At 36.3% G+C, this 144,179-nt stretch overlaps 1 pseudogene; it reads left to right on the top strand.

Moving 5' to 3' along the window:
• The first annotated feature begins 33,483 nt into the window (after positions 1-33,483).
• On the top strand, positions 33,484-34,264 carry LOC129480177 (heat shock protein HSP 90-alpha-like; annotated as a pseudogene).
• Positions 34,265-144,179: the final 109,915 nt, after the last annotated feature.

The raw sequence follows: 144,179 nt of genomic DNA, 5'->3' as shown, positions 1-144,179 counted from the left end.
CTTAAAAATGGATATGAGCGTCTTGCTAATGCTTTTATAAATAGGATTGTTTTATTAATTTCCTTTCCAAATGGTTCCCTTATAATATGTGGAAATCCATCTGGATTTCGTATGTTGACTTTGTTTCCCGCATCTTTACCAAATTTGATTGTTAGTTCTAATGTCTTTTTTGGTGAAGTCACTGGGTTTTTCACATATAAGATTATGTCATCTGCAAACAGAGATAAATCTACTTCTTCTTTTCATTTGGACTTGGATTCCTTTCTTTTTTCGTTGCCCAATTACTCTGGCTAGGACTTTCAATATTACATTAAATAGAAGTGATGAGAGTGGGCATCCCTGTCTTATTCCTGATCTTATAGAAAAAGCCTTAATTTTTTTACCTTTGATTATGATGTTAGCTGTCAATTTGTCATGTATGTCCTTTAGTGTGTTAAAGTACATTCCTTCTATACCTAGTTTGTTGAGTGTTTTTCATCATGAAAAGGTATTAAATATTGTTAAATGATTTTTCTGCATTTATCCAGATGATCATGTGATTTTCATTCTTCATTATGTTAATGTGATGTATCATATTTATTGACTTGCATATGTTAAACCATCCTTGTGATAGAGACAGGAGACAGCCAAATGCCTAGACAAATAGGGAAGGGTCCCACAGAACCTCTCCCCATCCAGGTCATTGTGCACAGGAAGCTTGCCTTAATACGCCCATGGTAAAAAACTCCTTCCCTTAACACACGCGCAGTAAGGGAAATAAATCAATGTGAAATGGCTCAGACTAGAGACCCGCATGCACACTGGAAGAATGGGGTGGAGCCACCAGAAATTCATGCCTTATGCAGGGGAGGAGCCAGGCCTCATCATCTCATGTGTGGTGGCCTGGTATTCAATTTGTGAGGTGGCAACCTGCATGCAGGACCCCTCTTTTTGTTGAGAGGTTTCCTTTTGCTTAATGAATTCTGTCCTCACCTTTCAGTGTGTCCACATGCCTAATTTTTCCTGGTCATGAGACATGAAGCCAGATTTAGCTGAACTAAGGAGCAAAAAATCCTACATCAATTGTATCCCAGGGATCAATTCCACTTCATCTTGGTGTATGGTTCTTTGAATATGCTGTTGAATTTGGTTTGCTAGTATTTTGTTGAGGATCTTTGCACATATGTTTATCAGGGATATTGAAATGTAGTTTTCTTTCCTTGTAGTGTCCTTGCATAGCTTTGGTGTCAAGGTAATGCTGGACTCATAGAATGAGTTTGGAAGTATTCTCTCCTCTTCAATTTTTTTAAACAGATTGAGAATTGGTGTTAATTCTTTAAATGCTTGGAGGAATGCAATAGTGAAGCCATCAGTCTGGTCCTGGGCTTTTCTTTGTTGGGAATTTTTAAACTGCTGATTCAGTCCCCTTACTTATTGCTTCTATTAGATTTCTTTATCCATGATTCAGTCTTAGGAGGATGTATGTATCTAGGACTATATTCATTTCTTCTAGGTTATTCAATTTGTTGGCTTGTAATTGTTCATAGTAGTCTCTCATAATTTTTTTTATTTCTGTGGTATCACTCATAATGTCTCCTTTCTCATTCTTGATTTTATTAATTTGAAGAAATTAAACAAACACAAATAATTGAAAAAAACATCCTATGTTCATGGACTGAAAGATTTATTCTTGTTAAAATGTCCATAATACCAAAAACTATCTACAGATTCAATACACTGTCCATCAAAATCCCAATGGCACTTTTAACAGAAATACACAAGACAATTCTAAAATTAACGTGGAATTACAAAAGATCTTGAGTAGCCGAAGCAATGTTGAGCAAGAAGGACAAGTCTAGAGGCAAACCACTTTCTGATTTTAAAATATATTAAAAAGCTACATTACTTCAAACCATTAGCTATATATATATAGCTAACTGATCTTTGAAAAGGTGCCAAGAATTTGCAATGGGAAAAGGATGGTTTCTTCAGCAAATGGTGTTAGAAAAGCTGCATATCCACATGAAAAGAAAATCAAAAAGTAAAACTGAACCCCTACCACACACCATATACAAAAATAAACTCAAAATGGATTAAAGACCTAAACTCAAAACTATTGCCTTTGGAAATGTCTAACCTGTGTTTCCTATCTCTTTGCCCATTAATCCTTAAACCGTTAAGCATTTTAGGATAAACATAATCAGTATGTTTCTGATCTAATGTCACATAGGCTTCTAAAAAGTTAGTTCATAACTAGAGCTTTTCAAGCCATTTTAAGATACTTTCAAGATCTTTTCTTTAGAGATAATAAAGACTTAAATGTAAAGCCTGAAACCCCTAGGAGAAAGCATAGAGGAAAACTTTTTTACACTGGTCTTTGCAATAAACTTTTTGGATATGACACTAAAAGCAGACCACAAAAGGAAAAATAGACATATGAGAATACGTAAGACAAAAAAGCATCTGCACAGCAAAGGAAGCATTCTACAGAACAAAGTCATTTTGCAGAATGGGAGAAAATATTTGGAAACCATATAACTGATAAAGGGTTAATTTCTAAAAATATATGAGACCACTGCAATTTCAAATAGACAAACAATAACCCAATTGAAAAATGGCCAGAGGATTTGAACAGATATTTCCCCAACAAAGACACACACTGACAAGATGTATATGAAGATATGCTCAATTAAGTGTCAGAGAGAGACAAATCAAAGCTACAAGGAGATATAGTATGTCTGCTGCAAAAAAATATAAATAAAAGATTACAAATGTTGAGGATATGGGGAGATTGGAACCCTTGTACATTCTTGGTAGAAGTGTAAAAGCAGCTTGGTAGAAGGCATAGTAGTTACAGTAAACAGAAAGCCTGACATATAATCATACAAAGTGTAAGAGAAAATTTTATAGGGGGTAAACTGATTTTTTAATTTACAAGATCAGTTTAATTACTAGATTTTTCGTGTTTTAAAGTGAGACTCAAAAAGTTTTCCTACGGTCAGCCACCCAAAGAATAGAAAAGACACATCTGAATCCCAGTCACCTCAACCCCCGGCTTGTATTTTTCCTTTCATTACAACCTACATACTGCTCACCAAAATTGGAGGTTCTGTTGCTCTTTCTATATTTTTCCTTTTTCTTTAAAATTATATATTTTAGTTAATCCGTCATATCCCCATATGAATTATTTACACAGTTAATCTTTTCAAGTGTCAGATTCCTTAATGAAGGAAAAAAGATTTCATTTTATATCCATTTTCTCCTAAAAATGTTAACTATCACACTAAACTAGTAACTAAAAACAAAGCCGGCCTAATTACTTATAATTGAATTTCTACTTTTTAAATATCTCTGACAGTTAAATATACTGAAAATTAAAAACAATGTCTTATTACAACTCCTGATCAGCTAATTTGAAAAAAAATTATATAAATGTGTTTGGATCTTTGTAATGGCATTTGTGTTATACATGCTTATACATAATATCATTCGTATATTTAACTAATTTTATAGAAAATAAAAATAATAATTTTAGTGATTGCTGTATTTCAAAAGAGCAACCAGTACAGCATACACCTTATCCCTCTACAAAGTGACAGATTATGCATTATGCATAGTTGGATAAACCACATAGGTCCCCAAATGCAGAAAACAGTACTCTTACCTCTCTGTGAATCATGCATTGAGAGTGAGAACAGCAACATTATACACAGTATGCATCTAGAAATTATGCCTCGGTATAATCAGTTAAATATTGAGTACAAATGTGAGTGCTGGAGATGAAGGTGAGAGATGTATTTAAGTTAACTTTAAATACCCACAAAAAAGAACTTCTTTCTAGGAGTCACTCTGTTTTTGGAATGTAGACCTCATGAAGAAAACTAAAGTTGAATTTTTAAGATATTTTCTTTGTTGCTCACTTTCTTATCCCATAAAACATCTTCTCTATAAAACCTTATATTAATTATATGCAAAACCTTACACTTTTGTATAAATTCCCTTGTGGTGACTTAAAAGACCATTTGTGATTCTCTCTTCTGTGTAATTTTAGAGAACTTTTAAATGTACCTGGTGCCTATTATCCTTTTCAACCGGAGTTGGCACTGCATAACACAATGAAAGAGCTAAAATCTACACTGCATGATAAAATAAAATAAGTTTTAAATGTAACCTGCTGATTATAAACTACTATAGGTTCAATGTATAAAATTCATAAAAAATGGAAAAGTATTTTAAAAAAAAACAGAATAAAGCACTCAATTCCACCCTCTGTAAGCAACAACTTTTAGTATTTACACTTATTTCATCTCACTCTTGGAATAGTAAAGAATATTGCTCTCTGTTTGTCTATTATTGGTATGTAGGAATGCTTGCGATTTTTGCACAGTGATTTTGTATCCTGAGACTTTGATGAAGTTAATTATCAGCTTAAGGAGATGTGGGGCTGAGTGAACAGGCAACCTACAGAATGGGAGAAAATTTTTGCAATCTATCTATCTGACAAAGGGCTACTATCCAGAATCTACAAGGAACTTAAATCTACAAGGAACATTTACAAGAAAAAAACAAGCAACTCCAACAAAAAGTGGGTGAAGGATATGAACAGACACTTCTCAAAAGAAGACATTTATGTGGCCAACAAACATATGAAAAAAAGCTCATCATCACTGGTCATTAGAGAAACGCCAATCAAAACCACAATGAGATACCATCTCACATCAGTTAGAATGGCGATCATTAGAAAGTCAGGAAACAACAGTTGCTGGAGAGCATGTGGAGAAATAGGAATGCTTTTACACTGTTGGTAGGTGTGTAAATTAGCTCAACCACTGTGGAAGACAGTGTGGCAATTCCTCAAGGACCTAGAACCAGAAATACCATTTGACCTTGCAATCCCATTATTGAGTATATACCCAAAAAATTATAAATAATTCTACTATAAAGGCACATGCACATGTATGTTTATTGCAGCACTGTTCACAATAGCAAAGACTTGGAACCAACCCAAATGCCCATCAATGATAGACTGTATAAAGAAAATGTGGCATATATACACCATGGAATACTATGCAGCCATAAAAAAGGATGAGTTCATGCCCTTAGCAGGGACATAGATGAAGCTGGAAACTATCATTCTCAGCAAACTGACACAGGAACAGAAAACCAAACACCACATGTTCTCACTCATAAGTGGGAGTTGAACAATGAAAACACATGGACACAGGGAGGGTACCATCACACACCAGGGCCTGTTGGTGATGGGGTAGAGGGCTAGGAGAGGGATAGCATTAGGAGAAATAACTAATGTAGATGATGGGTTGATGGGTGCAGCAAACCACCATGGCACGTGTATACCTATGCAACAAACCTGCACATTCTGCACATGTATCCCAGCACTTAAAGTATAATTAAAAAAAAAAAAGCATACTGAAACAACCTCAGTGAATTAATTTCTACTCCATTTCAAGTCTACCATATCCATTTCAAATACAGAGGAAGGAAAGGAAGTGACAAACACTGTTGAAGTTCCTGCCCTCATAAGGTTTATGGTAATAAAGAATAAAATCTGAAAATGTATATAATATTATGTCAAGCAGTAATAAGTACATAAAGACAAAAGATGGCTAGTCATGGTCGCTCACACCTGTAATCTCAGCACTTTGGGAAGCTGAGTCATACTGCTTGAGCTCAAGAGTTTGAGATCATTCTGGGCAACATGACAAAACCTCATTTCTACCAAAAATACAAAAAAAAAAAAAAAAAGAATAGCCAGGCATGGTGGCATGTTCCTGTAGTCTCAGTTACTCAGGAGGCTAAAATGGGAGGATTGCTTGAGGCGGAGGTTGCGGTGAGCTAAGATTGCACCACTGCACTCCAGCCTGAGCAAGAGAGTGAGACCCTATCTCAAAAACAAAACAAGACAAACGAAGCAAAGTGTTAGAGTTACTAGGGATGCTATTGTAGGTCAGGATAATTTTTTTTATAATTAATAAAAACTTTAATTTTAAAACTCACACATAATTAGTGGACAATGAAGCATGATTTTTCTGCAATGTGTGAAAACTAGTTTACTTGCATCAAAATTACTTGAGGTCAACTGAGGCATTTATTAAATGCAAATTACTGAAACCCACACCAAAACTTGTGAACCATAAATCCTGGGGAAAGGGCTCAGGAATTTGCATGTATTAAGAAAATAAAGGAGCTTATGTTAAAGATTATTCAAGACTCTCCTTTAATGTCTACTTTTTACACAGTTTTGGTAATGTTCAATGGTACTCGAAAGACCCTACTTCCTTTTTTATCATTTCATTCTCAACTTTTCATGTTTCTAGAAAAATCCATAATTTTAGAATCATTTCATTTTTAAATCTCTTTTTCATACATGCAGGGACGTGACATTTTTAATCAACTTCTCAATTTATGATGTACATAATACGGTATAGAGAGTGTTATGATTATGCAAAGAAGATATATATCCAACCCTCGAATTAATTTATTTAAACAGCTATAACAGCAGCTTAAATATTAGAAAAGAATAAGTAACTGGTCAGTTTATTACTGGAATAATAATTGGTAAAAAAATAATATAACTATTTAGAGGCAATGTACTTGAGGATAAAATAGCTATTGCATTAATACTTTTAAATGTCAATAGAAACTATTCTGAGAAAAAAAGGCTTAACTGCTGGTAAAATTTTATTGTTCACAATAACTTTCTGTTTCAGCCAGAAATATAGTTAGCCTTTTAGACAAATTATGGTTTAGTTGATTGCTTGGTGGAAAATACAACTTTTTTTTAATTTTGAAAGGAATTTTTATATGAGCTGAACCACTTTTAATGCGAACTTTCATCCTCATATAAATTAATATAAGACATAAGCCATAGAAAAGAGGATTTATAGTGAAAATTGTGATACCACTGTCACTCTGACAGAAATGACAAATTTTGTTATAATTGAGGTTGTGGTGTTTTGTTAATTCAAATGTTGAAGTAGATGATTGGACCAAGATGGCAGAATAGGAGATATCATCTTACATCCTCTCCCAAGAAAAACAGCTATAGATAGCTATTCACAAAGCAAAATAGCCCAGAGAGAGCTACAGGACCCATTAAAAACCTATAGCAATACAATGTAGAAAAAAAACCTCAAAGAATATTCATATAGAAAGAATTACTGGTAACACCAACATACCTGAGACAGCAGGAGGTAGCTAGGAGCAAAAAAGAAAGGGAGAGGCTGTCAGCATCAGCCAGGAAGTGGAAACCACTGTAGTCTTCAACAGCATGCTTCACAGAGAACACTGACATCTCTTTCCACCTAGGTAACTGAGAGTCACTCCTGGCAGGGAAACCAAGAGGGGGAGATGTAGCTGAACCCTATTCCCCCAGTAGGTGGATGATGTTCATTAATTAGGGGAAAGGAGCTACCACCTCTCCCAATTCTGCACATGTGTAACCACAGAGCTGTGGGTACTCCACAAATGCTCACACACACACCTTGGCACACTGGGCTCACTCATGTTGCAGACACCAAAGCCAACACCATAGTAAGCTGATTTGTACTACAGCCCCCGAGCCAAGCCCTTGCTGCGTGTACCCATGTTCCAGCCACTGGCTCAGCCACTATAGAGAGCTAGACTATACCCTGACTACAGAGCTACTCTAACTTTGCTCATGCCTGTGTTCCCATTCTTAGCTACCTGCTTACTTCACAAATATCTCTACCATACATACTATTATCAACTCAGCATTAGGGTTGTCTGTGCTCAGGACACCAGAGTAAATACTGCCCCAATTCCAGAGATGTACTCCTTCTACATGCGCCCATGCTTCAGGCCTCAGCTCCATGGCTACTCCATCGACATCACTTATCAAACACCAGTGCAACCACCACTGCAAGCAAGCCAACAAGCCAGATTCAGTGCCAAGAGAGATTCTGGCAATCTTAGCAGGTATGGCCACCAAAGACCTTAAAACCCGTCACTGCCATTGCTGACATTCATAACATCAGCCACTTTCCAATCTTTATCAACATCAACATTATCAGTGCTGCACAGAGACTAACAGCTGGCACCTTCATTGGTGCCAAAACCACCTCATCTCACCAAGTAAGTGTCCTTGCATACCCCCACAGAAAGACATTTCCACAGAAAACCTACCCTGTAAAGTCTACAAGAGGTGATCGCTCTACCAAATGTGCAGACATCAACTTAAAACAACAACAAAATAAACAATATGAAAAACCCAAAAGATATAATAACACCAAAACAACACAAAAATCCCACAGTATCTGAGCCCCCCAAAATAGGTATGTATAAATTTACTGACAATGAATTCAAAATAATTAAGGAAGCTTAGCAAATGTCTAGAAAATATGAGAAATAATTCAATGAAATAAGGAAAACAATTAGTGACCAAAATTAGAAATTAAATAGACTGAAATTTTTTTTAAAAAAAAAGAAAATTCTGGTGCTAAAAAATACAATAAATGAAATAAAAATGTAATAGCATAAACAGCAGAATTGATCAAGCAGAATAAATCTGTTAACTAAAAGACAGATTATTTGAAAATATAGTTAGAGAAGGAAAAAGGAAAAGAATAAAAAGGAATAAAGAAAGCTTATGGGATTTATAGGAAAGCATCAAAGAGCTAATATTCAAGTTATAGGAGTTCAAAGAAGAAAAAGAAAGTGGTAAAGGGTGAAAAGCTTATTTAAAGAAATAATAGCAGAAAACTTTCCAAATTTGGAGAAAGTTAAAAATATCCAGGTACAGGAAGGTCAGAACTCTCCAATCAGAATCAATTCAAGTATGACTACAACAAGACATTGTATATTCAAATCATCAAAAATCAAGAGAACTTTCTAAAAGTAACAAGGAAAAAGAAGCAAGTTACAGGTATAGGACTGCTAATATGCCTGGCAGTAGACTTCTCAGTAGTCACCTATTCAAAGTGTTGATATAAAATAAGAAAAAAATCTTCTAACCAAGAATACTATACTCTGCAATGCTATTCCTTAGAAATGAAGTAGATATAAGGATTTCCCTAGACAAACAATAAATAAGGGATTCACTGCTACCAGACCTGTCTTACAGAAAATGCTAAAGAGAGTTATTCAATCTGAAAGAAAAGGATATCAACTAGTAACACAAAAATATATGAAAGTATAAAACTCACTGGTCAAAGTAAGTACACAAATACAGAATACTCTGATACTGTAATGGTGATGTATAATTCACTTATATTGTTAGAATGAAGGTTAAAAACAAAGCTTTTAACAGTAATAATAGCCATAATAATTTATTAAGGGATATACAACAAAAAAAGGTGTAAATTTTAATATTTAAAACATAAAATGTATGGAGGTAGAAGTGTAGAGTAATTTTATGCAATGAAAGTTAAGTTGTTACCAGCTTAAAATAGCCGTTATAACAATAAGATGTTTTAGGTAAGCCTCATTGTTTCACAAAGCAAAAGCCTATGGCAGATTAAAAAAAAAAAAAGACAAAAGGAAAGAAATTAAAGCAACCCTCTAGATAAAGATATCTAATCACAAAGAAACATAGCAAGTAAGAAAGAAAGGAACAAAAAATTTACAAAACAACCAGAAAAAAAATCAACCAAATGGCAATAGTCAATCCTGAAATGTCCATAATTACCTTGAATGTGAATAGATTAAATCCCCCAGTCAAAAGACAGAGCATGGCTGAATGGATAAAGAAACAAGACCCAACTATACACTGCCTACAAGACACTCACATTACCTTTAAAAACACACATAGATTGAAAGCAAAATGATAAAATAAAAATATTCCATGCAAACAACAACAAAGAGGAAACAGGGCTAGCTATATATTTACCTAATACAATGGACTTCAAGACAAAACCATACAAAGAGACAAAGAGGGTCATTATATAGTGATAAAGTGGTCAATTCATAAAGAGGATAAAACAACTGTAAATATATATACATCCAACACTGGAGCACCTAAATATATAAAGCAAATATTTATAGATCTGAAGGGAGAGTTAACTCACAAGACAATAATAGTATGAGATTTTCATAACCAACTTTTAACAATGGACAGATAATACAGGCAGAAAATCAATAAGGCAACATTGATACTGAGCTACAAACATGACCTAACAAACATGTACAGAATATTCCATCCAACAGCAGCAGAATACTATTCTTCTCAAACACACATGGGACATTCTCCAGGATAGATCATATGTTAGGCCACAAAGCAAATCTTAACAAATTTTAGAAGATTGAAATAATATCAAGTATCTATTTTGACAACAATTATATGAAACTGGATGTCAAAAAAGGTAGAAATTTTGAAAAATTGACATGTGTGCAAATGCAACACCATGCTCCTTTAAAAAAATGGATCAATGAAGCAATTTAAAGAAAATTTTTAAAATGTTGATACAAATGAAAATGGGCATGCAGCACACCAAAACTTATGGAATGCAGTAAAAGCAATTAGTAGAGGGAAGTTTATAAAAATAAACATTTACATAAAAAAATAAGAAAGAACCCAAATAAACAGTATATCGTTAGAACTCAAAGAACTAGAAAAATAGTAAACTAAGTCCAAAGTTAATAAAAGGAAGAAAATATTAAGCATAAATGAAATAGAAGTATGAAAAACAACAAAAAATATCAATGAAATGAGAGTTGATTTTTTGAAAAGACTAACAAAATTGACAAGTCTTTAACTAGACTAAAAAAGAAAAAAGAAGACTCAAAATAAAATCAGAAATGAAAAAGGTGACATTACAATGGACATCTCAGAAACACATGGGATCATAAGAGACTACTATGACAATTATATGTCAATAAAGTGGATAACCAGAAAATAAATAAATTCCTAGACAACTTATCAAGATTAAATAATCAAGAAATAAAAATCTGTTTAGGCCAACTTCTCCTTAACAAGTAAGGAGATTGAATCAGTAATCAAAAAACCTCCTCACAAAGAAATGCCCAGAAAATCATGGCTTCACTGCCTAATTTTATCAAATATTTAAGGAAGAACTGGTACCAATTCTTCTCACTTTCAAAAAATTAAACAGGAAATACTTAAAAATGTATTTTATGAAGCCAGCATTACCCTGATGCCACAGCCACACAAAACACTACAAAAAAATAACCCCAGAAAATTACAAGTCAATATCCCTGATGAACGTAGATACAAGGACTCTCAACAAAACACTAGCAAATCCAACTCAACGGCACATAAAAAGGGTCATATACCATGATTAAGTAGGATTTATTTCTCAAAGGCAATGATGGGTCAACATATGTATCACTAAATGTTATACAGCTCATTAACAGAATGGAGGAAAAACTGCAAGATCATCTCAATAGACGCAGAAAAAGCATTTCACAGTATTCCGTACTGTTTCTTGATAAGAATACTTAAACTAGGTGTAGAAAGAAGGTAACATAACGTAGTAAAAGTCATACATGACTAGCTCACAATAACATCATACTTAATGGTGAAAAACGTAAAGCTTTTTCTCTAAGATCAGTAGCAAGAAAAGAATGTTGACTTCATCACTTCTATTCAACATAATATGGCACATCTAGCCAAAGAAATGAGGCAAGAGACAAAAACAAAAAGCAGAAAATCAGAAAGAAAGAAATAAAATGTTATCTGTTTGGGGATGACATAACCTTACATAAAGAAAAATCTAAAGACCCTACCAAAAATTGTTAGAACTCATAAACCAATATAGTAAAGTTGCAGAAAAAAATCAACATTAAAAATTCAGCAGCATTTCTATACACTAACATTAAAATATCAGGAAAGAAATAGAGAAGACAATCCTATTTCCAAAGCCACAAAAAATAGTAAAATATTTTGGAATAAGTTTAACCAAGGAAGTGAAATATCTGTATACTGAAAATTGTGAATCATTGATGGAAGAAATTGAAGGATATACAAATAAGTGGATTCATGAATTGGAAGAATCAATATTGTTGAAAATGTCTCTAATACCCCAAACTATCTACAGATTCAATACAATTCCTATCAAGATTCCAATGACATTTTTCACAGAAATATAAAAAACAGGCCTAAAATTCATATGGAACCAAAAAGACCCTGAATTGCCAAAGCAATTTTGAGCAAAATGAAGAAAGGCATTATATTATTTGAATGAATAGATAGCCCAGAAATACACACAACTATGGTCAACTGATTTTTGACAAAGATGACAGAAACACACAATGGGAAAAGGACAGTCTCTTCAATAAATGTGCTAGAAAAACTGGATATCCACTGGCAGAATGAAATTAGACCCTCGTATCACATTGTATATAATACTCAACTCAAAATGGATTAATAACTTTAATATAATACCTGAAACGATAAAACTACTAGAAGAAAACATATGGGGTAAACTCCACAACATTGATCCGATCAATGATTTTTTGTATCTGACCCCAAAAGCACAGGCAACAAAAGTCAAAATAAACAGATGGGATTACTTCAAACTAAAAATCTTCTGCACAGCAAAGGAAACAATCAACAGAGTTATGAGACAGTGTACTGGATGGAAGAATATAATTGCAAACCATACATCTGGTAAGGTGTTAATTTCCAAAATATATAAGGCACTCAAACAATTCATTAGTAAGAAAACAAATAACTCAATTAAAAATAATAGGGAAAGGACCCGAATAAACTTTTCTCAAAAGAAGATATGCAAAAGGCTAATAGGTATGTAAAATGGTGCTCGACACCATTAATTACCAGGGAAACACAAATTCAAACCACAATGAGCTATCACCTATCACCTATTAGAATGGCTATCATAAAATAAGATGATTTTATGACTTATGATTCAGAAGGATGCAAAGAAAAGGGAACCCTTGTATACTGCTGCTGGGAATGCAAATTACTACAATTGTTATGGAAAACAATGTGGAGGTCCCCCAATAAGAAGAACAGAACTAACATATAGTCTAGTAAACCCACTACTGGCTATATATCCAAAGAAAGAGAAATCAGTATGTTAAAGAGATGTCTGCATTCCCATGTTCATTGCAGTATTACTCACAATAGCCAAGATACGGAGTTAACCTAAGTATCCATGAATAGATGTATGGATAAAGAAACTGATTTGTATACACACATACACACAGTGGAACACTGTTCAGCCCTAAAACACAAGGAAATCCTGTCATTTACAATAACATGGATGAACTGGAGAACATTATGTTAAGTGAAATTAGCCAGGCACAGAAAGACAAATACTGAGTGAAATCACTTGTACGTGGAGTATTAAAAAAGTCAGACTCATGCAGAGAGTTATATGATGGTTAACAGATGCTAGAGGTGAGAGATTGAGGAGATGTTAGTCAAAGGACGGAAATATAAAAAACAATTTACGAAACCAACGAAAACCTCCTGAACTTAGCCATTTCACAATGTATACATATATCAAAGCATCATGTTGTACACCATAAATACATAATGTATAGTTTTGAATTAAAATAAAAAAAGAATTTTCCAATGAGCAGTCAGCATGAAATGAACTGGATGTAATCAAAACCAATAGTGAAACTATCTCTTCCATGAATTTTTCTCAATGATAATAATTTAACTATAATATATCTTTTACTGATCTCTTATATTGTCTAAACACATATTTTAAGATTTAGTATATTTTATCTCAAGGTTCCCTCTAACGGTACCTATTGTTAAGTTATGTCTTCCTAGTAAAACGACATACTCCCTTAAGAATGAATCTTGGGAGGTTACTATTAGCAGGGACAGCAGTGATGGCAGAGATGGCAGAGGGGAAAAGTCAGCATTGCATATCTGAAACCTGCCAGGGAGGAGGGGAGATCCCAGCTGCTTTATGGTGTGAACATATTGAGGTCCAGATTTCTGTTTTGTCCAGGCTTCCTGTTGATCTGAGATATATTCACAACTATTACAATAATTGTATGTCCTGTTTAGTTATCGAGATCTGGTTTCTATTATTAGCAGCAAACAAAAAAAAATGCTGTCCAGTAGATATAATAAAAGAGAAAAAGTGCAATCTTTCCCGTTGTCAGCCTTTTAACACTGTGATCTAGGAGATAAACACAGAACAATTGTTCTAAAAGTTTGGGCCATGAACACTTTAAATAATTATAGGTTCATTTTATTTAATGTTCTTGAATTCAACATCCATAAAACATCCCAAGGAGATCAGAAAAAAATAATGTTTTTCATACTCTACCATTTTTCAGGTAAACATTCTCAATTGTTTAATAAAATATCAAGTTATTTGTGAGTTACTAGATAGGAAGTTGCAATTATTCTGTATTTTCTCAATCAAGACATAGAAAAGCTATGGTCACTTTGAAGTCTAACAAACTAATCACTTCAAAGAACATCATATTCAAAAATTGAGAAAACATTTTCAAAGACCTTTATTTTTTGACATGTAAATAGTCATTATAAGGCTATCTTCAACATAAAAATTCTAAAAATTTATGAAACCAATGAAAACCTCCTGAGTAAAAGCATTTCTGAAATTTAGCATGCAACTACAGAAGGCTCAGTGACAGACAGGGAAGTGAACCATACAGACATGGGCAACGAGGATCAGAAGAGAAGAGTACATTTGTAAAAGTCATTGTCATTGATATTACAAAGTCCAAACGTTTGTAATTGCAGACAGAGTCACCAGATTCTTTTTAATTAATATACATGTCTTCATGAAAGAATAAAATAGCCAGATTGAAATAGGATGCACACCAGCCAGGGCCAGAGAAGACTGGTAGGGAACAGAACTCGCCTGCAGAGGGAGATAAATGCAGGATAGCTGCATTTACCTGATCAAAATTCCTAGTTATGACCTGCACAATACACTTTTTAGAAGGGACTAGAATTAAAGACCTGAAACTCCATTATGGTCATACACATACCTTACGTATATTTTGTTGTATTGGTAGACGTTAAATTAACATCTTAGTATCTTCTTACTATTCATTTTCCATATGATTTCGGAGTCCAAATAACTTCTAATTAAGGAAATCCCTTTGGATATTAGTAGGTTGGTGCAAAAGAAATTGCGGTTTGGGCCATTAATGGCAAGAACCACAATTATTTTTGCACCTACCTAATAAAAAGAATCTAAAATGGAACAACTCAACAGACTAGTGTGTCCTTCCTACCGTGAGACTAATTTGGTGACTATTGCCCTAGAGCAGGAGTTCCCAACCCCAAGCCACCCACAGGTACCAGTCTTGGAACCCATCTACACAGCAGGAGGTGAGTGGCAGGTAAGTGAGCATTACTGCCTGAGCTCCGCCTCCTGTCAGTGTCAGATCAGCAGTGTCACATTCTCTCTCTCTCTCAATCTCTCTTTTTTTTTTTTTTTTGGTCTCATTTCATTGCCAGGCTGGAGTGCAGAGGAGCGATCTTGGCTTACTGCAACCTCCACCTCCCAGGTTCAAGCGATTCTCAGGCCACAGCCACCTGAGTAGCTGGGATTACAGGCCTGCATCACTACACCAAGCTAATTTTTGTATTTGTAGTAAAGATGAGGTTTTGCCATGTTGACCAGGCTGGTCTCAAAACCCTTGCCTTAAGTGATCCTCCCGCCTCGGCCTCCCAAAGTGCTGGGATTACAGGCATGAGCCACGGAGCCCAGTGACATTAGATTCTCACAGGAGCCTAAACCCTATTGTGAACTGTGTATGTGAAGCATCTAGGTTGTGTGCTTCTTATGAGAATCTAACTAATGCCTGATGATCTGAGGTGGAACAGTTTCATCCCCAAACCATCCCCTCTCCCCTCCCGGCCTGGTCCATGGAAAAATTGTCTACCACAAAACCAGTCCCTGGTGTTAAACAGGTTGAGGATTGTTATCCTAGAGGTCTGAATAAGGCCCTTTTTGTTTGGGCATGCTACTGTTACATTTTTTTTATCCCATTCTTATTACCTTCTTAGAATTTTACTTACATGTATCACACATATCTCATGGGTCAATTCTTTAGTTATCCATATAAAAGTAATTACATCAGTTTTAATTATTGGAAAATCACATAACCTTCAAAAGAAGGTACACAGTTTCTGATTCAGAAAACAATAGTTTTCTTTTTACTTTCTTTCACTTTTAATATTATTAATACCAATTGAGACTAACTTCAAGACTTGAGATTCGGTCATTTGGGTTTACTGGCAAACTCTTAAAATCCCATGCATTAGCTATATTAGCATATCCTAAGCAATAAACAGATTAAAGATAAGTAGAATATTTAAAATTAATCACTAAAGAAGTTTCATTTCTAGCCATATAAAACTTAATTTCCAGCTGGGCACAATGGCTCATGCCAGGAGTCCAAGGTGGGCCGATCACGAGGTCAGGAGATTGAGACCACCCTGGCCAACATGGTGAAACCCTGTCTCTACTAAAAATACAAAAATTAGCTGGGCATGGCGGCGTGTGCTTGTAATCTCAGCTACTCGGGAGGCTGAGGCAGGGGGATCACTTGATCCTGGGAGGCAAAGGTTGCAGTGAGCTGAGATCGTGCCACTGAATTCCAGCCTGGCGACAGAGCAAGACTCCATCTCAAAAAACAGACAAAAAAACTTAATTTCCTCATAAAAATAACAAAATGTACAGATAAAAATATGTAAAGCATTATGACTGTATGCATGAGATGGCAATACAGTGAGGAATAGTCAAATATCTAGAGAGGAAAATGGAATACTTGATGTTGCCCTTGAGCTTGTGGGCATTTTCCAAAACTCAGCAAACTTGAGCATCAGTTTTCTGACCTCCCAGGGCCCTGAGACAGAAAAATAATAGGTCAAGGAATGCCCATATAACTGGTAAATCATTATTCCTGGGTGTCTGTGAGGGTGTTCCTGTAGGAGACTAGCATTTGAATAAGTGGACGCAGTAAAGCAGCTCTGCTCTCACCAACGTGGGCTGGAGTCATCCAATCTGTTGATGGCAGACATGAACACAACAAAAAGGCGAGGAAGGGCGAATTCTCTCTCCCTCTCCTTGAGCTGAGAAATTCGTCTCCTGCCCTCAGATATCAGAGCTCTTGGTTCTTGGGCCTTTGGCTTAACACCAGTGTCCATCTCCACTCCCCTGACACACACACGTCTGTGGTCCTCAGACCCTAGGACTCTACTGAATTGCACCACTTTCCTGGTTTTCCAAATAGCAGATAGTTGGTGGGACTTCTCAGCCTCCATAATCACGTGAGCCAGTTCCTATAACAAATTATCTATCTGTCTATCTATCTATCTATCTGTCTATCTACTGATACATCTATTATTAAATCCCTGTCCCAAAAGGTCTACATGGTAAACTGTCAGCCTTGAAGCTTATGCTTAATAGAGGAGAAAAAAAATTTCTCTCAAAAGTTTGAAACCTTAAGTTTTTCTACACACGGGCTTGTGAACTAATTCACATTGAGTTGCAATCAAAAGGTTAACTTCAGAGTTATTTTCCTAGTATTTTTGGCTTGGTAGAGCATATGCTTTCTGGATGCATTCACCTTTGCAACAGTTTTCAAATAATTTTTACAGATCAAGTTCCAAAGAAACTACATCCCTTACTGCCCTCAAAAATCAAATATGGAAGGACACTGCAATGCCAGCCAAAGCCAGCCGAAGTGACAATGAGCAAATCTAGACTCACAAAAACATCAGATATGAGAATCATCAGCTACCAGAATCATCAGATACATAATATAAAATAAGAATGTTTATTATGTTTCAAGACATAAAAGAGAGTTTTGAAAAATAAGTAAATAGCAAGTAAACTTGAAAAAATAAAATCTTTTCTAGAAACGGAAATGTGTAATTGAAATTAAACTACTTATCACTGTTAAAGAGCCATGTAAATAGAAAATTATTAATTGAAATATGGAACTAAAGAAATGATTATGCATATAGAGAACAACAAGGTAACCATGAAAAAATGAAATTAAGAGTTATGAAAGGTAGAATAAAAGAGTTTAATATGTTCCCATTCAAAAATCTCAGAATGTGAGAATACAGTAAATGTTGCAGAGGCAATACATTTAAAAAGAGCAGCTGGGAACATTTTAGAATTGGTGTAGGGACACAATTAACATATTTAATAAGCCCAAGAAATCCAGATCAAAATAAATAAAATTCTCATGCAGCTATATCATAGAGAAAGTATAGAAAAGCTATGAACAAAAGATCTTAAAAGCATCCAGAGAGAAAATATCACTTTCAAAAGAATGACAAGGAACCGACAGCTACTTCTTTTGAAACACCACCAACAATAAAAAAGCTATCAATCAGTCAAGAATCCCATATTTAGCAGAAATATGTTTACAGAATGTAGGCAAGGTAGAGACAAATTTCAAAATGGAATGAGAAAAAATCTCATTAATTTCAACTAATGAAGAAAATAAGAGAAAAAACACCGGTAAAAATTGGAAGAAAACAATTATAAACTAAGTAGACAAGAATAAATCAAATTATTTTAATCATTAAAAGTAAATGGACTAAGCATTAAAAACATATTTTCAGGTAAGATTAAAAGATATAAATGAAATTGGGTTTTACTGTGTTTTAGAGACACGTAAAAAGCATATGTTGATAAGAGTTGAAAGTAAAGATTTGATGTGTAGATATACATATGGGGCAGATATTAAAGAAGACAAGTGTAGCTATAATAATGTCAAACAATGATGATTAATTAAAATTGGTTTCCAAGAAGAAACAAGTATACTACATAATGTAAAAACATTATTATATATATTTAAGGTCTCTGCATAATGCTGATAATTCATCGTGAAGTAAAATGATATGAAGTCTGGGTATACTAAAATGTCTCTGAATAGGTAAAACAAAGATTGGAAGAACCACAGAAACATACAGATCCAAAGTCACAAAAAAAGATTTTAACACGTCTCTCTAAGAGGAAGCAGATAAAAATCATTACAACCATAGGAGATTATATATTTAAAATGTCTAAAAGTGAACAAAAGACATTAAAAGGAATTTCGCAGAAGAAATAATATATGTATATGAGAATATATTTAAGTAGAATTGAAGTAAAAATGCAAATTAAGCAACAATAAGCTATCATTTTACACTGACTGTAAAAAATTTCACATAATATTATGTGGAGCAACTAGAACTTTCATATGCTGTTGAGTGTGTAGATAAACGACTTTGAAAATAGTTTACACTATGTGGTATAAGTGGGCATGTATACACTTCATTATTCAGTAGTTCCTGTCCTAGGAAGAAGTCCCCAGTGAAAATGTTGCACATGTACAAGAGACATTAGAGGCATTTCTATAATAGCATCAGTCAGAATGGCAAAAACTGGAAACACAGAAAGCCATGAAAATTATTGTGGATTAATTGTGTATAGTCCATGTATTCAATGGAATACTATGCAGCCATGAATAAATTTGAAGAGTAGCCATAAGTAGTAACATGGTTGACCTAAAAGAATAATGGTCAAAAAAGCAAGCTATAGAAGAATAAATATGCTATGATTTCTTCTATATAATGCCTGAAATATACAGAGTTAAATAATGTATTGATTAGAATTGGATATGGATTCATAAAGATGGCAAAGACTATAACAGAAAGCAAAGAAATACCTGCTGCAAATTTCAAGAAGTGATTACCTCTGGGAAGAGCAAGAGAGATACAAGAAGCCTGCTTGAATAAAATTTAAAGGGTAAAGTTTTGCTTCTTGGCCAAGGTCGTGGGTACATGTGGTTTGTATATGGTAGATCATTTTTTTATACTTAATATACATTTTCATATACTCCTGTGTACATATACTGTCTTTGGCATATTGGAAAAACAATAAACCACTGAAGTAATTGTAGTTGAGGATATTTTGCTGATTAGACTACACTGAGTATATTTTTAGTCTTCAGAGAAAATATCAAAATAGCCTTTACAAGGAATTTATGAAGCACAGGAAAGTACAGGATCAAGAAAAAAAATCAAAACTTCCTCATAGCTATTAAATCTAAACTAGAATATTTCAACCATGTTTCAACTGAGCAGACACCTAGCTAGGGAAAAAAGAATCTTTTCACCCTCAGCAAGGATTCCTCACTGTTGGTTAAATGTTAAATTTTTTCCCCTGCAGGGTACAAGGAATGAGGTCAAACACTTTTTAAGAATAATCGAGTAGTTTAACCTGTGCTATAGGGGCTTGTTGAACAGAACTTGTCCGTGATGAGAAAATGACAGATTTTTGGAGACTGTTGCAAAGCTGTCAGGTTATGAACAATAATTGGCCATATAATGAGCTTCTCACTTTCATAAAATCCTTGGGCATGGAAACTCTTTCTATTCTCTTGAAAAACAAATAAACCTGTGGCAAAATAAGTACAGTTGCAATAATTAAATTATGAATGGAAAACAGTAAAATGCAATTTTGAAGTTAATGCTGTAACTCACTGTTAAATTCAAAATTCATCTTTCTCTCTCCTCACCAGTGGATGTGAGAACTTGGAAAGATTCGCTTGTTTTATGCAGTAAACAATTATTAATAAGTTAATTATAGCTTGAAAGTAAGAAACGTTTTCCTGAGAGGATAAAATGTGTAACATATTAAGCTACTCAGATCCATTGGGAAGGTGGGCTGCAGGGCAGTAATCTGTTCTCTAGCTTGCATATACGTCCAAAGCTAATTGTAAAAGATGGTCACATAATTAAAAATAGTCATGTTGAATGCAATTCAACTGCTTAGTTTCAAAAAATCTAACCATAATTTTGATTCAAAACTTATTTTTTTTAAATTTTAGAAGTAAGGAATAATTTATTTTACTTTGAAGTTAGCACAGTAATATATTTCAAGTTACAGACATTGAGTTAAAAGCTATTCTATGGTATTTGAGCTCAACTGTTGTCTTTAGATATTTAATATACTGGAATCATAAGCTTTTTTTAACCTTTGCAAGACAATCTTGCATTCAAGATCAATAATGAAATCTACAGGTGTTTTATTTACATTTAAAAATGAAAAATAAATGTATTTAAAATATGCAAGACTCATATTTACATTTTATTATTCATAACCTGTAAGATATGATTTTTTACTTACCATCAGACCACCATAGGAAACAAGGATATAAAGTAAATCAGAAATCTAGATTCAGACAGAAAAAAATTATAGCTGGATGAAATTCCTCTCACCGAAGCTAAATTAGTTGTACTGTCAGATTTCAAATAATTTATTTTTTCATCATCTTTCACTCACAAAATTGTTATATGATAGCATTTCACTAAATTAAAAATTAATGCATTTGTTATTCAGCAAACATGCATTGTGAGTGCCAACTGTACTAGTCCATTCTCACACTGCTATAAAGATACTACCGGAGACTCATTAATTTATAAAGAAAAAGAAGTTTAATTTAATCACAGTTTGGCATGGCTGGAGAAGCCCCAGGAAACTTACAATTATGGCAAAAGAGGGAGGGGAAGCAAGGCAGGTCTTACATGGCAGTAGGAGAGAAAGAGAGAGGGGCAGGGGAAACTGCCACTTTTAAACCATCATATTTCATGAGAACTCCCTCACTATCATGAGAACCTCAAAGGGAAAACGGCATCCATAATCTAATTACCTCCCATCAGGTCCCTCCATCAACATGTGGGGATACAATTCAAGATGAGATTTGGGTGAGAACACAGAGCCAAACCATATTGCTAACCATGTATCAGGCACTGTCTTAGGTAGAAGGATAATGTAAACAAACTTAACAAAATGTCCTGACTTCACAGAGCTTATGATTTAGACAGAAAAGATTGATCTATAGGCGGAAAGACATATACTTAACAAATTAAAAGTTTAAAAAAGTATAATAAATGAAATTATTTTTATTTATTTAAGTATAATAAATGAAATGCATGTGCATTCATAAATACATAATTTTCATTTATTTGAGTGTAATAAATGAAACAAAATAAAATGTACAAATATGAAACAAGTTGAACAGGGACTTTTGGGGTCAGGGTGGCATGTTCTTGTATATACAGTGGCCAGGGAAGACCTCACTCACTGGTGACATTAAAATAGAGGTCTGAAGGATAGAAGAGAGTGAGCCTCATGGGTATAGAAGAGGAGTTTTCTAGGCAATGCAAAAGCAAGGTGCTAAAGTAGGAAAGTGTGAGGCATGTTTCAAGGAACTGCAAAAGGCCAGAGCAATGGATAGGAGGGAGAAAGGAAACTAGAAGAATATGATCAGAACAGTACTGGAAGGCCTTACAAAACTATGGCAGAGAACTGTGTTTGTGCCCAGAGTATAATGGGAAATCATAGAAATATCTGAGGGTGAGGAGTGACATGATTTCAGCATTAAAGTGATCACTCTAGCTATTCTCTTAAGAAGAGCCAGAATTCACTAATGGACAGTGTGAAAGTGAGGCAGGGGAAAATAATCAAAGATAATTACATGATTAATTCTAAGAACCTAATTTTGGGACATATTACTTTGAAATGTCTTTTAGACTACAAAGTGATGCTGGGTGCAGCATTTGATATACAAGCCTGACGTTTAGCAGAGAGATCTGACCTGGAGATATAAATTTATCAGTGTAGCGATGAACTTTAAAGCCTTGAAAGTATAAAAATCAACTAGAAAGAGTGTAAGTGGAAAAGATAAGAGAGCCAAGTGCTGAAAACTTCAAATTTTCAAATTTCGAAGTTTAGAGGTCAAGGTGTTCAGTAAGAACCAGCAAAGGGGATGGGTACAAGTGGCCTAGAGGAAGATCAAGAGAGTATGTGAGGCTGTGGTCCAGAATCCATATTTCTAAAGTGGTCTTTGAAGAAACACGATGATATATGAGAGCTGAACATTTTTTATTGGAAACACTTGCAAGATGATATCTAGTTATCTTTTAAAAATTGTTTTAATAGAGGGATATGTGTCAGAGTCTGTTGTGATTGTGCTTGAGGTTTAATTTATAAAGGTGATTGAGTGAGGACACAGAGAGGTTAAACCAAAGGAAGTTTCATTACTCACAGGTCTCAAGAGAAGAGGACACATTACATTACACAGGGCCACATGGACAACTAGCAAGGTCAGTCAGGATACAGAACAAGTATCAGTGGAACACAGAGCAGAGCCTATAGTGGAGTTTTCATGAGGAGCAGGCAAAGCAAGGTAGATACATTGAGTAAGGTTAAGATTGGATAATTTGAAAACTTTTTGTGGGCTCTGAGCTGCAGGAGTGTTCTCTAGTTTCCCAATACCTGGACCTGGAGTGATTTAGGGTGGGGGGACTATTGATGTGTGAAAGTTTGACAAAAAAAAAAAAAAGAGTTTGAAAACGTGGACTTTGAATTGCTTGGTTTGTATATGAAAGGTGGGCTTGCAGGGAAGTTATTTGCTATCTCTAGAAATTACCTAGCCCTGGAAGGAGCATTTTCTTCTTGAGTCTGCATGGTTCCACTAAGTCAAAGTATTATAAAAGAAAGAAAATGAAAACATGATTGCTATGGTTTAAATGGGTCCCCCAAAACAACATGTGTTGGAAACTTAATCCCCAATGCAATAGTCTTGGCAGGTGTGGCCTAATAAGAGGTACTTAGGCCATCAGGGCTGTCCTTATGAATGGATTAATGCCATTGTCACAGAGTGGGATTCTTATAAAAGGGGAAGTTTGGTTTCTTTTTACTCTCTCTCTCCCTTTTTCTTTCTCTTTCCCCCTCCCTATTTGCTCTTCTGCGATACAGCAAGAAGACTCTTGCCAGATACCAGCACCCCAGCTTCCGTAATTGTGGGGCAATACATTTCTTTTTATTATAAATTACCCAGCCTGTGGTATTATGTTATAGCAGCACAAAATGCACTATAACAAAAATTGGTACTGGAGGGCTTGTTGCCCAGGGCCACTTCAAGTCTTTATTCCTTGCATCCCAGCACAGGACCCCTCAGCTGCCTGCCCCAGTCATGTATCAAACAGGCCCAGGTGTAACTCAGTCCACTGCACTAGAGGTCACAAGAAGTAAGATTTGGTGGTATCCATACGGTGCTAATTTTACAAGTGCATAGAGTTCATGAGCTGTGAAGGCATGGGTACCTCTACCTATATTTTGAAGGTTATGTCTGATAGCCTGAGAGCCCAGGAAGAAATCTGCACAGGGAAAAACTACCTAAGAGAGTCTCCATTAGGGCAATGCCTAGTGGAGTCACAGGGGTGATGCTCCCCTTGAAAACCCAGAACCGTAGAGCCACCCACGTGCAGCACCACCCTGTGAGAGCTGCATGCATGAGACTCCAACCCATGAGAGCTGATGCACGAAATGAGCCCACCAAAGCCATGAGGGCAGGGCTGCCTGAGGCTTTGGAGGGCCCAATCCCTGCCCTAGTATGGCCAGAGGGCAGGGCACAGAGTAAAAGATTATTATGAAGTCTTAAGATTTAATGTCATTTGTCCTGTTGGCTTTTGGACACACTTGGGAGCAGTTACTCCTTTGTTCTTGCCTATTTCTTTCATTTGTCTATCCTATGGCTGTGCCACAATTAGTTTTTGGAAGTAGATTCTTGTTTGATTTCACAGGCTCGTGGCTAAGGAAGAATTTGCTTTAGGATGAATTGTGCCTTGAGCCTCTCTCATATCTAAACTAGATTAGACTCTGGACTTTATGATAAATCTGTTGAATTTCTTTTGTACCACCTGGTTCTAGATGTAATGAACTATGAAATAATTAACTATGAAGAAACATTCAAGTTTATTAACTTTAAAATAATGAGATAAATCAGTAACAAAAATACAGACTGCAAAATCATTTACCTAATTTAAACATGAGTCAAGAATAAATATGAAGTGTAAATCCATTTGGTCTTTTATACAAAGTAATTTTGTGCCACAGATTGAGTGGCTTCTATGCCCCTCAACCCAAAGCACCACCAGTGTTAATTAAATATGCATATTTAGGATTGTGGCTCAATGCCTTATTTTCTACTGCCATCTCTCAGACACCACCTTCATGAGGAAGAAATGAGGATTTAGACTGTGTCTTAATCTACTTTGACAATCCAGCACCTAGGACAGTGCCTACCATATCCTAGACCAAATAAATATGGCATTGAGCATAAAGAGCTAAATTTAATGTGGGAGGAATTAACATCAATATACCGACATCAATATCAACATACAAACATTAGTTTGGGAGAGAGGGGTTAGCAGCAGGTTTGTAGTCCATTCTTTCCTTTCATCAGAGCACACCCCTTGGGAAAAGAAAGAAGGCATTACCGGGGAAATCTCCTTGTACACATGTACAATTGCACTTCTGATAAATGTGCAAAGTTGCTATTAAGAGATTACTTATCTAAGAAATGCTTTTATCACAATATATTCATTCTTGGATTTCTTAGGGCAAACTAAACTGGAATGACATGTATCTATAAAATTATTAGTAAATTTTGATAGTAAGGTATTTGATTCTTTTAAGCCTGATTTTATAATCTGATCTCTGTATTATCTCAATTATTCTTAAAGTAATGAGACTAGATAAAATCAACAGAATCAGATTATATATACAGCATAAAATAACTCTAACAGTAGCCAAAATTCAGAAATTAGTAATAGAAGAAAAATAATACTGAAAATAAATAATGAGATAGGAAGAAAACTGAGAGGAAATCCAAAAGAGAAAAATAAATGTTTCAAGAAGAAAGGAGCATTTATTTGTGTGGGATGCTGGTAATAGTTCAAATTTTTTAAATGCAAAAATTTTGCGAATTTGATATCATGAAAGTTACTGACAAAAGGAATTTTAATGCAGTGGTGCTATTGTTATTATGCTTCACATATTACTACTAGATCTAGATACTCAACTATAAATTTAGTGTCCATTCTTTAATACATAAAACTGCAACTTTTGTAAATACTGAACTAATTAGTAATTACTTCTGGAATCACAACAAGAGGAACAATAAGAAGCAAGAGAGTAGAAACTCAACAAAACTTTATCATGGAAGAATTGATTTCATTTATGCCATATGAGAAGGATTTAACAATTTAACTGAAATTCATTTTTTCTTATCTAAGCATTCCTGCTGTTCTAACTCCCTGGCTTCACCACAAAGTTCATCTCCAAAGTCAGCAGCAGCATAACCCACAATACTTCCCAGTATTTGAGTACAATAGGTTTTTATTTTGTCTACGGATGCTATGAGATGTGGACAAGGATATCACACTTTCTGAGGCCTGAAGAGTTATTGGTCATGACAACAGGTGTCTAGGATGTGTCCATGCTCAATGACAGATCCTGAGTGACAGAGGCACTTGTGCTCTTTAATACGTTTATTTTTTATCTGTTTGTGATATATTGGGCTCTCCGAAATGTGGAACCCAGAGCAGAGGTCCCTATGCTTGGATCTGAGAGCATTTTGACCAGGAGTATTCCACATGCCTACCACCAGCTAAAGACACACAGGAGAACAATATTTCAAGAGAGTGCATTACTAGCCCTTCACCCTCTACCCCTCCACAAAATCAGTTCTGTTGTTAAGGACAAAAAGGATAGACACTGTTTTAGAAACAAAACTTGTAAGCCACAAAGAGTGTAATCAAGCCAGAAGACCGTCAGGGAATCTCTAGCTGCCCAAATGCAATATCAACATGACAAAAAGATAAAATTTGAATCTATGTATACTCTACAGGCAGAATCCCTCATAAGGGGAGAACCTCCTGTATGTTTAGGAAAAAACAACTTAATACATTTACTTAAAATAAATAATTGTATATATAGGCTAAATAGGAGACCACTCAAAGACTTTATTTACATAACGAATAAGAAGAGTAATTATTTATTTTCTATATGTGGGAGACTGGTTTTGGGACAGAGAGAAAAGGAAAGGTTGGATGTAGGAAAAGGTTCTCAGGACAGAGAAGCTTAAGATAGATGCCATGCCTCTGAAGCAAAAGGTGCCCAGTAGTATATTCTCTGTGATGGGTATGGTGGAGAACTACACCCAGTATAGTTCATCACAACACATCACAGTGAGACACTACATCACAACACATCACAGTGAGACACTAATGTCTCATATTCAATAATGCCTGTGGTAGACAGAAGCTGGCAATTGAGATAAGAATTTGGAGTCATCAGGAGTTCAAAGCAAGATGTAACCATAGAATCATAAGCACCCAAAGAATACCTGGATTATTTGAGAAGAATATAGCTTCCTCATAATAGATGAGATAGGATTCAAGCCATTCTGTTTAGTTATTAAAGCAAAATGTAGCCTGGGAATTCAGGAGAAGCTTGAAGACATTCAGGTGAATAATATCTGATTTACGATAAAACCATCTTTCAGCTTGAACTGTGTCACTAGTGGCATGAATCTAGTCATTTAACTATTTTGTGCTTCATTTCTTATTATGTGAAATTATAATAATCAAATCTGCCTTAGAGTGTTGTTACAGGGAAAATGAGCATCATTGGCCCTACTGAAAATTATCACGTTAGATGGTGATTGAATAAAATGCAATTCATATACAAGTATGCCATCTACCCAAAGTAAACAAATCAAAATTCTTAGTTAAAGCTCAACTTTGACATATAATTACTGATGTTCAATTAATGACCACAAGTACAAATATTATTTTTAGATATAAAAATTAAAATATTTTGACAAAATGTTACAAATTTAAAGTTAAATATATAAAAATAGAGTTGCTCACCCAGCTATGAACTGGCATTAGAGGATCTTTTGATTCTTCTGACCCCACCAAAATTTAGGTTTGAGATGACAATCAGTGGACTATATTGTAGATTCTTTGTGTATTTCACACATAAGTTTCTAGTACAATGGAAACACCACTGGATCATTGTCAGAAGTTGAAATCCCACATCCAACAGTAACCTAGATGCCACTTGACCTCTGCGAGTCTCCTGGTTTTTATTTTTAAAATGAGAATATTAGTCCTTTACTGACAGAATTATTGTCAGCAGTAAATATTTTAAATGTAGTCATATAAGCAAAGCTCAATAAATGCATTTTTAATTTGCTTTCTGCTGGAGTCATGTTATCTTGTTTGAGCAGTTTTGTTTTTACTTTGACACACCTAGGAATTTATGAGTACTCAATCATATTTTTGGTCCAGAAATAAATATTACTCGAGAAGAAAGTATTTCTGGAGTCTTTAGAAACTTTGCTGTGTCATATTCAATAATAATGATAATTTAAATGTGTTCAATATTGTCTGAGTAATTTCTTAGTAATAGTGTATTACCTCATGAAGCAAGTCATTTGAATCCAGAAAAGACATAAATTTTTTAAAACGTATAGGAGTCCGTTTCCCTCTTTCCACTGTCTGCTGTCCTCAAGGGCCAAAAACACAGCCAGTCACTAGTTTTCTTCAGGGATCACCAAGAAGTTGCCCGTAGAATCCAAATGATTTTTCTATGCCCATTACCAGACCAAAAGAATTCAAATGAGATCACAGGCCCCTTAACTTTCCCCCTAGAGCAAGTGTAAAGCAGTGAGTTCCCCACATTTTTTGCATCAGTAATAAAAGTGTTTCTTACACGAAGATTCTTCACACCTATCCCAAAGTCAAGAAACCCTCCATCATCCAAAACCCCAAAAGGTAACCTTTCCCCAAGACTAAGGTCATGATTCCTTAGCATCCTTGGTTTTAGAGTTTGTACGTTTCTATTCCAAATAGTCCCGTCCTCCAAACTTTGAAACCCTTTGTACTTGAGGAAGAGAAAAAAAATGAACTACTTTCTCCAAAAATTTTCTGGACATTAATGGGGGTTTATTTCTTTCACCATTTTTCAGTGTGTTCCCCTTTTTCAAGCCAGTACTACATACCCCTTAATGGTGTGTCTTTGATGATTTACAGTTACTGTCCCAGAGGTGGCTAGACTGTCAGGAATACACATAGGCAGTCAAGATCTGAGAAATGAGACCAGAAATTGCAGCAGCCCATACAGTGCCCTCCTGGAAGAATTGGCTAATGAAGTGAACTCAAATGTCTTACACCTCCAACTTTCGGGATGCAAGTAGAAAAAGCAAAGTGGACAATAGCCTATAAAAGCTTTATTTTATGCTCTATTTATTTTTGGATAAAAAAATCAAGAGCAGAGACTAAAAGCTATTAATGGTTATTTCAAATTTACATTATTTTTTACAAGAAAGGATATAGTTCTTTTTTAATGGCAGGTTAATCACAAATTGCAGACAGAAAAATTTTGAAAAATCGAATTTCAGCTGCTCATCCCAATTATTCTGCAAACTTTATTTTTAGCAGGATTTGACCCATCTCATTTTAAATTATTCAAGCACCTCTCTCATCACTTTTTAAAAATTGTTTCTCATTTTCATGCCCTTACCTGCAGCAAAATTTCTAATCTGGAGCTCAAATTTCCATTTTCTTGGTGTTAGGCCATTACTCTTTATTATACCTGAAAGTCTTTTTCACACCAGGGAAACATAAATGTAATAGAGAAATTTGGGAGAAAACAGCAGGTCACCATATGGTAACAAAGGGCAGAGGATAGTTATGAGCCTTTTCTACACATTTTTCCTTTATCAAATAAATAATAATAAATACTGTGTTCATCTCACTACATTCCTCCTCAAAATTTTCAATTGCTCTCTATTGCCCCTGTGATAAAGTACAATTTACTCTGCTTGGGATTTAAGGCACATTGCAAACTTAATTAACATCTCCAGCCTTGACTTTCATTATTTAATTATAGAGAAAATCTCCAAAAGTAAACCAATCTCATGACTTTTTTTTTAGTCTTTGTAGACTTAAAAAAATGGTGCCTTTTCTCTGAGTATAAAATGTCCCCAGCATAAAAATTTTAAACATGTAGTAAATGACAAAACTGAACAAATAAAGTTCTAAGGACATAAAGAGTTAAATCAGAGAAGTACAAACTGCCAATAAACATTGAGAGATAAATGCTAAATATTGCTTGTAGAAGAAATGTAAATTATAATTCCAAAAACATGCTGCTTTTTAGCCTATCACATTAGCTAAACCTTTAAAAAGAGTTTTGATTAGTTATTTTATATGTGTACATGCAGGCATACCTTATTTTATTGTACTTTGCTTTATTGCACTTTGCAGATACTATGCTTTTTACAAGTTAAAGTTTTGTGGCAATCCTGTATCAAGCAAGATTATTGGCACCACTTTTCCAACAGCATGTGCTCATTTTGTGTTTCTGAGTCACATTTTGGTAATTCTCACAATATTTCAAACTTTTTCATTACATTTTATCTAGAATGGTCATCTGTGATGCTACTATCGTAACTGTTTTGGTGCACTATGAATGACACTCATATAAGACAGTGAACTAATCGATAAATGTGTGTGTTCTGACTGCTCCACCAACTGCCCGTTTCTCCGTCTCTCTTTCTCCTTGATCCTCCCTATTCCCTGAGATACAACAATATCGTAAGTAGGCCAGTTAATAACCCTACAGTGGCTTCTAGGTTTTCAAATAAAAGGAAGAGTTACAGATCTCTCACTTGAAATCAAAAGCTAGAAATGATTAAGTTTAATGAGGAAGATATTTCAAAAGCAAAATAGGCCGAAAGCTAAGCTCTTGCAGCAAATACTTAGCCAAGTTATGAATGTAAAGGAAAAGGTCTTGAAGAAAATTAAAATTGCTACTTAAGTGAATATAGAAATGATAAGAAAGTGAAATAGCCTTTTTGCTGAGTTGGAGAAAGTTTTAGTGGTCTGGATAAAAGATCAAAACAACTTCCCTTAAGCCAAACAGTATTCCCTTAAGCCAAAACCTAATCCACAGTAAGGCCCTGACTCTATTCCATTCTATGAAGGCCGAGAGAGGTGAAGAAGCTGAAAAAGAAAAGTTGGGAGCTAGCAGAAATCAGTGCATGAGATTTAAGAAAAGAAGCTGACTCCATAACAAAAAAGTGTAAGGTAAAGCACCAAGTGCTGACAGAGAAGCTGCAACAAGTGATCCAGAAGATCTAGCTAAGATCATCGATGAAGGTGGCCACACTAAACAACAGATTTTCAATATAGATGAAATATCCTTTATTGAAAGAATGAGGGACTCCATGGAATACTATGCAGCCATAAAAAAGAACAAGATCATGTCTTTACAGGAATATGGATGGAGCTAGAGGCCATTATCCTTAGCATACTAATGTAGTATCAGAAAATCAAATCCTGCCTGTTCTCACTTATAAGTGGGAGCTAAATGATGAGAACACATGGACACATAGTGGGTAACAACAAACACTTGGACCTACCTGAGCATGGAGGGTGGGAGGAGGCAGAGGATCCAGAAAAGTAACTGATAGATACTAGCTCAATACCTGGGTGATGAAATAATCTGTACCACAAACTCTCATGACCCAAGTTTACCTATATAACAAACCTGCACATGTATCCCTGAACTTAAAATAAAGGTTAAAAAAAATAAAGAGACCACGTAGGACTTTCATAGCTAAAGAGGATGAGTCAATGCCTGGCTTCAAAGCCTCAAAGAATAGTCTGACTCTTTCATTGGAGGCTGATGCAATTGGTAACTTTAAGGTGAAACTAATGCCCCTTTCTGTTTCAAAGATCCTAAGGTTAAAAATTATACTAAATCTACTCTGCATATGCTCTATAAATTGAACAATAAAGCCTGGATGATAGCACATCTATTAACAGAATGGTTCACTGAATATTTTATACCCTTTGTTGAGATCTACTACTCAGAAGGAAAAATTTGATTCCCTTCAAAATATTACTGTTCATTGATAATGCACCTGGTCACCAAGAGCTCTGATGAAGATGTACAAGTAGGTGAATGTTGTTTTTATGCCTACTAACACAACATCTATTCTGCAGTCCATGGATCAAGGCATCATTTTGACTTTCAAGTCTTATTATATAATAAATACAATTCATATGGCTGTAGCTCCCAAAGATAGTGATTCCTCTGATGGACCTGAGTAAAGTAAATTGAAAATCTTCTGGAAAGGATTTACGATTCTAGATGCCATAAAGAATATTTGAGATTCATAGGAGCAGGTCAAAACATAAATATTAACTGAAGAAATTGATTCTAACCCTCACTGATAACCTTGACAGGTTCAAGACTTTAGTGGAAGAAGTAACTGCAGATGTGATGGAAATATCAAGAGAACTAGAATTAGGAGAGACTGAGGATGTGACTGAATCATTGCAATCTCATGATTGAACCTGAATAGATGAGGAGTTGCTTCTTATGGATGAGCAAAGAAAGTGGTTTCTTGAGATGGAATCCACTTTTGGTGAAGATGCTGTGAACATTATTAAAACGACACCAAAAGTTTAGAATATTACATAAATTTAGTTGACAAAACAGCAGCAAGTTTTGAGAGAACTGACTCCAATTTTGAGAGAGGTTTTACAGTGCATAAAATGCTGTCAAAGAGCACTACATGCTACAGAAAAGTCTTTTGCAAAAGGAGGAGTCAATGTGTCAAGCTTCATTGTTGTCTTATTTTAAGAAATTGCCACAGCCACTCCAATCTTCAGCAGTCACCAACCAGATTTGTAAGCAGCCATCAATATCAAGGCAAGATTCTCCACCAGCAAAAAGATTACGACTCCCTGAAGGCTCAGACAATTGTTAGCATTCTTTAGGAAAAATATATTTTTAATTAAGGTATGTACATTGTTTTTTAGACATAATAGCATTATGTCTTAATAAACTACAATATAGTATGACATAACTTTTATATGCACTGGAAAACAAAAAAAAATGTGCGTGTGACTTGCTTTACTGCAATGGTCACTTTACTGTAGCGGTTTAGAACCAAACTTGCAATATTTCTTAGGTATGCCAACATCCTATTAATAATAGTTTGCTTATTTAAAATGTTTCCGTATTTTCGTACTTATCCTGTTATCTTTCAGGGATACATTTCTGTAAGTGAAAGTTTAAAAAAAAAAACTTACATACATGTGACATGCCAAGTTGCCTTTCAGACTGTCTGTGTGAATACTACACCCATCTCAGGGCTCACATGCACCACACAAATTTCCCTGGCTAAAAAGGGTCTTGGGGGACAGAAGAGTGTGGAGGCTGAAATTCAGGCCATGCTTTTTGACAAGCCCAATGCCCTATTAGAAGTTTGGGTCCTTGTTAATTGTTATTTTTGTTAATAACAAACATGCTGAGGCATTTCATCTTCTCCAAGGTCACTATATCAGAAATGGATCTTTTTTTTTTTTCTTTTAACTCATCTGTATTTGTTACAACTTTAAGCAGAATGTGACTTGAGCACTACATTTCCATCCACAAGACTGGGTCTGAGTTATTTTTGAACAGCTTTATGATATGCTTAGGTAGGCTTATAACTTTGCTCCTCCAAACAATACTTTTCTTTGGAAAACAAGCCCTGTGGAGAATTCCTTCCATCAGGTTGCTTCAGTTTAACCTATTTCTAGAGGACTAGTACCTGCAGAATTGGCAACTACAGGGGATGAAAAGTCCAAAAAGTAGGTCCTACAAGATGTAACAAATAATTTTCTAAACATCAAAAGAAGAGAAAGAATCCAAAGACAAACCTGAAATTGAAGATGTTGGTTCTGATGAGGAAGAAGAAGAAAAGAAGGATGGTGACAAGAAGAAGAAGAAAGTTAAGGAAAAGTACATCGATCCAGAAGAACTCAACAAAACAAAGCCCATCTGGACCAGAAATCCAGATGCTATTACTAATGAGGAGTACAGAGAATTCTACAAGAGCTTGACCAATGACTGGGAAGATCACTTGTCAGTGAAGCATTTTTCAGTTGAAGGACAGTTGGAATACAGAGCCCTTCTATTTTCCCATGATGTGCTCCTTTTGACCTGTTTGAAAACAGAAAGGAAAAGAACAACGTCAAATTGTATGTACACAGAGTTTTCATCATGGATAACTGTGAGGAGCTAATCCCTGAATATCTGAACTTCATTAGAGAGGTGGTAGACTCGGAGGATCTCCCTCTAAATATTTCCCGTAAGATGTTGCAACAAAGCAAAATTTTGAAAGTTATCAGGAAGAATTTGGTCAAAAAATGCTTAGAACTCTTTACTGAACTGGCAGAAGATAAGAGAACTACAAGAAGTTCTATAAGCAGTTATCTAAAAACATAAAGCTTGGAATACATGAAGACTCTCAAAATCAGAAGAAGCTTTCAGAGCTGCTAAGGTACTACACATCTGCCTCTGGTGTTGAGATGGTTTCTCTCAAGGACTACCACACCAGAATGAAGGAAAACCAGAAATGGATCTTAAAGTTGTCTTATCAGAAGTGGAGACTGACATCTTATTGACAGTACTGCTCCTTATTTTCTTAATAAAGTGAATTGTCTCTATCAGAAACTAATGTGAAGTCATTTTTGCATTCCATTTCAATTTTATTTTTTCTTATATACAACTAGTCATTCCAACGGACTACACTGAATAATCTATTATTATTAGAAAATTGTCTTTACCTTTAATGAATTTTACCCACATATAGTTTGATTGAATATTGCCAGTATGATATTTTATTATCTGTTAATGCAAATCTCATATCATATTTCTTCTTTTAAAAATGTCTTAGCTATTTTTACCTATTATTTCTTCATTTCTAGCAGTAGATTTTGGAGTAGTTCAGCTGGAATTTTTATTGCAATTGTATTGTATTTATATTTATACTTAATTTTAGAAGGAATAAAATTTTTATTATATTCAGTTTGCCTTTTAGGAAAAAATACCTCTGCTTACTGAATTTCTTTTATATATCTTAGTGATAGCGCATAGCTTTCCTCATACAAGTCGTATACATTTCTTGTTAAGATATTTATAGGTTGTTTAAACTATTTTTTATGTTTATTACTAAGAATCTTTTTTAATACATTTCTAAGAGGTTATTGCTGGCAGATAGGAAAGCTATTGATTTTTAAATAATTTTCAACTGAGTTACTCGCATTTTCGTGACTGTTAATTTTTCACACACTTGCTTGAGATTTTCTAGGCATACAAGTATATTCCTCAAAAATATTGCCCATAGAGTACAAATGCCTAAATACATTCAGTTAGGCATAATAAGCCTGTAGATTCAAACTCTAATCTTCCCTTACATACATTTCAGCTTCAAATTTTTCTTTGAATAGTTAAATAACATAGCAGTTTTATTCCAACAGCAAAACAAAACTCATACATAAATGTGCAACTGAAATTTAGATGTATAGTAAAAACAGGGCTGATTTCATATAATTGATTATAAAAGTCATTGACAAATAACTCGAGTTTGCACAAAGTATTATTTTCCAGCCTTCTCAGGACCATTTTCGCTCTTCAAGGCTCTCATGTAAACAAAGGTGTAAGTTTAAGAATGGTGGAATAATTGTTAAGAAGGTTTTCAGTACTCATATTCTGAAAATGCCTTCCAATATCTAGGTCTTTTAAATACCTTTATAACATATAGGGTTATGACAATTGTTATTATAATTATATTAAAAATATCACTTCATGTTCACCATACTTTCAGTCTGTGATAGCCAGTACTGCGACAAACACAGGCAGATATCATGATACAAGAAGAGGGAAGATTTGGCCTTGCTCAATTAGCTGTTTAACACAGGCCCCATCATACCAAGAGCTTCAGGGCTCACCTGGGAACATTGGTTGGTAGATTGGGAGTTATATTGATGTATTGCTCATCAAATATTTTTTCAGGTCCCCAGTTAATCTGCTATGTGATTCTATGTCTACTTTTACCTTAATTTCATTATATATACATTATAAATCCTATTGATGGGCCCCTGTATTTATAAGAAAACAATATTCTTCAAATTAAAAATTGCACCTTTGTATAGTCTGAATCCTCACTCCAATTATATAAATTCCTACAAATCATTGCCCATATTTCTATTGTGAAACAATACTACATACTCATTTGTCTTCTAAGTAGCTATTAGATTGAGCTCCTCAAAGGAAGAATGAGGGTCTTTAGATTTTTTTGCATAGCATTAGATACATAGTAGGTGATTTTTGAAGGGAACAACAAGGTAAGACATTCAAAGCAGAAGGAGATAAGCAACTGGCTAAAAACAGTCTAGGTATATAGATTGAAGAGAGAAAAAATGATTTTATTCCCTGTTTTATACTTTACCCACATTTACTTTGGGATATAAGAAATGAAAGAAAGGCAGTTCTGTGTGGTGATATTAAGCAGTAAATGTAGCTGCAAGCTTTTGAACAATTTATCCTATAGATCAACTTGTATATTTTTAGTGAACAGCACAAGAGCACATAAATATCTCAAGGGGCCCAATGACATGTTGAAGTCTTAAAATATGTTCTAATATAAAGAATTTTCTAATGCTATTGTGGTTGAGCATACGCATTTTCGAGCTTTTTAAGAGGGTTGAGGTCTTAAAATATGTTCTAATATAAAGAATTTTGTAATACTGTTGTAGTTGAGCATACATGTTTTTGAGCTTTTTAAGACAGCCAATTTCTCTCAGATATGTTGCTCACTAAACCAGTAGAAACTTATGGGAAATTTAGGCTCTTGAGTTGTCTTACAACTTATATCACAGATATCCAAATTTGACTATGGAATTAAGAAAAAACTGAAGAAACAATTTTGGAAGACCTGGAAATCGTATCACCTGAGGTTATAAACAAACTCTCAGATTCATTTTATAGAAATTACCACAAACATGTTGCAGACAAGGTCAGTCTTTTGCCATGCTTTCCTGCACTGTAATAACTAACAAAATAATATATTGAAGATGCAGATTATAATTAGATTAAAAAAAGAAGTCACAGTTTGATTGCTAATCACAACATCCTGGTAAATTTTCTGAGGTAATATTTTAAATTCTCTCCTCCTGTAGTATAATTGCCACATTCTGCTTCTAGTGTAACTACTAGTGAGTTTTCCAGGCTCCTTTGCATTTATTTTAGTTGTCTGAATGCAGTATGTTCAAAGTACAAAACAGTCTTTTAAAAAACACAGAGAAGCAGAGAAGATTTCATTTTAATCCAAATTTCTCCAGAGAATTACATTTGGTTTCCTTTCACTAGAATCTACATGCCCCTCACCAGAATCCATCAGGTCAGCTGCAGATTGTGGTGGCTTTATGCAATTTCAACATCTGTCCATGCAAAAAACAGTATTTTCACATTATCATTTAAAAAGTCCTGGTGAGAAGGTTTGCAATCTTAAATTAACTTCACTTATTTCTCTGTCTACACTCTTGTGTGAATACATCTCTTAAAGCAAACAGCATATGTTGCTTTACAGAATCATTTTGCATAAATATGTTATTTTATCCAACAGTCAATAAATTCACTTCCTTACAGCAACATTACACCTCAGAATGATCCACTTTCTGCCAATATGAATATTTCTTATATTAAGTATATGAATGAACTCTCAAAGATTAATTTTAAGTCTCAGGCAATTGCTGCACCACATTCAAACACTTATGATAAATGTGTGAAGCAAAAGAACTTTCAACATCCACAGAGAGCAGTTTCAACAAGGCCAACAGGCTTTATTGGAACGTAAATCTGTACTTAGTTGAGGCGTAAGTCAGAAGGTAAGCATTTTAAGAATGTTTCAAATCAGTGCCATGTCCCCACTAAGGTAAATTTTTTGTTTTCTATCGTGTTTTAGAAGAAAACAAACTAATCCTAGAAATGCCTGCATGAGATCATTTTCTATAATGGCAGGCTAGGAAATTGGAACTAACTCTTTGAAAACAAACTGAAATTGTTGGATAAAATATAAAAAATCACCTTAAAGACATTAAGAAGCTAACAAAATAAGGTATTACTAGTCAGAAGGGAAGAACTGAATTACCAGAACAGAAGGGCAAGTTTGAACCCAGAGGAAAAAGTGGCACAAAAGCTCTTTTTATTTGAAGTTGTTGTCACTCTTTGAACTTTGAACTTCGGTTAGAGAGGGTATATGAAATGAGAGGAGGAGCAATCAAATTTCAGAGTCCACTCAGGATACAGGCATCTGATAGGGCATTCTCCTCACATTAATCTGAGGCCATAGTGGCTGCACCCTCAAGACAAGTTTGCCACTCAAGTCAACATTAGCCACCCGCAGTGACATCATCCGAGAGGCCCAAAAAACTCAAGATGTGAATGTAACCACATCCCAGACACTCTAGACACTTAGTAAACTTTGAGCATCTTCTTTAAAGCAGCAGTTCTCGAACCAGAACATAAATCAGACTTATGTGGAGCATTTATTAAAACAGATTGCTGGACCTCAGCCCCAGACTTTCTAATTATTTAGTCTAGGATGAGTCCTAAGAATTTATATTTCTAACAAATTATCAGGTGATGCTGATGTTGCTGGTCCAGGGACCACACTTTGAGAACCGTGGCTGTTAATGAACATATCTTTATCCTAAGTTATTTCCCCAAGAAAAAAAATTGCAAGGATATTGAGGATCATATGATAAAGGAAAAATAAGCACACAAGAACAAAGGTATCATGGCAAAAATGTCAAACATGGAGCTGCAAAGATTTCAGATACTGGAATCATGAGTCACAGATGATAAAACCATTATGCTGATTTTAACCACTACAGTTAAAAAAATTAAAGACAAGCTTAAAAAAATCTTTAGAAAATAGAAATTGTAAAAAACAATGACAGCAGATTTGAAAAAAATAGCAAATAGACATCTAGAAATTAAAAATATACTAATTAAACCAATGGGATTAACAACAGATTAGATGAAGCTGAAGAGAGAATTAGTAAGCTGCTATGTAGGTCAGTAAAGGAATTTAGGTCAGACATCAGCAATCTACAGTCTGCAGTCAAAATCTGGCCCACTGCTTGGTTTTGCAAGTAAAACTTTATTGGAACAGAGCAATGCTCATTCATTTATGTCTTGCTTATGGCTTCCATATCCTGAACTGGGATCAGGAGAGTGAGATAGCCAGGAGGCAAAATTTAAGGAGATACTCACTCTCACATTCATACAAGTGCCTGCAAGTGCCAACTTTGCACATGCACAACCCTGTGAGTAACTGTCTTCTTAAAATTAATGCCTTACACACCTTTCTGCCCTACCCTACTCTTGGCCTTGGAAGGGAGATGAGAGGAACTTCAAAGTGGTAAATTTATAAGGCTTTTCATTTTTGCTATAATACTTATGATTTGTGCACTTTTTTGTATACATGTGTTAATGTGTTAGATTTCAATTTTTTAAAGAAATGCTTTTCAAAATCAGGACAAAGAATAAATAGTAATAAAAATTAGAAACATTTTGAACTCAAAAATAATAAAAGTTGCATTTACAAAATAAGTGGGCTGAAGCTAAGACAATGTTTTAATGCATACATTTTAAAAGTAGAAAGACAAAAGTGAACTAAGCATCTATGTTGAAGAACAGCATATTCAATAAAGTAGCTATTGTATTATAGGGTATAAAACCTTCAGAAAATTGGGCCTGTATGTTCCAAGTCACATGCACAAGAATGTCTATAGCAACAAAATTTATGTTATATGACTATAAAAATGATGGAATTACAGATAAACATGTGAGTGAATCTCAAAAAAAAAACATAATGTTTACAAAAGAAACAAGATGAAGGGCTTGATCTTGGACTTCCCAGACTTCATAATTGTGAACGATAATGTCTGTTGTGTATAAGCCACCTAATCTATGGAATTTTGTTATACTAGCCTAAACCTATTAAGATAATAATATAACCAAAGGTCATGTACCACTCACTCAGCTGCAACATCTGTCAATATTTTTCATGTCTAGGCTTACTCACGCTCCTCTAATTCTTTTCCTGGAGATTTTAAAATAAAGCCCATATATCTTGTCATTTTACCTATGAATACATCTATATTCTACTTTAAAAAATAAAAGCAAATTTTTAACATAACCATCATGCTACTATTTTCATACCAAATAAAAGGAGTACTAATTTTTTAATATCGTCATTATATGCCCAACTGTTCTTGATTATGTCAACAATCATTATTATAGTTGTTTTCTTTGAACCAGGATCTGAATAGGGTCTACATGTCGCATTTGATCATGAATTCTTTTAAGTCTTCTTTGTTCTTTAGCAGCCTTCTTTATCCATCTATTTATTTATTTAATATCATTGATTTATTGAAGAAACAAGGTCATTTGCCCTGTAGAATGCCTTACGTGACAGATTTCACTGATTGCTTCCTTGGAGTGTTGATAATTTTTTTTCTTTAACTGTATTTTATATTTTTGGAAGTATTCAAATATTAACTTCTAATCTTCATGTAATAGTGTCTATATGCAGAAAGCAGTGCTTTTGTGTGGCAGCATCAACCTGCAGAGTACACGTGAAAACTCAATTAATATTAAAAAAGATAAAAAAGTTTACTTTTAAAAACATTAATTCAGTTGACAATAGTAAGGCTCGAACCATCTATTTGATGCAATAATAATTGCTTTACCATAAATCTAAATCTAATTAAAAAAGACTTAAAAATTAATGGACTCTTAACTCATTATTTTTAAGGTAATAAACTCTTTTCTAATTAACTATCATTTCTAAACTTTAAGTCAATCTTCTCTGTGCACTCAGAAAAATCTCATTTGCAGCAAAAATATCATATTTTATAGAGCAGAGTTTCTCATTTGTGGACAACTTAATGTGTCTTTACTGCATAAATGGGATACCCATTTTAAATAAATTGAGAAGCAGTATTACCACAAGTTTTTAAATAATAAAATTTTGTATCAGTGAGAGAGTTTGAAAATTTTCACTAACTTATTTACCAGAGGACTAATGATAAATATTGTGAGTATTGGACAGGTCCCATATCCATCTGACTACTTCATTTACTCTTTTTTTATTATTATTATACTTTAAGTTTTAGGGTACATGTGCACAACGTGCAGGTTTGTTACATATGTATACATGTGCCATGCTGATGTGCTGCACCCATTAAATTGTCATTTACATTAGGTATATCTCCTAATGCTATCCCTCCCCACTCCCCTCACCCCACAACAGTCCCCAGTGGGTGATGTTCCCTTTCCTGTGTCCATGTGTTCTCATTGTTCAATTCCCACCTATGAGTGAGAACATGGAGTGTTTGGTTTTTTGTCCTTGCGATAGTTTGCTGAAAATGGTGGTTTCCAGCTTCATCCATGTCCCTACAAAGGACATGAACTCATCATTTTTTATGGCTGCATAGTATTCCATGGTGTATATGTGCCACATTTTCTTAATCCAGTCTATCATTGATGGACATTTGGGTTGGTTCCAAGTCTTTGCTATTGTGAATAGTGCCGCAATAAACATACATGTGCGTGTGTCTTTATAGCAGCATGATTTATAATTCTTTGGGTATATGCCCAGTAATGGGATGGCTGGGTCAAATGGTATTTCTAGTTCTAGATCCTTGAGGAATCACCGCCCTGACTTCCACAATGGTTGAACTAGTTTACAGTCCCACCAACAGTGTAAAAGTGTTCCTATTTCTCCACATCCTCTCCAGCACCTGTTGTTTCCTGACTTTTTAATGATGGCCATTCTATCTGGTGTAAGATGGTATCTCATTGTGGTTTTGATTTGCATTCTCTGATGGCCAGTGATGATGAGCATTTTTTCATGTGTCTGTTGGCTGCATAAATGCCTTCTTTTTAGAAGTGTCTGTTCATATCCTTTGCCCACTTGTTGATGGGGTTGTTTGTTTTTTTCTTGTAAATTTGTTTGAGTTCATTGTAGATTCTGGATATTAGCACTTTGTCAGATGAGTGGATTGCAAAAATTTTCTGCCATTCTGTAGGTTGCCTGTTCACTCTGATGGTAGTTTCTTTTGCTGTGCAGAAGCTCTTTAGTTTAATTAGATCCCATTTGTCAATTTTGGCTTTTGTTGCCATTGCTTTTGGTGTTTTAGACATGAAGTCCTTGCCCATGCCTATGTCGTGAATGGTATTGCCTAGGTTTTCTTCTAGGGTTTTTATGGTTTTAGGTCTAACATTTAAGTCTTTAATCCATTTTGAATTAATTTTTGTATAAGGTGTAAGGAAGGGATCCAGTTTCAGCTTTCTACATATGGCTAGCCAGTTTTCCCAGCACCATTTATTAAATAGGGAATCGTTTCCCCATTTCTTGTTTTTGTCAGGCTTGTCAAAGATCAGATAGTTGTAGATATGCAGCATTATTTCTGAGGACTCTGTTCTGTTCCATTGGTCTATATCTCTGTTTTGGTACCAGTACCATGCTCTTTTGGTTACTGTAGGCTTCTTTATTACTACCAAATGAGAAGTTATTAACTAGCAAATAGTTTTAATGTTTCATGCCTCTGCCTTACAGTTCTTGATATTTGGATTAAACATAGACCTAGAAATTATTGGGAGATTTCATATTGAATACCATGTCCTGTGTGCTAAAAGATGCTCAACTGATTAGTGCAGCACATTTAAAAGCAATGGTATGGGGATGTAGGAACATGGTAGGAAATACATTTCTAGTTGTCTTTTTTGTGTATTTCTTTATGTTTATTACAGAATTTAAATATGGCTTTTATAATCTATCAAAGAATATCTCATTCATTTATTTATCTGACAAGCAAAGAAGAAATTTGAAAGCTAAAAAAATCACATTCTTGGAAATCGAGCTGTATGAACTAATTTGGACTTCTTAAGAAATCTTCTTGTCTTGTCATCAATATAACATCATGTTGCCATTAAAATAATGTGTATAGACTATTCAAGTATATTAGTCAGTATTCTCTAGAGGGACAGAACTAATAGGATAGGTATAAGAATATAAAGGGGAGTTTATTAAGTATTAACTCACACGATCACAAGGTCTCACAATAGGCTCTCTGCAAGCTGAGAAGCAAGGAAAGCCAGTCCGAGTCCCAAAACTGAAGAACTTAGAGTCTGATGTTCAAGGGCAGGAAACATCCAGCATGGGAGAAAGATGTAAACTGGGAGGCTAGGCCAGTCTAGTCTTTTCACATTTTTCTGCCTGCTTTATATTCTAGCTGCATTGGCAGCTGATTAGATGGTGCCCACCCAGATAAAGGGCGGGTCTGCCATTCCCAGTCCACTCACTCAAATGTTAATCTCCTTTGGCAACACCCTCACAGACACACCCAGGATCAATATTTTGCATCCTTCAATTCAATCAAGTTGACACTCAGTATTAACCATCAAATCAAGTTATTAAATTATCTCTAAGATGTCTTAAAGCAACAGTGACCAAAATCAGAGCAATAAACCTTAATCTTATTGAAAGTATTTCTGAGATATGTTACAGAGCAAAAGTGCCTGAAATGAGACCAATAGACCTTAATCTTTTATTGGTGCTGTGAATCTTTAATTAAAAAACAATCTTAGCCCTTATTTGTAAAGCTCCCAGAATTAATTTCGCCTTGACAACTACTGTAGTTCAGAGGGAAAAATTGAGTCTTATCTTCAATTCTAACGTATCTTTGCATGGCAATCTGAAAAGTCAGATATTTAATGGTCATGAATACCCGCATTCACAATGTTTTCTATTTACTGAACATTAAATCAAGATTGGGCATATTGCCAATTATTGACTATGAAAACAGTATTTATGTGATATTTACATGCATCCTTTTTATTTGCACATCAAAATACTACTTGCGACAAATACAATGACTGCTGCTTGTTATTGATCTCAAACATCTTTATCCAATCACAGATTTAAAAAAAACACCAACTTATTCATAAGAGGACTAGAACAATGCTTTTTAAAACATTTTTGCATACTTTCCCATATGCCAACTGCTGATACATTAACAATAGATTCACATCAGAACATTCCTTACTGCTTCAGCAAAATATTGACCATAAGCACAGATAATTGTTCTTCCACTATGTACACTTTTAATACTTATCTGATTTTAGCTCCTTCCACTGTCCTCTAACACAAGATGTTCCAGTCAGGTCTTCTTTCTCTTGCCCAGAAAGGCCCAGCTTTTGCTTTCCAAAGAGACTTTCCATGAACTTGTCCCACTATCTTCACATGAATAGAGGCAGCTGTCCTCTATTTCCCTCAGTCACTTCCTTCTTGTTAGCCAGATGTCAATTAAAAGTCTCCTCAGTGAGATCTGTCTTCTCGATCGATATGCCCACACCCCTGGTCACTCACTGTCACATGCAGAAGGGGTATTAAAAACCATTTAATAATCTGTAAAGCATAAGCATCAATCAGAAGGGACACAGGCTATAGAAACAGGTATGGATGTCTTGGTACATAATTACTGAGCATCTTCCCTGATGATATCAATCTCTTCTATTCTCTTTAGAGCATTATCACTATCGGAAATTAATCTTGACTTGGCTGTTGTTTGCCTCCTCCTGGTAAGAGGATCTGGCCAGGCATGGTGGCTCACACCTGTAATCTCAGCAATTTGGGAGGCTGAGGTAGGTGGATCACTTCATCTCAGAAGTTTTAACCCAGGGCAACATGGTGAAACGTCAGCTCTACAAAAATACAAAAATAGCCAGGTGTGGTGGTGCATGCCTGTAGTCCCAGGTACTAGGGAGGCTGAGGTGGGAGGATTGCTTGAACCCTGGAGGTCAAGGCTGCAGTGAGCCAAGATCACCACTGCTCTCCAGCCTGGCAATAGAGTGAGGTTCTGTCCCAAAAAGAAGAAAGAAAGGAAAAATAATACGCTCTCTGAAAGCAGAGTTTTCTTCATTATTGTATCCCTAGTACCTAGATTAAAGTTTGGCACATAATAGGTATTAAATATAGAATGTGATATGTGCTTGCTTTTGATCTGAAGAGCACAGCTCTGAGGGCCATCTCCCTAGTTTTAGTTGCTTATGTGCCATTAGCAACAGCATGACTTGGACACTTAGGAAAATGTTATTTTGTTCCCATCCTAGGATAAGTTCAATGAGTTTGCCAGATGGATAGATAACTGAAATTTGCCTAAAAATGGTTGGTGCAAAAGCATTAGTGGCCTCCTGCCATTGTTTGACAGAAGCTGAAAGACTTGATAAGTTCTGATCAGTTCAAGACATTTTCCACTCTCACCAAGGCCTACCAGTGGGCCATGGATCACATATTGACATTTGAATGCTTTTGTAGAGAAATATATGACTTCAGGTTAATTAAGGTCCAAATTTTCACTTGTCAAAATTTACAGACTTTCAAAGTAAATAAATTTGCATTATTTTTTCATATGAAAGATAAGTAAAAATTTTAAAATTAGTAAAGTTAAGTTAAAAAAACAGTAAGGAAAAGGCAAGCAATAAAAACAGAATGTTCAGCAAGGTTTATGAGAATAAGATCAAACTACATATAAGGAACATAGTCACAGAATTTACTAGATGCTTATGAAATACTAAACACTCTTCTGAAATTTCTTTATGAAACGAAGATAATAGTACCTACTGTATGCTTTGTTGTAAGAAATAAGATAATTGTGAATAATTTATCACACACTGTCTGGCAATGTAGTAAATAATAAATATTGCTATATTGTTATTAACCATTTCAGCAATTAAAAAACAGATACAAAGTTCAGCTCCAGTAGTTCTAGGACTTTATAATCTTATTATTCCAAGAATGTTCCAGAAGTCTTCATACCCAAAAACTGGGTAAGAAATGTCGATCAAGTGTCATGTCATTAAGCACTAGCCCTCTCCATTTTCAACCTCTCTTAAAGTAATAACTTCAGGAGGAGAAATCAGTTAAAAAGTTTATAATGTCTGTGAAAATTCTTCTTTCTAACCTACAGTCCAGAATTCCAAAAACCCTTGGAGTGATTAAACAGCTAAAAGAGACTTTAGAGTGAGACCTCCTGGTTTTACAGATGAGGAAAGTGCATCTCAGAGGTTAAGCCATTAACCAAGAGTCCTACAGCTACTTTACGTCAATCCAATGATGTTCACTGAGCATTTACTATGTGCAAGAAATAAAACATTAAGGCATAAGTTCTGCTTCTAAGTAGTTTATAATAATAGGAGAGGATGAAACACAAGTATCAGTAAACAATAGAAAACATGACATAGATTGTCACAAAAAAAGGAGCAAACAAGATGTTCTGATGGATCAGAAAAGAGATTGCTTCTGCTTAGATGCAAAATAGCAAAGGATTTTAAAAAAAATAAACTTGTAGATGAGCTTTGAATACTGGATTGGCTTTCACCATGCTGGGCTGAAAGGAATGGTTATCTTTCCAGGTATAAGAATTAAAAGCAGCAAAGATAGGAGGAGAACTTTTAGGGCAATTTCAGGGTCTATAGAGCTTTCCAGTGAGATTAGTGCATTGAGTACAGAAATGGCAAAAACTCGATAAGAATCTATAAAGAGACTCAGATTGCCCTGTGGCTGGCCATGAACACCAGCTAGAGAAGTTTAAACTTAATTCAGCAAGTTGAGGGAACACTGCTGGCTCTTTATCAGGAGAATTGCTTTCTATAAACTGTGGTTTGGTAAGAACGATCTGTAAAAGCTATGAGGAATGTTTTGTATCACGGAGAAACTAGAACTGGGTAGATGATTTTATTTTGCAGTAACATAGGGCATACTTCAGCATTTGACAACCACCATGGAAAGAAGAGGAGAGAAACAAGAGATATAGACTCAGTAGAGTTGATTACATTTAGCCACATACTGAATTTAGGATTAAGAGAGTAGAAAGAGTCAAAGATAAAAGAAAAAGGTAGAGTCTTTAACAGAAGTAGATAACACCAATAGCAGGAAAAAAACACTTCAGGGAGAAAAGATGACTTGTTTAATTCTTGGCCTTAAGTCTGATATATTGACAATGTAGTTTATTAATTCAAGTGGAGATCCATTTATATAATAAGAGATTGGAAAAGCAGATAGAGGACATACAAAATAGACAGAGGTTAGAAAGCTAGATTTTGGAATGATTCATATGGACTCAAAAACATCTTCAGAGCAGGTAATATCACCAAAACTTTTTTTGGTGTAAAAAAAGTAGAGAGGACAGCTGAAGACAAAGTGGGATTTTTTTTATTTTCTGAAAAAAACTCTTTTTATAGTAAGAAGAAGAGCATTCAGAAAAAGACAAAAACACTATGCTTGAAAAAATGGAGAAAGAGAATCTCAGGAATCTGGGAGGTGTTTGGAGGAGTGAGTGGTGGAAATTGCCTGTTTCCCCCTCCTTTCCTCTTCCCAGACATGCCTCTGCTGGCCCAGGACTCAGACATTTGTCAGGAAGCATTGTGAGAACCTACGGAGAATGGCAGAAGGGAGAGAAAAAACATGAGTGAGCCAACGCACAACTGGGACCAGAGGTTTCAGGTTTGGAAAGTGAGAAGCCCCTGAATGGCAGGATGTGAGGATTTCTTGAACAAGAAAACAAAAGCCAGTAGAAAAGAGAAAATGCAAACAAAATAAAGGATAATTTATGAAAGCAATGTGTTTTAAAATGTGGAAAGAAATGGAATCAAGAACATAAATAGAGAGATTATTATTATTTTGGATAAGAGGCACTATGTTTTTAGTTTTTCCTGAGCCAGAGGTGAAAAATATTTCAATTCTGGTTAAAATTTACTAAGTTCCTATTACGATGGCCCATGTTCTATGCACTGGAATTAGGGATACAAATTAGAAAAGATGTGCTTCCCTCAAGGAACCCATCATTTAGCAGGAGGAGCAGCCTAATCAATGAAGCAAATGAAAACAATCACTTTACAAAACTCCACTCCGATAGAGCTCTGAAGCTAGTGCTATGGGAACAGAGATGGCTGAGTCATTGATTCCATCCGTAGGAACAGGTGAATACATTTTGTAACCACTGACCTCTGCTTGTGACTAAAGTAAAAACCAGGATTCTGCCAAGTAACCAAATTGTGGTAGAGAAATTCAGGCAGAGAAAATGTGAGCAAAGTCACAGATAAGTGGGGAAAAAGGGAAAGGAGAATGATGCAGACACACTGAAGACATTGATTCATAAAGAGGAAGCCAATGACAATTGGAAGAATTTGCAATCCAGGACCTGGTGTTCTCATTAAAGAAGAATGTCTGTATTGGTGAGAGCCCAAATCAAAGGAGGTCTGAAGTGTGAGAACATCTAGGAATGGCAAAGGGTTAATAAGAAATAAACAAGAGGTGTCACCTGTAGATATGAGTTTAGGCCTCATGAATTTTTAGTGAGCCAAGAAACATGGGTATATGAATTTTTCTCAATCATCCGAGGCTAACAAAGAATTTTATTTTTTTATTTATTTTTGTTTATTTATATATATATTTTTGAGATAGAGTCTCACTCTGTCTCCCAGGTTGGAATGCAGTGGTGTGATCTCGACTCACTGCAGCCTCTCCCTCCTGGGTTTAAGCAATTCTCTGCCTCAGCCCCCTGAAGATTACAGGTGCCCGCCACCATGCCCGGCTAATTTTGTTTGTATTTTTAGTAGAGACAGGGCTTCACCATCTTGGCCAGGCTGGTGTTGAACTCCTGACCTTGTGATCCACCTGCCTCGGCCTCCCAAAGTGCTGGGATTACAGGCGTGAGCCACAGCGCCTGGCCAACAAAATCTTAAAAACCCAGCTTTCCTGACTCCTAGTGAATGTTTTCTCCATTAAACTACAGTTTATGCATCATATTATGATGAGGACACGTTCTGGGAATTGCTTTGTTAGGTGATTTTGCCACTGTGCAAACATCATAGAGTGTACATAACACAAGCCTAGATAGTACACCATGCTACACGCCTGGGCTATACAGTACAACCTGTTACTCCTAATGCAGACAACTGTAATACAATAGCAAGTATTTGTGTATCTAAACATATCTAAATAGAACAGAAGCAATAAAAATATGCTATAAAAGATTTTTGAAATGATATACCTGTATAGTACACTTAACCATGAATGGAGCTTGCAGGACTGGAAGTTGCTCTGGGTGAGCCTGTGAGCGAGGGATAAATGAACGTGCAGGCCTAGGACATTACTGTACACTACTATAGACTTTACAAATACTGTACACTAAAACTATACTACATTTATTTTTTAAAAAAAGTAATTCAGCGACAACATTACAATGGCTAGTGTCACTAAGCAATAGGAATTTGTCAGTTTCCTTATAATCTTACGGAACCGTTGGCATCTAAGTGACCCACTGTTGATCAAAATATCATGTGGAGCATGTCTGTACAATCTTGGCTAGAGAAAGAGTGTGCAAAACAGCCTTGACTAAGGTTGTGCCCTGGTGGATGACATAGTGTATGCAGGTAGTATTACTAGGCATAAGACTTGCAAATGCTAGAAAAATTGTTAGGTGATAAGCTGCCCTCTTCAGGTACTTACTGGAATCAAATAAGTAGTTACAGATAAAAAATAATGACACCAGGAGATTTTAAGCAACACGTTCTTCTAGAGCAAAACTTAGTTGGGCAAAATTTACTTTCACTAACACCATCCAGAATCAATGAAGCACAGAGTTATGGGATTTCCAAGAAGCAGTCACTAACTCTGAATCCAAAACCTGAAGAACCAGCTATTCACCCCCTCCCACGACCACCTCACACATGTACATGCATTCATGCTTGGCCTTTACCTAATAGGCTCCGCTGATAAATTTTCAAACATTTACCATGGAAAATTTCATACATATACAAAAATAAAAGTAGTAAAATGAGGAAGCACATACTCACTACCTAGCTTTAATAATTATAATCTTAAGGCCAGTCTAAGCTGATGAGCATTATGTTTCTTTCACATTTTAAAAGGGCTCTGTGGACACTTAATGGAGTTGTAAAAAAGGTGACAAAAGTATTGGAGAGAAGGGAAGCTATTTCATGAATATAAATTGGACACATAAGCTTACCTGGACTGTAAAATATAAAACCAAAGATTGCAAAAGCCTCTTCCAAATATACACAGAATTAACCATAATCAGAACACATAACAATTATATTTCATCCTTACCAATGACCAATAAAGTTACAGGAGCTTAAAATGCCCCCAAGAGAGTTTAGATAAGCCCAAAATAATTTTTGATTACAGTATAATTTAACGCTGAAATGATACTCTATGGGAAGCTATTAATTTCCATCTGTGATGATCATTAAAAATATCATTGACATCCATTTATCTTGGGGAATAGGGCTGTCACTTAAGTATCTTTCTATTTTATTCATTTATTTGTGTATTAAGTCAAACTACACTATGTGGAGCTCAAGTAGGCATACTGAATTCTAAGTTACTTAATCAATTTTAATACAGAAATGTATTAATTTTTTAATTTAGTGTTAGTGCAGTTTATATGCTAAGGATTTACATGGAACATGGTGTTAAGTTTTTATGAAAAAAACACATAGAATTCATTTGGTTAATCATTGTTAATTTAATCAACTTATAAAACATGCAGATTTATTATATACATGTATACACATACACACACACACACACCTGATTAGCAAAACAACCTTTAATCCTAGTTGATTTCCCTAAAATCTGTACAAATGAGGGGCAACCTATTCACTGCTTCCCATCCTAACTCACAATTTGCTCCTGCCAGCTCAGGGGAGTATTATGAAGTTGTGTGTTAACTGACTCAAGGAATCACCTGACTTTGTGTCACTCTTCTCACCTCCACCTCCATGCAACTTTCTTTGATCTCCAACCACTCTCAGATTAGTAAATATTGCTTTACCCAAATTCTTATGAGATACAAATACACATCCTGCTAAATCAACTCCTCCCACTTCTGATTATTATCCAATTACTTGAAAATGTTTCTCACCTCCCTCTCGTTAGACATTTTTGAGAAAAATAGTCATCTCAATTATGACTCACCAATGTTAGTGGGGTGGTGGCACTGTAGCAATAAAAAGGAAAGTCATGAGTTTTGAAGCGAAATCATATGTGACAAGAAGCAAATTATATTAACTTTTAAAACACTAACACTCTCCTGTTGTTCTTTTTAAAGTTATTTTCATCTTCTTTGCCATCCTTTAATAATTAATACACTTTGTCTCGAATGCCAGTATATAAAACAAATCTTTAATTTAAATATTTATTTATCAAATAATAAGGGCACTGTGCTAGGCTAGGGGTATACAGTGGTGAACAAAACTAGACATGGCCCCTGACCTCATGGAGCATACTGACCAGTGCAGAAAAGAGATATTAATCAAATATTCCTACTAATGAATGCACAAAAACAATCTGAGGCAAATGCTATAAAGTCATGAAGCAGGGTTCTAGGAAACAGTATAAGCAAATAAATCTGAACTGGATTTGGGGCTCAGGTAAGCAAAGCTTAAATTGAGACCTGAGGGATAACTAACAATAATCTAGGAAAGAGAGGGCTCTGAACTTTCTAGAAAGAGTAAAAAGAATGTGTAACATGGAGGAAGAAGGCCAGTGTGGCTGAAGTTAGAAGATGCTATCGAGAATCTCATGGGATAAATCTCATGGCACACTATTCAGGAGCATTTAGGATATGGGGAAGATTTTGGTTTAATCTTTAAAGCAATGAGAATCCAACAATGAATTTCAACTGTGAACATGTGTGAGAGTATTTATATGTGTGATGTGTATGTGTAGAGAAGTGACATGATCAAATCTACATTGTCAAAATATCACACAGATTGCAAGTAGAGAAATCCTAAACACGTTTTTATTAATGTGTCCTTCTTTACCACTAGAATTATAAAGTATGTTCCCTTGACTGCCAAAGTAAAATTTTTGTCTGTGTTATGTGCAAAATTGGCTTCTTTGGTTGATCTAGAAATCAAATAAAGGTTCTTAGCATTATTGCAAGACAAAGTGCCATCCAAATATCAAATATCTTATAAAAAGACTAGGAAAATAACCAATCTTACAGGTGCACCTGCTAATTCCTTAGGCTATTTCTTAGATATTTGCATATTCCTTGTATTTTTTTTTACTTTTTTACTTTAAGGGGATGTTTCTGATTCATGCACACAAACATACAATTATGTATTACTTTCTGAAAATTGGTATTTAATTGGTACGATGATATTTAATTGGCCCAAATAACTTGCTTCCAAAAGAATAAGCTTATTTTGTCTAAAATGTAGACGATGAAAATATATAGTTTCACTATATTTCTAACAAAAAGAAAACCATCAGTCTTTGCTGACTATAACTAGTTATGAACATTATGAACACATAAGTATAAAATTAATTATGTACTCTGAATATTAATATTGAAAATTGTTTCCATAGAAACTTGGAGCTATAAGCTCCTAGAGAAAAAGGATTACATTTTTATTTACCTTACTATTTTAGAGCCTAACAAAGGGTTTAGAACACAGTCAAATCAATTAATGTTTGTTATTTTACTACATAAGTGTTTTCAAATCTATTTTAGTTACAACTTCAGATTTATTTGTTTAATACCCAAAGTTTTTCATTAACAAAATTACTTTTTGTTTTTGTTTTTGTTTTTTATTTTTGAGATAGAGTCTCACTCTCTCACCAGGCTGGAGTGCAGTGGCGCGATCTCAGCTCACTGCAACCTCCACCTCCTGGGTTCAAGTGATTCCCCTCCCTCAGCCTCCCGACTAGCTAGGACTACAGGCACCCGCCACCATGCCCAGCTAACTTTTTTTTTTTTGTATTTTAGTAGAGACAGGGTTTCACCATGCTGGCCAGGATGGTCTCGATCTCCTGATCTCGTGATCCGCCCACTTTGGCCTCCCAAAGTGCTCGGATTACAGGTGTGAGCCACCGTGCCTGGCCAAAATTACTTCTCAGAAGAGATGATTTGAAGTAAACTTGATTGACTGTGCAGTCAATATTTTTAAATTAATATGCATTTAATATTGTTACTTATCTTAAAACATAATTGCATCTTTTCAAATATAATAGACTAGATAGCTTTAATTAAATTTAATGACCTCATTACAGAAATAGCAAGCATTCCAATCTGCTTAGGTCTGAGTAGTTTCCATGAATTGTGACTGTCACTGCTAAAACTGGAGAAGTCCCAGACAAACTGGGACACTGATTACTAAGATATTATCATATGTAACCTATAACGGTCAATTGTCCTTTAGGTTTAATTAAGACTCTTTATTGTCTTTATTATAATGGTCTATTTATTTAATTGGGAACTTCCAGGGTAAACGTGAAAGATTAACACTACTTACCCTTTGAGACTGTAATTTGCTCAAATTCCAGTTTGGAACAAAGTTTCAGCCAGATTACTTGAATTACTCACATTTTCTTTCTAATGTTTACTAATAGTCATTGAAATCGTTGGAGTACTTCAAAATCATTCATTTGCATCAAACAAGTTTTAAGAGAATGTGGTTAATACATTTACCTCTTGTCAGACAAATTTTCAATTTGGCCTGGATTTGTGTCTTAGTAGTTGACAATGGGAAGATATCTTATCATGAAACAAGCTAAAGAGGCATATTTTCATATCTTCTCAAATGACTTGGGAACAATATGTTTGGAAATATAAAATGTATTGATATAGGTGACTCTCAGAATCTACAGTGGTTGCTGAAATGAAGAGCAGTAGTAACAGAAATGCACTGACATAAGACAGGAGATAAAAATAGTGACCATATTTTCTCATCAATATAGTAAAAAAAAGAAACTGAAAATTTCCAGCTTGATTCAACATGATGTTGGAGCTATGTGTAGGCACGTAATTAAGGGGAAAGAGAAACTGGCTGTATTTTGTGTTTTAACAAAGTTTTTTTTAATAGAGCAAATTAATAGCTTTATGATGGAATGGAGAGTCACAATACACTGAGACAGTATCCACTAAAATCTACTCCGAGTTGAGGTATTGAAATCTCCTTTTTTTCTTTTGTTTTCAAAGTAGCGTTTGGAGCAAATTTCAGTCCCGTACAGGTTCATTGAATATAATCCAAACAAACAGTAAATTGTTTTCTAGGAACAGCAACAACCAAAAAAAAACATTTAAAAAGAGATCATTTATCTCATTTTTTACATGAAAATTAATTGGAAAAAAGAACGTGTTCTCAGTGTGATAGAGTGGCAAGTTCAGCCCTGGAGTCTGTAATCTATGGGAGCCACAAGCAGAGGTGACACAGGACACAAAGTAGATGGTCTTCTTGTCTGTCACTTTGTGTGTATTATTTGAAGAATGAGTGTCACATTGAAATGAGTGTCACATTTAAATGCCAGGTTGGTGCTGTCATATGTAACTGAACTTTTCAACAAGGCAGAAGGATACTTACTGAGGGATATGGAAAGCTAAAAATACATGACTAGGGAAGTTAATTATAAATAATACGATCTGTGTATGCAAATACCAAAGAAACTTGTGTTAAATTAAATCACTGGCAACTTTAAAATTTATCTGTGTTTCTTCAACATTTTGTCCCACTGGTGTACTTCATCAAAATATATTGAGTAAGTGAAATGAGGAAATAGCGTTATTCACAATGCCCCTTCAGAGCCTTTAAACTAATAAAATGCTATGCGTTGCTCCAAACAGAGTCCCATCAGTACATAAAGGTTACATTTTGCCAAAAACCATGTAGTCTGTAGACTATAGGGTATCACAGTCTAAATTTTGAAGCTTATCTCTCACATATTAAAACAATTTGATCAGCTGAATTAAAAACTGTAATTTAAAAATCATAATTAAATTCTATGATACACATGCCTCAGAATGGACACCATTTGCTCAGTACTCAGGAAGCTAAAATTTAAATAACAATTCTGGGTACTTCCGAAGATGAATTTTTTAAAATACAAAAATTGTATATACAAAAACAAATTAAACACAACTGATGATCTACCCATCAAGGTTATTCTCAATTAGAAAATAGCAGTCTCAGTCATGAGGGTAATAAGAAGTGTGACTATCATTGCAAAAAAAAAAATGTGGTATTAAACAATATGTCAATAACTTTATGTTATGTCAATAACTTAAAGTTTTGAAAAAACCAAGGCTCTTAAAAGCATTGGCTCATGATGATATAGACAAAGTAATTTAAATGATTATCCATTACTGGTTGAAAACATAAGAAATCTCATCTAACACACGTGTTATGCATGTCCTTTGGGAAATTCCAGTTTGGAATCACCTTACCCTGAAAAAAGATGAGTTAGGAATGTATTCAGGAAGATATGTTATTGAGAAATCACAAGTTCTATTTATTTATATTGTGTTTATATCATCAGCTTAATTTTGGTAAACAATTCATACAATGAGAGTGTATTTAATACAGATGCTGTTATAATAAAACTTCATAATTGGTGAGAATTTGAAGCAATTTTGATTAACATGAGAATTTTCTCTGCCCCTCCATTATTCCATACTGTGGATAAAGCCCAGCGCCTTGGCCAATATAGCTTATTTGTAACCATCTCCACTGATATGTATTTAGTAATGCATTTAACATAGGTTTCAGAGGGTTTTTCTTGCTTCAAGATAGACTACCTTTAGGAAGAATCCTTAGGGGTCATCTAGTAACCTTCTCCTCTTCTTAGATCACAAAGCTACTTATCCCAAGACAGCTTATGTAAAATTGTTAATTCTTAAAACATTTGATATAAGAGAATTCTTCAATGAAGCCATCTGAGCCTGAATATTTCTTTTTGGGGGAAGTTTTAAATTATAAACCTAGTTTCTTTAATATTAACAGTTACAGGGTTATACAAATTATCATTTTTATATTGGGTGAGTAGTGGTAGTTCTGTTTATTAATTATTTCACCAAAGTTGTCAAATTTTTGTGTGTACAGTGGTCTCTAGTACTCCCTTATTATCCTTTTAATGTACTCAGGGCTTGTGGTGATACCCTGTTTTATTCCTGATATTTGTAGTTGGGATTTTTTTCTTTTTCTTTGTCAGTCTTATTTGAGATTTATTAATTTTATTGATGTCAGAAACCAAGATTTTTAATTGACTTTTCCTATTTTTTGTTCTCAATTTTATTGGGTTTTGCTATTATTATAAATTCCTCCTTTATTTTGGTATGGGTACATTTTGCTCTTCTTTTTCTATGTTTTTTGAGGTGGGAGCTTAAAGTATTAAGACTTTCTTCTCTAGTGTATACATTTAGTGCTATAAATTTCCTTCTTCATACTGCTTTAAATGTGCCCCACAAATGTTTGTATGTTGTATTTTTATTTTCTTTACTTGACACTTTCTCTTTTACCCACGGATTATTTAAAAGTGTGTTGTTTTATTTCCAAGTGTTTGGAAAAAGATTTTACTGTTACTGATTTCTAGTATAATTTTATTTTGGTGAACACAATTTGTATGATATCCAGTTTTTCCAATTTTCTGAGTTTTGGTTTATAACCCAGGATATGGTATATCTTGATATATGTTCTGCAGGACTTGAAAATACAGTAGTCTCCTCATATCTATGAGGAATACATTCCAAGACCCCCAGTTGATGACTGAAACTGCAGATAGTACTGACCCTGATTGCCTTCAATCAGAACATGTTTGTGTTCATGTCTTCCATTCACAAATTTAACGGCTATTCCATCTTAACTAAGCACTTATCATGCACTTATTATCACTTTGGCTGTAACTTTTGCAGTTTAAATGCAACAGCTAAACTAGCACAAATTGTTTTTCTTTCTTTACAATTTCATGAATAGAAGATTTGTTTTTACCATAGATCTCAGCAACCTTGGCATATAATTTTTTTCCTTATTAAGTCAATTTTTACTTGCAGTCAAATTGACTTAAGTCAATTTTTACTTTACAGACCTTTTTACTTGAAGGGAGCACTTTACAGCTTCTTTTTGGCATATCTGAATTGCCAACATTACCACTCTTGAGCTTTGGGGCCATGATTAAGTAAAAATAGGGATTACTTGAACACAAGCACTGCAATAGTGCTTCAGTTGATCTGATACAGGAGACAGCTAATCAGTGACTAACAAACAGGTAACATAACAAATAGGTAGCATGGCTATGCTGGTCCAAGGGCTGATTCATGTCCCAGGTATATGAAGTAGGATAGAATGAGGTCTCATCACACTGCTCAGCATGGCACACAATTTAAAACTTACAAACTGTTTATTTCTGTAATCTATTTAATATTTTCAGACTACGCGGTTGACTGCAGGTAACTGAAACTGTGAAAAATGAAATGGCAGATAAGGGGAGGTAGCTACTTTAATGTGTGTTCTTCTGATGTTGGAAAAAGTGTTCTTTAAATGTCAATTTGAGTCTGTTAGTTGACGATGTTTTTGAGTTATTTTAGCGCCTCCTGATTTTCTGCTTAGTTGTTCTAGCATGACATATCTCTTTCCAACATTTTACTTTCAACCTATGTCATTATAAACGAAGTCAGTTTCTTACAGAAAGCATAGAGTTGGGCCATGTTTTTTAATTCACGCTGCTAATCTTTGTCTTCAATTGGTGAATTTACCAGCGGTCCCCAACCCCTGGGCCACAGACTGATACTGGTCTATAGCCTCTTCGAAGCTGGAAGGCACAGCAGGAAATGAGCCAGCATTTCTGCCTAAGCTCCGCCTCCAGTCAGATCAGCCGTCAGGATTAGATTATCATAGGAGCACGAACCTATTGTGGAACCTACCGTGAACTGTGCATGTGAGGGATCTAAGTTGCCTGCTCCTTATGAGAATCTAACTAATACCTGATTATCTGAGGTGGAACAGTTTCATCCCAAACCCATTCCCCGCCCCCAACCCCGGCCCCTTCTGTGGAAAAATTGTCTTCCACAAAACTGGGCAGGGCGCTCTGACTCACGCCTGTAATCCTAGCACTTTGGGAGGCCAAGGCAGGCGGTTCACCTGAGGTCAGGGGTTCAAGACCAGCCTGGCCAATATGGCAAAACCCCGTTTCTACTAAAAATACAAAAATTTGCCTGGCATGTTGGCACAGGCCTGTAAGCCCAGATACTCAGGAGGCCGAGGCAAGAGAATCATTTGAACCCAGGAGGCAGAGGTTGCAGTGAGCTGAGATGGCGCCACTACACTCCAGCCTGGGCAATGGAGTGAGACTCCTTTAAAAAAAAAAAAAAAAAGTGGTCCCTGGTGCCAAAAATTCTGGGGACTGCTGATTTAGACCATTCACACTTAATGTAATAATTAATATTTTAGGGCTTACATATGTTTGTTGTTGCTGTTTAATGTTTGTTCTCTGTTTTATATTTTTCTGTTTTCCTTTTCTTGCCTGTGGATTACTTCAACATTTTTAGAATTTCATTTTAACTTTTTTTTTTAATGCACTTCTTTGTAAACCTTTGTGGTGGTTGCCATAGGTATTGCATTATACATGCATAACTTATCTCAGTCTGCTGGTGTCACCATTTTATCAGCCCAAGCAAGGTGTAAAACACTTGACTTCGTTTATGTTCTTCCATTTATAAAATCATTAAATTCTTCCACTTACAAAATCATTAAGTGTTTTTTTCTAATACAGTTTTAGAACCACATCAAATAGTGTCATAATTTTTGCATCAATCGCCATTTTCAAAAACTAAAAAACAGAAAGAAAATCAGTTGTTTTTACTCATATTTTGTTTACCATGTTTTATCTCTTTTCCTGATTTTCCAATGATTCTGCCTGCATCATTTCTTTTCTGTTCAGAGAACATCTTTAGTCATTACTTAGTTGAGTTCTGCTGACCACAAGTTCTCTTAGTTATTTTTTTTCCAATCTCTAATGTCTTAACTTCCCCCCTTGATTCCTGACAGATATTTTCACTGGGCGTAAAAAATGTTGTGCCACTTCCTTCTGGTCTTTATGGTTTCTAATAAGAAATCCCTTGTTACTCAAAATGTTTTCCCATTGCAGATAAGGTGTTTTTTTCTCTCTCACTCATTTTTTTTAATCTTTAGTTTTCAGAAGTTTTACTAGATATCCTGGTGTGGATTGGCTTGGGTTTACACTGTCTGGGGATTGCTCTACTTTTTTAAAACTTTAGGTTTATAACTTTTGCCAAATTTGGGAACCATTAAACCATTATTTTATACTCAAGTGTTCTTTCAGCCCTGCCCTCTTTTCCTTCTCCTTCTGGGATTCCTATGACACAAAAGTTAGATCTTTTGGTTCCAAAGTGCCTGAAACTCTATCCATTTTTTTTCAGTCTTTCTCTCTGTTGTTCAAATTGGGTAATTTATATTGTTCTATCTTATAGTTCCATAATTCCTTCATCTGTTTTCTCTATTCTGCTAATCTTTTCAGTTTTTTCAATGTATTTTTTAGTTCTAAAATTTCTTTGGTTCTTCTTTATATCTTCTACTTATTTGCTGATACTTTCAATTGCTTTGCTGTGACTCTATTTTTTCATTTGTTTCAGGTATGTTCATAATTGCTCCTTGAAGCTCTTTAAAAATAACTACTTTAGGGAGGAGAAGGGAGAGTCAAAAAGTAATAATAACTGCCTCAAAACATTTATCAAATAACTCTAGCGTCTCTGTCTTCTCAATGTTGTATCTATTTATTATTTTTATTTACCATTCATTTGAGATCTTTCTGATTCTTTGAATAATGAGCGATTTTTTAATTAAACCTAGACATTCTGGGTACCATATTATCAATTCTGGATCTTATTTAAACCTTCTATTTTAGCTGGCTTTCTCTGATACCACCCTGACAGGTGGAAAGGGGATTTTACTACATTAGTTCCAGGCAAAGGTAGAAGCTCAGGTTCTCAACTTGGCCTTCATTGATAACTAAGACAGGGGGCTCCCCCCCATTGCTCCTAGCCAGAGGTGGAAATTTTAGTTACTCACTAGACCTCCACTGAGACCTCCCTGGCTGGGAGGGTTAGGAGTGTCTTACTACCTCTCCAAACAACCTTCATTGGTAACACAAGGGATAAGGAAGTTGCTTCATTATTGCTGGTTGGTAGTGGAAGCCCTGACTTTCCACTACACCTCTTATGACAACACCCCAGAGAGGAGGAGAAAGAAAGTGTTGGGGGAGGTCCAGGTTCCACAGATGATCTCTCCTGACTCCTGTGGGACGGGGGCTGTTATTGCCCTGTGAGGAAGAATGTGCCTGTCACTGCTCTATGAAGAAGAAAGCCCCCACTCCCTACTCAACCTTCTTTGACACCATATCAGCAGGTGAGTTGGGGCACTTCGTTACCGCCTGGGATGGATGGCTGTCTAGGATATCCATTCAGCCTTTTCTGGCATGGGTCAGGGTAGGGTCACAGTTTTTTCTGTAACGTTTAGCTGGAGTAGAGTCATTATTGTCTAAAAGACTTTTGTCTTACAAGACTGCCCTTTTTCTGGTCCTTTGGCTAGAGGGAGCAGGTTTATGCTGAGGCTTTCCCAGGTTGCCAGCTGATATGGTTAGGTTTTGTGTCCCCACTCAAATCTCATATTGAATCATAATTGCCTGGTGTTGAGGGAAAGACCTGATGGGAGGTGACTGAATCATGGGGGCAGTTTCCTTCATGCTGTTCTCATGATAGTGAGTGAATTCTCATGAGACCTGATGGTTTATAAGGCAGTTTTCTCTGCTCTTGCATGCTCTCTCTCACCTGCCACCATGTAAGACGTTCCTGCTTCTTCTTCCACCATGATTATAAATTTCCTGAGGCCTCCTGAGCCATGTGGAACTGTGAGTCAATTAAACCTGCTTTCTTTATAAATTATCCAGTCTCAGTCAGTTGTTTATAGCAGTACGAAAACGGACTAATACACCAGCTCTCTAGGATACATGAGGCAAAAAGAAAACCAGTCCTTCCTTAGGTCCTATGGTCCCTGAATGGTTTGTTTCATTTGCTCTACCTCTCAATCTTCTTACGTTTGTTTTATGTACACTATTGAAAATTTTTAGGTGTATGTAGCAGGTGGAATAAAGAAAAATATGTATGTACTTTATCTTTCCAGAAGTAGAGGTCTTCTCTTCATTGTCTTTTAGTATTTATTTCACTAAGATTACTGTGTTAAAACAGATAGATGCCTCTTGCTCCTAAGAATGGGGAATAGTCACATACTGTTCTTGGATTTAAAATTTTGAATCCATATCACTTCTTTATTCAGCTAACAAAAAGTAAGCACTTATAATACAGTATGTTAAACAGACATTATATGACATGCTCTGTGGTTTACGGGTCTGATATGGTTTAGCTGTGTCCCCACCCCATATTCATCTTGAATTTTAACTCCAATAATCCCCATGTGTTGTGGGAGGGACGCAATGGAGGGTAATTGAATCATGGGGATGGGTTTTTCCCATGCTGTTCTCATGATAATGAATAAGTCTCACGAGATGTGATGGCTTTATAAAGGTAAGTTCCACTGCACATGCTCTCTTGCCTGCTGCCATGTAAGACATGACTTTGCTCCTCCTTCACCTTCCACCCTGATTGTGAGGCTTCCCTAGCCATGTGAAACTTTGAGTCCACTAAACCTCTTCTTCTTTATAAATTAGACAGTCTCATGTATTTCTTCATAGCAGTATGAAAATGGACTAATAATTTTAGGATGTAAGTGCTGTTTTCAATGACACCTTCTGCATATTCTTTTGCTATTCTGAGATCCTTTGCAAAAATGTTACATGAGGTTTCCTGTATTTTCCATAAGCTTTGAGTGGTTGTACAACTAAAGTATATGTGATATATAGGCTTTTGTTTCAGAAAATGGAATACTCTTTCTTCCCTTTTTCTTGTACAGGAAAAAAGACTGACGAATTTAAAATTGAAGTCATATGTGCTATGAAAATTCATCTCAAAAAATTTATTCAGAGGTCACAAGCCCCTTGTGGCATTAATGGTAATATAAAGAGTGCAATTTAACAGATCTGAGGCACTGAGAAATCTTTCTTCAAAAAGAGCTCAAAAACATTATAGGAGATAGCCCAGATTTAATTGGCAAGTGCTTAAGGGCTGCTCTTTGAGATACTCTTTCCTTCAGATCTGATAAGAATTGGGAGCGTTTGTAAGAAACCCCTTTGAAAAATAAGGTGTTAAGATTAGGTAGCAAAACTATTAAATGGTTTCCTTTTGTTAAGCCCTGCTAGCTCATAAAGGGTTGAAAGAGTGAGACTGGAAAGCAGGTGACCTGACAGAATATCCCTAAGAGTGGGATCAGGACACAGAAAGAGAGTACACCAAAAGAAAAAAAAGAAGAAGAAGAAGAAGAAAAAGCAGTAATTGAAGAGAATAAGAGCTTTATAGAACCGAAATAGTTCTTGGAGTGAGTTTTTGCTGACAAAAAAGAAGCATTTTAAGGTGGCTTTTTGGGTTATTTTTTACTATTGAAGATGAAAGGGTGCCATATATATAATATTCAGTGACAGGATTCCAAAAGAGGGGAGCTCTTAGTTTGAAGATATTCTTGATCCCTTTTAAACAGAAACGGAGTGCACCTGTATGAAAATGAATTAAAGCCAGGAGGCAATAAAACCTGGCCAATAGCTGCTTAAATAGCTGCTCTGGAAGTTGGCCAAAAGCAGATTAGATTAACTTTGCAAAAGGGAGTCAATAACAATCGCAAGATTATTTCAAGGCAGAGCTCAAACCTAGTCCATTGGCAATGAAAACTGAATAATAAAAGATACAATATGCAAGGGCATGAAAACTGTTTGAAGATGTTAAATGACTCTGGCAAAACACATAGAAAACAAGTAGCAATAATTTCATCTTCATGAAAAAAATACATGTTCTATTAACTAAAAGAAACAAGAAATGAGTCAATTTTGGAATTGTAAGAACAGAAGCACAAAAGAGATTCATAGATCTTGAAATAATATTTAGACTCACAAGTGTCCTGCATACTATAAGTCAGTTGCAAGTGAGGTGATCTTTTTTATTTTATTTTAAATTCTGGGATATATGTGCAGGATGTGCAGATTTGTTACATAGGCAAACGTGTGCGATAGTGGTTTTCTGCACCTATCAATCCATCACCTATGTATGAAGCCCAACATGCTTTAGCTATTTTTTTTCTGATGCTCCCTCCCTCCATCACACCGAGAGGTCCTGATGTGTGTTGTTCCTCTCCCTGTATCCATGTGCTCTTATTGTTCAGCTCCCACTTATAAGTGAGAAAATATGGTGTTTGGTTTTCTGCTCCTGCATTAGTTTGCTGAGGACAATGGCTTGCAGCTCCATCCGTGTCCCTGTAAAAGACATGATCTCATTCCTTTTTTTATGGCTGCATAATATTCCATGGTGTATATGTACCACATTTTCCTTATCCAGTCTATCGTTGATGGGGATTTGTGTTGACTGCATGTCTTTGCTATTGTGAATAGTGCTGCAGTGAACATACACATGCATGTATCTTTGTAATATAATGATTTACATTTCTTTGGGTATTTACTGAGTAGTGGGATTGCTGGATCAAATGATATTTCTGTCTTGAAGACTTTGAAGAATCGCCACACTGTCTTCTACAATGGTTGAATAATTTGCATTTTCACAAACAGTGTAAAAGCATTCCCATTTCTCCACAGTCTTGCCAGCATCTGTTGTTTCTTCACTTTTTAATAATCACCTTTCTGACTGGAGTGAGATGGTATCTCATTGTGGTTTTGATTTGCGTTTATCTAATGACCAGTAATGTTGAGCTTGTTTTCTTATGTTTCTTGGCCACATAAGTGTCTTCTTTTGAGAAGTGTCTGTTCGTGCCTTTTTCTCACTTTTTAATAGGGATATTTGTTCTTTTCATGGAAATTTGTTGATATTCCTTATAGATTCTGGATATTAGACCTTTGTCAGATAAATAGATTGCAAAAGTTTTCTCTCATTCTGTAGATTGTCTGTTCGTGCTGATGATAGTTTATTTTGCTGTGCAGAAGTGCTTTAGTTTAATTAGATGCCATTTGTCAATTTTTGCTTTTGTTGCAACTGCTTTTCATGTTTTCATCATGAAATCTTTGCCCATGCCTATGTCCTGAATAGTATTGCCTAGATTTTCTTCTAAGTTTTTTTTATAGTTTTGGGTTTTACATTTAAGTCTTTAATCCATCTTGAGTTTATTTTTGTAAAAGATGTAAGGAAAGGGCCCAGTTTCAATTTTCTGCATATGGCTAGCCAGTTCTCCCAGCACCATTTATTAAAAAGGAAATTCATTCCCCATTGCTTGTTTTTGTCAGGTTTGTCAAAGATCAGATGGTTGTAGATGTGCAGTCTTATTTGCGAGTTCTCTGTTCTCTTCCATCAGTCTATGTGTCTGGTTTTTGTGCCAGTACCATGCTGTTTTGGTTACTATAGCCTTGTAGTGTAGTTTGTGAATCAGGTAGCATGGTGCCTCCAGCTTTGTTCTTTTTGCTTAAGATTGTCTTGAATATAAAGGCTCTTTTTTTGGTTCCATATGAATTTTAAAGTAGTTTTTTTTTCTAATTCTATAAAAAATGCCAACAGTAGTTTGATGGGAATAGCATTGAATCTATGAATTACATTGCACAGTATGGCCATTTTCATGATATTGATTCGTCCTATCCATGAGCATGGAATGTTTCTCTATTTGTTTATGTTCTCTCTGATTTCCTTGAGCACTGGTTTGTAGTTCTCCTTGAAGAGGTCCTTCACTTCCCTTGTTGGCTGTACTACTAAGTATTTCATTTACTTTGTAACAATTGTGAATGGGAGTTCATTCTTGATTTGATTCTCTGCTTGTCTATTGTTGGTGTATAGGAATGCTTGTGATTTTTGCACACCGATTTTGTATCCTGAGGCTTTGCTGAAGTTGATTCTCAGCTTGAGAAGCTTTTGGGCTGAAATGATGGGGTTTTCTAGATATAGGATCATATAATCTGCAAACAGAGACAGTCTGACTTCCTCTCTTTCTAATTTAATGCCCTTTACTAATTTCTCTTGCCTGATAGCCCTGGCAAGAACTTCCATTACTATACTGAATAGGAGTGGTTAGAGAGGGCATCATGTCTTGTGCTGGTTTTCAAAGGGAATGCTTCCAGCTTTTACCCATTCAGTATGAAATTGGCTATGAGTTTGTCGTAAATTGCTCTTATTATTTTGAGGTATGTTCCATCAAAACCTAGTTTACTGAGAGTTTTTAACATGAAGGGATGATGAATTTATCAAAGGCCTTTTCTGTGTCTATTGAGATAATCATGTGGTTTTTGTCTTTAGTTCTGTTTATGTGTGGTGATCTTGATTTATTATTTTTCATAAAAAGGTTTCATTGAAAGTCTCCCTCACAATTGTTCAGATCAAGCAGTGGAATTATTTATGAATTTGAATACTGTAGATTCAATGAGAATATATGGATTTTTTTAAGAATAATAAATAGTACCAATTTTTATCTATTTCTGGGGGTGAAAGCAGACTGCATGAATAAAACACAGTAAATGATAAATTGACTTTGTCCCTTCATCCCTGAACTGGAGTACACTTCCAGAGAACGCAGGCCACATGAACTAAGAATGGAATTAAGGAGCTATGTAATATGAGTGTAGAAAGATGTGTGACTTCTCAAAGACAATTAGTCTTCTGTGGGGAAATGTTTCATGAGCTAATATGTTTTGGAGTAAACTCAAGACCAGCTCCAAGTTCTCGCTCACTTGAGCAGGTGTTGTGAAGTCAACTGTGCTGAGGTGGAGACTGTAGGGGCTTTGGAATCATGAAGACCTAGGTTGAAAATCCAGACCCAATATCTGTTACTTAAATTTAGGATTATAACTTTTTGAAGAAACTTCACTTTTCTAGTCTGTAAAATAGAGATTACTGTGCTGATAAGGTTTGGGTCTGTGTCCTCACTGAAATCTCATTTTGAATTGTATTCCCCAATTACAATTTGTGGAGATATTGACGGAGAGACCTGGTAGGAGGTGACTGGATCATGAGGTCGGTCTCCCCATGCTGTCCTCATGATAGTGAGTTCTCATGAGATCTGATGGTTTAAAAGTGTTTGGCAGTTTCCCCTTCGCTCTCTCTACTCCTGCCACCATGTAAGACATGCCTTGCTTCTCTTTCACTCTCTGCCATGATTGTAAGTTTCCTGAGGCCTCCCAGTCATGCAGAACTGAGTCAATGAAACATCTTTTCTGTATAAATTACCTAGTCTTGTGTAGTTCTTTATAGCAGTATGAAAATGGACTAATACACACGCCAAACATGCAAAAGCATTGCATTACTGTATTAATCAGGGTTCTCTACAGAAACAGAACACACACACATGCATTATATATATATATGCGCACACACATATTTGTACATATATGTACATATATGTACATATGTGTGTATATGTATACATGGGTATTAAAACATACATACACATTTATGTACATATATGTGCATATATATACATTTATGTACATCTATGTGCATATATATACATTTGTGTACATATGTGCATATATATACATTTGTGTACATATATGTGCATATATACATTTATGTGCATATATACGCATATGTACATATATGTGTGTATATACACATATGTACATATGTGTGTACATGTACACATATGTGTACATAAATGGGTGTGTGTATATATACACACACATACACACAGAGATGTTATAAGGAATTGGCTCATGCAATTATAGAGGCTGAGAAGTCCCAAGATCTGCAGTTGGCCAGCTGGAGACCCAGAAGAGCCGACGATATCATTCCAGTTCAAGTCTGAGGGAAGAGAAGACTGATGTCCTTGCTCAACAGTCAGTCAGGTCAAGTTTACTCAGCCATTTTGTTCTGTTGAGGTCTTTAATTGATTGGATGAGGCCCACCCACATCTGTGAGGGCAATCTGCTTTGCTCAGTCTACTGATTCAAATATTAATCTCCTCCATAAACACTCTCACAGAAACACCCAGAATAATGGTTGAACAAATGCCTGGCACCCATGGTCCAGTCAGGTTGATGCATAAAATTAGCCATCACAAATACAAAAAAAAAACAAACAAACAAAAAAAACCACACACACACAGTCATCAATCAGTATATGTGGGGAATTGGCTCCAACCAAGATGCCCTATGTATGCCCAAATCTGTACATATTCAAATCCTGCAGTTGGCCCTGTGGAATCTTCCTATGTAAAAAGCCAGACATCCACATGTTCACATCCTGTAAACACTATTTACAAAGTTTGGTTGAAATAAATCTGCATGTAAGTGAACCCAAGCAGTTCAAACCCATGTTGTTTAAAGATCAACTGTATAAAGAAACTAGTAATGTGCTTAAAACCCACCTATGCCTAGTGTTCCATTATTGGAACTCTAAGCTTATGGGAGTTATTTATATCCTACAGCACAAGGTCATCACCAAGGTCTGATTTTTCACAAAAAAATTGTGATTTCTGGCATAAATGGGTTAAATATGGTAAGTGTTCAGCAGATTATCAAATATTGTGTGTAGTTTCCAAGCACTGAAATATTTGAAGTACAGGCTCACTAATATTACTATCTAATGGGTTTCTGGGTAGTAAAGATCTCACAGAAGCTTAATTATGTGAGCAAAATGAATCAGAACTAAATGGAAGGAAAGGAAAAATATATTTAGAAAACTCAAAAGTGAACTAGACTGAAGTGAGATTGAATATTATGCATTAATATCACAGTAGAGAAGAATACTAAATGTACCAGTTAAAACAAAAAACAAACAAAGCTACAAGTTTATTATATATATAAATATAATATTTCAGAACAGTCTTATATGATCTCAAGAAGAAGACTTTCTTCTTACCCTCAAAATTATACTTTTTCCAAAATAAATCCCATTGTACAGTGCAGTGAACTACAAAATGAATTGGAAACATTTTATTTGATGACCTGACATCTGCCATTCTAGAATATCATGGAAAATTTAACAGTGCTATTTAATCTATAAATGGTAGAATAATGCAAATAATATTATTTTAGGCTCAATATTAATAATATTAGGTTATTAACAATCTATATATTTGATGAAACTTTTAATCTCTTAGTCAGTTGATTGTGTATCACAGTTAAACAAAATTACCTGGGGTAGGCAGGTCCCTGCTCACCAACCCATATTATCTGTGCACTTTACACACAATAGCTATTACCCAATTTACATATTGAGTAATATATAATAAATCTAATAATAAGGAAGCATTGAAGATAGATAGCCTCATGAAATTATAATAGTATCAAACATTTGCTATATGCTAGGCACAGTTCTAAGTGCTTACAATATTTTAACCAGTTTTTAATCTTTACAACAACCTACAAGGTAATTACTATTATTGTTCATTAGCAGGTAAGAAAACTGAGGCACAGAGGTGTTAAAACAAATTGCCCAGGATTAAGAACTGTATTTTGAATCCACACAGTCTGGCTATAGCCTCTGGGCTCTTAACTACTGTGAGATATTGTACTCCTCAATCCTATTGGACGACAAGTTACTAAGCATCATATATAACCACAGTAGCACAGGAACTATTTTATTTTTTATTAATGAATGATATATATGTATAACTTATCTGAGACTCCGATTGTCATGAAATAACAAGCTGTGCATCATATTAAATATGATTAGTTACCTAGGGCTGCCAAAACAAAATGCCTCCAACTTGGTAGCTTAAAACAACAAAGTATTTATTATCTCACAGTTTGGGAAGCCAGAAGTCCACAATTAAGGTATCAGCAGAGCCATGCTCCTCTGAAGGCTCCAGGAAAGAATTCTTCCTTGCCTCTTCCAACTTTTGGAGGCTCCAAGTTTACCCTGGTTTGTAGCAGCATCTCTCCAATATCTGCCTTCATCTCTCTATGTGTGTGGGTCCTTGCCTGTGTCTTATAAGGATACTTTCACTGAATTTGGGGTCCGCCCTAATCCAGTGTAATCTCATTTTGATCATAATTACATCTATTTCCAAATAAATCACACTCTGAGGTTCTGGGTAGGCATAAATTTTGGGAGACACTATTCAACCCACTATTGTGAGTTAAACAACTCCAATACATATCTTGAAAGTGCATAAATATTTCAGATAGCCTGTAAGTTCTTACTGAAATTCAGCTAAGAATATATTGACCTATATTACTGAGAAACTCCAAGTCAGGAAGCACTGGTAGAATCCAGCCCATGTTCTAGGGAAGAATTTGAAAAAGACTCTCAAAAGAGCTGAATAATGATTCTGAGGTGCTGATTGAGAGAAATACTGAGAGGAATGAGAAATAAGGCCAGGCATTAAGGGGCTGGGCTAAAAATAGAAACAGGACTGAGGAAGCAAAGGGTCAAGAAGAAAAAATTGTAATATGAATGCATTTGGACAAAGATAGGGATGGAAGCACAGCCTGGGCTTAGGGTCAGGGTCCTTCATTCCCAAGGTGTGACATTGGAGCACCACTATCTTAGAAACGGCTCGAATGAAGCATCAAGGAGAACAGAGGCCCTCTCGAGGCAATCCACTCCATGATATCAAAATGCCTCTGCAAAGGCCACTGCACCTTCTTGCCCAACCTCAAGGACATCTCTTTCTTTTTTTATTATCTTGAAAATAGAGGGTAAAGGTTTTGGACAGGAAAATCAAATGGTCCATTTCCTCAATCAAAAAGGGAATATCTCAGGTGAAATCCCACACCTAATTATGACACTAACATGGGAAGATTTTTGAAACCCAAAGAATGCCTAGATATCAGGGTCTAAAATAAAATGTTAAAAAATGAATGAACAATATTTTAGCTGATACGCAGGAAAGAAAATTCAGTGTCCATGCAAAGAGAAGTGGCTGAGAAGAGCAGGGTAGGTTGACAAGGAAAGTTTATTTTATTTTGGGGGGTCTAAACTAGGGTAGGCAAAACTACACATAAAACAATCCTATTGTTTCATTTATTTGTTTATCTCTACATTATTTTCCCCATTATCCCCTTTCTCCGTACACATTCCTCTCCATTGACATATGCTACCATGCTGAAGTGTTCAGTGTCTATGTTTTTCTTTTTATGTGTTCTTGCAAAATGTATAATTTTATTTTATACGAGTGTAGATTCAATTTATTCAAACAGTGTTATCTACTTTACTCTTACTTTTTTCATTCAAAAACTTAAGGTTTTAGGATCATTTCATGTTGCTGTGGGCTTATCTAGTTGGTTCCTTCTAACTTCTGCAGAGTAGTCTGTGGTGGGAGCCCACCACATTTACTCTAACCAGTTTGCCCACTGATGGACACCCTGCCTGCCTTTAGTACTGCCACCACAAATCTTCTTTGATGATTATCCTCTTGTACATTTCTTTATGAACCTGTAAAATAATTTATCCGGGATATATGTCCAGGAGAAGACTTGCTGAATCTTACAGAGCACACATAGTTAATTAAGTTCTACCAGATTGATCTCTAGGATAGGTAGAGACTTCTTGTATTAGTCTGTGCTCACATTGCTATAAATAATTACCTGAGACTGGGTAATTTATGAAGAAGGAAGGTTTAATTGACTTACAGTTCTGCAGGATTAACTGGAAGCATGACTGGGAGGTCTCAGGAAACTTACACTCATGGTGGAAGGTGAAGGGGAAGCATGCACTTTATTCATGTGGTGGCGGGAGAGAGAGCGATGGGGGAGTGCCACACACTTGTAAACAATCAGATCTCATGAGAACTCACTATCACGAGAACAAGGTGAAAATCCACTCCCACGATTCAATTACCTCCCGACAGGCCCCTCCTCCAATTCAATATGAGATTTCGGTGGGGGCACAAATCCAAACCATATCATTTCTCCATTTCCACTAGTAGTGGATGAAAACTCTGTATCAGCACATCCCTTCTAACACTTGACATCATCCAAGCTGTCTAAAAAGAAGTCACTTGGTATCTCACAGTCATTTTAATCTGCATTGTTTGATTACTAATTAATTTTTAAGATTCTTTTTCTGAAAATTGCATGTTCATGTCATCTACCCATTTTTTTCACTGTGGTTCCTGTTTGTTGTTTGGTGAAGTTTGGAAGCAAGACAAAGAAACTTGGGTACAGAAAAATGCAAAGAGGGATAGGCTAAAGCCAGGGTATTTCTAAGAATGCCATGGCTTACATGCTATAGAGTTTTCAGAGGTAGTAGTACTTCATATATCAATACGTCGTTTCTCTTCACCGAGAGAAAACCATAAATAGCTTAAAGTCAAATCCTCTGTGTTGTTGCATAGAGACTGTGGAGAGATATATTAAGGAAGGGAAAGAAGACATAAAGTTGCTGTCTTTTCTAAGCATATTTGGGATGAAATGAGGTTGAGAGAAAAACTATGAAGTATATTAGCCCAGAACTAACTTCCTAGCAGAGTTCAGGAAGCCTCCATCACTTATATCAATTAAAAGTGGCAGCCTCTGTTGGAAGAAGCACTGAGATATAAAGTACAACTGATGGCCCTTCGTTACTGTGGGAATGAATTAGGCACCTCAGATGATGCTTTCTGCTTTTTTGCCCTGATTTAATGTGGCACACATGATAGCTGAATAAAACTATTCTTTCTTCCCCACTGCCATCTTTTAAATACTCATGGATAGGCCAGGCATGGTGGCTCACACCTATAATCCCAGCACTTTGGGAGGCCAAGGCGGGCGGATCTCGAGGTCAGGAGATCGAGACCATCCTGGCTAACACGGTGAAAGGCCGTCTCTACTAAAAATACAAAAAATTAGATGGGCGTTGTGGCAGGTGCCTGTAGTCCCAGCTACTCGGGAGGCTGAGGCAGGAAAATCAATTGAACCCAGGAGGCGGAGGTTGCAGTGAGCCAAGATCACGCCACTGTACTCCAGCCTGAGTGACAGAGTGAGACTCCATCTCAAAAAAAAAAAAAAAATACTCATGGATAGAGGTTAGTTTGGCTGCCATATCCAGTTATTTTATGAACTCCTTTTTAAAGCCACCAATTACATGGGTAAGTTAGAGAAGTTACCTAAACTAGTGGCTATACAATGTCGCTAACTCAAAGGAGACGGGATGCGAGAAAATAATTATCAAGAAAGTGCAGCTCTGGTTATTATATTCCCTGCAGTGACAACTGGGATGTCTGGGGCCCAGGGGCTTTGAATCCCAGAGGGAACACTTAAATTATTTATCCTCTGGTAATGGCTTCTTCTCAGCAAGATGCATTGCACATGGGGTGCTGAGTCATTTTTCTTAAGTTGAACAGAGAGAATACAAATGATAGAAAGGACATCCTAGGTGCAGGTAGCTCTTTATCAGCTTACAGTTTAATTTTATGAGCCCATTTGATGAGCTTTAATTTCCTCTTTTCAGTGTCTTATCTAGAAAAACTGCTTGATTCATATAGGCCTTTGATAATTGTATTAGGCTTTCTGTAACCACTATTAAATACATATCCCACCATTTGACATTTTTATGGAAGGGACCATGCTTATTTCTGGAATTGAACACAAATACACTAAAATTTTAGTTAAAGGCTGGTATGTGTCTTGAAGTCTGATAAATAAGAAATGGAAGTCCATTATCTTAAAGAAAAATAGTAAGCCACTAGAAATTAAGATTAATAGATTAATTTTCCTTAGATTCTCATACTGTGCTTCCTTTAATGTATATAAAGGTCAAATTACTGAACATAGAAATAAAAACATATTCCTGAACCCACAGGATATTTTTAGCTTTACGTTTGAAGATACTGGAGACTTGTCACTGTTGCTAACTTTAGCCATTTAATTAGATTACATGCTGTAAATGTTCAAGTCTCCCATCCATTGAATAGTAGTTATATTTGTATGGCAGTTTATAGGTTTCAAAGATGTAAAAAACCCTTTATCTTAATGTAATTGATCCAGTGAGGTAGAGAGGGCCAGCATTATTATTACCCCCAATTTAACTTCACTTTCAAATTCCTCTGCAAAATGAGGTTGATTATAATATGGTATTGACCCCACATGGCAATCACGAAGCTTAAGAGAGAGAGTCCATCTAGAACACCTGGCATCATGTCCAGAATATGGTAAGTGGTTTTTTTTCTTTTTTTTTTTTTTTGAGACTGAGTCTCGCTCTTTCACCCATGCTGGACTGCAGTGGCACCATTTCGGCTCACTGCAAGCTCCGCCCCCTGGGTTCACACCATTCTCCTGCCTCAGCCTCCTGAGTAGCTGGGACTACAGGCGCCTGCCACCATGCCCAGCTAATATTTTGTATTTTTAGTAGAGATGGGGTTTCACCGTGTTAGCCAGGATGGTCTCGATCTCCTGACCTCGTGATCCACCCGCCTTGGCCTCCCAAAGTGCTGGGATTACAGGCGTGAGCCACTGCACCTGGCTGGGAAGTGTTTAATAAATGTTAGTGTGGTTGTCAATATTACTGATAAAATTTCAAGAATCTTTTGATTCTACCAGGACATAGGATTAGTTGTTTCTTCCACCTTCTAACTGTCCTCATCTCCATAATATGCCTTGCTTCCCTCTATATTCAATATAAATTTCCTGGTTAATCAATAGTGTCACATTCTCAATATTTTGACCCTCTCTTATTTCTTCATACCCACAATTCTTGTTAAATCCAGCTTCCTGCCTTCTCCTTGCACATCTGCACCTGTGTAACTGAATGTGGATGAACGCACACAAACACACACACACACCGTAAGTATTCAGACTTTTCTCGCTTTAAATTAATGCCCACAAATTTTAAGCAGGCCCTAAGTAGGAATCCTATTACATTTCTTAATACACTTCCCAAGTCACTTCACTCCCATTCAACCAGACAACAATTTTGCAGCCTCCTCTCTCTCTCTGAAAATCTTCAATACATCCTCTCCATCTTCACGCTTCTTCAGATCTTTGGTCAAATGTCAATTTCCCAGTGACAATACTCTGATGCTAATGGACATTATTGCCTTTACCCCAGCCCCTTCGCCTTGCTCAATATTTCCCTGGCACTAGTCTCCTTCTCACTCATCATATTAATGGGCTTACTTAGGAGGTGTATTGTTTGTCCTCCCTAGTAGAATATGAACTCCTCAATTACAGGAATTTTGTCCACTTCGTTTATGGGATGCATCTTTAGAGCCTAGAGCACCGTCAGGCTCTTCTTAGGCACTATCAGTGACTATTTGTTGAATGAATAAGCCAATGCAGAAAGGACATTCTGCTTTCAAATGGACACAGAACTGGAAAATCAAGCAGAAAAGTCCTGTTTCCTCAGTAATTAGGAGAGGTTGGGCCAAAGGCCAACGAAGGGCAGAATAACACCCAGGAGAAGAACTGTGGGTGGTAATGACCAGAATGAAGGAGAATAAATTATGACAGATGTTAAATTAGTCAATATCATAGGTGGACATACCTTGAAATACCTTACAACTCCATTAGGCAAATTGTTGCGGTTATCTTTCTCCTGATAGTGGAACTAGGAGAGACAAAAGGAAATGGACTAATTAATTCACAAGGCTGGGTTTCAGGAGCTGCGATAGAGGCAGTAAGAGAAAATATAGAAAGCCCGAAGCTGAATTTTCCCAAATTTGCTCTTAAAGGATACAGCAACAGTAATGCAGATGAGACCATAAGTATTTTCATGAAGGGCAAAACGTGGTGAAATGGAAAGAGCATGGACTAACAGCTCTAGAAGTTTTCAGATGCATCTTTGACAGTCCTTAACAATGTAACAAACACTGCTTACTTTGGCCTTAACTTTTTAATTTATAAAATAAAAGGGTTTATGAATTTAGGAACATTTGTCCTCAATTCTTTTTTCCTTTTTACATTCTCATTTTGGAAATAATTTGCAAATGTCTGGCCTTTGCTTTTTGCCCAAAGACTATCAAGACAAACTCGATAGACCAGCAGAGAAACTAAAACACATCTAGATTTTGTGGTTTCCAATAACTCCCAAATCCCACCTATAAAAACTGAATTATGCTCGCTTTACAAAAGTGAAGACTTGTTTTATATGTATTCTATTTAATCTGTTTCATCTATGGATTAATTTTCAATATATACTTCTACAGAAAGGATGATATGGGGACAAAGAACCACAATAGCTTCTTCCAATGAGAAGAGTAGGATGTAGGTGGATAAACTAGAAAAGAAAAAAAGCTATTATATCACTCAGGATTCTTAGTTGTAAAAGACAAATTCTAGTCTCTTGAGTTGATACAGAAGAAAAATTTACTAAATGAAGTCACTTGGTTCATAGTGCCAGTGATCCAAGCACGAGTGTTCTGCAGTTGCGACAGTGCACAACCACTCCAGGAGAGCCGTGCTGCTGAAACTTCCCCTGCCTCTGCTGTCCAGTGCCTGCCAGGTTCAGTCCCAACCACAAGAACCTCCACCTCTGTCATTCTCAACAAACAAGTTGGTGTGCCATTCCACTTGTCAGAAGATCAGTTCTCCCAAGCTTGGTTCCCTCCTCTCATTTCTCCAAATCCAACTTATCTTCTTATTGGTAGAACCTAAGTCACATGCCTAAGCTAATTGATAAAATCACACAGGTGCAGGATAAAATAATAATAATAATAATAAAAATAATAATTTCCAAAGATTTAGCCTAAAAAAGCTTTTTTAAAAAATTACACAGCACTAAATTATCCCTTTAGTAGATACTGACTACATATTCAAATTAAGGGACCTGAAATTGACTACTTTTTAATAGTACTATATTTTTAGGACAAAATAGCTTTCTCTCTTCCAGTCATGACCCTCTAAATGAAATGAAGATATTGTGTGTTTTTTGAATTATATTTTAAATGCACAAGTAATGCTTGAATACATTCTTCTGTAAAAGATATGTATAATACTGCGGTCATCTCTGCTAATCATCCTCAATCTTGACCTCTTCTTTTTCATATCTATGAAAATAATCATTAGTAATCTGATGTGTTTCCTTCTGTAGTTTTCATTCTCAATTTATCTTGATATCTGAGCAACTGAGTAATTAATATTATGGCTGAATTAGAGAGAAATTGATTTCAAATAAGAAGGATTTTATAGCAAGAGCGTATTGAAAAAGGCAGGTAGGTTTTCTAAAAACAAGTTTTGACTGGTGAGTATTGCATTTATCAAATCATGGAAGTTTTAAAGGCACAATGTCTAACAGTATCATTTTGGCAAAAAAAAAAAGGAAACTAAAGAGTATTCTGAAACTCAAATATGATCACTCAATTTTTAGAATGTTTTATTTGCCATCATGTTTAAATATCAAGTCTGTACTCTCAGGTAAGCCATTTATATAATAAATTTGCAGGTAAAAACAATGCTATATAACACAGCACGAATGTAAAATGCTTATAGACAACTTTTTTTTTTTTTTAAATGCAGTGGAGCAATCTTGGCTCACTGCAACCTCCTGTGTTCAAGCGATTCTCCTGCCTCAGCCTCCCGAGTAGCTGGAATTACAGGTGCGTGCTATTACACCCAGCGAATTTTTGTATTTTTAGTAGAGATGGGGTTTCACCATGTTGGCCAGGCCGGTCCTGAACTCCTGACCTCGTGATCTGCCCACCTCGGCCTCCCAAAGTGCTGGGATTACAGGCGTGAGCCACTGCGCCCGGCCGCTTATAGACAACTTTAAAGGCACTTCTTACAAAGAATATTCAGTAAATTATGTCCACAGAAAGTACTGTTTTCATTGCACGATATTAGTGGAAAATGCTACATTTTACTCTTCGTGACTATCGCATTCCATGGGTTATTACCAAGACCATCAATAACTGGAAATGCAAAGTATTGTAGTACTGTGTTGAAAGTTACTTGATAATGTATGATTATGTGTGTTTATGTAAAACTAAAAAATCTTGATGGATCTATAGTCAGATTGCTGGGCTGAAACCCTGGCTCCACCATGTAATAATTGTATGAGGTTTGGCAATTTACTTGATCTCTTTTCTTAAGTTCTTTAATTGTAAATTATGAAATGATCATAAGACACATAAGAGCTGTTGTGAAAATTAAAGTAGTAACTGATCCATGTCAGTGTCCATCCACAAGAGTCTTTGGTATATCCTAAGAGCCAATAAATGCCATGTGATTTATTGCCATTATCATTACCATGTTATTATTATTATTGCAATTAGGTTTCTACAAATGAAAAAGACTGCTTTTGCAAACTCTTTTATCTAATGAGCCAAACTTTGATTTGAGTTTCTATAATTTGATACAATATAGTTTAATAAATTCAGTGTCCAAGTTTCAGTTACAACCTCTGCAAATTTTTCCAGATATGTAATTGTACCTTTTAAATCAACGATAGCTGCAATTCAAATGCCCATGTTATCTTCCAAGAATCTTATCACACTCCTCTTGGCTTACATTTCTATTTAAAACTCCAGGTAAAACAAACACTTCTCTTTTAAGCATGCAGAGCACAATCTATTAAAATTAATATATTAAGAGAAAGAAAATTCTATGACATGAGTTCTGTAATTGACACATTATTATAATAAAATTATTCACAACATTCTTAGTCTCATAATTTCTAAAGGACTATTGTAAAATGTCAGCAGTAGCCCTATAGGATGAGTCTTCCCCTGTAAAACTCTGAATGACTCGGTTTCATTGCACAGAAAATATCTTCCTTCTCCACCACTTTATTCCCAACGTCCAATTCAATGTCTGAATATTATCTGAGTTCAGTATCAAGGTTTTTGTTTGTTTGTTTGATTTTTGAAGCAGAATCTCACCCTGTCACCCAGGGTGGAGTGCAGTGGCACCATCTCAGCTCACTGCAGCCTTCACCTCCCGGGCTCAAGCAACTCTTCCACCTCAGTCTAGCTGAAACTGCAGGGGAGCACCAATCCACCCATTTCGTTTTTCATTTTTTAGGGAGACAGTGTCTCACTATGTTACCCAGGCTGGTCTTGAACTCCTGAGCTGTTTGTCTTTTTTTTTTTTTTTTTTTTTTGGTTTTTTGTTTTGTTTTGTTTGAGACAGGGTCTCACCTGTCATTTAAGCTGGAATGCAGTAGCACAAACATGACTTACTTCAGGTTCCTCCTCCCAGGCTCAAGTGATCTTCCCACCTCAGCCTTCCAAGTGGCTGGGACTGCAAACACATGCCACCACGCCCTGCTAATTTTTGTATTTTTGCAGGGACAATGTTTGGCCGTGTTGCCCAGAGTGGTCTCAAACTCCTGAGCTCAAGCAGTCCCCTCGCTTCAGCCTCCCAAAGTGCTGGGATTACAGGCAGCCACCGTGCGTGGCCTGAACTGTTTTTAATAAATAAATGAGCACTCACTACTGCATTGTTCATTTATTTGTACTTCTAGATTGATCTTTTGCCTTTTAATCAGGGTTTGCTGACTGCAGTACCTGAAAAAGACAGTTCTGGCATCCAGTTCCACCTTCCAACTCTGGCAACTACTGATTGAAACCAGGAAGGAAACTCACCCAGGGCCAGCCAATTTGAGCCAAACACTAAGGAGATTCTATGCCTTAAGAAATGTAATTAGGAGACATAGAAGGTATTAACAGAGTGGAGGACGCTACACCCAAAATATAAGGATGCAGAAAGCGGGGCCGGAGAGGAGCCATCCACATAGGCTATGAGAAAAGGAAACTGAGGAAGCTAGTAAGAAGTGGGAGAGAAGGAAACAGATAAACCAGAGACAAGTCAAGAAAAGTAGAAAAGAGGGAGGATGTAGAAAAGAATCTGGATCACTGGCTTTCCAGTTCAGTCTCCAAGAAACATGGAGTAACTTCATTATCTGTCCTAGAGTAGCCACATATTTTGAAAAAATAACCAAGAACACAAAGTTGGGATATGCTTCATACTGGAGGCCCTAGATTTCATTCTGGCAATTTAGAAACCATCCATCCCAAACAATCCCACAGCCATTTGTTCTACTTTGCAAATCTCATTGGTCTCTTTTGGAGACCAAGAAGAGTTGCTAAAAATGTTAGTGCTGTATCATTTTATATATTCATTTATTCATTTATTCATTTATTCACTGATTTCATTCTATTTTATATTTTGTTCTAGATAAAATCCCCTTTCCCTATTGACCCATTTTCTATTTATTTGTACTTCTAGGGGAGCCCTTTTCAAGTTTTTCACACTTCCAGTAAATCCCCAAGCTAAATTGGAACACCTAGTAAAACGAATTCATTCTGCCTCTTGCAAAATGTCTTCTTTTTTTTCTAATTAGAGTTCTTTCTGATATATTATTTTCAGAAGGCTTGCTAGTAGGAGAGGGAGTTGTTTGATCCATGCTGAGAACAAAGAGTTTCTACATTTTTTAGATTGTGACTAATAATTTTCATTATCTCATCTATATTTGCTATTCCATCATTTTCTGCCCCACTTCTAGAAAGCTAGTTTTACTGACCTTATATTTGCCCCACTTGTTTTTACCTCAAGTAGATTCTCCTATGGTAGCATCTGCATTATGTTTATAACTTTATTTCATTAAATTAGTCACCAACTTGTAGTATTCTTATATTTAATGAACATCATATATACTCTCTCACAATGCCATCACCAAACATACGTACTAAATTTAGTTACTCCCTTATTACTTACATTATTTAGAAAAGTCTTTTGTATTTCGTTTTCCTGTCACTCACTTCTGCTTTAACCGAAGAGCTCTTTGAGCTAAATCATATTTCTGCAATGTTCAGATAAACATTCTGTGAGGTAAAACCTTTAGCCTCAATAAGGTGGAATCACATTACTTTTTATACTTCGTCCCTTATCTTCTAGAGCAATCACTCTCCTATGAAAGAAAGCCAGTTGAAGTTGACTGAAATTTGTCAGCTTGGATGAATTATTACTGTAATATGTAATATGTTGCCAAGTTTAAAAGGCTACTTTTCCTTTAGTCCAGCCTCCTTTCTCCTCAAGCAGATTCTGCATTTGCTCTTCTTCCGTCTTTAGGAGTTACTCTTATTGTTAGTAAACTCTCAGAAGTAATGGAGAAAACTCTTCAGTGACTACATTTGCTGGATTTTGCTGAGACATCATCACGTGTGTGGTGGGATACATTTAATTTGTGAATGCAGCCTTCAGACAGCCCTACCTATTTCACTATGGCCACCTGGTCTCCTATGCCAGACATCACCCACCTCAGCTGGCAGATTATAGGGAACCTTCCAAGTGAAGCCAATTGTTTATTGTCTTTGCTTACCTACAATAAATCTGTTTGCCATGGGCAAATATTACATGCTACTAAATATATATTTTCACCTTGTGCGTTAGCCCACTCTTGCATTGTTATAAAGGAATACTTGAGACTGGATAATTTATACAGAAAAGAAATTGAATTGGCTCATGTTTCTGCAGGCTGCACAAACGTGGTGCCGGCATCTGCGTGGCTTCTGGGGAGGCCTCGGGGGCTTTTACTCTTGGGAGGAGAAGCAGGAGCAGGCAGGTCACATGGTGAAAGCAGGAGCAAGAGAGAGAAGTGGGAAGATGCCACTCACGTTTAAACAACGAACTCTCATAAGAACTCACTCACTGTCATGAGGACGAGACCACGGGGATGGGACCACGGGGTTGGTGCTAAATCATTAAGGAGAAATTCTGTCCCCATGATCCAATAGCCTCCCATCAGGCCTCACGTCTATCATTGGGGATTATATTTCAACATAAGATTGGGGGTAAAAATATCTGAACTATATCACCATGACGGTCAGCTGTACATTAAAATATAGAACTAGAAATTTCTGAATCATTTATGTTTTTTATGTCTCTGTCCCCAAAATTACATGGATTCAAATTATTGCATGTGTGCAAGAAATTTGCTTCTTAAGAAGAGATTTAAAAGGAGTGGAAAAACCACAATCTCTTTTGCCAAAGCAATCTATTCAACTATTATTTTTGAACTTAAGAAGCTCTACCTAACATATAACCAAATGCCATGAAAGACCATTTTAAATGTTTCAAAAATAGAAATCAATAAAGTATGTTTGTTTTTAAAAAGAAATACAATCTACAGAGTAGTGACAAAAGGGAATACATTGTTGAAGAATGATATCAAAGATGGCTCTTTTAATTTCAATGTGTTATAGTGACAAATAGCCTGTAACAAAGAAAAGACATATAATTCATCTTGTAACTTTTTCCTTGCACATTTGCTTGGCTAAACAAAGGTTGGGTCAGGAATAAAAAATACATATTGATTTAATGTATGTCCTAAAATACTTACAGATAGAGTCTAGTGAATATAGTAGGCTAGTGACAGTATTTTTAATGGCAGACAATTTTTACTTAATTTCTACTTTTCTCTATAAATTTATGTATCAATTTGTTTTTAATTCTATAACCATGTATCTAATCCTAAATTCGATCAGCAATATTGAAAGCACACTATTTACATAGGCAACAGATTAGTTATTGAAGTACATAGACAGGATATTTCTGTTTCAGTGCTTCAAAAACTTGCATATCAAATAAATGTCTACAAATAAAGATATTTTAAAAGTATTTTAAAATTCATCTTTCTCACATTTTTTTCTGGAAGCTTTAAATATTTAAGAATAAAATATTTCACAGTTCGAACAGATTTAAGAATATATGTTAACTTTACCTTCAGTATGTGCAAGACAATGATTCTGGGTGGGGTTTTTTCTCTCTTTAGTCTCTAACACTCACTTAGGTGGGTTGTTCCAAATTCTGAACTGAGACGGTTCTCAGGCAGGAATGAAACACAAGTTTGTTGTGTTTGCTTCAGCTTCAAGTGATACACATCAAACTTTAAAAATGATACTATTGAAGCTTCTTTCTCTTATGCTTGAAGAAAGGGTAGATACCTCCATTCTTCTCCCCTGTATCAGAGATATAACATTGCACTCTCCAAAATCCCTTCCGGAACTAATTTCTACAATCTACTCAACCCATCTTTCTTACATGGTTAAGGGACTTAAGGATAATATAACTAGCTTTTCATGATTACAATGAAATACCATAGCTCTCTTAGTTGATGATATCAATTAAATCCCAGTCCTTCAGATAAAATCTCCCATTTATAACTCTGCAGTACACATAAATAAATACACATACTTACATGTAACTTATTTGGAGTTTTAGTGTCTCTGGAACTTGCTTGATATGTTAATGAAATGAGAATTAGATGCTCCACGAAGCCAATATTTAAGACTTATGATTGTACTGCCTTAACAACTTGGCATCTCCTTCTCTTTCCCAAATCATTTGGTTAACCTCAGCAGCCAAAAATTTCAGTCTGCCCAGAAGGATCAAAGTTTCAAGCCTCTGTTGCTCTCCTTGTCTTACTATATCTACATAACATGTTGGGCTAATTTCTTCTACAGAAAGTTTCATAGCCACAGCCAGGGTCATTAGCTTATTTCAGTACTGTGCATAATCACTTTGGCACCAGGTTCTATGGTTCACTGTCAGAGATGCTTTGGGACATTTTAATTGTAGGCAATCTCCTGGATAAAGTAATTGTATTTTTAAATTTAACACCAGTGCAAGTTGACTCTTAGATAAGGTAAGAAATAGTGTTTAAGTCTGAGACCTTGAGTACTAGTAATAGTGAGATATCATTCACAAGATAATTTGTGGAGAATGGGATTTAGGTAAAATAGCCTGTCTGTACGTTGTACTAATGATCTTAGACAGGTAAATAAAATACTGTAGTAAGATACAATGGAGGCTTTTATTGTTTCAGTGGAGTCTACTGGTGAATAAAAACCCAAATAGCTTCTATACCAGACAATCCAATCTGTGACCAGATGCATAAGAATATAGAATACATTGTTTATAAATACCAACAAAAATACCAACCCTTCCCAATCTATTATAGCTTTTATAGTTCATTTATATATTTTTAGAGACCAGGTCTTGTTCTGTCACCTAGGCTGAAGTGTGGTGGCACGATCAGGGTTCCCTGTAGCCTTGACTTCCTGAGCTCAAGCGATTCTCCTGTCTCAGCCTCCTGAGTTACTGGAACCACAAGCATAAGCCACCATGCCCAGCTAATTTTTTTTTTTTTTTTTTTTTTTTTTTTGAGACGGAGTCTCGCTCTGTCGCCCAGGCTGGAGTGCAGTGGCGCAGTCTCGGCTCACTGCAAGCGCCCGCCACCACGCCTGGCTAATTTTTTTTTGTATTTTTAGTAGAGACGGGGTTTCACCGTGGTCTCGATCTCCTGACCTCGTGATCTGCCCGCCTCGGCCTCCCAAAGTGCTGGGATTACAAGCGTGAGCCACCGCGCCCGGCCATGCCCAGCTAATTTTTAAGTTTTTTGTAGAGATGGGGTCTTGCTATGTTGCTAAGGGTTGTCTCAAACTCCTGGCCTCAAGTGATCCTCCCACTTCAGCCTACCAAAGTGTATGAGCCACTGTGCCCAGCCTCTTACTCTGAAAGAGTTTGGGAACAAAGTGAAATCTAAGAATGATAAGTGAAATATGCCAGTTTGCAACCGTAAGGAACCATACCTTGATTTGTTGATTTGGAATTACTGGCATTGGTTTGCAAAAACAAAGCACAGGAGATAAAGAAAGAAATAAGGAAATTCACAGTATTCATTTTTCTTCAATGAACCATCTCCATCATTTTGCCTTGAGCTTACGGCTTTTTTTCCATATTCTAATTTTCTCTTTTTCTTTTGGCAGATGTTGTCACTTTAACCATGAGTTAAAAAGAAAAAGAATCATTTAAAACACATGAGCTAAAGAGATCTGAAAACATGAAAGAATATCCTGAGAGAGTTGTCCTGATAATTAAGCAAAATAAAAATAAACAAAATTTAAACATATTAAACAACAGTTGCTATTACAGCAAATACTGTCTCAACTAATAAACCAATTTCAAAATATCTAATCAATATTATCATCAAATTTGAAGTATTTAGAATATTGATGATAGTTTTCATACTATACACTTATCAAAATGGATTTTTGCTCTCTTTCTGTTGCCCCTACATAAATTTCTTTGCAAAACTGTTATATTTTGATGACCAAAAGATATGATGTTCTCTTGAGGAAGAAACATTCCCTGCAGGTTTCTTACAGATTAAGGTTTCTGATCAGACATGCTTGCCTGTAGAAAACTATTTATGAAAAATTAAAAAGTTTAAATTTTAGAAGTCTATGAACTATTTTTTTCAGATTATTCAAAACTAATGAAATAATTCAGTCTTTCAGATAATAATGTACAAAAATTAAGGATAGAAAACAATACATTGCTTTGCTGGAGTACTTGATACACTACGTCTACATTTAAGAGCTCCAGTAAAAAGTGTAATGTTAAAAACTTAAAAGAACACATTCCATGATAAATATTCAAGATAAAATATTCATTATGGAGGTATGAAATGGTTTTTTTGTAAAGAGGCAGCAAAGATGATTGAAAAATGAGCACATAAATTATTAGATAGACTCATGCCTATAGGATAGTTTTCATTTGTCATATATAGATTTTCCATTTTTGGTTTTTGAACTATAACAATTAGAAGGAGATAATTATAAATGGCACTTTTGTTCAGTCAGAAACTACAAAGATAATAAATGATATAAAGTTGATACTGTCCTCTTAGGTCACTCAATTCAATTTCATAATCTTTTCATACTAATTACAGGGTAGAATTCAGAATTGTATGCAAACTAATCAGTTAGGATGCTTTTGGTTCCATCTTACTATAGAAAAACAACTACACAAAGAAAATTTGGGCCAAGTTGTAGGTTGTGCTAATTCTAACAATGCCACTTCATTCTAATGGAAGCATTTTGGAGATACAGGAGCTATTTTAGGGATTTGTAATTAATACTTAGAGGTTAAAAATATCTCAGTATTGCACCTAAAAAGTAATACCATATTTCACAAGATAATTCTTCTAAGGTATTGTTCTAAAGTATAAAGCTTATGTACAGATTTCCTTTTCTTTGATATTGAAGCTCTTTAAAAACTGTTCTAGTATCATGTTTTTATGTAAAGACCAAAACTTTTCTAAATTGAGGTTTGACTACAACCCTTAAAAATGATATCAAAACATCCCAGGCCAGGCACGGTGGCTCACGCTTGTAATCCCAGCACTTTGGGAGGCCGAGGCCGGCAGATCACGAGGTCAGGAGATCGAGACCATGGTGAAACCTCACGCTTGTAATCCCAGCACTTTGGGAGGCCGAGGCCAGCGGATCACAAGGTCAGGAGATCGAGACCACAGTGAAACCTCACGCTTGTAATCCCAGCACTTTGGGAGGCCGAGGCCGGCGGATCACGAGGTCAGGAGATCGAGACCACGGTGAAACCCCATCTCTACTAAAAATATAAAAAATTAGCCGGGCGTGGTGGCGGGCGCCTGTAGTCCCAGCTACTTGGAGAGGCTGAGGCAGGAGAATGGCGTGAACCTGGGAGGCGGAGCTTGCAGTGAGCCAAGATTGCGCCACTGCACTCCAGCCTGGGCAACAGAGCAAGACTCTGTCTCAAAAAAAAAAAAAAAAAAAAAATCCCAGATATGTCTTTCTCAATATCTAACCTGTTGTATGCACATTTTACATTTCTCTGGCCAGACTAATAAGGCAGCTTTCAATGAATTTTTTAACCATGGTCACTAAAATGAGTTGTCCCAAACGTTAGACATCAAAGCTCAAATTTAAGAGTTCAAAAGCTAGTAAAGTAAGAATATTCAAACCTAGAGAGAGTGAACAAATGCATGATTTATTTCCTCTCTGTTGTGGTGTATTTTTTCTTGAAAGCAAGGCATTTGCCGTGCCTTATGATCTTATAGATTTAGCTTTCTAGATTGCTCAGTCTGTTTTTTCCACACATATTCACTGTGGACCCTATGACATAATAATCAACACAACCCTTTAGAAATCATTTAAGAGTTTAAGACCTAAAGTTCTTGTCATTACACTCTTAGGGTGAACAATAAGTTTCTGGCAGATTTTTTAGAATGTGTGTGTTATTAAACCATTTTGATCAATCTTTAGCCCATACTAACAACTGATGCTCAAGTATGGAAAATATGTCCAACACCATCAGCCAGCATTCAAGATCTTCATCTATATTTCTTCCACATTTCTTTGTCTTTTCCTCCTGTGCTGGCCTTTTTCGTAAAAGCTATTCACACTTTTATTTTAAATTAAATTCTACTCAAAAGGATGTACCATCTATCTTTTAAATTAATTTTTCTTTCCCTTTCATCTTTCTCCTCTAAATACTAAGAAATGATTAAAGTTAACGATATGACAGGCAGTCTACAGATACAACATTGCAATGGCTCCTGCAGGCTGGCAAATGAATGGTTATCCACTCGTGAAGCCTTCATTAAGCAAGAAGGCAAAAAATTCATTTAAAAGCATCAGTTGGATTTCCACAAACTGAACAAAATTTATTCCCCTAGGCTCAAGCTAAGTTTACTCCACATTCTAAGTTACAGAAATAGATTTGCATTCCCCTGATACCAAGTTTTGAAAGAGGTTTAGGGAAAAGATGAAAGGCAGCCCTTATGGTTGTAGACAGGATGATCTAATTCATCCTTCTTCTGCCACTTGCTCTCTTTTTTGGGCCATTAGTTCTTCATTAGGCATTCTGCCTCAAGCCGGGAGAGGAGGCATAAAAGTGGTATCCACCACCATTCTGAAGAAATTTACAAATATAGAAATTGAAGTATGGCCACAATGTTTGTAGTGGGTTCAATGGTGGCTGCTCCCAAAAGACATGTTCACATCCTAACCCCAGGCTCCCATGCATCAGAACTTATTTGGAAAGATTGTCTTGTCAGACATATAAATTAAGGATCTCGAAATAAGCTCACCCTGGATTATCTGCACGAGCCTTAAGTCTAATGATGAATGTCCTTATAAGAGACAGCAGAGGAGGAGACACAGGCAGAAAAGGAGCCGGAGAAGGAGACGTTAAGGTGGGAGCAGAGATGAGCATCACGTAGCCACAAGCCAAGTCACGCCTGAAGCCACCAGAAACTAGAAGAGAAAAGGACCAAGACTCTCCTAAAGTTTTCAGAGTGCAGCCTTGTGAGCACCATGATTGGATCTCTGGCCTCCAGAGCCCTGAGATAGTAAATTTCTGTATTTTAAGTTGCCGACTTTGTGGTCATTTGTCATGGCAGCCCTAGGAAAGTAATACAGTATATTTCACTTTGGAGTCATAAAATCAAGGCACAAAATAAAGGTTTTGACCCTCATACTACTCTTCTTCTTGACAGAAAGTAGATTAGTATTTTAGGTTGTGTGTGTATGTGGTGTGGGGTGTGCATATGTGGGGTGTGTGTGTGTATTTATGGGTGTGCACATACATGTACATGTGCATTTTAAATGGTCCTTCCACAAGCATAGATGAGCAACAATTTTTCCAAAATATGCTTAACTTTGTCATGTAGTTACTATCACAAATCAAAATTTCATCCCCTTAAGCATGATTCAAGGGATATAAGTCTAGGGTACTCTCCGTTTAAATTAAATCATCATTAGGAGTAATATAGTTTTCTTTAGAAATATGTAGGACATACAATTAAGACATTCTAATCAGATGATTACATATTAGATACCTTTTCTTATTTTGTTAAAGAAACATCTCCAATTATACATGTTCCTGTTTGAACTGTCCTAGCAAGTGAAATAATTCAACCTAATCTAATCCTGCATCGGTGTTTCTCAAAATTGATTAGCATCAGAATCCCTTGGGTGTAACTGTTAACATGTGGATACCTAGGTCCAGCCCCAGAGGGTATTATTTAATAAATCTGGGTTAGGCCTGCATTTTACTTTTAAACAACTATCCCAGATGATTTTTATTGCAGGTTGTCATTGACAACATTGGGAAAAAAATTCCCAAAGATATGAAATAAATGTCAGCCACTCATTGCCTTATGTTACACAAATTTACCCAAAAATGTGTAGGTCAGAAGAGCTGTGTGTTGTGAAATATAGAGAAAAAGTAAAGTTATTGTTTAAAATGAAATAAAAATAATTGCAGTGAGATTAAACTCTTTCTATCTCTGTGATTCTCCTATATTTGGGTGCCATATATGATACTGGTCTTGTCCTAAAGGGAGAAGCTATTCTGCAACCTGAGAACAAAAGCATCAACTTCTGGAATTTTAAGAAATGAATAGACAAAATTGTCCTGCCTGTACGAACTTCCCTGTGCTTCAAACTAGAAAAAAATCCCCTGAAAGCACCACATATCCTGTCCTTCACTGCTCAAGACTAATTCTAGAGTTGGCGGTAAGAAAAGGCCCCCAGTTACATTTGAAAAACAAAAGTAGAAGGTAGTTGGTGCTGGTTTCACTGAAGTACTTGAAAATGTCCCACATCATCAGAGCTTGGAGAGGACAGTAGGAAATAGATGGTAACTGATCAAGAGAGAACCTGTGGTTGCCCGTCCAAGTGTTCTCACAGCCCGGAGAGGTATGTTGTGGCAGCCAAACCCTCCCTGTCCATCCAGAAAGATTAGGGAAAGAGAGAAAGAGAAAGAATAGAGAATGCAGAGTGTGTCTAATGGCCCTGCCACTGGGAAAAGTAGCATGGTCCAAGAGGCCACAGTACAGAGGGAAAGACAGAAGCCCCAGTTAAAGCCCATGGAGAATGTCCATGCCCAAGGACCAAATGGGATAGAATACCTGCTAGAGCCTGCGAGAAGACTAAAGGAGATTCCCTCTTCCTCATGGCTTCTCTAAGTTTTCTGGCATCTGACTAAATGAGAGTTAGTGATGACATAAAAAAAAAAAAAGAAATTAGGTTTTGTTTGTATATTGAAGATTTATGGATTGAGAAATATGAACCTACTACAAAATAAAAATGTTTACACTATCACAGTCTTTCTACATTGCGACATTTTCTACATAGAGATGTTTCTATATATAGTAAACCACTGAAAGGGATTTCTCTTTTCCGCATTTTTATTTTATTGGCAAAGAAAGGAATTGTCCCATTATCAGTGGGCGGAAACAACAGAAATGTGTGGTATGTATGCATCAGCATTGTTTGCATCTAACTGCAGGGGCTCAATGCATTGCTTGTGATGTTCCTTTGCCACTAGGAAAAGGAAGAGGGGAGGCCCCCAAAATGCAGAATTCAATTCTAGTCTTATGAAGTTCACATCATGTGATTTTGAGTGAGTCCTATAAATTACCTGGCAATTTTCTCATCTTTAAAAAAAAGACTGTATCTACCACAGAGTTTTTGTTGTCTTTTAGAGGATAGGAAAGTCAAGAGTCCCCCTCTGCTGTATATTCTAGGTCAAAACTCTACCAAAAAATATGTTATTTTGGTAAAAGACATTATAATTAAATACAAACACTATTAACCTAGTTACATTTGCTCTTATCAATGTTGTGTGTTTTTATAGTTTCTTGTGTTCCATTCATGAACCCTATTCATAATCCCTTAGCTTTCTCCTTAGAGACAATTCTCATTCTTTGGCTTAGTTCCAGATACAAAGTCTTCTTTCTAGATCACAGCAACACATGTGCCTTCAATCCCCTGATAGGGCTCTTTCACTACACCTCCCCTCAGGAACTTTCTTAAATGTATCTTGTTCCGGCACACACACCTTCACACACATTATCCCTGGGACATGAAGCTGAGCATGATTTTTTCTTTGTATCTTCTGAAACTTGAAGATTTTCCATCTTTTAAAATCTCTGTCTTCCTGGAAAATTTTCAGCAACACCTTCTAACGAACACACTCTAATTTCCAACTGCCCTCGCATATGCTGGTCCCTCAATCAAATTCTGCTGCTTTCTGAACATTTAACTTTTATTTCTGCATCTTGCTTTTACTTCTTATTGAGTCTATATGTTCATCTCTCTATATGTTTTATTAATAAACATTATTAATAAACATTAACTTACATGAAAAAATAAAAATAGACAGTATTTATACACCTCTGTTTTCCATCTGATACTTTTGGTCTGGAGCATGGACTAAGGAATTAGAATATTATTCACATGTGGGAAAAAGGGGTTAATTATTTTTACTAATTAATTTGATTTTTAAATCTCTCAAATCCACCTTTTTTACAGTTCTTTTTTTTAACTTTTAAGTTGAGGGATATATATGTAGGTTTGTTACATAGGTCAACTTTTGTTATGGGGCTTTGTTGTACAGATTACTTAGTCACCCAGGTATTAAGCCTAGTACCCATTAGTTATTTTTCCTGCTCCTCTCCCTCCTCCCACCCTCTACCCCCCAGCAGACCCCAGTGTGTGTTCATGTGTTTTCATCATAAGTGAGTTATAAGTGAGAATATGTAGTGTTTGCTTTTCTGTTCCTGCATTAGTTTGCTAATGATAATGGCCTCCAGCTCTGTGCATGTCCCTGGAAAGGACAAGATCTTGTTTTTTTTATGGCTATATAGTATTCCATGGTGTACATGTACCACATTTTCTTTATCCAGTCTATCATTGATGAGCATTTTGGTTGATTCCATGTCTTTGCTACTGTGAGTAGTGCTGCAATGAACATATGCGTTTATGTGTCTTTATAACAGAAGGATTTATATTCCTTTGGGTATAACCAGTGATGGGATTGCTGGGTCAAATGGTATTTCTGTCTTTAGTTCTTTGAGAAACTGCCACACTGTCTTCCACAACATTTGAACTAATTTACACTCCCACCAACAGTGTATAAGCATTCCTTTTTCTCTGCAACATTGCCAGCATCTATTTTTTTTTTTTTTTTTTACTTTTAAGTAATAGCTATTCTGACTGATAGGAGATAGTATCTGACTGATGTGACATAGCATCTCACTGTGGTTTTGATCTGCATTTCTCTAATGAGAAGCAATGAACTTTTGTTCAAATTATTGTTGGCCACATGTATGTCTTCTCTTGAAAAGTGTCTTTTTATGTCTTTTGCCTACTTTTTAGTGGAGTTGTTTGTTTTTTTTTCTTGTAAATTTAAGTTCCTTGCAGATGCTGGATAGTAGACCTTTGTAGGATGCACAATTTGTAAAAATTTCCCCTCCCTCCATTCTGTAGGTGGTCTATTTACTCTGTTAATAGTTTCTTTTCTTGTGCAGAAACCCTTTAGTTTAATTAGGTCCCATTTGTCAATTTTTGCTTTTGTGGCAATTGCTTTTGATGTCTTTGTCATGAAATCTTTGTCCATGTCTATGTCCAGAGTTTTTATAGTTTTGGGTTTTACATCGAATTCATGTTTTGATTTAGTCACAAAGGAAAAAGCAGTGTCCCTCCTCCCCTAACTTTATCCCAGAGATTAAGTATTATTTAATCACCTGTGTTTTAAATCTTAAACTCACCCTCACTGTGTCTTTGCAAAACAACAAATACAATGAAGACAAGAAAAACAAGATGGGAGGCATGTTCACATAAGTAACACATCCTTCAAAACACAGAACCAGACAAAAATCAAAGAAAATGCCTTTTTCCTAGAGTCAAGGTGTATAAGATCTAATCAGCCATATCAGTAAAGCCTAATGGTACACAATTCTTCCCTTACACAGCCCCTTTCCTCCCAATGCCAATGTGTCAACAACCCTACTTCAGAGAACAGAAAGCTGGCATGCAATGTGATTAAAGAAAATTACCAGGTATCATCATATATGGCAAAAACAGCTGGGAATGCTATAGACAGAATGGTATTCCCCCAACAAAAATAACATGTAGAGACCTTAAATCCCAATGTGATTGTATTTGGAAATAAGGCCTAAAACAAGGTAATGAAAGTTAATGAATTCATAAAGGTGGGGCCACAATCCAGTAAGATTAGTGTCTCTGTAAGAAGAGACACCAGAGTGCTGACTTCCACTCTCCTCATTCTCCACACACACACACTGAGGAAAGGTCATGTGAGGATGTAGGGAGACAGCAGCCAGATGCAAGCCAGGAACAGAGCCCTCACTGAAACCAGGTTAGTTAGAATCTTGATCTTGGACTCTCATCCTCCCAAACTGTTAGAACATAAATTTCTGTGTTTTAAACCACCTGGTCTATGGTGTTTTGTTACAGCAGCCCAAGAAAAATTAATACAGAGGCCAAATACATACTTTTAAATTCCTTTTTAAATCACCTCTTACTTTGCAATAATTACCCCTCGTGTATCTTTACACCAATCTGCTGCCAGGCATATGTAAGGTATTCTTTTCCTCCGTTACATACAAAGAATCTTAAAGAGAAAAATAGAAGAGTGACTCCATTATCTGTATAACACAAACTGCCTACCTTCAGCCTTGCAAACAGAAACAAAATCTGGAGGCCCCATTCTCCTTGCTAGTAATTGGTTTCCAGGTGGGCATACACCTCATTGGGGATTTCATCAGGAAAACATAATCGCTACAAGTGTTTGAAGCAAGGAGAATTTAATGCAAGGAATTTTTTTACATAAGCAATAAAATAGTTGAGGAACTATACCAAGCCACAACCATTCATAAGCTGGAAAGGCAAAGCAAACAGGAAGTTGAACCAAAGCCCAGTGGCCTGGTGTCTTGATCTGCTAGTGCTGTTATAACAACATACCATAGACTGGGGAACTTACAGACAATAGAAATTTGTTGTTTACAGTTCTGGAAGCTGAGAAGTCAAAGATCAAGGCCCTGATAGATTGGATATCTGGTAAGGGCCCACTGCGTCAATGGCCATCTTTTCATTCCATCCTCACATGACAGAAAGGGTGAAGGGGTCACTCTAGGCTCCTTTATAAGGACACTAATCCCATTCATGAAGGCTTCCACCCACCATGACCTGATCACTTCCCCAAGGCTCCACCTTCTAAACCGTCACTTTGGGAGTTAGGATTTCAACACATACATTTGTGAGAGGCACACACATTTAGACCATAACCCTGGATTATCAGCAGAATCTGGACCCACTGTCCACTAGCTTGGCAGGTGTTAGAAAACAAAAGACAGAAACTGCTGGAGATGTAGCAGCCAAGGGAGAGGAAGAAGAAGAAATACCCTGGCTTCTCTCTCCTACCTATCCTTTAATCTCCCAGCAGTGCCACCCTGTGACCAAATTCACCCAGAAACCAGTTGTTCCAGGAGTCAGAGAAACAGCCTTCAGACATTGAGGCCTCCTGGAATGCAGAGTTGAGTCAGGGAGAATTAAGGAATCAATCTGAGAGCAAATAAGCGTGAGAGCATGTGACCTTCTTCTGGCCAATGAAAGTCTGAAAGAAAGTCTACCAGGAAGCTTCTACAACATATTTTCTTTGTCAAAAAAAAAAGAGGCACACAGAAAGAAATGGCTGCTTCTTCTGTGGAGCAGTTATTCTACATATGGAGCCTAGAAAGTCTACACACAACTTGGCACCATTGGAAAACCAGTGAAGACACTGAAGATAGCACAGAAGTGGGCTGGGGAACCCATATCCTTAATAATATTATTTAGCCAATGAATTAATGATGCCTTCATCTATTCTACTTTAAAACTTTCTGTTTGTAGATTATGTTACTTGTTATCTATGCCATTTGGAGTTGATTTTATTTGTTTGCTTGTTTCCTAAAGTTGAAAGCATCCTAAATGATAGGCTGTCTTCAAGCACAGAAATTCTTGCCAAATGCCTCAAGTAGAGCTTTTGCAGTATACTAATAGTTAAAGCAATAAAAAGGAGTGAAACCTGAAGTGAGATAACAAAATCAAAGTAAATAAATTGTGTAAGTCAGAACAGATAGTCCAATGTACTGGAAGAATGTGTGAAGTCTTCACAAGGCATAAGATGCCAGGCTGAAAATATCAAAAAGACTCATTTGAATGATAGCTGCCTAGTCAATAAAGCTAGTTGGTTTGCATATGTGATTATCCGTAAATGACTTTATTCTTTCTTATCACATTAATCTTTAATGTCGTTGCTGACTAAAGTGCCAGATGCTTTGACGGTGGGTGGATATCATTGCAGGAATTAATTTGGGACAATCAGAATGTCCCCATTGTCCATGTATAGAGTGGGACAGACTCAGAACTTTAATTTTCAGTTTAAAGTACTTTTTTAATCTATGCATATTGAGACATGTTATGATAAAGAGTAACTTGGGAGAGGCATTTATCCTGCTGTATCAAAGATTCACATTTTGCCTTTTTAAGTATTAAATTAAATATGAAATTCACATTGTGAACATAAGTCTCAGAGTTTTATAGATAGGAGGATATTTACATCAACATATTCACCAGAACTGCCATGAAGGAAAAAAATTAACTGTATTTTTTAAGACTTATTCAGCATACTGCCTCCAATGTGTGAGAAGGTAAAAGAAAGTAGCTTTGGGCACCTCAATGAAATCAACATAAACTCAAACCCAAGTTGGCCCTGAATGGGCTCTGTGATCTTGGGTAAGCCACTTAATTTCTGCAAGGCTCAATTTTCTCACTGAAAATAGGGGATAATTGTGCTGTTTCCCACTCTAGATTTTGATATAATTCAATTATATGATATCTCTAAAGTACTTAGCACAATGTTGGTCATTTACTAAGAACTCAAAAGGTGTTTGCTTCATCTCTAGATCCTCTCATCCTAAATGTAATTAACCTCAGAAAGCAGCCCTGACCCACCTTCCTACTCAGATAAAAACTCACTGTGATACAACCATGTGTGCCTACAATAGCATAGAAAAAAAGAACATGTGTATAATATCTATCCTCCCAATGTCTATAAACTGTGTCCATGGGCCAGGGCTGAGCATTGTTTTTTTTTAATCTCCAGAATGTAGGAAAGTGTCTGTCACACAGTAAGTATATAAAAGAATATTTGCTGAATAAATGAGCATGGCTGTTCTTGGCTTTGGTTTGTTTTGTTTGTTCACTTGTGTGCATTTCCTGCTCTCAATCAAGTTTATCTGGGGGGACTGCAAGCTGCCTACTACTAGGCCAGAACAAGGCCATTTGGTTTGAGAAGTCACAGAATTTGGGGAAATGTGTTTTTTAACACCTTAATATCAAACGTAGTTAAAACTCCCCCTGAGGAAAGGTAGAAAATGTCATCCTCTGTAAGTTTTCACACTTACACCATTTTTATTGGAATTAATTTGCATTCCCTTTCACAGTGTTTTCTGCCTGGAGGAAAGGTGTCTGGGAATTTAATCTTAAAATACCAAATATTACTTAAAAAGAAAACTATGGAAGAGAAGAAAATGAATGACTGCAAAGAAAATAAAGATGAAAAGAACTTTAGTTACAGAAAGACAGGGGACTGATGGGAGTGAGTTTGACTCATGCAAGCACACTCTTGGCTAAATTATAAAAACCAAGGTCAAAAGACTCAAAAAGGCACTTTCAATGTTTATTTCACTCTAAATTTTTTGTTTTTTGCCATTTAATTCTTATACTCAATACTGCATAGGGAGGAATTTTTCTTGTTTATTTTCTTTAATATCTGAAGACACAAGTCTCAAAATCAGCTTTATCACCCCCAGAACGTAAGCAGAGGATGTCCACCACTGAAGGGAGCTCCTCCTTCCGTGTGGTGCCTGGAGATCAGCCTCATCCCTTCCCCACGTGGCTGCTGGGCATGACAGAGGAGCCAGGAGCCCTAGCAAAACCCTGGCATGCTGCACTAAGACAAACACTTCTGCAACAGGATTGACTTTGTCCTCTTGCTCTGCTCTGTGGGCTGCTAGTAACCAACTTACTGGTTTATTCATTTATCTTACTCTCTAATGTAGTCTTTTTAGGACCTACTTAGCTTTTCTTGCAGATGTTCAGAAATCTATCAGTTCATCAACTTCACACACACACGATAATCAACATCAAGTTCCCCAGATTTCCTTCTGAGAACAAGCTTATTTTCTCTTCTCTGAAAATCTAACTATTAACCCATATCCACATTTCTGTCCTATTCTACATTCTCCATTGCTTCTAAAAAAAGGTACCCTAGATGTTCTATACATGTATGTTCTAAATATTACCTTGAAAATTACAATACCAATTAATCTGATGAATTAATGACCCATCAGAACTACCTAGCTTTTTTTTTTTGCAAGGATTGCAATGATATTTTTACATAAATATCTGAAGTTAAAAGGATTGCTGTTCTTGAGTTTATTTCTCAGAGAAGAATATGATTTTTGCTGTCTTTCAGCTTGGTGCAACAGTGAAAGTTGTCATAAAACAGCATAAGAAAAGAAATGCCAGGAACACATTATAGTCAAACCAAGCCATGTTTATGGTTAATTAACTTGCTGCAGCAAGGGAGAGTGGGCACAAAAGGAACCCTGGAATGTTTCTGAAATAGGGAGTTTGGAGGCTGAAGGGGATGCATGGCGCTGAAGCATAAGGAGTGACTAGGGGAAATAGGGGACCAGCTCAGGATGTGGCCATTGTTTGAAAACTGGGTACATCAGCAATTTTGTTCAGGAGACGGAAAGAATAAAGTGGAGCTTGAGAAATCATTGATAAGAAAATGGTAATCCGAATTGTAAGTCAGTTCAACAATGTGGAAAACATTGTTTACATGACTTGGGCCATGGGCTGTGAGGATTTTTCTTTTTAGACTATGTTAAGAACATCATGATCTATCACCCAGGCTAGAAGAGTGCTCAGGGTCTTATTACCTTTGAAAAAGGCAAAGCTACGATTTATGTGGAATATTGTGTCCAAAAACCTTTATCTGAAGCTTAGGTGGATTGAAAATTGATGTTGCTTTTTTATGTCAAAGTGACCCACATGGCTCAGATCCTTCAGACAAGAATGGTATGTTGCATTCTCCCAAATCTTATTTCAAACACCAAAGTTTTTCATGACCTATGATTTTAGAACAAGTTTTCTCAGCATGATGTACTTGATATTAATTAACAAAAGCAATTTTTATGTTTATTTTAGATTTGTTTTATAAAGAAAGAAACTGCCTTTAAACTATTTTAAAAATCATAATTGTTAGGAAGGGGTTAGGCAAGTAAAAATCCTCTCATTTTTAGAACAGTAGGATTTGCTTCATTAAGTATCAGAATCTTACTATACAAAAAGAGTTTTACTTTCTTCTCTCAAAATTCTCATTATTTAATAAATTGCCTATTATTTTTACTTATTTTCAAATGCTTTATGCAAAGTTTTGAACTCTGTGAATTTCTCTTTAATCTCAATAACATGAGAAGCTTTACAACTATTGCTCCAATCTTACTAGTTTTATAAAATATCCATCTTCATGGTCACACTGGAAAGGACCAGGAGCTTTCTAACTGGAAGTGCTTTTGTTTCTAACCTCATATTTCATAATATTCTGTAAACAAATGCAAGAAGAAGAAAAAGCTTTCTGCATTTTAACAAGGTGACAAGCACTCTGTATTTTGAATTCAATGAAGAGATATTAGCATCCACTAATAAGCCTGTCAATGTACAAGCCTCCTGGATATCAAGATGAACAAGACCCACTAGCCCTGGCATTCCTTCATGGTTTTATCTGAGATTCCTAAAATAAAATATGATTCTAAAATTTGCAAAAATCAATATTTTATAATCGAGCATTAATTTTTTATAAAGCAAACTACTTAGGGTACCCTGAGAGTATATAATCATCTACTAATGAAAAAGCATAATCCTAGTCCTTTGCCAGTGCAGAATACCCTACAGTAGATATTTGCATCATTTGACAAGATGCTGAGAGCAATTCACTCAATAAGACTTTAAAATACATCTTGTCTCAGAAATCACAGGACCATTAATCTTTATAGTGTCATTGAATCCTCCTCATCGGATTCACTAATTGATGCCCACAAGAATCGGATACTCCCCTTTACAAGGAAAAAATAAGTATAAATTATTGCTTTCCGAAAAACAGAAAGCCTGTTATGTATTATACAAGGAATTATCTTCTGTTACAGATGTACCTGGGGAAAAAAGAGTAATTTATGTGTTTTTAAGTGCTCTTTTCCAATTTATTATTGATGACACTGATTATACAATATAATTTTTAAAAATATGTTTAAACAGTCACTCAATATGCTGCTAAGATGTATAGCAGAGAGGGAGGGAACTAATATTTATTTACAAATCTATTAGTTTGGGAAAAGAGAACATTATTTTTCTTATTTTTTTAAATGTATTTTACTCATAATGTGTTCACCATTGAAATGTTAGCTTCTTGCAGTAGGACTCTCAACTAAACATCTAGCTTCAAAAGGAAGGATGCTCAACAAATGCAATAGAAGTGCAACCATTACTCATTTGTGGACATTTTGCTTCCCGTCTTACTGGTTTATCCTTGACTCTCCGACACTTCACTTTCCACATCTGATCTTTTTATGTCCACTGATACAACCATTCAGTCAGCTATGAGCTAAATTTCACTTCTTAAATGTTCTATCTTGTCTCTGTTTGAAGGTCTTCTAAATCAGGTTGGTTGTTCATACACGTTTTCTATCTGCAGTTAATGACAGGTAGTTGCACCTCTCTGCTTCCAGTTTATTGGGGATTCAACTATATCCAAAATCCAATCACTTCTCAATACCTTCATTGCTACCATCCTGGTTCAAGCCACCCTTAACTCTTATTGGGTTGTGGCAATAATTTCCAAAAATATCTTCACGCTTCCACTTCTCACCACAGCAGTCAGAATGATCCTTGTAAATTTTAAGTCGGATTGTATCACTTGCCTACTCAAAATCCCACAACGATTCTCCAATTTACTTAGAATCCAAAATTATACATTAGCCAACCATGCTCTTTCTCATCTGACTCTTCTTACTGCTCTGATTGCCTCTGCAACTGGTCTTTGACTCTTTCACTCTACTCTCCTTCTCCACTGGCTTCTTTCCTGTTCCTTATCCATTCCAGCCAAACTCTCTCCTTAGGGTCATGGCTCTGGTTGTTACTTCTGCCCAAACATTCTTCCTCCTGAGATCCACTTGCTCAATCCAATCAGTATTTGCTCAAATATAATTTCTCGAGGAGGCTTACCTTGACCGTCCCATTATTATTTAAATCATGTCTCTCTTAAGCAGCATGAAGTGGGATTTTGGTGTTGTATTCAGTCTGGCAATTTTGGACTTTTACATGCAGATTTTACAGCATTTGCATTTTATATAATCACTGATATATTTCTGGTAACATATACTATCTTGTTATTTGTTTTCAATTTAATATACCTATTTATATTTCTTTTATTTTCTTTCTAAACTTATGTTGGATTTGTCATGCATGTATTTTTTGTTAATCCAATTAGCACTCTTAAATTATTTGTTATTCATTTGTTTACTATTACTTTACCCAAGATATAACAACATACATCTTGGTTTATTATAGTAGACAGCAGATTATTATCTTTTTTTGAGACAGGTTCTCACTTGGTTACCCAGGCTGGAGTGCAGTGGCACAATAACAGCTTACTGCAGCGTTGAAATCCCAGGCTTGAATGAACCTTCCACCTCAGTGTCCCCACCAAGTAGCTGGAACTACAGGTATGCACCACCATGCCTGGCTAATTTTTTTGTAGAGGCAGGGTCTCATTAAGTTGCCCAGGATAGTCTCATGCTGCTGGCCTCAAGCAACCCTACAGCCTTGGTTTCCCAAAGTGCTGGGATGATAGGCATGAACCACCACACCCAGCCAAAAGCAAATTATTATCTTAAACACACTGCTAATATTTCTTCAGCTTTAGAAGATTTTAACTGTATTAGCCCTAATCACATCTTTTGTGGATTGTAATACATTTGTAATACATTTAATTACATTTGTAATACATTCAAATACATTTAAATCTCACAAATATTATTGTTGTTGTTCTGAACAATCACTGCTCATTGATATTTACCTATATATTTATTATTTCTATTGCCCTTCATTATTTCTGCATTTTCTAATATTTTGCATCTGGAATCATTTTCCTTATACGTTTTAATTTTTATTTCAATTCAGGTCAGTTGGTGACATATTCTTCAATTTTTTTTCCGAAAATACCTCCATTTCACCTTCTGTTTTTGAAGGAAGTTCTCATTAGGTATAGGATTCAACTTTGGCAACTCTATGCTTTCTAGCACTTCAAAGACATCATTCCATTGCCACCTAGTTTTTATTATATTTATTGAAAGTTCCATTGTCAGTCTTTTTTCTTTACTGTTACTACTTTGAAGATATGATGTCCACCCAACCTCTTCCAGCCCCAGTCCTTGCTTCTTTCAAGAGTTTTTTGTCCTGAATTTCCAGTACTTTTATTATGATCTGTCTAGGTATTATTCTCTTTCTGCTTACCTTGATTGGGGTTCACATAGCTTCTTGAATCTGTGAGTTGTTGTATTTTCTCAGTTTTAGAAAATTATCAGCCATTATTCTTTCAATTATTGCTTCTTTCATATTCTCTCTTCCCTTCCTGACTTCAATTGCACACATGTTGAACATTTTGAATGTGCCTCACAAATCTCTTTTGCATTTTCTCTGTTTTCAAAGTTGTTCTCTCTGAAATTCTGTTTGGAGTTTTTCTATTGACCTGTTTTCCAATTCATTGATCTCCTCTTCTGCTGCACCTGTACAGCTTTCAAATGGTTATTTCAGTTATTATGTTTTTCTTTACAATTTCTGTTTACTACTTTTTGTAGTTTCCAATTTTCTTGTGAAAACTTTTTCACCTATTTTCTATATTTCTATATTTTTTCTCTATTTTTGAACATACTTAGCATATACATTTTATTGTTTTAATTTTTAATGTTTATGGGTACATGGTAGATATATATATTTATTAGGTATATGAAATATTTTGGTACAGGTATACAATGTACAATCATCATATCAGGGTAAGTGGGATATCCATCACCTCAAGCATTTATCCTTTGTGTTACAAACAATCCAATTTACCATATAAATTTTAAAGTATTTGTCAATTTTAGTATCTGGTTAATCTTTAGGGTATCTCTGTTGTTTGTTTTTAATCATAGATTTTAGTCCTGTAGTTCAATCTTTTGATATACCTACAATATTTTATTAAATGCTAGTTATCACTATATAGTAAATATAATATATACAATATATGTTTATATATAATATATATGTTTCAGATGCTATCATATTACCATCACTATCAAAGTTTCCCTGAAGTTAATTTTTTTCTTCTTTTAAGATCATTTTGCTATAATATAGTAGAAAGTTTGATGGCTTAGTTTTGCAACTATAATTAAACTTTGTATTTAAGAGGTAATTAAAGCCAAACCCATTGTTGTTAAGAAAATAAGATGTTGTAGATGTGTGCCAGGAAAAAAAATTTTGTCTCAATTTGCAGACAGCTCAAAAACATATACTTCATATGATACGATGGTAAATCTTTGAACTTCATAAAGAGCTACATTTACTCCAATATTATTCAGTGACCATACAGACAGTATCAGTGAGAAAACATAGAGAAAATCGAGATACTTTCTTTTTTCTATGCTGACAGAGAATTTTGTAAGAGGTGGTACAACGTGATGAAAAAAGAACACGCTTGAGAGGTAGATCCAACAGTTGCAGTTTTGACACATATCTCTGAATTTCTGATATCTTATCTTCATCCACAAAATAGGGATAATATCTTCCCCCATAGTATTATCGTAAGGATCAAATAGTATTGTGTCTGCAATGGAGTGGGTCATAAATTTGTGGCTGTATTTAGGAGCATTGTGTTTTGCTTTGTTTTGTTTTTTAACAAGCTGGTTTGCACAGAGAAGCCTAAAGATACGCTATTCTATAGCGCCAGACAGGAATATGGGAAACCTTTCTATATAGTATTGAATCCTTCTTTTATATTTGTGTTCCTATGTAACACAGACAAAGGTAAAATATAGAGCAATAACTTTCATGGCTGAATTTCTAAGAATATCTAAACAATATCTACCAGAATACCCAAGCTGTTCAAAAAATCTTCCCTGTAAAATAACTAGCGCTATCTTGTATCATTCCTATGGAAGAAAAAATTGAAAGAGGAAATATAAGAAGAAAAAACCTCAGAGCAAATTACGATTGAGAATCAGTGAAGGCTTTCTCTAGGTCCATATATCCTACCATCAGTTCTAGAACAGAAAACCGTTTCTTAACTCATATCTTTTGTTTTTCTTCCAAGGACTTCAAACATTTCCACTTCCCTTCTTTGCTTTCAGAACTATACTAAAATCCAAGATTCTCTCATTCCAGAGTTACTACAGAATAGTTGAAATCCTTCCTTTATACCATGTTCCCTAGCATCTCATTTGGTCTTTCTCCTACACACTTTCATTGCTAGTTAACTATGGTGTAACGTAAATAGTACCAAAAATATCAGACCACTCTAAGAAAACTTAAAAGTCATTAAGAGTAGCCATATACCCCTGATCTTTCTTGAAATATGAACAAGGTTAAATCTAATAATAGTTGGCTTTCTTCAACTGGGAGACAGTCCTGAGAAATTCAACAATCTGATGCACTATGCGGTTAAACAGTTCAAGTAACATTCGGTTACAACAGAAAAAATTCATTTCTAAAACAGGAAAACCAAATCACATCATTCCTTTTCATTAACAACTTAGGAAATTTGGGATACTTTATTTAAATAATATATCCTTTGCCATTTTCCAAGACGAAGCTCTCGTTTTGGCAAAAAGAGAAACTATCTTGGATTCTGGAGGCTACTCAATGTTTCATGCTTATAGTTACTCAGGTATCCATTGCTGAGTGAGTAATTCTCAGCCTTTCATCCACCTGTAATTTTTCACTGGTGGTAATTGGATGCAAATTGGCTAGTGTTAATCATTAGATGTCTCTAATTAAAAACAGAAACTGTAAATGATGTTATGAATATTGGAAGAAATGAATGAAGCAGATCAGGATTCTGGAGGCCATTCAGACGCACAGGAGAAAAACGTGGGATTGTTATTAGTATCTCTGATAATTACGAAGACCACAGAATTGTTTGGTTAAAAATTCCTTCATCAATAACACGGAAATTATTTGATTTGTACGCTTGACAAATAATGAGAAAAAATAAATCAGGTCCTAATGGATCTGTCTTCTTCATGATCCCTCGTAGAATAGAAACAACTATTATTCAGTAATGACCTGGGTACTACTCTCCTGCTGCTGTCGTTACAGTTTTGATCACAAATCTGCAGCTAGCTGCTCTAACTGCTCCCCAACATTAATGAGTATACAAATATCATCATTGCATTGCATTCAGTAAGTACCCTTCTGGCCTAGAATTTGCAGCACTAACTTAATATACAAATGTGATGAGATACCAATTTTATAAGATAGAAGTGAAAACAAATTAAAGCAGACTCCCTGCTGCTCAGGCAATTTTAAGTTATTTATGAGGAAGTGGATGACTATCAGTTCTCTTGTATTCTGTTTCCTTGTTAATAGAATGACTCAACTGTTAGTACTAGACACATTCCAAGAGTCAATGCTTCATTAGAATGAAACTCGGCTCCAGTGTCGTCTCACGGATAGTCTACAAATTAAGACATTAGCTCCCATTTCACTTTCACTTTATTAGCATTCATATCATCAATAAAAGATTCTGTTGTGCATGTTCTCTGATCTGCTTATCAATAACTTATTTTCTTGAAAGATACTAGTGATTTTGGCCCCTAACATAATTTCTAGTATGTTTAACATAGGTTATTAGACAGCCATATCATATTTACATTCTTCGTACTGCCTTGAGTAATATTTGCTGTCAAATGTGCAGACGATTCACCAAGACAATAAGGGAAGCTATTTTGTGTAGGATACAAAAAATATTTCTACAACAATGACTAGCTTTTAAAACATTAGTATTATAAAATATTATAGGAAAAATACCACATATGCTGAGATTTGTTGACAGTACTTTGATTGCCCTCACAGACTATCAAAACTTTCCAAAATACAACATTTTAGCACCCAAAATTATTTTCCTAGAATGATTATAACTCAGAAGTGGCAAAAACAAAAACATTCTTTGATGATTAACCAAATAATTGAGTTGAGGAATATGCTTACCATATTAATTAATATCTAACAGGTAATTTCATTAAATTTTAGTACATTACAATAATTCATAAGGCTGCAAAAACACTCTTGGCAAATTTGTGGAGACATTTAAGTAGTCATATCTATTTAAGTAAGCTTTGTTTAAAAGTCAGCATTATTTTCTCACTCAAGTGCTTTCACCCATTTCAAGCTACAAAATAAGTAGTGTGGACTAAAAATAAGTAAGTAGGGAAATCTCAAAATCACTGGGGCTTCTGTTATAGTTGCTTGCACTATCTTATGTTGCCTTCCTATAGAAGCCCATTGTTTCAGTTTCTGGATAAAAAGAGAACGGACCAATAATCAAGAGACCAGTCCTAAGGTTTAAAAATCATTCCCAATAATTTGGCCATGTTATCATATATGAAAGTGCACAAAATAGACCAGAAAGGCACTACATTTTTTTTTTTGAGGAAATTGTACAGACAAAACCATCTCAAGTGTGATTTTCAAAAGCCTGTGTTTATTCAAACTTCAAAACAATTCCTCAGACCCTAAACCTTCTCAGGGAGAAAGTAGACTGAAAAAGTCCTCTCACGTCCATTCCAGGTATTTCCATGGTGAGAAAGTCACAAGCAAGAAACTTCCAGAAAGCATAATCAGAGGCCGTGGGAAGGTAATGGAGAGGGAGGTTTTCCCAGGAAACAGAACCGGGGTACCCAGGGAAGCTAACTCAGGAACTTAGCTCCCTACCTCCCAAGATATCCTCAACAACCCTTCACAGAAGTGGGAAATGAGTCTGGGATCCACAGAGCTAGGAAGATAGATAGAAGTTAGTTAACTAGGAAGTTAGGTAGAAGAGAATAGGGCACAAAGAGAGGCAACATAAGGAAGATAGGCATAGCAGACAAGAGGAAAGCAACCGAGAAGACTCTAGTTTTGCTTTGAATGTCCCATTCTCGCTTAGATAGTACCCAAGACAAATCTTGGACCAAAGTACATAGTGGGAACCAAATATTGCTCCTATGTAGCAGCTCCTATGTATCAAGGAAGAAGGAAGATGTTGCTGCAGGATGTTATTTAGAAAGGCTCTTATGAAGCTGTTGCTCATTATAGAATGGTTCATATATAAACCTGTCACTATCTTTAAACCTTTAAAAATATTAATCCTAACACAAAATATTCCATATTAAATGCAGACAATGTACAAGTAAAAATTAAGTACTTATGTCAAATAGCTTTCAAATAGTGGGAGATTATAATCTTAATTAAAAGTGATTACCTGATAACCAATAAATAAATGTATCATCAATCAATCACATTAATAACATAGCTATTTATTTGGATTAGTAATAAAAGAACTTCTTTCCTTTCTTTTAAAGACTATTTATAAAAAGCCTTTATAAAGAAGCCAAAATCAATGACAGCAATCACAGGGCAACCTAAAAAGTAAAAATTTTAATTAAATCAGAAATATATTTATGATTAATTATCCTCCTAGAGCATGAAATCATATTCAATCTACCAAGTACTTTCTATTATATCCCAAAAGCTGTGAAATTTGAGACTTTGGTTCCAGAAAATATCCATTAAATTTTCAATCCATCATGTTTTTATTTTACTTTAGACATCAAGTTTTTTAAAAGGCTTTAACTGTCCGTTTGACCTGCATTTCATTATACCAATCCAATTTTTGACTAATTAAATTTCTTTTTCAAAGTTCTTAATTTATTCAATTTAAAAAAGTACTTGAGTTACAGGAATACTTTCCCAATTTTTAGAAAACACTGACTTCATATGTGACTTCTAGCTTATTTCTGTCTCTTTTCTGCCATCAATACAAGCAGGGCACCTTCACCTGCTACAGTTTAATGACACTCAGGAGTAAGTCATGAGGCCCCATAGAGAAGTATTTCCTGATCTGCTTTATTCATTTCTTCCAATTTTCATAACAACATTTCCAGTTTCTGCTTTTAATTAGAGACATCTGATGATTAACACTAGCCAATTTGCATCCAATTACCACCAGTGAAAAATTACAGGTGGATGAAAGGCTGAGTAGAATTACCAACCCAGCAATGGATACTTAAGTAACTATAAGGATGAAACACAGGGGAGTTTCAATGCCAGTCAATGAAAACATATCTTGGTGGGCCTCAAGCTAAGGTTTTATATCAAGCAAGATTTTAAGTTAGAATATTTAAATTCTTTTTTTTAAGGTTAATATATAAATACAAATCTTTTATTACTATTATTATTATTATTATTATTATTATACTTTAAGTCTTAGGGTACACGTGCACAATGTGCAAGTTTGTTACATATGTATCCATGTGCCATGTTGGTGTGCTGCACCCATTAACTCGTCATTTAGCATCAGGTATATCTCCTAATGCTGTCCCTCCCCCTTCCCCTCACCCCACAACAGTCCCTGGTGTGTGATGTTCCCCTACCTGTGTCCATGTGTTCTCACTGTTCAATTCCCACCTATGAGTGAGAACATGCGGTGTTTAGTTTTTGGTCCTTGCGATAGTTTACTGAGAATGATGGTTTCCAGTTTCATCCATGTCCCTACAAAGGACACGAACTCATCATTTTTTATGGCTGCATAGTATTCCATGGTGTATATGTGCCACATTTTCTTAATCCAGTCTATCGTTGTTGGACATTTGGGTTGGTTCCAACTCTTTGCTATTGTGAATAGTGCCACAAAAAACATACGTGTGCATGTGTCTTTATAGCAGCATGATTTATAGTCCTTTGGGTATATACCCACTAATGAGATGGCTGGGTCAAATGGTATTTCTAGTTCTAGATCCCTGAGGAATCGCCACACTGACTTCCACAATGGTTGAACTAGTTTACAGTCCCACCAACAGTGTAAAAGTGTTCCTATTTCTCCACATCCTCTCCAGCACCTGTTGTTTCCTGACTTTTTAATGATCACCATTCTAACTGGTGTGAGATGGTATGTCACTGTGGTTTTGATTTGCATTTCTCTGATGGCCAGTGATGATGAGCATTTTTTCATGTGTTTTTTGGCTGCATAAATGTCTTCTTTTGAGAAGAGTCTGTTCATGTCCTTCGCCCACTTTTTGATGGGGTTGTTTGTTTTTTTCTTGTAAATTTGTTTGAGTTCATTGTAGATTCTGGATATTAGCCCTTTGTCAGATGAGTAGGTTGCAAAAATTTTCTCCCATTGTGTAGGTTGCCTGTTCACTCTGATGATAGTTTCTTTTGCTGTGCAGAAGCTCTTTAGTTTAATTAGATCCCATTTGTCAATTTTGGCTTTTGTTGCCATTGCTTTTGGTGTTTTAGACATGAAGTCCTTGCCCACGCCTATGTCCTGAATGGTATTGCCTAGGTTTTCTTCTAGGGTTTTTATGGTTTTAGGTCTAACATGTAAGTCTTTAATCCATCTTGAATTAATTTTTGTATAAGGTGTAAGGAAGGGATCCAGTTTCAGCTTTCTACATATGGCTAGCCAGTTTTCCCAGCACCAGTTATTAAATAGGGAATCCTTTCCCCATTGCTTGTTTTTGTCAGGTTTGTCAAAGATCAGATAGTTGTAGATATGTGGCATTATTTCTGAGGGCTCTGTTCTGTTCCATTGATCTATGTCTCTGTTGTGGTGCCAGTACCATGCTGTTTTGGTTACTGTAGCCTTGTAGTATAGTTTGAAGTCAGGTAGCCTGATACTTCCAGCTTTGTTCTTTTGGCTTAGGATTGACTTGGCGATGTGGGCTCTTTTTTGGTTCCATATGAACTTTAAAGTAGTTTTTTTCCAATTCTGTGAAGAAAGTCATTGGTAGCTTGATGGGGATGGCATTGAATCTATAAATTACCTTGGGCAGTATGGCCATTTTCACAATATTGATTCTTCCAACCCATGAGCATGGAATGTTCTTCCATTTGTTTGTATCCTCTTTTATTTCATTGAGCAGTGGTTTGTAGTTCTCCTTGAAGAGGTCCTTCACATCCCTTGTAAGTTGGATTCCTAGGTATTTTATTCTCTTTGAAGCAATTGTGAATGGGAGTTCACTCATGATTTGGCTCTCTGTTTGTCTGTGATTGGTGTACAAGAATGCTTGTGATTTTTGTACATTGATTTTGTATCCTGAGACTTTGCTGAAGTTGCTTATCAGCTTAAGGAAATGTTGGGCTGAGACAATGGGGTTTTCTAGATATGCAATCATGTCATCTGCAAACAGGGACAATTTGACTTCCTCTTTTCCTAATTGAATACCCTTTATTTCTATCTCCTTCCTGATTGCCCTGGCCAGAACTTCCAGCACTATGTTGAATAGGAGTGGTGAGAGAAGGCATCCCTGTCTTGTGCCAGTTTCCAAAGGGAATGCTTCCAGTTTTTGCCCATTCAGTATGATATTGGCTGTGTGTTTGTCATAGATAGCTCTTATTATTTTGAGATACATCCCATCAATACCTAATTTATTGAGAGTTTTTAGCATGAAGGGTTGTTGAATTTTGTCAAAGGCCTTTTCTGCATCTATTGAGATAATCCTGTGGTTTTTTTCTTTGGTTCTGTTTATATGCTAGATTACATTTATTGATTTGCATATGTTGAACCAGCCTTGCATCCCAGGGATTAAGCCCACTTGATCATGGTGGATAAGCTTTTTGATGTGCTGCTGGATTCGGTTTGCCAGTATTTTATTGAGGATTTTTGCATCAATATTCATCAAGGATATTGGTCTGAAATTCTCTTTTTTGGTTATGTCTCTGCCAGGCTTTGGTATCAGGACGACGCTGGCTTCATAAAATGTGTTAGGGAGGATTCCCTCTTTTTCTATCGATTGGAGTAGTTTCAGAAGGAATGGTACCAGTTCCTCCTTTAACCTTGGGTAGAATTCGGCTGTGAATCCATCAGGTCCTGGACTCTTTTTGGTTGGTAAGCTATTGATTATTGCCACAATTTCAGAGCCTGTTATTGGTCTATTCAGGGATTCAACTTCTTCCTGGTTTAGTCTTGGGAGGGTGTATTTGTCAAGGAATTTATCCATTTCTTCTAGATTTTCTAGTTTATTTGCATAGAGGTGTTTGTAGTATTCTCTGGTGGTAGATTGTTATTCTGTGGGATTGGTGGTGATATCCCCTTTTTCATTTTTTATTGCATCTGTTTGATTCTTCTCTCTTTTCTTCTTTATTAGTCTTGCTAGCGGTCTATCAATTTTGTTGATCTTTTCAAAAAACCAGCTCCTGGATTCATTAATTTTTTGAAGGGTTTTTTGTGTCTCTATTTCCTAGAGTTCTGCTCTGATTTTAGTTATTTCTTGCCTTCTGCTAGCTTTTGAATGTGTTTGCTTTTGCTTTTCTGGTTCTTTTAATTGTGATGTTAGGGTGTCAATTTTGGATCTTTCCTGCTTTCTCTTGTGGGCATTTAGTGCTATAAATTTCCGTCTACACACTGCTTTGAATGTGTCCCAGAGATTCTGGTATGTTGTGTCTTTGTTCTCGTTGGTTTCAAAGAACATCTTTATTTCTGCCTTCATTTTGTCATGTACCCAGTAGTCATTCAGGAGCAGGTTGTTCAGTTTCCATGTAGTTGAGCAGTTCTGAGTGAGTTTCTGAATCCTGAGTTCTAGTTTGATTGCACTGTGGTCTGAGAGACAGTTTGTTATAATTTCTGTTCTTTTACATTTGCTGAGGAGAGCTTTACTTCCAACTATGTGGTCAATTTTGGAATAGGTGTGGTATGGTGCTGAAAAGAATGTGCATTCTGTTGACTTGGGGTGGAGAGTTCTGTACATCTCTATTAGGTCTGCTTGGTGCAGAGCTGAGTTCAATTCCTGGATATCCTTGTTAACTTTCTGTCTCGTTGATCTGTCTAATGTAGACAGTGGGGTGTTAAAATCTCCCATTATTATTGTGTGGGACTCTAAGTCTCTTTGTAAGTCACTCAGGACTTGCTTTATGAATCTTGGTGCTCCTGTATTGGGTGCATATATATTTAGGATAGTTAGCTCTTCTTGTTGAATTGATCCCTTTACCATTACGTAATGGCCTTCTTTGTCTCTTTTGATTTTTGTTGGTTTAAAGTCCATTTTATCAGAGACTAGGATTGCAACCCCTGCCTTTTTTTGTTTTCCATTTGCTTGGTAGATCTTCCTCCATCCCTTTATTTTGAGTCTATGTGTGTCTCTGCACGTGAGATGGGTTTCCTGAATACAGCACACTGATGGGTCCTGACTCCTTATCCAGTTTGCCAGTCTGTGTCTTTTAATTTGAGCATTTAGCCCATTTACATTTAACGTTAATATTGTTATGTGTGAATCTGATCCTGTCATTATGATGTTAGTTGGTTATTTTGCTCGTTAGTTGATGCAGTTTCTTCCTAGCCTCGATGGTCTTTACAATTTGGCATGTTTTTGCAGTGGCTGGTACCAGTTGTTCCTTTCCATGTTTAGTGCTTCCTTCAGGAGCTCTTTTAGGGCAGGCCTGGTGGTGACAAAATCACTCAACGTTTGCTTGTCTGTAAAGTATTTTATTTCTCCTTCACTTATGAAGCTTAGTTTGGCTGGATATGAAATTCTGGGTTGAAAATTCTTTTCTTTAAGAATGTTGAATATCGGCCCCCACTCTCTTCTGGCTTGTAGAGTTTCTGCCGAGAGATCAGCTGTTAGTCTGATGGGCTTCCCTTTGTGGGTAACCCGACCTTTCTCTCTGGCCGCCTTTAACATTTTTTCCTTCATTTCAACTTTGGTGAATCTGACAGTTATGTGTCTTGGAGTTGCTCTTCTCGTGGAGTATCTTTGTGGTGTTCTCTGTATTTGCTGAATCTGAATGTTGGCCTGCCTTGCTAGATTGGGGAAGTTCTCCTGGATAATATCTTTCAGAGTGTTTTCCAACTTGGTTCCATTCTCCCCATCACTTTCAGGTACACCAATCAGACATAAATTTGATCTTTTCACATAGTCCCATATTTCTTGGAGGCTTTGTTCATTTCTTTTTATTCTTTTTTCTCTAAACTTCCCTTCTCACTTCATTTCATTCATTTCATCTTCCATTGCTGATACCCTTTCTTCCAGTTGATCACATTGGCTACCGAGGCTTCTGCAATCTTCACATAGTTCTCGAAACTTGGCTTTCAGCTCCATCACCTCCTTTAAGCCCTTCTCTGCATTGGTTATCTTAGTTATACATTCATCTATTTTTTTTTCAAAGTTTTTAACTTCTTTGCCATTGGTTTGAATTTCCTCCCGTAGCTCGGAGTAGTTTGATCTTCTGAAGCCTTCTTCTCTCAACTCGTCTAAGTCATTCTCCGTCCAGCTTTGTTCCATTGCTGGTGAGGAACTGCGTTCATTTGGAGGAGGAGAGGTGCTCTGCTTTTTAGAGTTTCCAGTTTTTCTGCTCTGTTTTCTCCCCATCTTTGTAGGTTTCTCTACTTTTGGTCTTTGTTGATGGTAATGTACAGATGGGTTTTTGTCATGGGTGTCCCTTCTGTTTGTTAGTTTTCCTTCTACCAGACAGGACCCTCAGCTGCAGGTCTGTTGGATTTTACTAGAGGTCCATTCCAGACCCTGTTTTGCTGGGTGTCAGCAGCAGTGGCTGCAGAACAGTGGATTTTCGTGATACCACAAATTCAGCTGTCTGATTGTTCCTCTGGAAGTTTTGTCTCAGAGGAGTACCTGGCAGAGTGAGGTGTCAGTCTGTCCCTACTGGGGGTGCCTCCTAGTTAGGCTGCTCAGGGGTCAGGGACCTACTTTAGGAGGCAGTCTGTCCGTTCTCAGATCTCCAGCTGCGTGCTGGAAGAACCACTACTCTCTTCAAAGCTGTCAGACAGGGACATTTAAGACTGCAGAGGTTCCTGCTGTCTTTTTGTTTGTCTGTGCCCTGCCCCCAGAGGTGGAGCCTACAGAGGTAGGCAGGCCTCCTTGAGCTGTGGTGGGCTCCACCAAGTTCGAGCTTCCTGGCTGCTTTGTTTACCTAAGCAAGCCTGGGAAATGGCGGGCGCCCCTCCCCCAGCCTTGCTGCCGCCTTGCAGTTTGATCTCAGACTGCTGTGCTAGCAATCAGTGAGACTCTGTGGGCATAGGACCTTCTGAGCCAGTTGCGGGACACAATCTCCTGGTGTGCCGTTTTCCAAGCCCATTGGAAAAGCACAGTATTATAGTGGGAGTGACCCGATTTTCCAGGTACGGTCTGTTACCCCTTTCTTTGACCAGGAAAGGGAACTCCCTGACCCCTTGCACTTCCTGAGTGAGGCAATGCCTAGCCCTGGTTCAGCTCGCACACGGTGCGTTGTACCGACTGTCCTGCACCCACTGTTTGGCACTCCCTAGTGAGATGAACCCAGTACCTCAGATGGAAATGCAGAAATCACCCATCTTCTGTGTCGCTCACGCTGGGAGCTGTAGACCGGAGCTGTTCCTATTCGGCCATCTTGGCTCCACCCCCAGAATATTTAAATTCAAAACAAGCATGTGATATTCTTATTTGAGAGCTAAGAGCTCAGATTTCTTTGTTCTTTCACTTTATTTTCTCTTTCAAAAACACTGCAATGAGTTTAATTGGCATACAATATACCAAACCTATTTAAAGTATACAACTTAATAAGTTTCATCATATGTGCATACCCATAAAACTATCAGCATTATCAAGATAAAGAACATATTAATGACCCCAAATGTTTGCTCCTGCTGCTCTGTGATCCTCCCTGTTGTTCCTCCACCCTTGTCTCCAGAAAAACTACTGAATCTCTTCCATCACTTTAGAGGCTAAGCAACTGGATACTGACCACAGGCAAAGGAATAGATACTTAGGTTGTTACTGATATTTATCTATTACAATTAGAGCTCTTATGAACATTTGCACAAAACAGCTTTGTATGAATGCGTGCCTTAACTTCTCTTGGGTACTAGTTGAATGGTTGGATCATATGATAGGTTGATATTACACTATTTTAAAGTGTACAATTCAGCAGGCTTTATTATGTTCAGAATGTTGTATAACTATCACCACTATCAAATTCCAGAATATTTTTATAACCCCAAATAAACCGCTTATCTATTATTAGTCATGCCCTTCCCCCTCCTCCCAGCTCATGGCAACCCCTAACCTACATTCTCTCTGGATTTTCTTGGCTGGATATTTTATATAATTGGAATTTTATTTAGCATAATGTTTTCAAGTTCATCAATATTATAGCATGTTACAGTACTTCAGTATTTTCATAACTGGATAATATCTCATTGTATAAATATACCACATTTCTTTACTCATCCATCACTTGATAGACATTTGGGTTGTTTCCACTTTTTGACTATTATGAATAATTCGGCTATGAACATTCATGTACAAGTGCTTATGTGGACTTATCCTTTTAGTTCTACTGGGGATACAACTAAGGGTAGAATTATTGGGTCACGTGGCAGCCCTATATTTAATCATTAGACGAACTTCCAGACTGTTTTTCAAAGTAGCTGCACCAATTTACATTCTCACAAGCAATGCATGAGGCCTCCAATTTCTCAATATCCTTGCCAACAACTGTTCTTACCTGTATTTTATTTAATAGCAATCCTAACAAGTATGAAGTGTTATCTCATTGTGGGTTTAATTTGCATTTCCCTAATGTAGTCATTTGTATATCTTTGAACAAATATCTATCCAAATCCTCACCCATCTTTAAATTGGCTTATTCATCTGTATACTGTTGAAGTTTTAAGGGTTCTTTCCATACTCTGAATATAAGTCACATTAATTATAAGACTTACAAATATTTTCTACTCTTCTGTGGTTTGTCTTTCAACTTTTTGATAGTTTCCTTTGAAGCACAAATGTCTTAATTTTGAATGAGTCCAATTTATCTATTTCTTCTTTCATTGTTTTTGCTTTTGATATGACTAAGAAATCACTGCCTAAGCTAAGGTCATGAAGATTTATTCCTATGTTTCTTTCTAAGAATTTTATAGTTTTAACTCTTACACTCGGGCCTTTGTTGATTTTGAGGTTTTTGTGTGCGTATAGTATGAGATAAGGGTCTGACTTCCTTCTTTTTCATGTAAATATAAATTAGTCCCAGTGCTATTTGTTGAAGATACTCTTCTCACACAATTGAATGGTCTTGGCACCCCTGTTGAAAATCAATTGGCCATAAATGTACAGGATTATTTCTTGACTCTCAAGTCTATTACATTGATATATATGTCTATCCTTATGCTAGTACCACACTGTTTTGATTACCTCTTCCTTGAAATCAGGAAGTGTGGAGCTTCCAACATTGTTCTTCTTTTTAAATTGTTTTGGCTATTTTAGATTCCTTGCACTTCTATATGAGTTATATAATTATAGACTCAGCTTGCCAATATCCACAAAAAATTTTTAAAATGAGGTTGTGATTTGGAAGGGATTGTGTTCAATCTATAGGTCATTTTGAGGAGTACTGCCATATTAATGTACTTAAGTCTTCCATTCCAAGAATACAGAATGTCTTTTCATTTGTTTTGGTCTTTAATTTTTTTCCACAGTGTTTCACAGTTTTCAGCACAAAAGTCTTATATTTTTTTGTTAAATTTGTTCCAAAGCATTTTCTTTTTTTTTTTTTTTTGAGATGGAGTCTTGCTCTATTGCCAGGCTGGAGTGCAGTGGCATGATCTCGGCTCACTGCAACCTCTGCCTCCTGGGTTTAAGTGATTCCTCTGCCTCAGCCTCCCAAGTAGCTGAGACTGCAGGCAGGTGCCACTATACCCAGATAATTTTTGTATTTTTAGTAGAGATGGGGTTTCACCATGTTGGCCAGGATGGTCTCGATTTCTTGACCTCGTGATCTGCCTACCTCGACCTCCCAAAGTGCTGGGATCACAGGCATGAGCCACCATGTCCAGTTCATTCTGTTCTTTTTTAATGCTATTACAAATGGAATATTTTAATTCAAATTTCAATTTTTTCCTAATGTATTGAAATAAGAATTTGTGTGATCGACTTTTGTGTCTTGATCTTGCATCCTGCAAACTTGCTGAATTGTTTATTAGTTCTAACAGTAATTTTACATATTCCTTAAAGTATTCTATACATAAGATCATGTTATGAAATCTTCCTGATACTGCGGAGAAAGTTTTCTTTTTTTTTTTAACCTGACTCCTAATTTATTTTTTATTTTTATTTTTTTATTATACTTTAAGTTCTAGGTTACATGTGCACAACATGCAAGTTTGTTACATATGTATACATGTGCCATGTTGGTGTGCTGCACCCATTAACTCGTTGTCATTTACATTAGGTATATCTCCCTTTATCAGATAAACTAACACTAGATGAGAGCTGTATACTTAGAAAGATGATTAAGTTTTATTGTGATCAGTAAGTTGATCAACTTGCTTTTAGTGATGTTTATTGTAAGCAAATGATAGTTTAAAAATATTACACAGTTGAAAAATTAAATATTAGTATAGTTTTAAAATATTTCTTTATGATACCTGGTTAGATATGGTTGAAAATGAAAAATATAGTGACATAGTATACCAATAAAATTTTAATAACAACATAAAAATGATACTTTGGAAAATGTAATATAAAACAGGATATAATTACACTGATTAGAGAAGACTGAAATATTATTTAAATGAATGGTCACAAGGACACTTTAATATCAAGAGTACAAAATTAAAATGAAGTAAAAAAGTTTAAAATGACCTGAAAAAGGTCTTTCATTATTCTAGAAAATATAGACTCAAAATCCTTCCATTTCCTCATTTAGCTACATAAATCAAGAAAATGAAAGAATTAGGAGCTGAGGTGTTCTGAAAATGTAAATGTTCAGTGAATTTTTCAATGATTAAGGAAAAGAAAAAAACTTATCTTCTCATTTCTACCTGTAACATATATAAAATAATATATACTGACCAAGAAAATTTCAACATGAAGTCTTAAAGTCCTTAGTTTCAGCAGGGGTAGTTTACTGAAGCCTCAGAAATTAAATACATTTATATGAAGACAGGCATTATTTAATTTAGCCCTCATAATTCCCTTTTGAATCTTGCTCTATGTAACCTATATTCTTACTTGGAAAGACATTGTGGAGGCGAGGAAATTGAGCCAGGAAGGAATTAAGTAGACTCAACTAGTGAGAGGAAGCGCTGAGGTTTGAAGTGATGATGTTTGACTCCAGCATCTTCACCCACAAGCACTACAATACACTGAGTATGGGTTGTAGACCTAATCACCAACCTTTAGCTTGATGAGTTGAAAACTTATGAACCAATTTTTGCATGCTGAATGTTTCTGTGAACAGACGTAGAGTGTCAGGGAGGCATTTTAGCAGGCAGCATGAAGGAAGAATTTGACACCAAAATGTTTTCCCAACTGACATGCTCAAGAGATGGTTGTTTCTTGAAATTCCTTTAACTATCCTGTTAAAGTTTTGGTATTTTTTGTAACAAACAAAACCTGCTAATCACAGAAAAGTTTTTAAAACAAATTATCATAGTGAAAAGAAAAACATGTGTGAATTGATTTTCATAGTTTCTCCTGCTCTTCAGCACACATCCAACAGTGACTGGGATTCCAGTACGGCATTTGCACTCTCAATCCTAACTCTCTTGGTGTTTTCATCCACATTAATACTAATATTATGTTAATACTGATACCATTAACACTAGCATTGTGTTAACATTAACACTATTTACTAACATAATTAATTTTGTAGAAAAGTTTGTGCAGTGTCTTCTTAAATAAATATCCTCCAAAGATTAAAAAAATTAGTTTATTGATGAAATGCCATATTCAAATTGTATTGTTTCCTTTGCTGAATTTTTAAAGAAAATGTATTTCTGCTAAGGAATTAAAGGAAATGGGATAAATAAAATTCATAAGAAATAGTAAAAATAGATAGTAAATAAGCTAGAAGCTTATTAAATAAAAATAAAGCTCATAGGATATATCAAATAAAAAGAACAAGTAACAAAGTAGCTGGCAAAATTCATCATATATGTTAAATGTGCATGGTAAGTTAGTAACCTATAAAACATGTTAAAGGTAGGATGAATAAGTAGAAGATAGAATGGAACAAAGAAGAATGTTAACATCCAGGAAGAAGTGGTAAGACCGAGCTATGATCACATGACCTCTAAGCTGAGGACAATTTCCTCTAAAACAGGCACACATTAGTTATTCTGAACAGGGACACATTCCAGTTGTATGTGTGCCCTACTCTAGACACATAAATAAAACTCATGGCTGTTCAGCAGGCTAATTAGAGGGCCAAGCTGTGCCAAGCATTCATGCCTCTGCTTTTCTCTGATAAGCAAATGTAGGTCATTGGCCCAAGGCATTTTTCATATGTAGACTCACTTGCTCCAACATCCACACTAGTTCTTCTAACCACACCATCAGCAAGGAAGGCTGATGGAGCAGAGATATGCGAACATTGCATACTCCAGTATTCAGCTTTCTACCAGCTTGCACTCTATTCTATATATATTATATTATCCAATTCTTTTTCCTTGCTTTTATTTTTTCAGCGTTTTGTATGATTTCCATTCTCTCCTTGTTACAAAAGTACTAAAATAGTATAAAAGTTTATGTTCTGTCACAGTTCTCCAAAGAAAGGGAACAAATAGAAAATTATATATATACATATACACACACACATATATACATATATATGTATATATACAATTTTCTATTGGTTCTGTGTGTGTGTATATGTGTGTGTATATATATGCTGAGAAGTCCCATAAATTGCTGTCTGGACACTGGAGACTCAGGAAAGCCAGCGATGTAATTTAGTCCAAGTTGAAAGGCCTGAGAACCAAGGATGCTGATGATGTAAATCCTAGACCAAGAGCAAAAGAAGATGAGATAAAATGTCTCAATTCAATACTGAAGAAGAAAAAGAAGGGAAGTGACGCTGAAGTTCTCCTTTCTCCACCTTTTATTCTCTTAAGATCCTCAACCGATTGGATGATGCCAACAACATTGGAATGGGCAATTTGCTTCACTTAGTCCACTGATTCAATTGCCAATCTTATTCCAAAACACCCTCACAGACACACCCAGAAGCAACACTTAAGCTGGGCACCTATGGCCCACTCAAGTTGACACACAAAATTAATCATCACCATTGAAGAAACTTTAATATTTAATAAACTATGTGATTCAAGCAATGTTATATATAAACTTGTTGTTTTGTGAACTCACAGGCTATATATGTTATATATGAACTTCCTGTTTTGCATTCTCACAGGTAGCTTGCCTGTTGATGTACTTTGAGGCTACCATTTTATAAAGGAAGCTTCCTACATGATCCAAGTTTGCCTTAATAAAGTTATAAATGGCTTATTGTAGCTCAATAAAAAGTCACCACCTGAGAACACAAAATTCCTAGGCTAACAGTCAAAGTGTTTGAATGGCACTGAGCTATTATTACAAATTGAAAAAAGAAGATAATATTAATAACATAAACTATCCCACTTGTATAAGTTTTAGTGTAAAAAAGAAAGTGAGAGAGGACACTAAAGGCACAAAGAAAGATAGCATTATAGGTTGAAAGCATCATTATGTTTTAGAGTTTTCTTTCTCTCTCATAACTTTCAAAACTTCCTAACTTATATTTCATTTTAAAACTTAATGTTTGAAATATTTGTCTAGATGGTGTTTTATAAGTGAGCAGTCATTTAGAGGTAAGTTCTGTTGAACCAATGTTACTCTTTAATATTTGGACTGAGGAATTGAGTTTAAAACACAGTTTATTTAGTATATTCACATTACATCATCCAACGAGATGTCCATCACCTGGGACCATTCTGAATTCTAAGGGAAATCTTATTTCCTCTCATCCCTGACCCTACACTCAAATTTCTTATATTAACTCACCAGCTTCATTATGAATATTTGACTTTGGATTATTAAGAACTTACCTTAATTAAAATGTAAACATTTCTGGTAATTATTTACTTCGGTTAAGCCTTTACAGCTCCCAGCATGGAATTATGAATAGCTCTATCAGACACTTTCTAAGCTTGAAGCTAGCTTGGACAACACCCACATAAGGAAATAAATCACGTGTTGAAAGGAAGAAATGGGAGGATGGGTACACGATGAGGACATTTCAGTAAGTGATCTGCGTATGGAAAGACTAAACTAATTAAAACTTAAAAATCAGCCTGCAACACATATTTGTGCATGTCCAACCCCTGCATGTAGACAATTTCCCCTCCAAACAAGCAGAATAGTAATTAATGCAATGAGAGTCCCTGCTAGCTCTCCTCCTGTATTATACTAACCACTCCAGTCCTAGCTCTACCTCATAGTTCAGCTACCATTTTGGGTCCACAATTATCAGATCCCATTCTAGTATCAAAGGCAAAATTCTCAAGTGAAAGTAGCAAGGCAAACTCAGATAACCTGAAAAAGAATACTTTTTTTCCAAATTTAGAACACAAAGCTAAAGTTTTATGATTTTTGGTTTATAGAAGCAAGTACACTTCTGTCTAAAAGATCACTGCTATTGAATAGTGGATAGGTAAATATCATATGAACCTACGTAATTCATTAAAAAGTTCTAGTCAAGAAGCAAGAGCAATTTGCTGCATGTTAATAAGTGCAATTGAGAAAACCATCAAAATATTATGGATATAAAGAAGACACTCAACTATCCATCATTAATGAAGCTCCATTATGACAGATAAATAATATTTGGGAAGCAATAACTTAAAAAAAATTGCACACTTCTTTTAGGAAAAGCACCATAATGAGTCAATGGACTTTCTCCATTCATTCAGTCAACAAATGTTTACTGAGTTCCAATTGCATTCCAGATTTCAAGTTCACTGCTAGGCACTGGAGATTCATTGGAAATATAGTTCTCATCCTTAATGAGTCTATCTATGTACCTCAAATTTTTCCTACTTATCCTCAAATTTTCATTTTTTTCATTGTCCAATTGGCATTTGTTCTATGTTACAGCAGATTTTGTACAACAGAATCTTAAGAGTGCATCTGACCACCATATGCCTCTTTTCAGGTGTCACTGGGGCCCTGCTCCATTTAGACTTAGCTGCTAGTAACACTATTTGAGCATTTTATGCATTTGTATTTTTTGTATGTGTGGCACTATAGGAGCTTTGTTCAGTTCAGATTCAGCTGTAGATGGAGCCATTTGAAACTGGGGTAGGGGATTCAGGACTCCACCCAGCCCCTTGATTGGAAGCATGCTGCTAATTTTGTCTTATTATTCTTTTAGGTTATCACAATCCTTAAAAGCCTCTGAACTAGACAAAATTGCGTTGCCTTTAATGAAAATGATATTTTCATATCTTCTTGTAATCTTTTACCAAAAACACAATCAACTTTCCTTATACACCAATTATACATTTACAATGTTAGCTAAATTACATATTTAATATGTTACACATTTATAATTATACATTTACAATGTTAACTTTCAGCAATTACACATTTACAAGGTTAACTCTTAGCAACTTATTTTTGGTGAAAAACCAGGTAAGTAAGCAATTTTAACCTGTATCTGATTGTAGAGCACAGGACAAAGACAGAACTGCAGACAATATCTGACTCTTCCCAGCCTACCCAGGGAACCTGGCTAACTTCACATGTCACTAGGACTTACCTAGAATCTAATGGCTGTAAAACAGACAAGTCACATAATTATTATAAGTCATAAAAGCAGTTTATGACCTTAAAGCATCTAGCAAACAGTATCAGTCCTGTATAATTTAGACCAAATGTCTAAATTTTGGAGATGATATTTTCATTTTACTTTACTGATAATCTTTAACTGCCTTTATTTTTCAAAGATTATTGGTGTCACATGAACTAAAGGCTTTAAAGTTTCTAATTTTCTGATAATATGTTTGATTTAAATGCTTATTATTTTTAAGCCAAATAATTAGAGCTCTTTTATATAAACATCTTACACTATATATATATATATATATATAGTGTGTATATATGTATGTGTATATATATATATATATACACACACACACATATATACAGACAAAAGCAGATTTGGTAGTTTTAAGATTTTTCATGTGTTGGTTTTTAAGTTTCTCTTTCTCATTTTTGATTATCAGTCTCTTAATTACCTGTTCTCTGTCCTGATTGTCAGCTAGGGAGCTCTAAATTTTTATTACTAAAAGGCCAACTCTTAGGTGAAACAAGATAGAGAATTCGTAGTTTACCCAAACCAAGTAAAAACAGTATGAATAACATTTCAGTTAAGATGGCCAGAAAAAGCAGACACTCTTATAGAAGTAGATTGTCTTAAAGATGTAAGTTAGTTAAATTACTGGCATTAAATTACTGGTGGAGCCTTTTAGGGAACAAAACTAAGAAAGCATGCAGTTTCTAGGGCCTAATAAGCAGGTATAGCTGAAAGGTGAAACAGATCCCCCAAATTAAAGATCCCATATTTACACCTCTCAAAAGAGGTGAAGACCATGGGACCAGAGAGTATAATGTTTTTAACCATATATTTTACTGCAAGGACATTCTCCTGAGGCTGGTGGGCAACCCAAAGCCAATCAGCCCATTTTATAATTAGCATTGCTAATTTTTTTGTTTATCAGAGTCCAGAAAACCTTTTCTGTTTTGACCTATTTACAGCTTTTAACAGTTGGAAAAATTACACTTCTGTGAGCAAAATTTTGAGCATATTACTTTCTTTCTACCTGATTAATCGAAAATTTGAAAACTATTTTTAAATATACTTAATTTATGGCACTATAGTTATTTGCATAAGTTAAATAAGAATCTGTTCTCTTTTGTAACAGGACATAATTAGAAACAGTGGATTTTTTTTACCAATGCTTTGACTGGAATAGCATGCTTTCAGATATAAACAGACTGCTCTAAGGGAAAAACTGGCCTCGTATCTTGTCTACACAGTCCCTATACAGGGTTCGTGACCTGTGATAAGTAAAGAATGTCACTTTCCAACAAACCTAGGAGCCACAAGTTATCTTGGGACCTTGAGAGGAGAGGAATTCACTTAATCCATACAGGTATTGGTAGGCACAAGTAAATTCATGGCTGGGCTTGAGGCTTTAAAAAGTCTAATCCATAATTCCTTATAAATAAGAATTCCAGCAAAGCCAATTTTAAAGAGATCCTAAATGGCAGATAACTATTTATTTCTGCTCTTCATGAAAATAATCAGGCCAAGCATCATAAGACTAAAACTTATTCTGCAAATAAATTTGTCCTACTATGAGTTGTTTTTAGTAAAAACAGGCTACAGAAAGAAAACCTATGTTTCTGAAAAATACTACAGTGTACCTGTTGTTAGATTCTAGTCTTGTTCATTATATTTAAATTTTTATTATTTTCTGCAATTTGGACTAAATCTTTAATTATTTCTTTGCTACAAGTTTCTAATGCATTTGAATCTTTCTTCCACTTTTCTAATTTGGAATCAATGAAATTATTACTACCTTATTTCTTGTAATACAGGTGAGAAAAACATGTCAGACTAGCACTGCCTTTCTCAAAGCACTAATGATGCTTTGAGTCCAACATTTGGATAAATTGTGCCAAACATTAACCTTTGTTTTTCTTCTTTTTCCATAAAAATACGTCTTATTAAAAATTTGTTTATGTTTATCACATACAGAGGCCCACCCCATCTGTAACACAACTTCCTAGATTGGAAACAGCTATTGATTCATACTCAAGAACTGGACAGAGGTTATGACCACCTTCATGAACATTCATAGCTCCTCCTGTAACCTACCTATTAAATACATATTTAATCAACCTGTCATCAAATCTTCACAGGAGATCCAGCTACAACTGGCATTGGGGAACCTGCATGATAATTAAGACTAATTGCAATGTATACTTCCTAGGTAATTTGGGAAATGTCTTGATACCCCTGTGAGACATATGCCAACAAATCAAAGCTTTGTCTTCACCCCACATTGTCACTAGATCAACTATTAGAATCCTGGTTTGGGTCAGGATCATCCCAGTGGTGAATGCTACTTGTAACTTTGGCTCTGGTTGCAAGAACAGGCATATTTCTCTGCTGTAGATTTCATTGCTGTTTCACCCTCTATATGGGAATGCAAAACAGGCTTTCCCAGAAACTTTCCAGACCTCATACCATCATTTTCCAACAAATATCATTTTTAAGTCCTTGTACTTATGAATATTTCCAATTCCAAATAGATCAGTTTCATACTGATATCCAATAACTATGCCCCATTTCAGCAGGAATTAGCCAGAATAAATATGGTACTCAAATCTCATAGAAATGGCATAAAACTTGACAGTAGGGAATTATAACCAAGTATCCCCATTTTTCCAAGCAATAGTTTAGCTTTTTCTCTCTTATCTTCTCTTTCTCAGATCCCCACTTCCCAATTAGCTCTTTAGACATGCAATTGTAACCTTTTACCTTCCCTTCATGAGACACTCCCTACAAGGCAAGCTTATCTAACCGTGTGCTTACTTAAAAGCTCCAGAGCAGAATGCTCTCCTACCAGGAGATTGCCTCAAGAGATGATAATCAGTTTACAACCAAAAGTATAACATAGTTCTGCCCACATTGGTGCCACCTTTACTGCCCAGGAGATAAAGCACTAAAGTGCGTCACACAGACTGCCACCTGAATTTTTCTCCCTGTGTGCTATTCATGCCAAGTTTCCTTTTTAAAGTGCCCACTTTCTGCTCCAAAACTAAATCAGTACGCTTAATGCAGGAGCCTGTAATCCTTCCCCTAAGCTAACTTTGGAATCAAAGTCATTTTCTTCATACCAGACTTTGCTCTTGTTAATTGGACTCTGTAAGTGGTGAATGACTGAACCTAGATTTTGGTTACAGAAACATATTTTGGGGTGGCATATTCTAGTCTCTTGCAGTTATAAATCAGGGTAGCAGGTCTTGAACCCCATTACTACATTAATTTACACACTAGATAACTTTTTCAAAGTGGACAGGTGAGTGGGAAAAAGAGTTATGCCACACCATGAAAATTAAAGATTTTTAACAGGAGGGCGGTAGGCAAAAAGAGATCCTAGAATTCTGGTGGAGCAGTTACCTTAGGAGAAAACCTCTAGAAAACAATAGGTGGGTAAAGAAAACTATCAATGGATCAATACCAAATTTGGGACAATTTGAAATACCCAATGATGCAATTTTCACATTGACAGCTCCTTGAGGAATTTATATATGGTCTTGAGGAAAGAAAACGACTTTTATCTGAGAAATATGAGCTCTTTCAAATTATCAGGCCCAGAAAGGCATTAAAATAAGACAGCAATCACCGCATACCTCCCCCTTTTTGAGCTATGTTTGCATCATTGAAACTACAGGCTATTGTTACAAGTCGGTATAATTGACCAAATAATGCCACACTGAAACCATAACCACACAATGTAGCTTAATAATGTATAGTCAATCAGTAGTCAATGATATTTCTATAAACCAGTGAGAATCCCTGACAAAAATCTTTGTTATCAGCCCATTCCGTTTGCCCCTTTATTTGCCTTTAAAAACCTCTCTGTAACAAAGGTCAAATTAAGCTCATATCCAAGGGGACTTAGGCTGAGTCTTCTATGCAGCTGTCCTCAGTTTGGCTCAAATAAACTCTTTAAATCATATTTTATGCTTCAGCTTCTTCCTTTTAGTATGAGAGACTCATATTACTTTTTAAAGGTTTTTCTAATTTACGTGTTTATATTTTGGACCTGACCATGTTTACCTCAGCTTTACTCCAGCCACACAATTAAACAGTTGAACTTGGCACTTTCCTTCAGCTCAGGTTTTCACAATAGCTCTTCCTTCCTCTTTATATTCAGTTTTTGTTTACTATCCCTTTATAATTGTTAAGTGCAATCGTATCTCTTTAGCCTGTTTTAAAATCATTTTATAGACATAAATGTATTCATTTTTGAATCCTTCCTTACAAAAAGTTATTCTGATTTCTGAATAAATTTTACAGTCATTTTCAGCATCATCCACCAATTTGTAACACCTGAATTACACTCGATATTTAGAACCAAATATAGCATTGCTTGTGAAGATTTATAAAACAGATGCATGATTTTCCTTGATTCAGAACAAAGTTCACAAAGAAATACCTTGAATTCATTCTATAAATTTTTGCCCTTCCAAATCTCTGTGGTTTTTTTTTGTTTTTTTTTTTTTTTGAGACGGAGTCTTGCTCTGTCGCCCAGGCTGGAGTGCAGTGGCGCAATCTCGGCTCACTGCAAGCTCCGCCTCCTGGGTTCACACCATTCTCCTGCCTCAGCTTCTCGAGTAGCTGGGGCTACAGGCGCCTGCCACCATGCCCGGCTAATTTTTTTGTATTTTTTTTTTAGTAGAGACGGGGTTTCACCGTGGTCTCGATCTCCTGACCTCCTGATCCGCCCACCTTGGCCTCCCAAAGTGCTGGCATTACAGGCATGAGCCACCGTGCCCGGTGCCTTTCCAAATCTCTAGGCTGTGACTGTAAGGAAACAAAACAACCATTAAAAAATGAGACAATTTTGTTAAGCCAGCATGTATTCAATTACCATAGCAATGAGGGTTGAGCAGTTCATGACACTCACATAGACGAGCAACCTCATCTTTGTTAATACAAAACTGTATCACCTTAGCTGTGTCCCTCTTGTATCATGACAATTGTGCAAGACTTTCCACAGTGCTCTGCTGTGATTTCTAGAAGTTTCCCCTTCCCTACTGGGTATTTCTTAGGCTGCAAAATGACATCCTTCTATTGTTAGATATGCCACTTGGGGAGGCATTTTTAAGACTCAGAGAACATAGTCATCTGAAACATCCTAGAGTTTCATTGTACATACGTCCTTGGAATATCACATAGAGGAAAATAGTTGTAACGAAAATCATACAAGCTCTGTCAGTTCCTAACTATGTGATGCCAAAGTTCAGTTTTCTCTCTAAGCCTGCTTCTAGATCATTGCTATGCCTTTCTTCTCAAACTTTAGTGTGCATAGATAGAAATCATCTGGAAATCATGGCTGGGTGTGGTGGTTCACACCTATCATCCTAGCACTTTGAGAGGCTGAGGCGGGCGAATCACAAGGTGAGGAGATCAAGACCATCCTGGCTAACATGGTAAAACCATGTCTCTACTAAAAATACAAAAAATTAGCTGGGCATGGTGGCAGGTGCCTGTAGTCCCAGCTACTCGGGAGGCTGAGGCAGGAGAATGGTATGAACCCAGGAGGCGGAGCTTGCAATGAGCCGAGATTGCACCACTGCACTCCAGCCTGGGCGACAGAGCAAGACTCCATCTCAAATAATAATAATAATAAATAAAAATAAAAATAAAATCATCTGGAAATCATGTTGGATCCATATTCTATTTCAATGGCCAAGGAAACCAGGATTCTGTATTCTAGCAAACTCTCAAATGATAAGTGGTACCAGTGCTGCTGGTCTGAAGCCACACTATGAGTAACAAAGTACAAAAGACTCGTTGTGAACAACTTAAGTTCTTTCAAAAAGCTGTGAAATCTCGTGAAATGGAATCTAGAAGGTAAATTCCAGACGTTACTGTAAGTTACCTCTGGAGGTGAGTCAATGGAAAAATTGATGTTGAGCAAATTAACAGCCAAAGGATCATGAACCATAAAGGGTTGTGAGTAACCTTTGAGATCTGATGTAATCAATGAGAGATTATGCTAATGAGATATTGAAAAAAATTGACTGGGTTTTATTACAGAATAATCACCACTGAAAAATAATCTTCAAGGTTCCAAGGTGGTCAAATAGGTACAGCTTCCAGTGTGAGTGACACAGAAGATGGGTGATTTCTGCATTTCCAACTGAGGTACAAGGTTCATCTCACTGGGGCTTGTTGGACAGTGGGTGCAGCCCATGGAGCAGGGCAGGGCATTGCCTCACCTGGGAAGCACAAGGCATAGCTGAACAAAAGGCAGCAGAAACTTCTGCAGACTTAAATGTCCCTGTCTGACAGCTTTGAAGAGAGTAGTCATTCTCCCAGCATGCAGTTTGAGATCTGAGAATGGACAGACTGCCTCCTCAAGTGGGTCCCTGACCCCTGAGTAGCCTAATTGGGAGACATCTCCCAGTAGGGACTGAATGACACCTCATACAACCAGGTGCCCCCCGAGACAAAGCTTCCAGAGGAAGGATCAAGCAGCAACATTTGCCATCCTGCAATATTTGCTGTTCTGCAGCCTCTGCTGGTGACACCCAGGCAAACAGGGTCTGGAGTGGACCTCCAGCAAACTCCAACAGACCTGCAGCTGAGGGTCCTGACTGTTAGAAGGAAAACTAACAAACAGAAAGGACATCCACACCAAAACCCCATCTGTACGTCACCATCATCAAAGACCAAAGGTAGATAAAACCAAAAGATGGGGAGAAACCAGAGCAGAAAAGCTGAAAATTCTAAAAATCAGAGTGCCTCTTCTCCTCCAAAGAATTGTAGCTCCTTGCCAGCAAAGGAACAAAGCTGGGTGGAGAATGACTTTGACGAGTTGAGAGAATGCTTCAGAAAATCTGTAACAACAAACTTCTCCAAGCTAAAGGAGGATGTTCGAACCCATCGCAAGGAAGCTAAAAACCTTGAAAACAGATTAAACGAATGGTTAACTAGAATAAGTAGTGTAGAGAAGACCTTAAATGACCTGATGGAGCTGAAAACCATGGCACGAGAACTACGTGACACATGCCCAAGCTTCAGTAGCTGATTTGATCAAGTGGAAGAAAGGGTATCAGTGATTGAAGATCAAATGAATGAAATGAAGTGAGAAGAGAAGTTTAGAGAAAAAAAAAAGAGTAAAAAGAAATGAAAAAACCTCCAAGAAATATGGGACTATGTGAAAAGACCAAATCTACATCTGATTGCTGTACCTGAAAGTGATGGGGAGAAAGAAATCAAGTTAGAAAACACTCTTCAGGATATTATCTAGGAGAACTTCCCCAACCTAGAAAGGAAGGCCAACATTCAAATTCAGGAAATGCAGAGAATGACACAAAAAAGAGCAACTCCAAGACACATAATGTCAGATTCACCAAAGTTGAAATGAAGAAAAAAATGTTAAGGGTAGTGAGAGAGAAAGTTTGGGTTACCCACAAAGGGAAGCCCATCAGACTAATAGTGGATCTCTTGGAAGAAGCTCTACAAGCTAGAAGAGAGTGGGGCCCAATATTCAAAATTCTTAAAGAAAAGAATTTTCAACCCAGAATTTCATATCCAGCCAAACTAAGCTTCATAAGTGAAGGAGAAATAAAATCCTTTACAGACAAGCAAAGGCTGAGAGATTTTGTCACCACCAGGCCTGCCCTAAAAGAGCTCCTGAAGGAAGCACTAAACATGGAAAGGAACAACCAGTACCAGCCACTGCAAAAACATGCCAAATTGTAAAGACCATCAATGCTAGGAAGAAACTGCATTAACTAATGGGCAAAATAACCAACTAACATCATAATGACAGGATCAAATTCATACGTAACAATAGTAACCTTAACTGTAAATGGGCTAAATGCTCTAATTAAAAGACACAGACTGGCAAATTGGATAAAGAATCAAGACCCATCAGTGTGCCATATTCAAGAGACCAATCTCACATGCAGAAACACACATAGGCTCAGAATAAAGGGATGGAGGAAGATCGACCAAGCAAATAGAAAACAAAAAAAGGCAGGGGTTGCAATCCTAGTGTCTGATAAAACAGACTTTAAACCAACAAATATCAAAAGAAACAAAGAAGGCCATTACATAATGGCAAAAGGATCAATTCAAAAAAAAGAGCTAACTATCCTAAATATATATGCACCCAATACAGGAGCACCCAGATGCATAAAGCAAGCCCTTAGAGACCTAGAAGAGAATTAGACTCCCACACAATAATAATGGGAGATTTTAATACCCCACTGTCAACATTAGACAGAACAACGATACAGAAAGTTAACAAGGATATCTAGGACTTGAACCCAGCTCTGCACCAAGTGGACCTAATAGACATCTACAGAACTCTCCACCCCAAATCAACAGAATACACATTCTTTTCAGCACCACATTGCACTTATTCCAAAATTGACCACATAGTTGGAAGTAAAGCACTCCTCGGCAAATGTAAAAGAACGGGAATTATAACAAACTGTCTCTCATACCACAGTGCAATCAAACTAGAACTCAGGATTAAGAAACTCACTCAAAACTGCTCAACTACATGGAAACTGAACAACCTGCTCCTGAGTAACTGCTGGGTACATAACAAAATGAAGGCAGAAATAAAGATGTTCTTTGAAACCAACGAGAACAAAGATACAACATACCAGAATCTCTGGGACACATTTAAAGCAGTGTGTAGAGGGAAATTTATAGCATTAAATGCCACCGGAGAAAGCAGGAAAGATCTAAAATTGACACCCTAACATCACAACTAAAAGAACTAGAGAAGTAAGAGCAAACACATTCAAAAGCTAGCAGAAGGCAAGAAATAACCAAGATCAGAGCAGAACTGAAGGAAATAGAGACACAAAAAAACCTTCAAAAAATCAATGAATCCAGGAGCTAGTTTTTTGAAAATATCAGCAAGATTGATAGACTGCTAGCAAGACTAATAAAGAAGAAAAGAGAGAAGAATCAAATAGATGCAATAAAAAATGATAAAGGGGATATCCCACCGATCCCACAGAAATACAAACTACCATCAGAGAATACTACAAACATCTCTACGCAAATAAACTAGAAAATCTAGAAGAAATGGATAAATTCCTTGACAAATACACCCTCCCAAGACTAAACCAGGAAGAACTTGAATCCCTGAATAGACCAATAACAGGCTTTGAGATTGAGGCAATAATTAATAGCCTACCAACCAAAAAAAGTCCAGGACCAGACGGATTCACAGCCGAATTCTACCAGAGGTACAAGGAGGAGCTGGTACCATTCCTCCTGAAATTATTCCAATAGATAGAAAAAGAGGGAATCCTCCCTAACTCATTTTATGAGGCCAGAATCATCCTGATACCAAAGCCTAGCAGAGACCTAACAAAAACAGAGAATTGTAGACCAATATCCCTGATGAACATTGATGCAAAAATCCTCAATAAAATACTGGCAAACCAAATCCAGCAGCAAATCAAAAAGCTTATCCACCATGATCAAGTGGGCTTTATCCCTGGGAGGCAAGGCTGGTCCAACATATGCAAATCAATAAACATAATCCATCATGTAAACAGAACCAAAGACAAAAACCACGTGATTATCTCAATAGATGCAGAAAAGTCCTTTGACAAAATTCAACAGCCCTTCATGCTAAAAACTCTCAATAAACTAGATATTGATGGGACATATCTCAAACTAATAAGAGCTATTTATGACAAACCCACAGCCAATATCATACTGAATGGGCAAAAACTGGAAGCATTCCCTTTGAATACTGGTACAAGACAGGGATGCCCTCTCTCACCACTCCTATTCAACATAGTGTTGGAAGTTCTGGCCAGGGCAATCAGGCAGAAGAAAGAAATAAAGGGTATTCAATTAGGAAAAAAGGAAGTCAATTTGTCCCTGTTTGCAGATGACATGATTGTATATTTAGAAAACCCCATCATCTCAGCCCCAAATCTCCTTAAGTTGATAAGCAACTTCATCAAAGTCTCAGGATACCAAATCAATGTGCAAAAATCACAAGCATTCTTATACACCAATAACAGACAGAGAGCCAAATCATGAGTAACTCCCATTCACAATTGCTTCAAAGAGCATAACATACCTAGGAATCCAACTTAAAAGGGATGTGAAGGACCTCTTCAAGGACAACTACAAACCACTGCTCAATGAAATAAAAGAGGACACAAACAAATGGAAGAACATTCCATGCTCATGGGTTGGAAGAATCAATATTGTGAAAATGGCCATACTGCCCAAGGTAATTTATAGATTCAATGCCATTCCCATCAAGCTACCACTGACTTTCTTCACAGAATTGGAAAAAACTACTTTGAAGTTCATATGGAACCAAAAAAGAGCCCGCATTGTCAAGACAATCCTAAGCCAAAAGAACAAAGCTAGAGGCATCATGCTACCTGACTTCAAACTATACTACAAGGCTACAGTAACCAAAACAGCATGGTACTGGTACCAAAACAGAGATATAGAGAAATGGAACAGAACAGAGCCCTCAGAAATAATACCACACATCTACAATCATCTAATCTTTGACAAACCTGACCAAAACAAGAAATGGGGAAATGATTCCCTATTTAATAAATGGTGCTGGGAAAACTGGCTAGCAGTATGTAGAAAGCTGAAACTGGATCCTTTCCTTACACCTTATACAAAAATTAATTCAAGATGGATTAAAGACTTAAATGTTAGACCTAAAACCATAAAAACCCTAGAAGAAAACCTAGGCAATACCATTCAGGACATAGGCATGGGCAAGGACTTCATGTCTAAACCACCAAAAGCAATGGCAACAGAAGCCAAAATAGACAAATGGGATCTAAGTAAACTGAAGAGCTTCTGCACAGCAAAAGAAACTACCATCAGAGTGAACAGGCAACCTACAGAATGGGAGAAAATTTTTACAATCTACCCATCTGACAAAGGGCTAATATCCAGAATCCACAAAGAACTTAAACAAATTTACAAGAAAAAAATCAAACAACCCCATCAAAAAGTGGACAAAGGATATGAACAGACACTTGTCAAAAGAAGACATTTATGCAGCCAACAGACACATGAAAAAATGCTCATCATCACTGGCCATCAGAGAAATGCAAATCAAAACCACAATGAGGTACCATCTCACACCAGTTAGAATGGTGATAATTAAAAAGTCAGGAAACAACAGGTGCTGGAGAGGATGTGGAGAAATAACAATTTTACACTGTTGGTGTGACTGTAAACTAGTTCAACCATTGTAGAAGACAGTGTGGCAATTCCTCAAGGATCTAGAACTAGAAATACCATTTGACCCGCTACTGGGTATATACCCAAAAGATTATAAATCATGCTACTATAAAGACACATGAACACATATATTTATTGTGGCACTATTCACAATAGCAAAGACTTGGAACCAACCCAAATGTCCATCAATGATAGACTGGATCAAGAAAATGTGGCACATATACACCATGGAATACTATGCAGCCATAAAAAATGATGAGTTCATGTCCTTTGTAGGGACATGGATGAAGCTGGAAACCATCATTCTCAGCAAACTTTCGCAAGGACGGAAAACCAAACACCGCATGTTCTCACTCATAGGTGAGAATTGAACAGTGAGAACACTTGGACACAGGGTGGGGAATATCACACATGGGGGCCTGTTGTAGGGTGGGAGGAGGGGGGAGGGATAGAATTAGGAGATATACCTAATGTAAATGATGAGTTAACGGGTGCAGCACACCAACATGGCACATGTATACATATGTAACAAACCTGCATGTTGTGCACATGTACCCTAGAACTTAACAGATAATAAAATAAAAGAAAAAGAAAAATAATCTTCAAAGCCACTGCCAACAGAAAAGCTGCCACTGCTACTGAGAATATTCCTTGATAAGGGAAGCTTTGGGGAATCATACATGGGAAGCCACCAAAAAGATCAGTTACTAGGAACAGCACATAGGGTATTGTTTGGGGAGGCCTAATTTATCAGAAATATTGACTTCTTCCTATCATATGTTATCTTACCTTCAAGCACAAAGAGTTTATTTCTGTGTATCTCAAAGTAGACTGGAGAATGCTATTTTTTTTATTAGAGGGCTTAATGAGAGGAGATCGGAATTTTCTAGCAAATGCCTGATAGGGTTGGAAGTCCAAATATTTGTCATGGGGTGAGGAGTACTCAAACCAATTTAGAAAATCTGAAAAAATCCCCAGTCTTTGGGTTTTCAGTTGCAGAGCACAACCCATTAAATAACAGAGACATAAACGCTAATCAAACACTACATAAAGTCCACCTGCCTCTCTGACTCAGTTCTCTCATTACCACTGAGCTGCTCCTTTAGCCTGAAACTCCAAATTCAGATTATGATTTTGTTTTGAGGACCTTCTTGTTTACTCATGCCTGTTGCCCCATCTTCCTCTGAATCTCAAACTACTATCTACAAGTCATCAGCAGATTGCATTGCTGGCGAACTGTGAGCCTATTGCTAAATTAGTGATATAAATCTTATTTAAAGTATTCCCGAATTCTGAGCCCCTGGGAACCCTGCTTGTCAACTCTGCCCTAAAGAATTATTGTCTGTGTATTATTACCTTCTCTAGTTTGCCAGTTACTCATCTATTTTAGCAATCCTATGCTAATGCTAATATATTGGGACTTATTCACAAGCTTTTTGAAAGATGCTTTATCAAAAGCATTGCAAAAATCAAGATAAATTATGCCTTTTCATAAATTAACTTAGTTACTTCATCAAAAAATTTAGATTAGCCTGACATAATCTATTTTTAGAGAATACAGGCTAAACACCTGCTCAGCAACCCAGATAATTGATTCCATTATTTTAGAAGAGATTTAACAGAGTAGCTCAGTTTTGAAGAAAAGTGCAAGCAATTGACCAACCACCTTCTCCATTTAAAGTCCAGAAAAAGCACAGAAAATACTAGTCTATTAACTATGTGCAAGAATAGGGGGTTTTTTTGTAATTATTATCTAATTACCATCTGATATGATTTGGCTGTATCCTCACCCAAATCTCACCTTCAATTGTAGCTCCCACAATTCTCACCTGTTGTGGGAGAAACCTGGTGGGAGGTAATTGGATCAAAGGGGCAGGTCTTTCTGGTGCTGTTCTCGTGATAGTGAGTAAGTCTCATGAGATCTGATAGGTTTATAAAGAGGAGTTGCCCTGCCTAAGTCTTCTCGCTTTTCCCTGCTGCCACGTAAGAAGTCTCTTTGCTCCTCATTTGTCTTCCGCCATGATTGTGAGGCCTCCTCAGCCATGTGGAACTGTGAGTCCATTAAACCTCTTTCTCTTTATAAATTACCCAGTCTCAGGTACGTCATTATTAGCAGCGTGAGGACAGACCAATATACCATCTTTAGTAACTACATCCCAACTATTCTGAATAACTTGAAAATTGTTATCACCTTAATAAAAAGATAATTTAAGAGAAGAACCAGCTGGGAGCAGTGACGCATGCCTGTAATCCCAGCACTTTGGGAGGCCCAGGCAGGCAGATCACCTGAACTCAGGTGTTCGAGACTAGCCTGGCCAACATGGTAAAACCCTGTCTCTACTAAAAATACAAAAATTAGCCAGGCATGGTGGCACATGGCTGTAATCTCAGCTACTCGGGAGGCTGAGGCAGTAGAATCACTTGAACCTGGGAGGTGGAGATTGTAGTGAGCCAAGATAGCCCCACTGCACTTCAGCCTGGATGACAGAGTGAGACTCTGTCTCCAAAAAATAAAATAAAAATAAAATAAAATAAAATAGAACCATATATTCCCATGCCTGTATGTCACTCATAAGACTACGACCACTCAGTGATTTCATGACATTTCCTCTATACCCACGACTTAAACGAGTGGATATGAAAGGCAGAGTTGAAATTCTTTATAAATAAATAATGTAAGTCAGTTTGCATGTTTCTGAGAGGCTGAGATGATGGTTGGGGCTGTGAGTTAAAATTAGAAAACTTTTGGATACATGTGACAGAAACATATAACTACTTTAGTGAGGAGATGTTCTTGGCTAGGAAACTAAAGTATAGAAAGAATATTGTGGGTGAATATCAACCTCACAGACAACTAGAACCACTAGAACCAGGGATATGAACACTACTAGGACCTTCTCATGTTTGAAGATCAGCTGTACCCTTTCAGGCAGGCTGAAATATGAATATATATGAAATATACCCACATGGATGTAGGTATGCACCTTGCACCCCTCAGACTCACATTAACAGCTTGCTACAACTGAGAGTAATTTGTTACTGGTTCCAGGTTTTTTAAAATGGTGATCTTTATTGGGTTTAATATAAAAATGATGATCTTTCTTGTGTTTAATTTAAACCAGGATTCAATTTGGCCTGGTATGAATAACCTCTGGGAAAATAATATTTCTAACATCTCTGGTTAGAGAACGAGATATACAGACAAGTTGGTAAACCAAGAGATTTAAGCAAGTTCTCTCCATAAGAGAAGCTTAACCACAGTGTAATTTGTGATAAAAAACACTTGTCCTGCCTCCCACCTTCCAAATGCACAAGTTGTCAGTAAAACAAGCTATAAATAATAATTCCCACTGTCCATATCAGAAATAGACATGTCTAGACTTACCCACAATAAAATGAGAATTTAAAAACACACACACACACACACACACATTTAAAATGATTGTGCTTCCAAGCTTCTGATAACATTTAGAACAAATTAACAGTGATTTCAAGATGGCAGAATGAGCACATATTTTCCCCCTTCTTCCCCTTCCCAAATGTGATTGAGATGATGGAAAAAATATAAATTTGGAATAAGAATGAAAGAGGGAAGAGAGGCAAAGTCCCCACCATCAGTGTTAAGCCTGTTTCACAAATTGCTGAGAGCTAGGAATGTGGTGGGATAGCTCTGACCAAAAGAAACAGGCCTGAGGAAGTCACAGACCAGCATATAGGTTGAGAGAGCAGCAGACCAGGCAGGAGCAGCCCACTCCTTGATTACAGAGAAGCTCTGGGCTGAGACTCAGCATGCCGGAGGCTGGGAGAGAAAGGGAAAGCTTAAAACAGGAGACGTAATAGAAGATTTGTATGTGAACACTTCATTGCTCTTTCTTATTCCCAATTCAAATGCAAGCAGCGAGGTTTAACTACAAGCAGGACACGGAGGACTCATCTCTAAGGAACGGAACAAATAAGCTGAGAAGACCTAGGATTTCTTGTGAGGAGGGTGGAATAATGGGACAAAATCCTACTGATGCTTACATTTTAGAAGCCAGCAACCTACTAATTCTTACAGCCAAATGACCTAGCTAATAAAGCATTATACTCAAGGAGATATATAAACAAATGTATGTGATTTACACAAGCCTTCATTCTTCAAAATGTGTGAATAACCAAGGATGAACACAAATGGAACAAAAACCATGAAGAAGAAATAACTAGATAAGTAATCATTTTTTTAAAATTTCTTAGAAAGTAGAGATAATGCAAGAAAAAGTTTAAAAATCTAATCGGTGTACACAAGAGATGTAAGAATGTATTTAATTCATAAAATAATCAAATGCTATCAAAAGGAATAGGCAGAGAACAGGGAACAAACACTAAAAGGTTAAAAATATGCTTATGATATGAACTAGATGAAAAACTTTAGAAAAACCTATGATTATAAAACAAAAACCAAAGATACTGAAAATGTGAACTACATTATCTTGTGTAGGCAAAAATCATATAAAAACTATTGATTTTTAACATTTGTAGTCAACTCATAATACAAAGAATTACAGATTTATAGAAAGTGTTAACATCCCTGACAATGTAAAAAGTAATAGGAAATAGGCAATAGGGAAGGAAATCATCATCATCTCCTATAAAATGGCATCATTTGTTGGTTAAAATGATGGGAACAAGAAATACAGCTAGTTAACAGTTACATAAGTAAACTAGAAACGAAAGCAACAGTAAAAGTAGCAAGAACATGAAGAAGAATGTGGGCCAGGAAGAGATGAGCTAAATTTTCATCTTTCAAGGTAGGAAGGCATTAAGGCATGGGATTCTGTTTAAAGAGATTAAGTTCAGAAACAGTGGTGTAAACATTATCTAGAGTTATGGAGGCAGCCATAAAGAAGCTGAAAACATAAATGATAAAAAGTTGTTGCCTCTGGGGAGTGGGAAGGAGATTAGGAGGTATAAAGCAGGAGAGTGGTCCTTTTATCAAAATCCATTCATGCTATAGTAGTGGATATTTTGTCAAATGCTCACATTATTTTGATTTAAAGTAATTACAGGTAAATATTGCCCATATAGATTAAAGTCAATTAATGTTATGGAAGTTCAGCCTTAAAAGCATTTAAGTGTTCCATTCTATATCAAATTCATTTAGGGTATGGAGTAAGAAAGTGATACTTTAGCAGCCTCTAAAACAACAGTGGAAAACAAATGTCAAAAATCCAAGGGAAAAAACATATGATAATTTCCAAAAATAAAGATTTGTGAAGTCTGCACCCCTAGAAGCACTCAGGAATATGTTATTGTACGTAACCTTGGGGGTATTTCAAAAGAAATAGATCCATTATACTCAAAATTGGATAACTACAGGACTGGCAATACCTAGAAAGCCAGGCCCAGATAAGGACACAGTTGGGCAACTATGGGGACCTCAACATAAGACTACAGCTAGTAGAATATTATTCTGGAGATGTACGTGAGTGACACAATCCTAAATAAAGACCCTCATATTTGTCAGTGTACTGTCTCCTCCCCTTAGGTAACAAAATGCCTCCTTCTCTGTGCTGACTCCACTTCCGCTCCCTACCACCAGTCGCATGTCTGAGCTCCTATTCAAGATCAATCTATCAGGGAGAACTTCCTTTATCATGGCATTATGTCTCTATGTGGAAAGACCCCATCAGAATTCTACTCCAGCCTCTCTATTCCACTTAGGTCAGTTCTGAAAGGAAAGGAAGTGATTTACCTGACGGGTGTAATTGAAGGAAGAATGAGGCATCTATAGCCCTGACCCTTCTTATCCTGTTGCTCTTCAGGATTTCTGTGCCTGCAGAGAATATGTATACAGCTCTGCTCTCTGCAGGGAGTGATGTGGGGCCACCCTAACCAGAAAGTCATGTAGTTTTCCACATTACCTGATTTGGGGTAACACTCTGCCTGATTTTGGAGGAAACTATTAGAAGGGTTATTGTTTTCAAATACTCAAGCCACATTGTCCAGTTGCTCCATTAGTAGCAAAACTTCCATTTATGATCAAAATATTCATTATGCAAACACCAACTGAGGGAGAGCTGGTTTGGCAGTAAAGTATATAAAAAGGCTTTGGGATTTTAGTTGTCTAAATATAAGCTAACAGTTATGGATAAACTAATGTTAATTATATGCCATCACAATTCCTCTTTTAGGGATCTAACCCTTTAAAATAATGATAGAAATTTGTTTATGAACTTGAGACACAGCACTCTTTGCCATAGAAACAAGTGTTTACTGAACCCTAAGGGAAAGCAAGATTGGTCTCAAATAATCTTAGGGAAAAAAACTTATTCAATGAGTTTTAATGGAGTCTCACAGAGCTCTGGGATTTTGGGGTTCTCCCTCAGGGAGCTGTCAAGGAGAATGCAGAGTTCCAGGTCCCCCACACAGCCCCTCAGCCTCCACCAGCTGAGCCTCACTTTGGATGGTTTACTGCCAGATTTTATTTGGGAAAGAAAAGGCTTACTTTGCCTTTTTTATACTAGGTTTACATGATCTGGCCTCTAACTCTTGCTGAATTCACCTTCAGTTCTGCTGTGGCCACTAACACTGCCCTTTGAGTTTGAATTGTTCCCCTTCTCTTCTCTCTTCTTTTCTCTTTTCTTCTCCTCTTTTCTCTTCTCGCTCTTCTTTCTTTCCTTCCTTTTTTCTTCCTTTCCTTCCTTCCTTCCTCTCTTCCTTCCTTCTTCCCTTCTTTCCTTTTTCTTCCTTTCATCTGTCTTTTCCACAACAAGCATTCATTGAATGCCTGATGCTAATCAGTGCTTTTGTTCTTCCTTCTTGATCTTTTTCTGACCTCAAACAACTTCCAGGTTCCTCTCCTGGGTAACTTACCAAATTTTGGAAGCAGTGTCAAATTCACCCCCATTATCGGTAACAAAAAAAAACTCAGACAAAATTGACCATAAAGATACTTTTTAAATGCACATGAAAATAACTAGATTGAATAACTGCCCAGTGGAACATGTAGAGGTAGCAGCTGCTTCCTCTCCAACTCATTTTGAGTATTCTCTTCTCAAAAACATTCAAGGTCATCAGCTTGCTTGTTACCAGGCTACTCTGTTCCAGAGTCTCTTCAAAACTAACACTTTCTGATTCCATGCTTGGTCTAATCTCATAAATTTTATAGTATTTTGTCTTTTTCCCCTCAAGGCCGGTTATTCTTATCAGCACATTTAAGCTAAATGACTCATCATATGTACTTTAAATGTGCCCAAATAATATCACTGTAGTAAGAGTTGACTTCACTGTCTCAATCATGCAAATCAAGAAAGGAGAGAATTTTAGAGTCCTTGGGAAAGAGATTTATAGACAAAGAAGTTTGGAACATGTTTCATGTTATACCAATATAGGCAGTTGCCTGTACTTTTATGCAGTTCCCTATTTCCTATCTAGAAACAGTAGCACTAAAAAGCTGATGTGGCATTGAGCCAGTGAGTGAACAGCTCTATAATATGCTTATTTCACACATTTTAAATCCCATTTTCTCCAAGTAGGAAGCCTTTTATTAATGGAATATGAAGCAGCTTCCAGTATCTAATTAGGTCTAATTTAATTCCTTTCCACAGCCCTATAGGGTGGCAAGTCAGAGGTAAATAGCAAGCGGGCTTAATGAAGCTGCTGTAGGAGGAAAAGTAATGTAAAGTTTCAAAACCAATAAAGCTTTCGGTTGATACTTATTTCACTGCAGACACCTCAAGGAACTTGGAATTGAAGTCCTTTAGAAAAAAAATGCAGAACTCTGACCTTGTGAATCTACTGCCTTGCCTTTGAAAAAGACAGAAAAGAATATTGTATTACCATTCTCTCACCCGTCACTTAGGTTTTTTTCTGGTGAGGAGGTGAGCAGGGAAGAATCAGAGGAGATTGACTGAAAAAGGCCTCCGTAGAACAAAGTGAAAGTGAGGCTTAGATCAGTTCACAGAAATCCAGGAAGCCATCAGGAGGACAGTTGGTGGCACTCTGTGACCAGAAGAGAGGAAAGAACACTGACGAGAAGCCAGGGTAGGGAGGCTGGAGCGGGCACACACGGCTCTGGTCCCTTTTTCTCCTGATGCCGTGACCTTGTGAGTGATGGAGACTCCCACGCATGCAGACTGCCTGCAAATGTGAGGAAGTTGGAGTGGCACTTGTCCTCTCCCGCACACTTCAGCCTAAAATAGAAGAAAATACTTCAGCTGTGATAAATGCGTGTCTGATTTTAGCTTACCTTGCACACACATCAATTAAGGCAGGTTTGGTGACTCCAGGGACATTGTAGATTTCTGCTGCATAATCAGAAAATATTAATTGTACTTTGGAAAACACTATTAGGTAGTAAATGTACTCATGGGGGGGCAACATTTTGAACTGATTAGAGTGAATGAAATGATAGACTTAAGGGAATATTTTTTAAGAGATGATCTTTCTGATCATTATAATAAAGTGTTTATTAGGTAATACTGGATATTATTAAATACACTCTTTTTAAAACTGTTTGCAAAACATTTTACATAGCTGAGAACGAGGAAAGAATAAGAGAAGTGATATGCAAGTGTTCCAAATGGCAGTATAAAATAGCTCTTTTAAAATTATGGTTAAACTAAAACATGGACTTAGAATTTATTTTAATGCCTGAAATTAAAGTATATCAACAAATCTTTGTTTAAAAACAAGAACATCTACACATTTGAAAATATATCTTCTACAAATTATTGCTCATCTAAAGAATATGGCCAACAGCACACAGTTTTTATCTACGAAAGAATAAATCCGCCTTTCAAGATCAACTCTTTTCTCCTAAAAGAAAATGTGAGGGGACTATTCACAATAGCAAAAAGATGGAATCAACCCAAATGCCCATTGTTAGGTAACAGGGGTACCTTAATGGCACTGGTTCTGGGTTCTTCTCCCCTCTTTGACTGGGCACTGTCTGAACCCGCCAAAGGAGGGCCGATCAGAAAGAAGCATCTCCCGCCTTCCCTTGGGCCTGCCCCACACACAGCAGCACACCAGCAGCTCTCTCTCTCTCTCTCTCTCTCTCTCTCTTCTCTTCTCTTTTCTCTCTTCTCTTCTCCTCTCTCTCTTCTCCTCTCTCTCTTCTCTTCTCTTCCTTCTCCACTTGATACCTCCAATAAAGATCTCTTGACCATGACCAGTGTAGTCTGATCCTTGCCCGGCCTCTTTCACCCATCAATGGAGGATAGACTAAAAAAAAAAAAATTATGGTACGTAGACACCACAATTTTATGCAGCCATAAAAAAGAATGAAATCATGTCATTTGCAACAACATGGAATCAGCTGGAGGCCATTATCCTAAGCAAACAGAAATGGAGACCCAAGTACCACATGTTTTACTTATAAGTGGGAGCTGAACACTGGGCACAAATGGACATAATGATGGAACAACAGACACTGGAGAATACAAGAGGAGAAAGGGAGGGGGACAAGTGTTGAAAAGGTACCTATTGGTTGCTATGACCACTTCCTAGGTGATGAGTTCAGTCATACCCCAAATCTGAGCATCATGCTATATATTCATGTAACAGACCTGCAAATGTACTTCCTGAATCTTAAAAAGATAGTGACAGCAACACTTAAAAATATTTTTAATAATCAGACCTATTCTATTTTATTAAGACACTTATTTTTAAGTTCTGGGAAAATGGATAGTTTTGTTACGTAGGTAAACATGTGCCATGGCGCTTTGCTGTACCTATCAACCCATCACCTAGGTATTAAGCCCAGCACCCATTAGCTGTTCTTCCTCAGGCTCTCCGTCCCCCAGCCCTACCCTATGAAAGGCCCCAGTGTGTGTTGTTCCCCTCCTTGTGTCCATGTGTCCCACTTATAAGTGAGAACATGCAGTATTTGGTTTTCTGTTTCTGCATTAGTTTGCTGAGGATAATAGCTTCCAGCTCCATCCATGTCACTGCAAAGGACATGATCTCATTCCCCTTTACGGATGCATAGCATTCCGTGGTGTATATGTACCACATTTTCTTTATTCAGTCTATCATTGATGGGCATTTGGGTTGATTCCATGTCTTTGCTATTGTGAATAGTGCTGCAATGGACATACACATGCAGGTATCTTTATAAAAGAATGTTTATATTCCTTTGGATATGTAATGGGATTGCTAGATCAAATGTCATTGCTGATTCTAGGTCTTTGAGGAATTGCCAAACTGTCTTCCACAATGGTTGAACTAATTTACACTCTTACCAACAGTGTAAAAGCATTCCTATTTCTCCACAGCCTCACCAGCATCTGTTGTTTCTTAGCTTTTTAATAATCATTCTGACTGGCATTAGATGGTATCTCATTATGGTTTTGATTTGCATTTATCTAATGATCAGTGATGTTGAGCTTTTTTTCATGTTTGTTGGCCACATAAATGTCTTCTTTTGAGAAGTGTCTGTTCATGTCCTTTGCCCACTTTTTAATGGGGTTGCTTGTTTTATTTTCTTGTAAATTTGTTGAAGTTCCTTGTAGATTGTGGATATTAGACATTTATCAGATGCCTAGATTGCAAAAAAGATTTTCTCACATTCTGTAGTTTGTTCACTCTGATGACAGTTTCTTTTGCTGTGCAGAAGCTCTTTAGTTTAATAAGATCTCATTTGTCAGTTTTTGCTTTTGTTGCAATTGCTTTTAATGTTTTTGTCATGAAATCTTTGCCTGTGCCTGTCTTGAATGGCATTACCTAGATTTTCTTCTAGGCTTTTTATAGTTTTGGATTTTACATTTCAGTCTTTAATCCATCTTGAGGTTATTTTTGTACAAGGTGTAAAGAAAGGGTCAAGTTTCAATTTTCTGAATATGGCTAGCCAGTTTTCCCAGCGCCATTTATTAAATAGATAATCGTTTCCCCATTGCTTGTTTTTGTCAGATTTGTTGAAGATCAGATGGTTGTAGATGTGTGGTCTTTTTTCTGAGGTCTCTGTTATGCTCCATTGGTCTATGTGTCTGTTTTTGTACCAGCACCATGCTATTTTGCTTACTGTAGCCTTGAAGTATAGTTTAAAGTCAGGTAGCATGATACCTCCAGCTTCGTTCTTTTTTGCTTAGGATCATCTTGGCTTTATGGGCACTTTCTTGCTTCCAGATGAATTTTAAAGTACTTTTTTTCTAATTCTGTGAAGGATATAATGGTAGTTTAATGGGAATACCATTGAATCCATTAATTACTTGGGCAGTATGGCCATTTTCACAATGTTGATTCTTCCTATCCATGAGCATGGAATGTTTTTCCATTTGTTTGTGTCCTCTGATTTCCTTGAGATGTGGTTTGTAGTTCTCCTTAAAGAGGTCCTTCTCTTCTTAGCTGTATTCCTAGGTAGTTTGTTTTCTTTATAGCAATTGTGAATGGGAGTTCATTCATGATTTAGCTCTCTGCTTGTCTATTTTTGGTGAATAGGAATGCTTGTATTTTTTTCACATTGGTTTTGTATCCTGAGACTTTGCTGAAGTTACTTATCAGCTTAAGAAGATTTGGGGCTGATACAGTGGGGTTTTCTAGATATAGAATAATGTCATTGGCAAACAGAGACAATTTAACTTCCTCTCTTCCTATTTGAATACCCTTTATATCTTTCTCTTGCCTGATTGCCCTGGCCAGAACTTCCAATACCGTGTTGAATAGGAGTGGTGAGAGAGGGAATCCTTGTCTTGTGCTGGTTTTCAAAGGGAATTCTTCCAGTTTTGCCCATTCAGTATGATATTGGCTGTGGGTTTGTCATAAATTGTGCTTATTATATTGAGGTATGTTCCATCATTACCTAGTTTATCGAGAGTTTTTAACATGAAGGGTTGTTAAATTTTATCAAATGCCTTTTCTTTGTCAGTCAAGATATTGATGTGTTTTTTTTATATTTTTGGTTTTTATAAACTCAGGGAAATGGTGAGAAGGATAAAATTCCCCCGAAATTTAGTCACATTAGTTCATGAAGAAAAAATTATCACTAGCCATCAGTGATGTTGAATCATAAATTTTGAATGAGTGAGGGGTACATCACAGCTTTGGGAAGTCTAGCAGTTTTTCTAGTGTCCAAGTACTGGAGTACTGGAGTAAGCAGTCTAGTACATCATCTAGGTGTATGCAAAACACAATCTCATGTCAGCCCAGAACATCTTATCAATTTCTGAATCAAATAATCTGGAATAACATAGATAAGGATAAAATGCTGACCAGCACAAAGTGAGACTATTCTAAAACACAGTACATTCTAAAAGAAAAGAAAATATGGAGGGAGTCAAGTACAGGAGCAAAGGATGCAGGTGCTCTTAAGTGGTTTGCTCTTAGGTGGTTGTTGAAGGATTCTTTAAGTGTGTATAGGAGAGGTCTCTGACTTAATATTTATAAGTGTAAATTATGTATTTTATATATAAAGTGGATGCATAAGAAATCTAATTTTGGCTGGAAATAGTCTTGGCTTACACTTGTAATCTCAGCACTTTGGGAGGCAAAGGCAGGAGTATCACTTGAGGCCAGGAGTTCAAGGCAGGCCTACAACATAGAATATATGCAGCCAGAAATATAGCAAGACCCTGTTTACAATCCGCCAAAAGATAAAAATCTAACTTTAAGAAATTTTCCAAATTAGGTGAAAAATTGCAAGATAGGAAGGATTTTTTTTAAAATCAGCAACATGACCAATACGTTCTTATATTACAATAATTCCCACCTTGAATGGCTCACATCATTTTGAACCATACTTTATTAACTCAGTGGAAAGTATTTACCACCTACTTCCTACAGGCACAGTTCTAGACATTTGAGATGTAATAATGAATAAAACATAAAATACCCTGCCTTCAAGAAAGCTTGCTTTCGGCCGGGCGCGGTGGCTCACGCCTGTAATCCCAGCACTTTGGGAGGCCGAGGTGGGTGGATCACGAGGTC

This window comes from Symphalangus syndactylus, chromosome 4 (genome assembly GCF_028878055.3).
Source record: "Symphalangus syndactylus isolate Jambi chromosome 4, NHGRI_mSymSyn1-v2.1_pri, whole genome shotgun sequence".
Classification (NCBI taxonomy): Eukaryota; Metazoa; Chordata; class Mammalia; order Primates; family Hylobatidae; genus Symphalangus; species Symphalangus syndactylus.
This window is presented reverse-complemented; position numbering and strand designations above follow the sequence as displayed.